The sequence below is a fragment of the Leucoraja erinacea genome, chromosome 7, assembly GCF_028641065.1.
Source record: "Leucoraja erinacea ecotype New England chromosome 7, Leri_hhj_1, whole genome shotgun sequence".
In the NCBI taxonomy this organism is placed as follows: domain Eukaryota; kingdom Metazoa; phylum Chordata; class Chondrichthyes; order Rajiformes; family Rajidae; genus Leucoraja; species Leucoraja erinaceus.
Window position 1 is genome coordinate 7,296,975 of NC_073383.1, and position 144,179 is coordinate 7,441,153.

Below are 144,179 nucleotides of genomic sequence, written 5' to 3' on the forward strand. Positions count from 1 at the left end.
TCTCAGCTCATCCTCCTGCGCTCCATGGAAAAGAGACCCAGCCTACTCAACCTCTCCCTGTAGCTCACACCTTCTAGTCCTGGCAACATCCTCGTAAATCTTTTCTGAACCCTTTCAAGCTTAACAATATCTTTCCCATAACATGGTGCCCAGGACTGAACACAATATTCTAAATGTGGTCTCACCAACATCTTATACAACTGCAACATGACCTCCCAACTTCTATACTCAATACTCTGACTGATGAAGGCCAAAGTGCCAAAAGCCTTTTTGACCACCTTATCTACCTGCGACTCGACCTTCATGGAACTATGCACTTGTACTCCTAGATTATGCTTCCTTACATCGTATCTTTGTTACTTGGTATAAATTTAGAGTTATATGGAGTCATATAATGTTTTATGGAGAACCAGTTGTGTATGTAATATGATTTAATCTGGAAAGTACATTACATCTCATAATTATATCAAGTCAGGGGTACTTTCATAATTCAGACAGGAAATATTAGAGACGGCAAAATCGTATGTGTAGAAAAGAACTGCAGATGCTGGTTTAAATCGAAGATAGACACAAAATGTTGGAGTAACTCAGCGGGACAGGCAGCATCTTTGGAGAGAAGGAATGGGTGACGTTTCGGATCGAGACCCTTCTTCAGTCTGATGTTAGGGGAGTGGGCGGTACAGAGATAAAATGTAGTCGGAGACAATAAGACTGGTCGGAGAACTGGGAAGGGGGAGGGCACAGTCTTATGACAAATAATCTATAGATCACCAGATGATGATACGCAGCAGTTCAGAGCAGGAACCAAACCTCACGTACTTTTTGAAGATAGACACAAAATGCTGGAGTAGCTCAGTGGGACAGGCAGCATCTCTGGAGAGAAGGAATGGGTTGAGACCCCACGTACTTTTTACCTGGAGTCCCAGGTACTTGATGATCGCATCAGATTAAGTTGTTATTAATGACACCTCGTCTTAAGGGGGCTTTGTTCCTCGGACATGCGTGTTTCATTTGTGGCGTTCATTCACGTCGTTTCTCATGCAGCGAGAGATCAATGTCCACACTTGATCACACGTCCGTAACCACTTGAATATTTTTAAGTTCAGCCGTGCTCTCGAGAGTTACGGGCTCAGAACCTCCTTCCTTTCTTGCTTCAATGGCTGAGTTGTTATTGAGCCCATCGTCACAGTTCATTTGTGCCATCATGTTGATCCTTTCAGCCACGCAGTGCGCTGTTAATCGTGCTTCTGGATCATGGTCCCAACACTCAACAATGGTGTCACAGAGGAAATGCATGCCCTGTACATGGAGCAACAAACATAGTTTAATACGTCATATTTTCACCAATAGTTTACATTCGACTTAAATCGGAATTCCAATAACAAACTATCTTGTCTGAAGAAGGGTCTCGACCCGAAACGTCACCCATTCCTTCTCTCCAGAGATGCTGCCTGTCCCGCTGAGTTACTCCAGATTTTTGTGTCTATCTTCTTTCTTTAATAAACCTGGGTTGCAGATATTCTATTATTTCACCATAAGCAAAAGTAATGAAATATCAATGCATTAACAGACAATTGTTGCTCATGGTTAAATAATGTCACAAATTATTTCCTTCTATATTTTACAGAAATAGCTAATAATTACCATGTAATGAATGGCTGAACAATATTTCTTGAGTTAAATCCATGAACCAGCTGATGTTGTGTTTAAATGCTCCTTACTGATGTGGTGAAATTGAGGCCTCATGGTTCTATAGTTTGGACTCGGAACCCAAGTCCAACTATAGAACTAGAGATGATCAGCTAATAATTTCAAAATGTTTCTACCAGAGCATTTTAGTTATGTCGTCAAACATGACGGGGCAAGAGGGATACAACACGTGTACATCATGGTGCAACACGCAGTACAACACACGCACACATGTGTGCATCATGGTATAACACATTTACACCATGGTAAAACAGGTGGTGCATCATAGTGCAACTCGTGTACATCATGTACAACACGCAGTACAACGTGGTACATGGGTGGGGGAATGGCCCACCAGCCCGTTATACCTGTTCCCCCGGTCAGTGATATTGGGGGGGGGTCCATGTCACCACCACTAACTACCCTGTTGCAAGACAAAATAATTCATAGGATGCGTGTGATGCAATAAATACCGAACTTGCCAACAACTCTTTATCCCGTAACTGGATTTAAAATGTATTTTCCCTCAATTGGCCTTGCTGAATTGTGGGTGAAGTGTGTTGTGGAATAGCTACATTGTATCTGGATGTGATATTCCCACAATGGAAATGGGGCAAGGAGTTTTGAAATTTAGATCCACCACCAGTGAAGAAACAGAGATACAGACACAAGTTTAATTTAGTTTAGTTTAGAGATACAGCGTGGAAACAGGCCCTTCCATCCACGGAGTCTGCACTGACCAACGCACACTAACACACACTAGGGACAATTAGACACTTATACCAAGCCGATTAACTAACAAAACTGTACGTCTTTGGAATGTGGGAGGAAACCGAAGATCTCGAAGAAAACCCACGCATGTGTACAAACATCGTACAGACAGCACCCGTAGTCAGGATCGAACCCGGGTCTCCGGCGCTGCAAGCGCTGTAAGGCAACAACTCTACCGCTGTGCCGCCCCCTAAGTTGGGATAATATGCACCATGAAGGGCAACTTGTGGATGGTGCCGTTTCCATTCGGCTGCTTCTTTGGTCCGAGAGTCCCCAAACTGCAGGTCTGTAGATTTCCTGGAACTAGCCTCTGAAGGATTGACATGAGATGGATCAATGGGCAATTGCAGAGGATTACGTGGATTGATGAAGGAAGCTGTGACGTGAATATTTCTGGCCACTGACCAGTATATGCTCGTGTGTTGACCATCTATTGTTCCATGCAGGTGTGACCAGTATATGCTGGAGTAGGGCATATGCTGGAGCATAGGGCATCTGCTGCATGCAGGTGTGACCAGTATATGCTGGAGCATAGGGCATCTGCTGCATGCAGGTGTGACCAGTATATGCTGGAGCATAGGGCATCTGCTGCATGCAGGTGTGACCAGTATATGCTGGAGCATTGGGCATCTGCTACATGCATCGGGCATGAATGACCAGCTTCAGTTTCTGGCCGAAAATGAGAAAAGGAACAATTTGCAACAAAGCAAATAGTTTACGACATCACCAAAGATGCCCGCACCTGACTTTATTTTGGAGGAAAGATTATTGATAGAGCAACTAAAGATGGTCATGTGTGGATCTTCCTCAGAGTTTCTGTGTCGGGTTGGGTGATTTCTAACAACCTTGGGCTGTTTTGTGCCACAGATGAATTGAGCCCGTGTAGAATTGGACTGTTGGTTCCCACAGACTCTTTTCATCTGTGCCCCTTGGTGCAACAGAGTCAAACAAAATTACCTTGAAGTTACCACTACTGGAGCTCAGCTCCTTTGCCAACATTTGAGTGAGCTGCAGTGAGGTCTGGAACCCTAACCATTTGGTTAACAATGATCAAACTAACATTTAAGGGTTTTTTTTCTGAATGTCATTCAATTAAGCTTTTGCCTCCAGTTGTGTTACCAATCTTAACAGGTTTGAAACTGGCAATAGCCTCCTTTGCAGCAGGGTAAAGTTCCAAATACAGCACAGCAAACCCAGTTATTCAGGCACTGGAGAGATAACTGCAGCTGCTGAAAATGCTGGACACCAGGAAAATGTTGGACACATCCACAGGACAGGAAGGAGGCAGAGTTTCCAGTTGTGCAGTCTCTGTGACGTTGACTTCAATGATTATAATGAGCCATGCCAACTTTCTATACAGATTGCTTATTTTTAGATAGAGCAGGAACTTTCTGATGAACCTCCAGCAACCAGAGACATGAAGTTAACACAACAAAATCTTGCTCACACAGAGCATTGTTCTGGACTCAAACTTCAGGCCCTCCGCCTGTTTTCATCAATCCATTGCATTCATGTTAGTTTCATGTTAAAATTGGGAATTAACTTACTTCTGCGACATTTGGTTTCGTTTTTGTTAGGTGTGAAAAGACATCCCCCCTGGACAAACTGATAAAACATCTGAAGAATGATCATTGACCGTCAGCATAAATTCTATTTCTCTTTTTCAGATGCTGTCGGACCTGCTCAGTGATTTTGTAGCATGTTTTTAAGTTAAATATAGTATCCTGCATATGGACCTCCAGGGTCCAAAGACAATTAAATTGACTCTTGACTCTTGCTTGAATGATCATTGACCGCAAGCATAAATTCTATTTCTCTTTTCCAGATGCTGTCGGACCTGCTCACTGATTTTGTAGCATGTTTTTAAGTTAAATATAGTATCCTGCATATTTTTGGAACACAAAGAGTGGTCGGTACATGGAACAAGCTTCCAGAGGAGGTAATTGAGGCAGGGACTATCCCAACGTTTAAGAAACAGTTAGACGAGTACAGAGACAGGACAGGTTTGGAGGGATATGGACCAAAGGTGGGCAGGTGGGACTAGTGTAGCTGGGACATGCAGGCAAGTTGGGCCGAAGGGTCTGTTTCCACGCTGTATCACTCTCCATGACTCTATAACAAACTAAAATCCATTGATGTTGATTCAATGCCAGAGCATTGATGAAAAAGGAGTGAAAACATAGATAGAAATTAACACTTTTTAAAGGAGCAGCGAAATTATGAATAGCTGCTGACAATTTTTTTTTATAACAGGTGTATGACAAAGGTAGCTGACTCAACACCAGGAAACGGCTTTATGGCTCAAAGCATTGTTGGGATCTGATATGCATGAAGGCAGATTCAAGAGTAACGTTCAAATGAGAACTGATAATGATTAAAGACAAGAGGAAATTATGGTGCAATGAGGAAGGACACAGAGGGATCAGCCAATGCACAAATGGCCAAAGGCTCTTCTACACTGACTCAGTGATTTTAGAAGCCAGTCAAAGTAAAACATCCCATCAGGAAAGCTGACCGTTAGAAGGCATTCCAGGTTCAGAAGAGGCACTCGTGCTTGTTTTAAGTATTTTAACAAAAATATATCTTTAGACATTTGTTTAGACTTCGCAGGCAAATATTTGCCTGTAGAAGGGTCCCAATCCAAAACGTCACCTATCCATGTTCTCCAGAGATGCTGCCTGACCCGCTGAGTTACTCCAGCACTTTGTGTCTTGTTTTGTAAACCGGAATCTGCAGCTCCTTGTTGAGGAACATAGAAGAAGCCTCGACTACGCGGAAACCACTTTTGACCATTAGGGGGAGTGTCCAAAACCTCCGGGAACCTCACGGAAACTTTGGGTGGGGCGCATGGTCACTAGAGGTTTCCGTTCAGGTTTCCGAAGTGGGACAGGGGCATTAGGCTGCAGTTACATGTTCCTAGCCCAGGGGGAGCTGTTGGGCGTCCCAATGCAGTGGCCTCAATGGAGTTGTCCAGCGTGTTGGTTCTGGATGTCAAAGTCTTGGGTTACATCGACACACCAGGCAACACTCAAAGTCCTGGTCAAGGTTCACTTTGAACATTCCATGTTGCCTATCATATTGAAGGCAAAGCCGGCATCTTAAACCATGAAACATTTTGGCTTGTATATTCAAATTTTGTGGGACTCATAATCACAAAACAAGAGTTGAACTTCAGGTCCCAAAGATTTAAATGCAAAGGTGCCACCTCCCACTATCATTTCCCACAGTCCCTCCCACCCTCTCTCCCCACCCTCTCTTCTAGGTTTGCCAACTGTCCCGTATTAGTCGGGACATCCCGTATGATGGGCTAAATTGGTTTGTCCCATACGGGACAGCCCTTGTCCCGTATTTGACTGCTACTACTCGGGTCGAGGGGACTGTCGGGTCAGAGCGCCACGTCCGGCCCCACCTCACCCGTCCCGACGTAGTGCAGCCCATGGAGTGCAGCAGCAGCAGCGTCTCGCCCGTGGCCCCGTCGGTCAGCAGCCCGGCCAGCTGTCCGACCTTCGGACCTTCGCTTACCGCCGACACCACCACCCCTCCTTCTCATGGCCGATCATCGGTTCAGGAGTTGGATGGGGTGCCGGACTTTGCGCGCGATGTCGCGCGGCCCGGGCCAAAAGCTCCTCAGCTGGCCCGCCGGCTGGGCTTTGTGTGCAGTCCAGCACCCGGGCCAACTCATCATTCACCCAGCCACGGCCGAGTCAGTCAACGAATTGCCGTCGGGAATTTGTCCCTTATTTTGACCTTTTGTCCCTTATTTGTGAATGAGAAAGTTAGCAACCCTGCTCTCTCTGCACCCTCTCTCCCCACCCTCAGTTCCCATCAATACAATCACTCAAACATCTCAGTCCAATTTGCCATTGTGCAGAATCTGAATCTGCAGAGTTCCCTACAGAGGAACTTCACAACTCAAGCAGCAGCAGCAGACATTTTAATAATGGAAGGCAGCCTCTGTAGCTGAAATAATAAAGAATTGGTCATGTAGGGATAATCTCCTTTTTAAATCTTACTGAAAGTAATCATAAGAAAATAATAAATTTCCTGGGGAAAACATATTTCATGAAGTAAGTTTGAAAAGAAAGTACCATGTTTTTAAAAGGAAAGATTAAATTACTTCAACAATGTGTATCTTTATGTTGGCAATTTGTTAAAATCAGTTTAGTTTATTGTCACGTGTACCGAGGTACCGTGAAAAGCTTTTGTTGCGTGCTAACCAGTCAGCAGAAAGGCAATGCATGATTACAATCGAGCCATTTTTAGTGTATAGATGGGAACAGTACAGTGTACAGTAGAGGAGGGAATTAGATAATATGTTATTGCCTTCTGTCATAGTGCGTTGTGGTGAATGTTTATGTTAAATTTCATGTAGTTGTGTGTCTTGTTGCTTTTTTGGTATGACTGATGGCAAATCAAATTCCTTGTATGTTTTTACATACTTGGCTAATAAATCAATTACAATTACAATTACAATTAGATACATACAACATTACACTTGGAAGAGATGAGACTCCTCCTAGCAGGCAAAGCAGACCACTTCCAAAAGACGTGGTCTGCATTTATGGAACTATTACAAGCATAAGGTGCAATAGTAATTTAAAATATAAATGGTAACGGGGGGTATAAAATAAATTAAAAAAAAAACACGGTTGGTATATCCTTTTTTGCGAGTTTTGTGTTACAATAGAGCGATTGTTTTTCCTTTTTTTTCTTTTCTTTCTAGGGTCTTATTTCCTTTCTTTACTTCCTTCTCTAACTTCCTCCCTAAGGGGCTTTCTTTTCCCAACACTTTCCTGCGCCTTCACGATTCTTGCTCACTTTCCTTACGTCTTTTATTTCTATCTTTTTTAAAGCTCGAAAAACAAAGTGGTACAACAAATGTAATAAGATATATCTGATGTGTATTATTGTAATTTACTGTACTTCTAATAAAAAAAAAAAAATAAAAAAAAAAAAAGATACATGATAAGGGAATAATATTATTCTTCTTCTTGCATATGGCGTGCACAGCCTAAATTTGGAGGACAACTTGTTCTATTTGATTAAGAAGGAACTGCAGATGCTGCAAAATTGAAGGTACACAAAAATGCTGGAGAAACTCAGCGGGTGCAGCATCCATAGATGCTGCTGCACCCGCTGAGTTTCTCCAACATTTTTGTGTACCTTTGTTCGATTTAATCTTATTTGATTGTGCACACCAGGTTGATTGCATTTATCGAAACAGGGCGGACCATGTGAAGGTTGCAATCTCCCACCCCGGAATAATGTTTAGTGCAAGGTAAAGCCAGCAAAGTCCGATCAAGGACACTCTGAGGGTCACCAAAGAGGTAGATAGTAGTTCAGCACTGCTCTCTGGTTGTGGTAGGATGGTTCAATTGCCTGATAATATTGGGTGTACAATATTTAATATCACCCTCTTCCTGAAATATGGAAAGATGGTTTCCTTTAAACCTAGGACATAGAACAATAATCCGGATCGTTCAGTACACGTTAAATAGGTAACTGATTTAAAAGGGAGCTTTGTGTGGAGGATAGACACCAAATGCCGGAGTAACTCAGCGGGACAGGCAGCATCTCTGGAGAAAAGGAATGGGTGACGTTTTCGGGCCGAGACCCTTCTTCAGAATCAGCAGTCATTCCATTGCCCCCATCTACCTACTTTATGCAGCTGCCAATGGCTGGGAATCTCAGGCCGTCCCCTGTCACGCAGCACAATGTCTCTCATGCTTTCCACACAGGGATGCTCACGGACCTTCGAGCTGAACGGCGACTCGTAACATTTCACCTCTGTAAGGAAAAAGTCAAAAATACATTATAGCAATCTTCAGAGATGAGGAACGGTGCTATAATATAGGTTAAAATTATCGTTGTAAGGCACTGAAAATCAATATCAATCAATATTAATATATTATTAAGGCAGAGATAGATACTTGATTAGTATGGGTGTCAGGGGTTGTGGGGAGATACCCAATGACAAATTTTAAAATTGTAAATTGACATCTCAGCGTACTGTATGAAGAGAAAAATATTCAGCGCTGTGTGTCAGTCTTGTCCCTCCCTCATCTTCACTTTCAACTTACTTTCTGAATCCACCAGGAGGTTCATTTACAATCACGCAAATAAAGCAATGAGTTCCTGCTGAAGGCCCTCACAGATGCCATGGCATTAATACCCCAGCCAAATGACAAGTCTTGGCTCCACGATGAGTAAAGGCCCTGTCCCACTGTACAACGTAATTCAAGAGCTCTCCCGAGTTTAAAAAAAAAATCAAACTCGTGGTAAGCACGTAGAATGTACGTAGCGGGTACGTCGGAGCTTGGGGACGTCTCTTAGCGGCTCGTAACGCTAACGGCAGGTACTCAGGAAACGCGATAAGCTCGTGAAGACTCGTGAAGATTTTTCAACATGTTGAAAAATGTCCACGAGAGCCTCGAGTACCTACGAGTGGCCATGACAGTAATTCTCCGAGTTTGAATCAGGGGAAACTCGGGAGAACTCTTGAATTAGCTCGTACTGTGGGACAGGCCCTTAAGCGGCTGTCCAAAGCAAGCGTTGTCTGCGGAGGGCGCTCAGCATCGCCAAGGACTGCTCTCACCCCAACCATGGACTGTTTAACCTCCTACCATCCGGGAGGCGCTACAGGTCTCTCCGTTGCCGGACCAGCAGGTCGAGGAACAGCTTCTTCCCAGCGGCTGTCACTCTACTCAACAACGTACCTCGGTGACTGCCAATCACCACACCCCCCGGACACTTATTATTATTTATTCAAATCATTTGCTATGTCGCTCTTCAAGGGAGATGCTAAATGCATTTCGTTGTCTCTGTACTGTACACTGACAATGACAATTAAAATTGAATCTGAATCTGAAGCATTGAACTGAGGATCCCACAGTCCCCTCCCAAGCACTCTTTATACTTTGAATCCATCTGAGCAGACGGCATGGTGTGCAGCAGTAGAGTTGCTGCCTTACAGCGCCAGAGACCCGGGTTTGATCCTGACTCAGGGTGCTGTCTATGTGGAGCCCGCCTGTGACCACACAGATTTTTTCCGGGTGCTCCGGTTTCCTCCCACACTTCAAAGACGTGCAGGTCTGTATGTTAATTGGCTTCTGTAAATTGTCCCTAGTTTGTAGGATAGATCTAGTGTACAGGTGTTTGGTTTAGATTAATTTAGAGATACAGCATGGAAACAGGCCCTTCGGCCCACCAAGTCTTTGCTGATCCCCGCACACTAACACTATCCCACACACACACACTAGGAACAATTTGTAATTATACCAAGCCAATTAACCTACAAACTTGCACGTTTTTGGAATGTGGGAGGAATCTGGAAATCCCGTAGAAAGCCCACTCTGGTCATGGGGCGAACAGACAAACTCCATACAGACAGCACCAGTGGTCAGGATCGGACCCGGGTCGCTGGAGCTGTGAGGCAACAACTCTACCACTGTGTCACCGTGCTGCCAACAGGTGATTGTTAATCAGCATGGACTCGGTGGGCCGAAGGGCCTGTTCTACTCTGTATCACTAAATGAAACTAAGTCAGAAGAAACCATTCCTGTTGTGGAGGGAAGTTGATGAGTCAGATTTAAGATCATCCATCACTAAATGATTAATGGGAGCGAAAACAGTACATTTCTTTATTTGCCTGATTGTACTTAATATTCCACGATGAGAATCGGAATCGATAAAAGCGATTAAGGCAAAATGCATGAACATGAAATATAAATACGACCTGGCAGAGAGAAGGATCATGCACCTGCTCCTTCACATTAAAACACAGCTACAGTGGATAAAGGCTGCTCTCCGCATTCGTAAAGCGTCTGATTTATGCTGCAGAACATACAATATTGCCGAACTGTAACTGAATAGCCATCCAATGTTATATCTCCAACTCTAAAATGGCAAGGTTAGCTCCTCTATTCGTTGAGATCATCCTACTGAACACAAACGAGACATTGGGAGTGAGATTCTCCGAGATCCCACATCTCGGTACTGCATGCACAGTGGTACTCATAGACTGAGAACCCCAACCTTGATGTGAATAAACTTAAGATGGACCATTGCCCATTTTCAGCCGACACAAGGGCATGCGGCCAAACTGATAGAGAGGTGGTTGCTCGACCTAGTGACGTCTTTGCCATGACTCAGTCCACATGTGGGGGCCCAGCTGGACAACACACTGGAAACTCTGAAGGATCGCAAACTGAAAGGCCACCTATCCACGTGTAGAAAGGAGCTGCAGATGCTGGTTTAAACTGAAGATAGACACAAAAAGCTGGAGTAACTCGGCGGGACAGGCAGCATCTGTGGAGAGAAGGAATGGGTGACGAGTAGCCTTGATACCGTGCAGCCGAATAACCAAGTAACCGAATAACCATGGATGGTCACCTTTCAAGAGAGAGTTAGGTAGAGTTCTTAAAGATAGCAGAGTCAAGGGATATGGGGAGAAGGCAGGAACGGGGTACTGATTGTGGATGATCAGCCTTGATCTCATTGAATGGTGGTGCTGGCTCGACGGGCCAAATGGCCTACTCCTGCACTTATTGTCTATTGTCTATCCATGTTCCCCAGAGATGCTGCCTGACCCGCTGAGTTACTCCAGCACTCTGTGTCTTAGTGTAGCAAGCAGTCAGTGGGTATCACAGGGACTGGAGATAGGCAGTAGCTGGATGTTGCCAAGTTTCCTGTATGATTCTGTACTTACAACTTGTGTTACTATGAACTGGAGTCCACTTGCCATACTTCATTTGGGTTGATGACTGGGCCTTGGGCTAATTTCCCCTTTGGATGTTTTGAAAGTAGAATATCAAAATAAAGTGCCTCTTAAACACCACTATCATATCTGCCTCCACCACCACTCTAGGCAGCACATTCCAGGCACCAACAACTCTCTATGTAAAAAAACCAAGCCCCGCACATCGCATTCAATGGTGTTTAATGGAACGGAACAATTAAATTCTTACTTGCTGTTGCCTTACAGGACCTTCGGCACAACAACACGACAAATAAGGATGCCATAATCAATAATCTAATCAATTATGAGTAGTACTAGATCACCAGGCCATAAACGTCCAAACCACCTAGTACGTAGTGCAATGTATAAACATTATGAGAGGCATCGACAGGGTGGACAATCATACCTTTATCGCAGGATGGAAATGTCCAAGACCAGAGTGCACGGTTTTAAGGCCAGAGGGGCAATGTTTATGATGGGAGATGAGCGGGGCAAGTTTTTTTACACAGAGGGTTGTTGGTGCCTGGAACGCACTGCCTGGGGTGGCGGTGGAGGCAGCTATAATAGTAGTGTTTAAGAGGCTTTTAGATAGGCCCATGGATATTCAGAGAATTGAGGGATATGTTAGTTTATCGTGGCATCATGTTCCGCACAGATATTGCAGGCTGAATGGCCTGTTCCTGTGCTCTACCCGCGAGCGGAGCACAATGTAGGAAATAGCTACAAGGCAAAATCCTTGTATGGGTACATACTTGGCCAATAAACTATTCATGCATTCATCATTCATGCATTCATTCATTCATTCATTCATTCATTCATTCATTCATTCATTCATGCATTCATGCATTCAATCATTCAATCATTCAATCATTCATCATTCAATCAATCATCCATTCTTTCATTCATTATTCATTCAATCATTCATTCATTCATCATTCAATCAATCATTCATTCATCATTCATCATTCATTCATTCATTATTTATTCATTCATTCATTTATTCATTAATTCATTCATTCATCATTCATTCATTTATGCATTAATTCATTAATTGTCATTCATTCAGTCATTAATTCATTCATTTATTAATCCATTCATTTAATTAATTAATTCATTCATTCATTCATTCAATCATTAATTAATTAATTCATTCATTCATTCATTCATTCATTCAATCATTCATTCATTAATTCATTCATTCATTCAATCATTAATTCATTCATTCATTCAATCATTAATTAATTCATTCATTCATTCAACCATTAATTAATTAATTAATTAACTCATTGATTAATTGATTCATTCAATCATTCACTCATTCATCATTCATTCATTCACTCACTCATTGATTCATACATATATTCATTCATTCACCGAGTAATTAGTTGATCAATTAATTAATTAATTAATTTACATTCACTCATTCATTCATTCATTCATTCATCATCCATCCATTCATTCATACGTCCATTCATTCATTCAATCATGCATTCATTCATTCATTCGTGCAAAGGTAGCTCGGTGCTGATATAGGGCTAAGGTTAGTGTTGTGCAGTGTTCAGGAGCCTGGTGATGGCTGGGTAGAAGCTGTTCTTGAACGTGGAGGTCACGGTTTTCAGGTTCCTGTGCCTTCTCCCCGATGGAAGCAGATGGCTGGCTGCCTTTTTGAGGCAGCGCCTCCTGTAGATCCCTTGGATGATGGGGAGGTCATTACCCATGATGGACCGGGTAGCACACACCACACACACTCAATTATCCAAGCAGAAGCAGAAACTCGAACAGCTTGGCTTTATCTTGCAACACGCCAACTTCAGCATTATCGGGTGGGTGTATCTCAGTTAACCACATTCCAAAAGATGCTCACCTTGGAAACATAATATTTACAGGAAAGTTGGCAGAAACAAAAAAAAATCTACCTGTCAAAATACAAAACAGCCTCCAGCCTACCACAGAAATTCCTGATCAGGACAATTGCTTTGAACTGTTCAACCACAGATCAGAGGCTTCATGCCGACTGGATGCCCCATGTACTGCTGTACATGATGCACCTCTTGGCATCTGGCACATTAACCCTGGCTGTGAGGTTTGCATGAAGATGAAAGGCGAGAAGCATGCTGTGTCAATGTGGCAACGTGATTAAATAACACAGCGAAAGTCCACAGGCCCTAAGAACTGTCGCTGCTTCAGATGTGATGCAATTTACATTAACGTGAATCACATCTCAGGATCACTTTTATCCTGTGCATTTTGTGTCAAGACTGCACTACATCTGCCAAGTATGGATTGATCATTTTCCTGAAATGCTGCACATTCCCCATCGTTATGCTAAAATCTACAGCCACACGCTCCAAGGGAACTAACTGGATGATAGAATTTTACTTTGATCAAGGTTTTAACAAGTGGCCCAACCTACCTCTTGGATGAATGGTTAGTTGGTGATAGAATGCAAACAAACATTCCTTCTCCCCACCACACCCTCTCAATCAAAGATCTTAAAGCAGCTCTGCTCTAAGATCTTTGCTCTCAATTATCTCCAACCACAAGAACAGCGCTGGTCATTTCCTCACTTGCTATTTGCGCATTAACTTGTGGAGCTATTTCCTACATTGTGGCAATAAACATCAAAGTATCTTTGTGGTAGCCCTTTGGGAAGTCTAGGAAGTGTCATGAAACGAGCATATAAATGTTTCACCTCATGTATTTTCCTCATTGTAGCAAGAACTGCTCTGCAAAGGCAGATAGATGGTGGTGTGCTTCATGCTGTGTTGAGGGACAGCGTTGAATTCAGAGTTCTCCATCCTGTACACCTCACCAGGTAGAGATTGAATACTTATTCTGAACACTAGTGGCATTGGTTACATTAAAGGAAATCCCTTCCCTTTCATTCTTTAATAATTTCCCAATAATCACTGTTAATAATAACTGAAATCACAATATGATTGTCTTGCAATATAATGCTTTCTTTTTCTTTCTTTTGCCCCAGAATTGGTTTTGCGTTACAACTAAATTGCTACTTATCAGTGAAAGTGCGAAGTTAGTTGTGAGGGGAGAATGGGAGGTGAGAGTGAGTGTGAAGTTAGTGAGAGATGTGTGTGTGAGAGTGTGAGTGTGAGGCGAGAATTAGTGTGTGGGTGTGAGGGTGTGGATGTTAGTGTGAGACTGAGTGTGAGGTGAGTGTGAGGGTGCATGTGGTGGTGAGGGTGAGAGTGTGAGGGTGTGTGTGAGGCGAGAATGAGTGTGTGGGTGTGCGGATGTGAGTGTGAGGGTGTGTGTGAGTGTGGGGTGAGTGTGAGGGTGAGAGTGTGTGGGTGAGAGTGTGAAGCTGTGTGTGAGGTGACAGTTCAGTGAGAGTGTAAGATTAGAGTGAGGAGGGAGAGTGTGAGATGAGAGTGTGAGGTGAGTGTGTTAGAGTGAGAGTGTGAGAGCATGTGTGAGCTGAGAGTGTGTGAAGTGGAGAGTGTGAGGTGAGAGTGAGAGTGAGTGAGAGTGTGAGGTGAAGGTGAGAACTGTGATTGTGTGAGGTGAGAGTGAATGTGAGGTGAGGGTGTGAGTGTGAGATGAGAGTGTGAGGTGAATGTGAGAACTGTGTGTGTGTGAGGTGAGAGTGAATGTGAGGTGAGGGTGTGAGTGTGAGATGAGAGTGTGAGGTGAATGTGAGGTGAGAGTGAGAGTGTAAGGCAGGGTTGCCAACATTGGGTGAGAGTTGAGAGTGAGAAATTGCGAGGGAGCGGAGCAACCATGGGGGGGACGGTGTGGGAGTGGGGGTGTGTCCCCTCCCATGGTAGGGTGTTTTTTGCATTTTTCAGCTTGGCATTGTGGAATCTGTAGCGAGACTTTTAACTTATACTTGAATGCAACATTTATGCTTTAAATTGGATTAGGTATGGATAAGGTTAGGCTAAATTACATTCCCCAGTAGAGTCAGGCTCTGATCAACAGGTGCAGCACATGAATTACCTTAGTATGTTCATGTATGGAAATCAGATTATAATTCATGCTGTTATCCATATATATAAAGAGGAAAATCTGGCACATGTGACAATGAAATGTATCTTGAATCTTGAATCTTGAAAAAACAAAGAAACAAGGCAAGAGTCGGACTACCATCACTGTTCTGCACAAATAAATCAATCAACCTTACCCTTTTACTATAGAAACAAGACAAAAATAATGCCACATATTCAACCGCATATGGTTCAATGAAATTAAGATATATATGTAAAACATATATATGGAAACAGGCCCTTCGGCCCACCAAGTCCACACTGACCAGCAATCTACCATACACCAGTTCCATCCTACATGCCAGGGACAATTTACAGAAGCCAATTTACAGAAGCCAATTAACCTACAACCTGCACTTCTTTCGGATGTGGCAGAAACCAGAATATCCAGAGAAAACCCATGAGGTCATCAGGAGAATGTACAAATTCTGTACAGACAGCACCCGTAGTCAGGATCAAATCTGGGTCTGTGGTGCTGTAAGGCAGCAACTCTACCACTGCGCCAACATGCCACCCCATTATATTATTTTTTCTGTAATATATTTATTATGGTGTCACATCAATAAAGAATAACACATGATTCTGATTTCTGCCCTTAGTTGGATAACACATCTCCAGTCATTGTGTTTTATGATTGGTTTTCAACCTCTTCAGTCTGAAGGTCTCGACCAAAACATCACCCATTCTTTCTCTCCAGAGATGCTGCATGTCCTGCTGAGTATTCCAGTTTTTCAGATTCAGATTCAATTTTAATTGTCATTGTCAGTGTACAGTACAGAGACAACGAAATGCATTTAGCATCTCCCTGGAAGAGCGACATAGCAAATGATTTGAATAAATAGTGTCTATCCTCAGTTTAAACCAGCATCTGCAGTTCCTTCCTACACTCTTTTTTCTTAAGCGAAACAGGTCCTATTCCCATAATATTATTCACCTCAACTAAATCTTTTCTTTACCTCCATTGCTGCAGATAATACAATCCCAGTTATCTAATCTCCCTTCAAAGTGAAAAAAAAATTCCAGCCCTGCCAACATCTTCATAAATCTCCCCTGGATCCTCTTCAGAGCCATTGCACCCTTTCTACAATGTGTCATAGTCTTACAGCATGGAAACAGGCCCTTCATCCCAACTTGTTCATGCAGATCAAGATGCCCCATCTAAACTAGTCCCATTTATCCGCATTTGACCCATATTCCTTTAAACCTTGTGTGTGCCAGTGTGTGTGTGAGAATATGTTAGGTTGTGCGTGAGTGTGAGTGTGAGTGTTTTTTCTTAACCCGCCCCCCTCGGGAATGCGGGCCGGCCCAGTTGCTCTGTGTCCAGCTGGAGGCAGGGGGAAGCAGAGGTAAGGGTCAGTGACCCAGGGGTCGGGCATCGGAGCGGAGCCTTAGCCTGAGATTCATCCCCGCGGCTCAGGAAGCGGCACCGATGCCCCCACTCACCCGGTCCGCTCCAGGCTCCGGGCCGGGGTTAAAACACCATGGGGGGTGGACAGAGCGGCTGACGGACACAGAGCCGCAGGAGGTGAGGGTGGGAGGTGTGTGAGTGTGGGGGGGGGGGGGGGTCGGTGCTGGGACCACCGCCGTGTCTCACCTATCACACCATGTGCAGGGGAGAAACTAAACTACTCTTTTTCCCCCCCAAACGCGGACCAGTAGTTTGACAGCCCTGCTTTAAACCAATGCCCTCTAGTTCTTGAATCACATATTCTGGGATAAAGACTATGCATTCACCTTATATATTCCCCTCTTGGTTTTTACTCACCTCTAAAACAATTTTTGCTTTATTTTGAATTTTCAGCACCTGCAGATTTTGGTTCCATGAATGTCAAACGTACTGCAGTTTGCCATTGTAAATAGTGTGCTTAAGAGTCTACAACAATTGCTCGTTCTTTACAGGAAACCCGCCAACAGAAAACTATTCTCATTGGTGAGTGTGGAGGGGATCTAGACGCCTTGGGCGAATTGAATTGTTCGTGACTTTATTTATTTAGTTATAAAAATTTGAGGGTGAGAAATTTGTGATCAGCGTGAGAGCGTGAGAATTTTGTGAAATGCGTGAGTCTCACGCTCAATACTTGTTGGTAGCCCTATGTGAGGTGAGTGTGAGGGTGTGAGTGTGAGGGTAAGGGTGTGACGGTGTGTGAGGTGAGAGTTGAGTGAGTGTAAGGTTAGAGAGAGGAGTGAGAGTGAGGTATAAGTGTGAGATGAGAGTGTGAGGTGAGAGTGAATGTGAGGATAGTTATGGCCCTGTCCCACTGTACGAGTTCATTCAAGAGTTTGCCCTGATTCGAACTTGGATATTTACGGTAATGGCCGCTTGTAGGTACTCGGGGCTCTCGTGGACATTTTTCAACATGTTGAAAAATCTTCACTAGTCTTCCCGAGCTTACTGCGTTTCCCGGGTACCTGCCGTTAGCGTTACGAGCCGCTAAGAGACGTTCCCGAGCTCCAACGTACCTGCTACGTACATTCTATGTGCTTTACCAATTTTTTTTAAAACTTGGGAGAGCTCTTGAATGAGCTCATACAGTGGGACAGGGCCATTAGTGTGAGGTTAGAGAGAGAGGGTTAGAGTGGGAGTGTGAAAGCATGTGTGAGGTGAGAGTGTGTGTAGTGAAGAATGTGAGTGTGTGGGTGTGAGTGTGAGGTTAGTGTGACCACGTTGGGTTCCAGTGAGCATCTGTGAGTGTGAGTGTGAATGTGAGTGCACTCCATTTACAGACGAGGGATTTGGATCCACTTCCCAAAATAACATCCAACCAGCCATTCCAATCCCCAACATTTGTAACATTCCTAAATACCTATTAAACAGGATCACTCCCAACAATAGCCACTGGGGGGAGTGCTGCGGGACCTGCCCTGTAAACAAGGGGAAGCCCTGAAAACATCACTGGGTCAGAACCGAATTGTGTAGATACAGGCCCTTCGACCCACCGATCTGCAAGGCCATCGGCCACCACATATCCGAATGCTTCCCTGACCCATTATTGTCGCCACTTCATGGGAGAGTCCAGGACTAGAGGTCTTAGCCTCAGAATTACAGGACGTTCTTTTAAAAAGGAGATGAAGAAAAATTAATTTAGTGAGAAGGTGGCGAATCTGTGGAATTCATTGCCACAGAAGGCTGTGGAGGCCAAGTCAGTGGATACTTTTAAGGCAGAGGTAGATAAATTCTTGATTAGTACTGGGGAGAAGACAGGAGAATGGGGATTGGAGGGAGAGATAGATCAGCCATGATTGAATGGGCTAGATGGGCCAAATGGCCTAATTCTACTCCTATTCCTTATGACCTTATTAACTTTCCCCTGGCCTATAGATTGTGGTCAATTGTCAGTGGCCAACGACCCCACAAGCCGACACATTCTGGGGCTGTGGGTTGTAACGGGAGAAAGATCAAACCATGCAGACACCACACTGGGTCAGGATCGAACCCGTGTGGCTGGAGATACGAGGCAGCAGCTCCACCCGCTGCAGCTTTTACGTTGGATCCATGGCAAAATGAGAATTGCAACATTACCAGGCAAGTTGTCGAACCAGTTTCATTTTAAAAACGGGGAAATTTATACTCACACTTTCAGGAAGAATCAGTTTAATGAATCGAACTCTCACCTCCATAACTGCCCGTCCTCCAGCTACTGAGGGAGGGACAGCAACCCTTTATGTACACCCCCCCCCCCCATTCCCCAAATCCTGGCAACCATTGCCCCAGGGATCTGGGGAACAGCAGCAGGCTCTCAATACATTGCAGAATAGACTGTAGCCAAATCCACCTAGAGGCAACATCAACAGGCTATGTTTGCCCATTCTGGGACCCTTTCTGTGTAGGAAGGAACTGCAGATGCCGGTTTAAGATAGACGCAAAAAGCTGGAGTCTCAGCAGGACAGGCAGCATGTCTAGAGAGAAGGAGCAGGTGACGTTTCAGGTCGAAACCCTTCTTCAGACTGACAGACTGGGACCCTCTCGGCCAGCATGAGAGGGCAGATTCAGCTGTAAGGCTAGGAGTGGCAGAGCAGTGAGTAGTGAGGAGAAAGGTCGCAACCTAAAACGTCACCCATCCACATTCTCCACGGACCCAACACTTTGCGTTTATCTCTGGTAGTGGCAGAGGCACCTCTGTCCCTCGGTCACTTTATTAGGTAGGTGCTATGCCACCAGGTTGTTCTAACACATGGTTACCACAATATGTCAGTGATGAGCTACACAACAGCACATTGCATCGCAAGCTTGGCACAGCTCACAATGCAATGCCGTGCAGCTGGATTCAATAATCAGGAGAGGCAAAATGGCATGTAATAACATTGGTATGTGCCAGAATAATATTCATTATTGTAATACTTAGATTTAAAATAGTAATAATATTACTTAGCATGTAAAAGGCAAATTTACTATACTTGACTCAATATGAAGATATTTTCAAACATTTGCCTGCCAAGGATCAGGCTGTACCTTACATGAACTGTAAATGTAATGGAACTAATGTAACATACGTTTTCCAGAGTTTAGCTTTCCCATCAGTTTCATCTTTTAACTCTGGTCAATGTTACAATTTGCAGTGAGAAGTCTATCCACAAAGCACATGCTTTAACCCCCCCCTCCCATTCCCACACTGACCTTTCTTTCCAGGGCCTCCTCCATTGTTAGTGAGGCCTAGCACAAGTTGGAGGAACAGCACCTCATTTTTCGCTTGGGTAGTTTACACCCCAGCAGTATGAACATTGACTTCTCTAACTAAAACAATAGCCCTTGCTTTCCCTCTCTCTCCCAATTCCCAGTTCTCCAACCAGTCTTACTGTCTCCAACTACATTTTCCCCTGATATAGAAACATAGAAACATAGAAAATAGGTGCAGGAGTAGGCCATTTGGCCCTTCGAGCCTGCACCGCCATTCAATATGATCATGGCTGATCATCCAACTCAGTATCCTGTACCTGCCTTCTCTCCATACCCCCTGATACCTTTAGCCACAAGGGCCACATCTAACTCCCTCTTAAATATAGCCAATGAACTGGCCTCAGCTACCTTCTGTGGCAGAGAATTCCACAGATTCACCACTCTCTGTGTGAAAAATGTTTTTCTCATCTCGGTCCTAAAAGATTTTCCCCTTATCGTTAAACTGTGACCCCTTGTTCTGGACTTCCCCAACATCGGGAACAATCTTCCTGCATCTAGCCTGTCCAATCCCTGAAGAATTTTGTAAGTTTCTATAAGATCGTCCCTCAATCTTCTAAATCGTTAACGAGTACAAGCTGAGTCTATCCAGTCTTTCTTCATATAAAAGTCCTGCCATCCCAGGAATCAGTCTGGTGAACCTTCTCTGCACTCCCTCTATGGCAATAATGTGCTCGCTTCGGCAGCACATATACTAAAGCTATATTTAAATGTCTTTCCTCAGATTAGGAGACCAAAACTGTACGCAATACTCCAGGTGTGGTCTATCAGTCTGAAGAAGGGTCTTGACCTGAAATGTCACCAATTCCTTCTCTCCAGAGATGCTGCATGTCCCGCGGAGTTACTCCAGCATTTTGTGTCTATCTGCATTGTATGCAAGGTAACTTTAACATGCACCAGCAAACACAACACTGCATGCAGCAGTTTGGCTGCATTGGACATCCAGCTGGACTTGCCTTTCAATAGATTTATTTTTCATGGGATTACAAATCGTGGGAGTATCCAATAGAGATTAAACTTTCGGGTTGGATATGTGGCCTACAAATATGGAGCAGTCGGGTGAAAACTGGAAGACATTTAAAAAAAGTTAAAGTCTAAGATAACAAAAAGAAATAGGAGAAAGCAGGAATCAAGATAGGACAGAAGTGGTGGGAGGCATTTGGTGTGGGTGGGGTGTGTGGGAAGCATACACGTATGTGTCTGCCCAGATACAGCCCGTGAGTCAATTGGCCTTTATAACATGAGGAGTCGCGTATGGGAGCAAAGAGGTCCTTCTGCAGTTGTACAGAGCTCTAGTGAGACCACACCTGGAGTATTGTGTGCAGTTCTGGTCCCCTAATTTGAGGAAGGCATTCTTGCTATTGAGGGAGTGCAGCGTAGGTTTACAAGGTTAATTTCCGGGATGGCGGCACTGTCATATGCTGAGAGAATGAAGCAGTTGGGCTTATACACTCTGGAGTTTAGAAGGATGAGAGGGTATCTTATTGAAACATATAAGATTGTTAAGGGTTTGGACACGCTAGAGGCAGGAAACATGTTCCCGATGTTGGGGAAGTCCAGAACCAGGGGGCATAGTTTAAGAATAAGGAGTAAGCCATTTAGAACGGAGACGATGAAACACTTTTTCTCACAGAGAGTTGTGAGTCTGTGGAATTCTCTGCCTCAGAGGGCGGTGGAGGTAGGTTCTCTGGATGATTTCAAGAGAGACCTGGATATGGCTCATAAAGATAGCGGAGTCGGGGGATATGGGGAGAAGGCAGGAACGGGGTACTGATTGGGGATGATCAGCCATGATCACATTGAATGGCAGTGCTGGCTCGAAGGGCCGAATGGCCTACTCCTGCACCTATTGTCTATTATCAAATCCCAGCCAACTACCTGAATGTTTACAAACTATCCACGTCGCTGACGTGTAACACTGCGAAGGAAAGGACATTGTAACCACCAGAGTCAATGAGGGGAAGATCTGCAAGTGGTGGTGAACATGCTTCTGTGTCGGAAGGAACTGCAGATGCTGGTTTACACCGAAGATAGACACAAAATGCTGGAGTAACGCAGCGGGACAGGCAGCATCTCTGGAGAGAAGGAATGGGTTTAAACATGCTTCTAATTTGCTGCTTGAAAAGCAACAAAAATAAATACAGGGCACTCACGAGGGGACGAGAAATAATTTGGACGCAGAATGAAGAGAGAATGGGTGGCACGGGGAATGAGCCGCACTGGACCTTGTCTCACGTGTGAGAATGGGCAGGTGGTGGATGTGTCCGTGGACAGCTGTTTGAAAACTGCGAGCATCGTTCAGTAAGTTTCAAGGCAGTCATGGGAAAAAGATAAGCTTGGCCCCAGAGTTAATGTATTCATTTGTGGGCGGTGGAGGCTGATTCCAACAATGTACGTCAGGACCTGGCTGAAGTAGATTGCGTGCAACGGCCGGAGGGGAATGCAGCATCTGGTAAGTGGGAGGCAAGATAGTGAGGGCTCAGGGATAGTTTGTCTGTGTGTGGGTAGGAAACAAAGATGGTAAGATTAGGGCACTTTGCAGAGATGGTGGACTCAACCCAATCCATCATGGCACATAGCAGCATGGTGCGCTGACAACAACCTGGCCCTTAACTCCAAGAAGACTAAGGAGCTCATTGTAGACTTCAGGAAGTCCAGAGGCGGCACGCACACCCCATCCACATTAACGGGACGGAGGTGGAACGTGTTTCTAGCTTCAGGTTCCTGGGACTCAACATCTCCGATGACCTCTCTTGGACCCACAATACCTCTACTCTGATCAAGAAGGCTCATCAGCGTCTCTTCTTCCTGAGGAGACTGAAGAAGGTCCATCTGTCTCCTCAGATCCTGGTGAACTTCTAACCGCTGCACCATCGAGAGCATCCTTACCAACTGCATCACAGTATGGTATGGCAACTGCTCTGTCTCCGACCGGAAGGCATTGCAGAGGGTGGTGAAAATTGCCCAACGCATCACCGGTTCCACGCTCCCCTTCATTGAATCTGTCCATAGCAAGCGCTGTCTGCGGAGGGCGCTCAGCATCGCCAAGGACTGCTCTCACCCCAACCATGGACTGTTTACCCTCCTACCATCCGGGAGGCGCTACAGGTCTCGCCGTTGCCGAACCAGCAGGTCGAGGAACAGCTTCTGCCCGGCGGCTGTCACTCTACTCAACAATGTACCTCGGTGACTGCCAATCACCACCACCCCCCCCGGACACTTATTATTATTTATTCAAATCATTTGCTATGTCGCTCTTCAAGGGAGATGCTAAATGCATTTTGTTGTCTCTGTACTGTACACTGACAATGACAATTAAAATTGAATCTGAATCTGAATCGGACAACCCTTCCCACCATCGAGAGCATCAACATGAGGCACTCGAGAAGGCAGCATCCATCACCAAGGAATCCCCCACCAGGTACGGGAGGTGATCAGCACGAAAAAGACACGCGTTTTGGGAAGTCCAACAAGGTGCAGGACATACACAGTGAATGGCAGGGCTCTAGGGAATGTCGTAGTGCAGAGGGATCTAGGAGTACAGGTTCATACTTCCATGAAAGTGGCGGTTCAGGGTGATAGGATAGTGAAAAAGGCTTTCAGCACATTTGCCTTCATTAGTTAGAGTATTGAGTATAGAAGTTGGGAGGTAATTTTTGGAGAGGAATTTTTGAAATTTTCACAAAAACATAAAAAAAATAATTGGACCCTGATTATTCTAGGAACGTCAGAAGCCAGCTCTGAGCTATCAATATTTCAAAGACGTTTCCTCAATTATGGCCTGATAACGGCGAAAAAACTAATACTCAAATTTTGGAAACATACATCTGCCCCTACTCTCAAAATGTGGATTACAAACATGTCTGAGACGCTACATCTTGAAAATATGAGACTTGTCTTAGCAGAAAAACCAGAGCATTTTTCGAAGATATGGACACCATTCATTGATTCTTTACAAGGATAGTATGGCGCAGCATAATTTTGGAGTCATATATAATTACGGGTTGGGTGATGGGTGGGGAGGTAGTCTAGGGGTTCTATACTTGAACATTCCACCTTTTCTCTCACTTGCTTTTTCTCTCAACTTTAGCTAAAAATTAAAATTGAAGCTGTACAATAACTGTATTATGTCATATGCCGTTGCTTATATTTTTGTACAGTGCTTCTAATAAATAAAAAAAAATAAAAAAAATAAGTTGGGAGATCATGTTACAGTTATACAAGACATTGGTGAGGCTGCATTTAGTGTATTGTGTTTAGTTCTGGTCGCCATGTGACAGGAAGGATGTTGTCCAGTTGGAAAGTGTGCAGGGAGGATTTACGAGGATGTTGCCAGGACTCTACAGGGAGAGGTTGAGAAGGCTAGGACGTTATTCCTTGGGGCGCAGGTTGACTAGAAGTGATCTTGTAGAGGTGTACAAAGTCATGAGACCAATAGAATTGTTTGCCCAGCGTAGGGGAATCGAGAATCAGAGGACAGAGTTTTAAGGTGAGGAAAGATAGAAGGGTCTGAGGGGTCACTTTTTTTTGCACAAAGGGTTGTGGGTGTGTGAAATGAGCTGCCAGAGGAGGTAGTTGAGGCAGGTACTATCATACCATTTAACAGACATTTGGACAGGTACATGGATACCATGTGTTTAGAGGATTATGGGCCAAACGCAGGCAGGTAGGACTAGGGTAGATGGGGCATTTTGGTAGGCATGGGCAAGTTGGGCCGAAGGGCCTGTTTCCGTGCTGTATGAATCTATGCTGCTTGGATACCAAAAGCCACAAGTGGTTTCAGGATTAAACCATAGCTGTACAACTAGTGACCAAATAATTCAATTTTCATTGTGGATATCGTAGAAACAAAGAACTGCAGATGCTGGTTAATACACAAAAGAACACAACGTGTCAGACACAATTTCCTCTACCCATTGTTCACAGAGTAGCATTTTCTTTGTTTTATTCCAAAATGTACATTTGATAAACGGATTCATCTTACCTCCAATGACCTGGCAGCGAGATGCCATCTCCCACAAGACCAGGGCCATTGAGTAGATGTCCATCTGTTTAAATGACTCAAGATCTTCCAGGTTGACACGAGACTCCAGAACCTCAGGTGCCATGTACCTGGCAGTGCCGACCTGTTCAACACAACAGCACAAGTGTTCCTTAGGCAGTCAGTCACCACGAATAAGCAGTACCATCAGAATGGAACATCAAATAAACGCCAAATGCTGAATTTTCAATTTAAGCTTCTGAAATGACAGTTAAAACTTTAAGCCCAACCCTTCCATGCTCTCACCCCCACCTGTTCCTGAAAGCAAATAATTCCACTCATTTATCTCCCATTTCTAGACTCAAAAAGCCAGAGTAACTCAGCAGGTGAGGCAGCATCTCTGGAAAGAAGCAATGGGTGATGTTTCGGGTCGAGACCCTTCTTAGGTCTTGACCCGAAATGTCACCCATTCCTCCTATGCAGAGATGCTGCCTGTCCCGTTGAGGCATTTTGTGTCTATCTTCGGTTTAAACCAGCATCTGCAGTTCCCACCTGCCTCGCATTTCTTATCTATTCACTCATTCCTTTATCCCTTCATTTTAATCTGAACATGAATATAGAAATAAATAAAAATACACCTCACAGCTGATGAATTAGTGTATCACAATCAGAAATTATATTGTATAAGCCATCTATTATATTGTACCAGGTTACTTGTCAGATGTTGTTTCCCTTGGACATGGGCTCAATGCATAGAATTCAGCCTTTGCATTGACAAGATTGGCAGAGCCAGCTGTTTGCAAACTGAAGTATCCTGCTTACATAAGGAGCAGAATTAGGCCATTCGGCATATCCAGTCTACACTGCCATTCAATCATGGCTGATCTATCTCTCCCTCTCAACCCCATTCTCCTGCCTTCTCATCATAATCACTGACACCCGTAGTAATCAATAATCTATCTATCTCTGCCTTAGAAATATCCATTGACGGCCTCCGCAGCCTTCTGTGGCAATGAGTCCAAGCAGCGTTGTCTGCGGAGGGCCCTCAGCACTAAAGAAATTCCTCTCATCTTCCTGGAAAGTTTACCCTTTTACCATCCGGGAGGCGCTACTCTGGTCTCTCCGACTGAACCAGCAGGTGAAAACATCCCGGAGGCTGTCACTCTACTCAGGCCTTTCACTACCTCGGTACTGTTTCAGAGGTTCCCGGACACTCATTCCTATTTAAAATCATTTGCTAGTCGCTCTTCCAGGGAGATGCTAAATGCATTTCGTTGTCTCTGTACTGTACACTGACAATGACAATTAAAATTGAATCTGAATCTGAATCTGAATTCCACAGATTCACCGCCCTCTAACTAAAGAAATTCCTCCTCATCTTCCTAAAGGAACACCCTTTTATTCTGAGGCTATGACCTCTGGTCCTAGACTCTCCCACTACTGAAAACATCCTAGAGCATCCACTCTATCCAGGCCTTTCACTATTCGGTAAGTTTCAGAGGTTCCCCCTCATCCTTCTAAACTCCAGCGAGTACAGGCCCAGTGCTGTCAAACGCACATCATATGTTAATCCACTCATTCCTGGGATCATTCTCGAAAAGAGCCAGCACATTCTTCCTCAGATATGAAGCCCAAAATTGCTCACAATACTCCAAATGCGGTCTGACCAGTGCCTTATAAAGACTCAGTATTACATCCCTGATTATGTATTCTAGTACTCACGAAATAAATGCTAGTATTGCATTTGCCTTCCTTACTACCGATTTGACTAACAGATTAACTTTTTGAGAATCCTGCACCAGCACTCCCGTGTTGCTGGAAGGTTGTTTTCCAATTAATTGATCATGTTTCCACTAATGCACATGGTAAGGGTTTTTTGGGGGTGGTTTTATTTTATGGAATAATTACATTATGTCCTGTATCAGGGCGGCACGATGGCGCAGCGGTAGAGTTGCTGCCTTTCACCGCTTGCACTGCCTGAGACCCGTGTTTGATCCCAACTATGGCTGCTGTCTGTACAGAGTTTGTACGTTCTCCCCGTGACCTGCATGGGTTTTCTCCGAGATCTTCAATTTCCTCCCACACTCCCAAGACGTACAGGTTTGCAGGTTCATTGGCTTGGTGTAGTGTAAAAATTATCCCTAGTGTAGGTAGGGTAGTGTTAATGTGCACAGATCGCTGGTCGGTGCGGACTCGGTGGGCCGAAGGGCCTGTTTTAATGCTGCATCTCTAAACTAAATTAAATTAAAGAAGGATCTCGACCCGAAACATCGGCCATTCCTTCTCTCCAGAGATGCTGCCTCACCCGCTGAGTTACTCCAGCATTTTGTGTCTACCTTCGATTTTACCAACAGCTGCAGTTCTTTCTTAAAGAAAGTGATGGTTGATTTCTTGTGAATGAAAGTATTGATGGAAACAGGAGTGAAAACCAACGCCAATGAACCAACAAAATCCCAAATCCCAAAATCACACAAGGTCCACATTTCTGATGAATACCCAATATGAATGCTTGGATGGTTTATATAACGGGAAAATACGTAACGACAGAATTAAGATGCAGCATGTCCCTTTCAATAATGGACCAAAATGTTATCATCTCATTTCTAGGCTTATACATGAAATGACCTGTTGGTGTAAAATGTAATTGTTTATTTATGACATGTAGTGTAGGAAGGAACTGCAGATGCTGGTTTAAACCAAAGATAGACACAAAATGCTGGAGTAACTCAGCGGGACAACCAGCATCTCTGGAGAGAAGGAATGGGTGATGTTTTGAGTCAAGACCCTTCCATCATCCATTCTTTCTTTCCAGAGATGCTGCTTGTCCCGTTGAGTTACTCCAGCAATTTGTGTCTATCTTCCGACACATATCTTGGGAGATGGGAGATCAAACACCCTGAATAATTCCACTACACCCAGTTTCCACCGATCAGGTACGGTACTGCCTATTATTGCTTTTGATTGCAAACGTTTCGTGCAAAATTCCCTGCAAAGTAGAACTGGAAGTTGAAAGGCACAAGTGGAATCAAACTCAGCTTTGTGTTGGATTTGTGTATCTACAACAATGAACATCAGCGACATTTAGAACTGAACACATAGGAATGAAAGTATTTTTCAAAATGCCCTTTTTTTTGTTTCATTATAACGGGGGTGTCTTCAATGCCCAAACTGCCAACCTCCCACCTCACCTGGGCAGTGCATTCCTTTGATTTGAATGTCACGACAGACTCACCTGCCCGCTGTTGGCAAAGTCATCAGCTGTCAGAGTGGGGTCAAGCCTCAGAGCCAGCCCAAAGTCGCACAAAATGCACTCTTTTTTGTTGCTAACGAGTACGTTTGTGCTCTTTATGTCTCTGTGAGATATAGGAATCTTTGGTGTTCTGCAGGCAGTGTAATCGCTGTGCAGGTGCGCAATGCCGTTTACCAGGGAGCCCGTCATCACGTACATCTCTGCCCAGGTCAGAGTGTGAGTGGTGAGGAAGTCCTGCAGGTTCCCCGTGCTGTGGTAGGCTGTGATCAGCCAATATTGCTTCTCTAGTCCTCTTCCCCTCTCCTCAGCTGTGAGAAACTGAAGAACACTCTCGTGTTTCAGATCAACATCGGAGAATATCCTCTTCTCGCCTCTCCACGATATGTACTCTTCACAGGGGAAGATTTTGACTGCGACGGTCTCGTACTGCCCTGAGGCGCAGTGTTTGAGCTTTGCTCTCCAGACCTCCGCGAACCTCCCTTTGCCGACCACGGCGTCCAGTTCGATGGGCAACAGCTCGGTGTTGTGGTTGATGTTATTGGCACAGGTCACGCTCATGTCAGAGTGACTGTCGCCCGGCTCCACGATACCTTTGCCCTCGTACTCGCCGCATTTCCTGTTGGCCGTTCGGGGCAGGGCTCGGCTCTCCACCTCCGGCCACTCTTGGGTCACTTTTCTCTGTTGGCGAGTGCGAAACAGGTAAAAGGCCATGGTCACCATGAAAGCGATGAGGGTGGGAGGCAGGAGACTCAACACCGCCACACAGGAAGGACCTCATTGTTTTGAGGAACAGGATAATCTGGAGCAAGAAAAACATGCCACCGTTAAAAGAGTGCCCTGTTCCGTGGGTAAATCACCATTATTTAATGCACTTTTTTAACACACCTGATCCCGAGAATGAAATGGTGCCATCGTTCAATGGAGCACCATCACTGTTTGAACTTCCCAGATGTCAGGACTTTCATATGCAGAAAGACTGGATAACCTCGGCTTGTACTCGCTAGAATTAGAAGATTGAGGGGGGATCTTATAGAAACTTAGAAAATTCTTAAGGGGTTAGGACAGGCTAGATGCAGGAAGATTGTTCCCGATGTTGGGGAAGTCCAGAACAAGGGGTCACAGTTTAAGGATAAGGGGGAAGTCTTTTAGGACCGAGATGAGAAAAACATTTTTCACACAGAGAGTGGTGAATCTGTGGAATTATCTGCCACAGAAGGTAGTTGAGGCCAGTTCATTAGCTATATTTAAGAGGGAGTTAGATGTGGTCCTTGTGGCTAAAGGGATCAGGGGGTATGGAGAGAAGGCAGGTACAGGATACTGAGTTGGATGATCAGCCATGATCATATTGAATGGCGGTGCAGGCTCGAAGGGCCGAATGGCCTACTCCTGCACCTATTTTCTATGTTCTATGTTTCTATGGGGCAATAGTTAGACATGCAGCACACAATTAATGTGATGGCCCTTTATCTCAGCATCACCCATAGAACATCTGAGTTTAGCGATTCACAGAATACATATTGAATGCACCATGCTGACTGCTTGAACCAATGCTGAAGAATATATAAATGGTATCACAGGATAGAAAGTTCTGAGAAATAGTTTAAAAAAGCTTTACCATGAATGAACTATCTGGTCAAGAGCAGAACGTGACATTAAATGATCCGCTGCCAGAGAAGAGTGAAATGAGAGAAATCTTTGTTCTCTTTCCATTGTCAATCCGAAACTCGTACAAAGGGTTTCCTTATATGGTGGAAAACATTTTTTTTCAAATGCAAGTTTGGTGGAAGGGCTTCATAGGAGGAAATGTCAATATTTACTTTACTGTAAAGCTCTTTTCCATAAACTCTTGGCCCCGAGTAGACTTCAGGAAGTTCTGTTGCTGCTGCTAATATGCAATCTTACCGTGTTCCATCCAGCCCATATGGATTAGTCTCTGCTGGCTCCTGGACCTTCTAGGCCCTTAAGTGCGGCCTTTTGAATGAATCCAAATGTTGTAGAACAAATCCCTTTATTTTTATTAATATGTTTTTGTTCGACTTTTATTATTTTTATTTTAATCTTAAAATGAACGTATTTAAAATACCAAAGAGTAAAAGAAGATTCAACAAAATAATTTTCTCCGCACGAAAAATGCTTTTTTGCCTTTCAACCACTTATTGCTGCCAATCTACATTCTCCTACGTAACCCAAATCAAGACACCCTTAACGTCACAAATGATGGATACCCATCTAGAAGATCATCTGAAACTGCGTACCTCCATGTTGCAACCAAATATTCAAATGCTTTCCCACAAAAAGCAGTCACAACAAAGTCATTAACTTTAGAACAAAGTTAGTTAACTTGAGAATGAACACATTTTTTTCATTTTATTGAAGTTAGTACATAGTTAGATTTTTACAAAATAATGTACATTTTGAAGTACAGGTACACAACCTTTTATCCGAAAGCCTTGGGACCAGACACTTCTTGGATTTCGGAATTTTTTGGATTTCGGAATGGAAGATTTTTAGCGTAGATTAGGTAGGTAGCGCGGGCGGCTTGAAAAGTCTGGAGCAGCTGCCTCCTCCCCGGAGACCGGGGAATCATTGTAAACCATTGCTTAAATGTTAGTCAGTTAGTTTGGAGGGATTTTATGTGGTGGGGGGGTGAAGGGGGAAACTTTAATTCTTAGTCCCCTACCTGGTCGGAGAGGCGGGGAGCGGGCAATGCCTTACCGGGTCGCCGTGCAGTAAGCTCCGGAGCGCTGTGGCCGCCGACTCCCAACGAAAGGAGGTGAGGAGGAACTTCTTTAGTCAGAGGCTGGTGAATCTGTGGAACTCATTGCCACAGAGGACTGTGGAGGCCAAGTCAGTGGATATCTTTAGGGCATGTATAGACACATTCTTGATTAGAATGGGTGTCAAGGGTTATGGGCCAGCGGCCGGACGCCCGCAGCCCCAGCTCCGTGATTAAGGGCGTCTTGTGACCTTAAGGGCGTTTCCCCCTTCACCCCCTCCCCTTTCACATAAAAGCCCTCCAAACTAACTGACTAACATATAAGCAATGATTTACAGATGTTTAAGTGTCTCCCCGGTCTCCGGGGAGGAGGCAGCCGCTACAGTAGTACAGACCTGGGTTGACCGTGGGTCGTTTCGGGTCAGGTTTGGCGTCAAACGCGAGCTTTGGTGTGCAGACGACATCCTGGAAAAAAGGTCCGGTTTTCGGAGCTTTTCGGTTTCCGGAACTCCTGTATATCGAATTGAAGTTTCTTGGATGCGGCCTTATTAAAATACAGCTAACTTAAAGCGGCGTTCCTACATGAAAAGGTTCCCCACCCCTGGTCTAGGACCAGAGGTCGTAGCCTCAGAATTAAAAGGCACCCTTTTAGAAAGGAGGTGAGGAGGAACTTCTTTAGTCAGAGGGTGGTGAATCTGTGGAACTCATTGCCACAGAGGACTGTGGAGGCCAAGTCATGGATATCTTTAGGGCATTCTTGATTAGAATGGGTGTCAAGGGTTATGGGGAGAAGGCAGGAAAATGGGATTAGGGAGGCAGAGATCAGCCATGACTGAATGGCGGAGTTGACTCGATGGGCCGAATGGCCTAATTCTACTCCTATAACTTGTGAACATTAATCCCCCAGGATTTTCACACAGCTCCTGTTCTGGTTCTCTGAACAAGTAGTCAATGTGCAATTTAGCAGCTAGGTTCCAAGCTCTTTAGTTTCATCTGCACCACTCATTCTCCTTTAAGACGTTCCTCATAACTTCTTTTGTCAGCCTCAATATTTGTGTGTAATGTTCAGTCACCTTTGTTCAATAATGGTCATGCAATGGAGCACTTTAACTGTGTTAGTGCAAGTTGAATTGAATAAATAAATGTTATTAGCCAAGTATGTATACATACAAGGAATTTGACTTGGTGCTTTGCTCGCAAGTAACGACACGATATACAGCAGACAATTTAAAAACAATTTTTTTTCACATTGTTGTAAGTGCGCATCGCACAAGAGGAATATTATCCTGCTTTTAAGCTGGATTTTGTGCAACGTAAGCTGTGTGCTAGAGTCCTAGTCATGGAGTCATACAGCACAAAAACAGGCCCTTCAGCCCAACTCCTCCATACCGACCAAGATGCTCATCGACACCAGTCCCATTTGCCAATGTTTGAACCACCTCTTTCTAAACGTCACCTATCCTTGTACCCATCCAAATATTGTCCCTTAAATGTTGCTACAGTATCTGCCTCAACTACCTCCTCTGGCGGCTTGTTCCATACACCCACCATGGAAAAAGTTGCCTCTCAGGCTCCTATTAAATCTTTTCCCTCTCACCTTAGACCAATGCCCCCCTGGGTCATGAACATGTGGTGAATTTGTGGAATTCTCTGCCGCAGAAGGTAGTTGAGGCCAGTTCATTGGCTATATTTAAGAAGGAGTTAGATGTGGCCCTTGTGGCTAAAGGGATCAGGGGGTATGGAGAGAAGGCAGGTACAGGACACTGAGTTGGATGATCAGCCATGATCATATTGAATGGCGGTGCAGGCTCGAAGGGCCGAATGGCCTACTCCTGCACCTATTTTCTATGTTTCTATGTTTCTATGACCTGGTTTAATTCCTGATAAAACAAACAAATGAATGAAGATACAATTTACAAAATTAACAAATAACGCTACCCGTTTGTCACTTGTCTTGCAGGAACTTATTCGTTTTCTAGTGGACAGAAGAAGTGTGGGATGAGGGAAAGATAAATGATACAAAGACGTCAGAGAAGATCCTTACAAGGAATAAAGAACTCACCATTGAGATCAGCTTCAAAGATAAGTTTGTCATTGCATTCCTGTTCGTTGGTGCAGCCACAGATGTAGACCGCCCCCTCGCCGGCCGGGAGCTCCGTCATAACGCAAACAGTCGTGTTGTAGGTGCTGATGACCACGTTCTCGACCGGCAGATGAGGATAGTGGCACATGGTTTGAACACTGATGGACTCATTGTTCTTCCTCCTGTGGAAACAGGCAATGGTTTATCGCAACCTTGGGGAACATCAACTGGAAGCATCGCATCAATGCTCCACCTTTTCTCACATGCAATCCTGTCATAGTCATAGAGTGATACAGCATGAAAACAGGCCCTTCGGCCCAACTTGCCCACACATGCCAACATGTCCCAGCTACACTAGTCCCACCTGCCTGCTCTTGGTCCATATCCCTACAAACCTGTCCTATCCATGTACATGTCTTTGTACCGTTTTGATGAAAGACGTTTTGCAATTGTTGCAGGATTTCTGCCGGGTACTTCCTACAGCAGGAAGGTGGTAGGACAGCAGGGAAGCTCTCAGCCCGCAGTGTCTGTGGAGTTTTCGGGCATAGTGGGCTGGTGCCACGAGTGGGAGAGTGGAAGGCACTGGCTCAGATTAAAAGGACTTACCTCCAGAATGGAGATGAGGAGGAATTTCTTTAGTCAGAGGGCGATGGAATCAGTGGAATTCACTGCCACAGACGGCTGCGGAGACCAAGTCTTTGGGTATAAGTTGATAGGTTCTTGATTAGTGAGGGCATCGAAGGTTACAAAGTGAAGGCAGGAGATTGGGAGGGAGAAAAAGATCAGCCATGGTGGAGAACTCTCGATGGGAAGAATGGAATAATTCTGCTCCTATGTCTTATGGTCTAACATTTAGCAAATCGTGTATGGCTGTTCAAGTAACTGAGTTCAAGTGAGAGCCAAAGCAAGTTGGAAAGGCTTTCCATATTATCATTTTTTAAAGTATTTTTGATCAGTTCAACAGGTTACCCCAGCCCACTCCGCGGAGTTTCTGGGTGTACAGACATTGCCTTCCTTCCTTTCTTTACACAGTATAGTTCTTTCCAGGTGATATCAGAACATTTTCAGATGTTCAGAACATCTTCAGAATGGAGAGAGGGAGGAATTTCTTTAGAGAGAGGGTGGTGAATCAGTGGAATTAATTGCCACAGACAGCTGGGTATTGGGTATGTCATTGGGTATAAGTTGATTAGTGAGGGCATGGACGGTTACAAAGTGAAGACAGGAAAATGGGAATGAGAGGGGGAGAAAGGTCAGCCATAATTGAATGGTGTCGAACGACGGAAGACCCAGCATGGGGGGGGGGGGTCGCCATGGGGGGGTGAATACAAAGATGGACCTGCCACGGGATACTTTGTAACTGCGGCGCCCTTTATGTAGCACCTCTTTGCATACCTTGGGTATGCAAATCAAAGCATATCACTGTGACCCGTCACATGTGACAATAAAGTATCATTTATTTAACTGTAAGTTCTTGAGTTTTGTTCCCATATTAGGAATTTACATGCGCTCTGAAACTACGAGGTCAGGACTACACTGTTGGCTCATTTGAAACATTCTGGTAGACGGAACATTCTAGTTGGCAGCAATTTACCATTAATGTATTTTGTTTCAACTTCAGATAACAGGAGTTTCAGAGACTAAATCCAATTTCTGATTAATAAGTTCTAGTGGGGACAATGGGCCTCGTTAAAACATCTTCCCGCAGCCGACAGTTTAATGTAAATATCTCTGCAGAAAGGAACTACATTCATATTGCAGAAAACGTTAGCGTCTGAGCAGCTCCATCACAAGCTAATCATAACAACCGTAATAAGTGGTGCGGACTTAGATAAAAGGATGTGGGCTGATAAAGTCAAACTCTGTGTGGGGGGGGGGGGGGGGGGCAACCAGGGGAAGGGAGGGGTAGGGGAAATGAGGGGAGGGGGGGGAAGGAGGAGAGGAGAAGGGGAAGGGGGGGAGGAGACTGGAGGAGAGGGGGTACAGGGGAGGGGGGGGGAGGGGGGAGGGGAGGGGGAGGGAGGTGGGAGGGACGGGGGGGGGGGAAAGGTTCGGAGGGGGGAAGGGGAGGGGAGGGGAAGGGAGTCGAGGGGAAGGGAGGGGAAACGGACGGGAGGAGAGGGGAGGGGACGGGACGGGAGGAGGGAGGGAGGGATAATGGAAGGTAAGGGAGGAGGAGAGAGGAGAGGAGAGGAGAAGAGGAGAGGAGAGGGGATGGGGGAGCAGGGGAGGGGATGGGGGGGAGGGGACGGGGAGGGGAGCAACGGAGGGGGGGGTGGAAGGGAGGGGATGGGGAACGGGAGGGTGGATGGGAGGAGCAGGGGAGGGGATGAGGGGGAGGGGGAGCAGGGGCGGAAGGGAGGGGATGGGGAACGGGAGGGAGTGGGTGTTTTGCAGCAGCAGTAAAAGTTTATGCTTAGATTTGCATCTGTGGAAAATGACAGCTCGACATATTTTCAGATGATTCAAACACAAGCCCTACTGGCAGCAAATGTAAAACTACAATTAATACTTACCATATGGCCACGCAGATTTCCTCGGAGCTTTCACAGTAGGAGTTCAGTGTACAATTGCTGTAGCACACTTTGCCCTCGCAGATTGGGTTAGAGTAGTCACACCACTTGCACAGGTTCGTCTCCACGAAACTCGCGATGACAAGGGAATTCACAACTGCAAAACAAAGCACTGCTAACTTCCAGAAACAGGACAAGCACACGCAGTCTCTCAGCACGGGATACATTTAAACCAGAGACTCCCAAACATCTTGCATCCTTCACCCATCCGGCTTGAATTCCCCTGTGTGACGGTCTGATCCACTACCTAGGGCCAGTCAGGGCAGGCTGCAAACATCAAGGACGGCACAGTGGTGCAGCGGGTAGTGCCGCTGTCTCTCAGCAACAGAGACCCAGGGCCAATTCTGAGCTCGGACGCTGTCTGTACGGAGTTTGTACGTTCTCCCCATGACCGCGTGGGCTTTCTCCAGCAGCTCCGGTTTCCTCCCATGCTCCAAAGACGTGCGGGTCTGTAGCTTTTGAGAAGGAACTGCAGATGCTGGAAAATCGAAGGTGGACAAAAGTGCTGGAGAAACTCAGCGGGTGCAGCAGCATCTATGGAGCGAAGGAAATAGGCAACGTTTCGGGCCAGAAACCCTGAAGAAGGGTCTGAAGTTGGGTCTCGACCCGAAACGTTGCCTATTTCCTTCGCTCCATAGATGCTGCTGCACCCGCGGAGTTTCTCCAGCACTTTTGTCTATCTCCGGGTCTGTGGGTTAATTGGCCCTCTCAAAACATCCACTCCCTACACACTGGGGATTATTTACATAGTCCCCACTGTGTAGGGAGTGGATGTTTTGAGAAGCCGAAATATCTTAGAACTAGTGTGAATGGGCGATCGATGGCAACATTGATAGTTCAACGATTAGTCAAGTCAAGTCACATTTATTTATATAGCACATTTAAAAAACAACTCTCGTTTGGCCAAAGTGCTTTACATTTGTTAAAAGAATAGTATAAACAAACAAACTACATACATATATACATATAGCCCTCGCTCAGTGGACGTCAGGAAAGGCTTGGGAGTATAGATAAGTTTTTAGTCTTGACTTAAAGCAGTCGATGGAGGGGGCAGTTCTGATGGGAAGGGGGATGCTGTTCCACAGTCTAGGAGCTGCAACCGCAAAGGCCCGGTCGCCCCTAAGCTTATGCCTAGACCGCGGGATATTCAGCAGCCCCAAGTCGGCCGATCTAAGCGACCTGGAGGTGGAGTGGTGGGTGAGAAGACTTTTAATGTAGGAGGAGGCAAGCCCATTAAGGGCTTTGTAGACATAGAGGAGGGTCTTGAAATGTATACGGAACCGCAGCCAGGGAGCCAGTGGAGAGAGGCCAGGATCGGGGTGATGTGGTCCCTTTTTCGGGTGCCCGTCAGGAGTCTCGCTGCGGCGTTTTGGACCAGTTGCAGGCGGGACAGGGAAGATTGGCTGATGCCAGTGTAAAGGGAGTTGCAGTAATCTAGCCGGGAGGAGATAAACGTGTGGATGATCTTTTCGAGGTCATCAAACTGGAGGAATTGTTTTATTTTAGCTATCGTCCGAAGCTGAAAGAAGCTAGCTTTTACCACGGCATTGACTTGTTTGTCAAATTTCAGTGCTGAGTCAAATATCACGCCAAGGTTTTTGACGTGAGTCAAAAGAGTAAGTGGCATGTGGCAACGGTGGCCACGTATGCTAACAGGTGACAACATGTGCTAACATGTGGCAACATGTCACCATCGATGGTTTAATGGGCAGAGTTAAGTAGCATGTGGCAACTGTGCCAACATGTGTCAACATGTGGCACCATCAATGGGTGAGTGCATGCTTTAGCCCTGCCCCTCATCTCAGTAGCAAAGGTGAAGACGGAGAACAAAAGATGAACGGAAATAATAATAATAATAAATTTTATTTATTGGGCGCCTTTCAGACATCTCAAGGACACCTTACATAGATTAACAGGAATATAAACATATAATCAGAGTAAAATAAATAATAAAGACATCACAGAGACACAAACTAAAAACAGAAAATCAAAAACACAATGTGAAGAAATGTAAGAATAGGCTGGAGAGAAAGTAGAATTTGTGTCTACTTTTAGAATTTTAGACACAAGTGAATGTACAGTTGAAACATTTATTATACATTTAACAGGAAATGTGTTTATATCTCAGTAATCAGCATTTATCCAACGTGGTATAATATAAAGTTTTTTGCTGTCAAATGGATTCACCCAATATAAAGAACACGAGTTTCCAATGCAATGTAGCTCCTGGAATAATGCAAAACAAGATCTCGACATCAACAACATAACAACAATGAAACACACCAGAAATCCTGCAATTCCTCAGGAGAAATCCTTCTAATAAAGTATAAAACCTTTTCAGTTCTCCACGTCTGCTAATCTGTTATGGCTATCAAAACACTCGGGGATAAAATTGGTCTTGTGCCAATTACACAAAATGGGCTCACAGCAAAAATCCAGCCCATTTTATGAAGTGCACGAAAACTCTTTTACATTGAAGTCAATGGATAATTGGGTACTTTATAAAATAGGCAGATACTACTCGCTGTGAATTCAATGTAAAGGAAAAGTACATGGGTAGTTCAGGCAGCTGGTTTGCTGAGATCTGGTTTCACACTGTTGCTGAAAGCCAGGCCAGGCCAGCCATCCTGCATTTGTCTTCAGGGCTTGACTTGAACCTTGCCTGATTCCTGCAGTTCTTGGGAGGAAATCAGACACGGTTTTGCATTAGCCGTTTCAAAGAGAACCGTTAAACAGTATACGGGGGTACGATTGACTAAATTAGATTGTGGTCTTTTGTCAGAAGGGACATTAACTTCTTGGGATAAATGTTCCACCCTGCACCACCTCCCCCACCCTCCCTTCTCCTCCTTCCCTTCACCGCCCCCACCCACACCCCCACCACTGTATTCTGACTGCCACATCATTCACATTAACTCTAATTAAATCCAGATGATGCCCCTGCAAATTAAGCCTTCGATGATTTAATGAAGCTGCACAAACATAAAAAGAATGATTGTGCAGTTATGAAAAGTTCCAGATGTCACTGAGGCAAATCCAAAACATCAAAATTTCAAACTTCAAAAACTCTGGATGAGACCGCGATGGAGTGAAATGAAACTGATCAAAAACAGTTCATTTTCCCCCAACTCACGTTGAACTTCTGCCTTCCTTTCATAAACCAAATCTAATCGTGGATTAGGTTTCGAAACAAAAACATGAAACAGGGACTGTTGCCAAAGTTTACATAAACATTCTCTTTGCTTAAACCAAAAAGTGTATGAATTAGCAGGCCCACTACGTACATATTAAGTAACAAATAAACTAATGTATTGAAGCCAGAAGTGTTGCATTTACTTCAGATGGAATTGCCATTCAAAACTAATTTCCTAAATAAACCTTTGTTAAATGGATAAATTTACTATAGTACTTGTTAAATTATAGTTAAACAATAAGACAGCCAACCCTTTTTCCTGGGTAGAAATGTCAAAGACTAGAGGGCGCAGCTTTAAGGTGAGAGGGGCAAAGTTTAAAGGAGATGTGCGTGACAATTTATTTTTTACACAGAGGATGATGGGTGCCTGGATCGCGCTGCCAGGGGTGGTGGTGGAGGCACATACGATAGTGGCGTATAAGGCTTTTGAATAGGCACATGGGTATGCAGGGAATGGAGGGATGTGGATCACATGCAGGCAGATACGAGTTGGTCTTGGCCATCATGCTCAGTACAGGCAATGTGGGCTGAAGGGCCTGTCCTATGCTGTACTGTTCTATGTTCTACTGTTCTATTTTATAATGTTGCCATTGTGATCATAATGTGCCATGAACTGCACTCTATCCCTGCAATGCAGACAACGTGTTGTACAGAGCCCTAGTGAGACCACACCTGGAGTATTGTGTGCAGTTTTGATCCCCTAATTTGAGGAAGGACATTCTTGCTATTGAGGGAGTGCAGCATAGGTTTACAAGGTTAATTCCCGGATGGCGGGACTGTCATACGCTGAGAGAATGGAGCAACTGGGCTTGTACACTCTGGAGTTTAGAAGGATGAGAGGGTATCTCATTGATTCCATATAAGATTGTTAAGGGCTTGGACACGATAGAGGCAGGAAACATATTCCCAATATTGGGGGAGTCCAGAACCAGGGGCCAAGGTTTAAGAATCAGGAATAACACATTTAGGGGGACGGAGGGACGATGATCTACACTTTTCTCAGTGAGATTGTGTGTGAGTGAAACATATAAGATTGTTAAGGGTTTGACCTCAGAGGGGAGGTGGAGAGTCCAGTTGGTTGCCAAGCTTTCATGAGAGAGCCTACTGTACAGGGCTCTTAAAGACTGGTGGAGTCAGGTTCTCTGGATGCTTTCAAGAGAGAGCTAGTTAGGGCTCTTAAAAATAGCGGAATCACGGGATATTAGGAGAAGGCAGGTACGGGGTACTGATTGGGATGATCACCCATGATCACATTGAATGGCGGTGCTGGCTCGAAGGGCCGAATGACCTACTCCTGCACCTATTGTCTATTGTCTGTTGTCTATTTGAAAGGTCACAGAGTCTGGTCAATGCCTCAGTGGAGGTGTGGGGCAACAGAGGAGAGGGAGTGGGGTGTGCAGTTAAAACTGGTGCACATGGTGATGCAGGCAAATGTGGGTGCTCACCTGATGGTAGAAAATATTAGTGTGAATCTGCTGCAAGCAACTTGGAAATCTTACACAATGTCACGGCTTATAGCTGTGTGAAATGATGCAAAATCAGATGCAGCCTTGCAGAATACTGAACCATAAAGCAGAGGGGTTCATCACATAGAAACATGACTCTGTTTCTTAGATCCAGATTAGTTTATTGCCATATACATACACAAGGCCTGTGATGAAATTCCTTATTCGCATGAAGCTGACAGATCTTGGTCCACATTGCCGACTGGCCCGCTGTATGATTGCAGCATTTTCTAACTCTGATCTTCAGTCTCCAGTAATTCGTGACCAGGACTCCAGAGACTTTGGCTGACTTCAATGATATGATCTCACATTGTGGTAACCATCTGCACGTTTGTTTTTATATTTCTACCAGATACGCAGAGTTGTTTAAATATCGGCTGCATGAAATGATTGCCCCATTGAGTGTTTCCCCTCCATTGTCACCCGCCCGCCTTCTAGCTTTGAGCAGGTGGATCTCCAGCTGCAAGGAGAGGTGTGGGGAAGCCATTACTACAGAACGCTCCTCCTCATCTCCTCCAAGCCGTGCATGCCTGCCATACGGCAGATAACTGTTGAGGCTCTATAAGGCGCTGGTGAGGCCGCATTTGGAATATTGTGAGCAATTCCGGGCACCATATCTGAGGATGTGCTGGCTCTGTAGAGGGTCCAGAGGAGGTTTACAAGAATAAACATAGAAACATAGAAAATAGGTGCAGGAGGAGGCCATTCGGTCCTTCGAGCCAGCACCGCCATTCATTGTGATCATATCTGATCGTCCCCAATCAATAACCCGTGCCTGCCTTCTCCCCATGTCCCTTGATTCCACTAGCCCCTTAAGCTCTATCTAACTTTCTCTTAAATCCATCCAGTGATTTGGCCTCCACTGCCCCCTGTGGCAGGGAATTCCACAAATTCACAACTCTATGGGTGAAAAAGTTTTTTCTCACCTCAGTCTTAAATGGCCTCCCCTTTATTCTAAGACGGTGGCCCCTGGTTCTGGACTTGCCTAACATTGGGAGAATTTTTCCTGCATCTAGCTTGTCCAGTTCTTTTATAATTTTATATGTTTCTATAAGATCCCCCTCATTCTTCTAAACTCCAGTGAATACAAGCCTAGTCTTTTCAATCTTTCCTCATATAACAGTCCCGCCATCCCAGGGATCAATCTCATGAAACTCCGCTGCACTGCCTCAATCACAAGGATGTCCTTCCTCAAATTAGGAGACCAAAACTGTACACAATACTCCAGATGTGGTCTCACCAGAGCCCTATACAACTGAAGAATGATCCCAGGAATTAGTAGGTTAACCTATGATGAGCGTCTGTCGGCACTGGGCCAGTACTCGCTGGAGTTTAAATGAGGGGGGACCTCATTGATACATAGAATAGTGAAAGGCTTGGATAGAGTGGATGTGGAGAGTTTTGGATAGAGGAGACGAGGAGAGTTTTCTTTAATCTGAGGGTGGTGAGTCTGTAGAATCCATTGCCACAGAAGGCTGTGCAGGCCAAGTCAGTGGATATTTTTAAGGAAGAGATAGATAGATTCTTGATTAGTACGGGTGTCAGATGTTATGGGGAAAAGGCAGGAGAATGGGGTTGGGAGGGAGAGATAGATCAGCCATGATTGAATGGCGGAGTAGACTTGATGGGCCGAATGGCCTAATTCTACTCCTATTCCTTATGACATGATCTTATGATACACAATGTCTACTCATTAACAAGCTACAGATTGTGTAAGCATCTATCTGTTCCATGCCCTCTTCCTTCACGATAGCACTATCTTCATGCCTTTCTTCTCTGCATTTGCCTAACTGGGCGCCTCTCCACTCAAACCTCAGGACGTTTGTCACAACTGGGATTGAAGTAACCCTTTGGTGGGACCAGACTTATTGTGTCAGCTGAATCATCACCTGCGATGATGGCCAGAATGGTATCAAGATAGACAGAGTTGACGTGGATAAGCTTTTCCCATTTGAGAGTAGGGAAGATTCAAACAAGAGGACATGACTTGAGAATTAAGGGACAGAAGTTTAGGGGTAACATGAGGGCAAACTTCTTTACTCAGAGAGTGGTAGCTGTGTGGAATGAGCTTCCAGTGGAAGTGGTGGAGGCAGGTTCGATTTTATAATTTAAAAATAAATTGGATAGGTATATGGACGGGAAAGGAATGGAGGGTTATGGTCTGAGTGCAGGTAGATGGGACTAGGGGAGAATAAGTGTTCGGCATGGACTAGAAGGGCCGAGTTGGCCTGTTTCCATGCTGTAATTGTTATATGGTTATATGGTTAGCAATAGACCATACTCCAGCAGGCATGGTGCGATCTGAATTTGTGTCTAGGCATCTTTGCTCCAAACCCTGGCTGCTGGTCATCATTCCACCCAAGAGAACTAATAAAGTCCAAATAACAAGTTAGTCCGAGTATCTTCTGAAATAAGGAAAATGCCAGAAAATAGACACAAAATGCTGGACTAACTCAGCGGGACAGGCAGCATCTCTGGAGAGAAGGGATGGGTAACGTTTCGGGGCGAGAGCCTTCTTCAGAAGGAAGATCTCGACCCGAAACGTCACCCATTCTTTCCATCCAGAGATGCTGCCTGCCCCGCTGAGTTACTCCAGCATTTTGTGTCTATCTTTAGTTTAAAGCAGCATCTGCAGTTCCTTCCCACACGAATGCCAGAGAATGTTGGGAAGATTCTTTAAAAGAATTCTCACTATGATCTTCGGGTCAAGTTCCAAATTGATTCTGCTGATTGATGGGGAGTCTGAGTCGTGTATCATAGTATCTGGCAGCCCCTTTCTCCTATTTGCTTATTTTCCTTCAGTGAATGAGATGAGAAGGGACCTAGAAAAACAAATCTCGAAGTTGTGAACTTCCTGTCTTTGCATACTGTATGAAACGATAGTAGTTCCTTCATGATATTCTGCATGTGACAAACTATTCCTGCAATAATGCATGTTCTGCAAGTTAAGAATTATCATATATTCCATGCAATTCATAAAGATGATAGTTTTGACATTATTTCTCTTTGATCGCTTGAGCTACAATGGGCCACGACATGGTTGTCAGGCACTATACACTAACACCACTATGTATAAACCCAAAACACTGAATGCATAGACAGACACTGTAAATGCATTCAGAGCTTTGCATCGTTTCCCTTTGTATATTTTTCTTAGTATGCAATAGTTTATTTTTGAAATTGAAAAGATCCTTTCTCCCTACAGATGCTACTTGACCTTTGAAAGTCACATGGGTATGCAGGGAAGGAAGGGATGAGGATCGCATGCAGGCAGAGGAGATTAGTTTAACTTGGTGTCAGGTTCGGCACGGACATTGTGGGCCGAAGAGCCTGTTCCTGTGCTGTACTGCTCTATGTTCTATATTCTGATGGTCACCACGAACTCATGAAACATAGAAACATAGAAAATAGGCGCAGGAGTAGGCCATTCGGCCCTTCGCGCCTGCACCGCCATTCAATATGATCATGGCTGATCATCCAACTCAGTATCCTGTACCTGCCTTCTCTCCATACCCCCTGATCCCTTTAGCCACAAGGGCCACATCTAACTCCCTCTTAAATATAGCCAATTAACTGGCCTCAACTACCTTCTGTGGCAGAGAAATCCACAGATTCACCACTCTCTGTGTGAAAAATGTTTTTCTCATCTCGGTCCTAAAAGACTTCCCCCTTATCCTTAAACTGTGACCCCCTTGTTCTGGACTTCCCCAACATCGGGAACAATCTTCCTGCATCTAGCCTGTCCAACCCCTTAAGAATTTTGTACGTTTCTATAAGATCCCCCCTCAATCTTCTAAATTCTAGCGAGTACAAACCGAGTCTATCCAGTCTTTCTTCATATGAAAGTCCTGATATCCCAGGAATCAGTCTGGTGAACCTTCTCTGTTCTCCCTCCATGGCAAGAATGTCTTTCCTCAGATTAGGAGACCAAAACTGAACGCAATACTCCAGATGTGGTCTCACCAAGACCCTGTACAACTGCAGTAGAACCTCCCTGCTCCTATACTCAAATCCTTTTGCTATGAATGCTAACATACCATTCGCTTTCTTCATTGCCTGCTGCACCTGCATGCCTACTTTCAATGACTGATGTACCATGACACCCAGGTCTCGTTGCGTCTCCCCTTTTCCTAATCGGCTGAAGGGTTTCTCTGACGCAAAGCCTGTGCAGATACACAAGCCAACTGTAATTCTGGGCTGTGAAGATGACAAATACAAAAGATACAAAATGCTGGAGTAACTCATCGGGACAGGCAGCATTTCTGGAGAGAAGGAATAGGTCGAGACCCTTTTTCTGCCTGTCCCGCTGAGTTACTCCAGCATTTTGTGTCTAACCGATTTAAACCAGCATCTGCAGTTCTTCCCTACACAAGTACAAGGATTTCTATGAGCTCAAAAGGCAATCACTGGATAGGTCTGGGCATCGACATGAAGATGTCAGTGGAATAATTTCCTTTATCAGTATATACTCCACAACATTTTGTTTTGGAATTGTGGCCATTTCAGGCCTGCCTACTCACTGACAGGAACATGGATCATTTCCTGTGCTGCATTCATTCCAGGCCCTGTGAATCTGTAAGTGGAACTTTGCCAAATCATTGGGTTTTCAATAACAGATACCATTTTTAGAAATTTCTAGAAACGCTCGCTTTTTCTTCAGGCTGCAATCTCAACCTGGTTTCTTATCGTTCTCATGGCTTGCGAAGGGGTTGCCAAATCGCACGCTGTACACCCCCACCTCACTGAGAAAGGGAGGATCTGTTCTCCTTCTTCCTCCCATTTGACCCACAGAATCCAATTCAGCATCTAGAAACATAGAAACATAGAAAATAGATGCAGGAGTAGGCCATTCGGCCCTTCGAGCCTGCACCGCCATTCACTATGATCATGGCTGATCATCCAACTCAGTATCCTGTACCTGCCTTCTCTCCATACCCCCTGATCCCTTTAGCCACAAGGGCCTCATCTAACTTCCTCTTAAATATAGCCAACGAACTGGCCTCAACTACCTTCTGTGGCAGAGAATTCCACAGATTCGCCACTCTCTGTGTAAAAAATGTTTTTCTCATCTCGGTCCTAAAAGACTTCCCCCTTATCCTTAAACTGTGACCCCTTGTTCTGGACTTTCCCCGATATCGGGAACAATCTTCCTGCATCTAGCCTGTCCAACCCCTTAAGAATGTTGTACGTTTCTATAAGATCCCCCCTCAATCTTCTAAATTCTAGCGAGTTCAAGCCGAGTCTATCTAGTCTTTCTTCATATGAAAGTCCTGCCACCCCAGGAATCAGTCTGGTGAACCTTCTCTGTACTCCCTCTATGGCAAGAATGTTTTTCCGCAGATTAGGAGACCAAAACTGTACACAATACTCCAGGTGTGGTCTCACCAAGGCCCTGTACAACTGCAGTAGAACCTTCCTGCTCCTATACTCAAATCCTAGTGTGTATGAAGGAGCTGCAGATGCTGGTTTACACCGAACACAGACACAAAATGCTGGAGTAACAGCGGGATAGGCAGCATCTCTGGAGAGAAAGAATGGGTGACATTTCGGGTCGAGACCCTTCTTCAGATTCAAGAAATGTCTTGACCTGAACGTCCTCCATTCCTTCTATATAGAGATGCTGCCGATCCCGCTGTTACTCCAACAGTTTGTGTCTATCTTCAACATCTTGTGTCAAGTTTGAGATCAAATCTAGGACTCTTCTTCTTAGACAAGTTTTTCCATTACAGATCTGGGGTCTGGAAGATGTGTACGAAACTTTGAAACATGGGGTCAGGGTTGTAAACCATTACCGCACAGACTTCACAGAGCAATGACAAATAGGTCCAAGATATAACCATATAACCATATAACCATATAACAATTACGGCACGGAAACAGGCCATCTCGACCCTTCTAGTCCGTGCCGAACACGTATTCTCCTCTAGTCCCATATACCTGCGCTCAGACCATAACCCTCCATACCTTTCCTGTCCATATAACTATCCAATTTATTTTTAAATGATAAAAACGAACCTGCCTCCACCACCTTCACTGGAAGCTCATTCCACACAGCCACCACTCTCTGAGTAAAGAAGTTCCCCCTCATGTTACCCCTAAACTTGTGTCCCTTAATTCTCAAGTCATGTCCCCTTGTTTGAATCTTCCCTACTCTCAGTGGGAAAAGCTTATCCACGTCAACTCTGTCTATCCCTCTCATAATTTTAAAGACCTCTATCGTCCCCCCTTAACCTTCTGCGCTCCAAAGAATAAAGCCCTAACTTGTTCAACCTTTCTCTGTAACTTAGTTGCTGAAACCCAGGCAACATTCTAGTAAATCTCCTCTGTACTCTCTCTATTTTGTTGACATCCTTCCTATAATTAGGCGACCAAAATTGTACCCCATACTCCAGAATTGGCCTCACCAAGATATTGGAGACAAGATCCTGCTGCACAGACGAAGCACACACAAATAAACATACACATGCAAAGTACACTCATACACACACATACATACACACACAGCTAGAGTAACTCAGCAGGTCAGGCTGCATCCCTGGAGAGCATAGATTGGTAATGTTTCATGTTGGGAACCTTCTTCAGACTTATTGGGGGGGTGGGGGAGGCTGTGAAAGCTGGACGAGAGAAGTGGATGAGGCAGGACAAAGCCTGGTGAGGTATAGGTGGATACCAGAGATAATGGAGACACAAGGGTCTCGACACGAAACGTCCTCTGTCCACTCCCCCCAGATGTTGTCTGACCCGCTGAGTTCCACCAGTGCTTTGTGTGTTATGGGAGATAAATATCCTGGAGATGAATATTCATAAATGCAAATTAATACGGTAGGTGTGGGAACATGGGCCTCTTTAAATAGGAAGTTACCATTAAACCAACTCTCACCAACTTCTACAGATGCACCAGAGGATCCTCGATTTACCTACTCTGGTCGAGAGAGTCTGTGCATCTACCCGATCTATTCCTCACATGATTTTTATACAGGATCTCTATCAGGATGAATGAGATCCTTTATAAAATTATATAAAATCATGAGAGGAATAGATCGAGTAGATGCAGTCTCTTGCCCAATGTAGGCGAATCGAGAACCAGAGTGCATAGGTTTAAGGTGAAGGGGCAAATAATCAATAGGAATATGAGGGGTAACCTTTTCACACAAAGGGTGGTGGGTGTATGGGACAAGCTACCAGAGGAGGTAGTTGAGGCTGGGACTATTTGAGAAACATGTGAACCAGTTTGACAGATACATGGATAGGGCAGGTTTGGAGGGATATAGACCCAATGTAGGCAGACAATAGACAATAGACAATAGGTGCAGGAGTAGGCCATTCGGCCCTTTGAGCCAGCACTGCCATTCAATGTGATCATGGCTGATCATCCACAATCAGTACCCTGTTCCTGCCTTCTCCCCATAACCCCTGACTCCGCTATCTTTAAGAGCCCTATCTAGCTCTCTCTTGAAAGTATCTAGAGAACCGGCCTCTGCCGCCCACTGAGGCAGAGAATTCCACAGACTCACAACTCTGTGTGAGAAAAAGTGTTTCCTCATCTCTGTGCTAAATGGCTTACCCCTTATTCTTAAACTGTGGCCCCTGGTTCTGGACTCCCCTAACATCTGGATCATGTTTCCTGCCTCTGGCGTGTCCAAACCCTCAATAATCTTACGTGTTTCAATAAGATATCCTCTCATCCTTCTAAATTCCAGAGTATACAAGCCCAGCAGCAGGTGTGACTAGTGTAGCTGGGACATGTTGGCCGGTGTGGGCAAGTTGGGCTGAAGGGCCTGTTCCCACACTGTATCACTCTATGACTCTAGGATGTATCACAGCTTGGTTTGGGAACAGCTCCATCCAAGACCGCAAGAAATTGTGGCGAATTGTGGATGTAGCCCAGACCAACCTCCCTTCTATTGACTGCATTTATATGTCTCGCTGCCTCGGCAAGGCCAGCAGCAAAATCAAAGATGATCCGCACCCAGGCCACTCCCTCTTCTCCCCTTCCCCATCAGGCAAAATGTATAGAAGGCAACTGAATCATCCTACCACAACCAGAGAGTATGGCTGAACTACTATCTATTTAATTGGTGAACCTCAGACTATCTTTTTTGCTGGACTCTGCTGGCTTCACCTTGCACTAAACGTTATTCCCTTATCATGGATCTATACACTGTAAATGGCTCGATTGTAATCTTGCTTTGTCTTTCTGCTGACAAAAGCTTTCCACTGGACCTCGGTACGATATTGTAGAAGTTTATTTATCCCGGGAGGGAAATTGGTGCCAACAGTCATAAAACACAATATGATTCATGAAACATGACATTAAAGTGTCGAGTGGAAAGTGCAGGATCGAGGATGTGCAAAGATTGGGGAGGGGGGAGGGGATTCAGTCTACCCCACCACAGAAGGGGGAGTTGTACAGTGTATAGACAATAGACAATAGACAATTGGTGCAGGAGTAGGCCATTCGGCCCTTCGAGCCAGCACCGCCATTCAATGCGATCATGGCTGATCATCCACAATCAGTACCCCGTTCCTGCCATTTCCCCATATCCCCTGACTCCGCTATCTTTAAGAGCCCTATCTAGCTCTCTCTTGAAAGTATCCAGAGAACCAGCCTCCACTGGCCTCTGAGGCAGAGAATTCCACAGACTCGCAACTCTCTGAGAGGAAAAAGTGTTTCCTCGTCTCTGTTCTAACTGGCTTACCCCGTATTCTTAAACTGTGGCCCCTGGTTCTGGACTCCCCCAACATCGGGAACATGTTTCCTGCCTCCAGCGTGTCCAAACCCTTAACAATCTTATATGTTTCAATGAGATGCCCTCTCATCCTTCTAAACTCCAGAGTGTACAAGCCCAGCCGCTTCATTCTCTCAGCATATGACAGTCCCGCCATCCCGGGAATTAACCTTGTTTGGTAGCCACAGGGAAAAAGGATCTCCTATGGTGTTCTGTGCTGCATCTTGGTGGAACCAGTCTGTTGCTGAAGGTATGGATCAGTGTGTCATGGAGGGGGTGAGCTGTATTGTCCAAGATGCTCCGCAGTTTGAGGAGGATCCTCCCCTCCAAGACCCACCTCCAATGAATCCAACTCTGCCCCCAGGATGGAGCCAGCCTTCCCGATGAGCTCGTTGATTCTGTTGATCCTTTGCCCTGCTGCCCCAACACACGACACAGTACTGGTGACAACAAACTAAACGGAACTCAAAGCTTAGGTAGATTATTGTGTACAATTCTGCACACAAGTCTGTGAAGGATGTTCTTTGATAACGATCTTCACTATCTACCAATCCACCGACTTTAGTTTCTGCCGGGTGTAAGGGTTCCTCCCACATCCCAAATACCTGCTTGGTGATGGGAGAATGAGCTGCTGCAAACTACCCCACCTTAGTTGGGTGGAAGGAGATTGGAGGAGTTGGCCACATGGTTCAAAGGTTCCTTTATTAGTCACCTACGCCAGTGGTGTAGTGAAATGCTTGTTGCCAATGCAGCACATAAAAAAAGAATGCAAACATGACAATAATAAAGAAATTTAAACATAAAATACATCCCCCCACAATGGTTCCCATTATGAGGGAAGGCACAGTCCAGTCCCATCCCCATGTCCACCCACAGTCGGGCCTATTACATAGAAACATAGAAATTAGGTGCAGGAGTAGGCCATTCGGCCCTTCGAGCCTGCACCGCCATTCAATATGATCATGGCTGATCATCCAACTCAGTATCCCGTACCTGCCTTCTCTCCATACCCCCTGATCCCCTTAGCCACAAGGGCCACATCTAACTCCCTCTTAAATATAGCCAATGAACTGGCCTCGACTACCCTCTGCGGCAGAGAGTTCCAGAGATTCACCCCTCTCTGTGTGAAAAAAGTTCTTCTCATCTCGGTTTTAAAGGACTCCCCCCTTATCCTTAAGCTGTGACCCCTTGTCCTGGACTTCCCCAACATCGGGAGCAATCTTCCTGCATCTAGCCTGTCCAACCCCTTATGAATTTTGTAAGTTTCTATAAGATCCCCTCTCAATCTCCTAAATTCTAGAGAGTATAAACCAAGTCTATCCGGTCTTTCTTCATAAGACAGTCCTGACATCCCAGGAATCAGTCTGGTGAACCTTCTCTGCACTCCCTCTATGGCAATAATGTCCTTCCTCAGATTTGGAGACCAAAACTGTACGCAATACTCCAGGTGTGGTCTCACCAAGACCCTGTACAACTGCAGTAGAACCTTCCTGCTCCTATACTCAAATCCTTTTGCTATGAAAGCTAACATACCATTCGCTTTCTTCACTGCCTGCTGCACCTGCATGCCTACTTTCAATGACTGGTGTACCATGACACCCAGGTCTCGCTGCATCTCCCCTTTTCCTAGTCGGCCACCATTTAGATAATAGTCTGCTTTCCTGTTTTTGCCACCAAAATGGATAACCTCACATTTATCCACATTATACTGCATCTGCCAAACATTTGCCCACTCATCCAACCTATCCAAGTCACCTTGCAGTCTCCTAGCATCCTCCTCACAGCTAACACTGCCCCCCCCCCAGCTTAGTGTCATCTGCAAACTTGGAGATATTGCCTTCAATTCCCTCATCCAGATCATTAATATATATTGTAAATAGCTGGGGTCCCAGTACTGAGCCTTGGGGTACCCCACTAGTCACTGCCTGCCATTGTGAAAAGGACCCGTTTACTCCTACTCTTTGCTTCCTGTTTGCCAGCCAGTTCTCTATCCACATCAATACTGAACCCCCAATGCCGTGTACTTTAAGTTTGTATACTAATCTCTTATGTGGGACCTTGTCGAAAGCCTTCTGGAAGTCCTGATACACCACATCCACTGGTTCTCCCCTACCCACGCTACTAGTTACATCCTCGAAAAATTCTATAATATTCGTCTATTGAGGCCTCCGCAGTTGCCACAACGGAGGCCCGATGTTCCAGGGTGTTCTTGCCGGGCGATGATGCTCCAGCGTCAGGAGAATCCTCTCCTCGGTTTGGGAAACCTGGAACGGTCGCTTCCTTACTCGAGACCACGGCTTCCGAAGCCGACAGGCCGCGCTGGATGGAGCTCCACCACTGGCGATCTCGCCAAGAGATCCCAGGTTCCCGATGTTAAAGTCAGTGCCACCGCCCGCAGCTGGCCGCTCCACAGTCCCGCAGCTCCGCGGTGGAAAGGTTATAGGTAGAAAAATGGGGAATGGGATTGGTGAATGTCATGGTCACTTCCCAGATACACCTGGCAAATACATCTTTTCCGGAATTCCATGTTGTAATCCTTCGGATCTGGGCCTTGGTGTCATTTGCTCTCATGATGCGACGAGATGCTCCCGGGAGTCTGTGGCCCTTGAGAAGCCGGGCGGAGGGTCGCCGGGTCGGAGATCGTGGCTTCAAGAGGGGGCCCGTCGAGCCGGTCCCGTGACTGAATTCAATGTCCGTGGCTTCAGGGTGAGTCCACTGAACCAGTCCCCGTGGTCGCACTGAAAGCCCAGTGAAGTTGAGCTTCAGGGGAATTGTGCAGGAAGGAAGTGCAGATGCTGGTTTAAACCGAAGATAGACACGAAAAGCTGGAGTAACTCAGTGGGACAGGCAGCATCTCTGGAGAGAAGCAGTGCGTGACGTTTCGGATCATTTGTTTCATCACCCAACCCTTCTGAGCTTCAGGAGAGTCTGACCCTCACGGCCGAGCAGAAGACTGTAGGGTCACAGCCTGCAGGAGGAGGTCACCAAGCTAGGCTGCGACCCACCAGTCTTCTGTTCGGCCGTGAGTTCCGACTCTCCCAAAGCTCAGACAGACACAAAATGCTGGAGTAACTCAGCGGGACAGGCAGCATCTCTGGAGAGACCATGACATTCGAAGCCGGTTGCGATGCTAGTTGCAGGTGGTTGCCGGAGGTTGCCGGAGGTTGCAGGTGGTTGCCGGAGGTTGCAGGTAAGACCTTCCACTACCTGCAACCTCCGGCAACCACCTTCAACTAGCATCGCAACCGGCTTCGACTAAAAAATGACCGATTTTTAAAACGGCAACCTATTTTTAGCCGCGGCCGGTTTTGAATTTTTTGAAATAATCGCCTGGAAAACATAGAAGAAGCGGAAACCACTTTCGACCATTAGGGAGACTGACAAAAACCTCCGGGAACCGCACGGAAACCTTGGGTGGGGCGCAAAGTCTCCAGAGATTTCCGTTCAGGTTTCCTAAGTGGGACAGGGGCAATTACTCACCTTGGAACTGGCTCTCACTGGCGTTATTCTGAAGCCGCACCAGTGAAGTCCACTCAACACGTGGTCCAGTGGGTGCCCGTCAAACATTGCGCAGTTCGGTCATGATAGATGATAGGAGCAGAATTCGGCCCATCAAGTCTACTCTGCCATTCAATCATGGCTGATCTATCTCTCCCTCCTAACCCCATTCTCCTGCCTTCTCCCCATAACCCCTGACACCTATTTGCCCCTCCCCCCCCTCCCCCCCCAAAACACGCTATAAACAGACTGCATCTTGTGCATGAAGTGTGAGCCGCTGTTGCGAAGGGCTTTGGCCCTTTTCCCAAACGGTGCGATTTCTTCTGGAAATGATCCCCATGGAGGGGGGGGGAATATTGAAAACATTTATAACTTTGTCGTCACACTTTACATGGCGACACTTGCACACACGTACTATATACCGAAACAAAGAATCTCACTGCACCAAGTACATATGACAACAGAGTATCAATCAATCAAAGGGAAATATTTTCTGGCAGGGAAAACAACACCAAGAGACTGGCAAAAGGCTCATTTCAATGCCCTTGTGCCAGATACATGCAGAGAACTTACTATTTGGGTTACGTTGCAGCTGGAATGGTGGGAAATTGGCCTCAGTTACTCCAGTATTATTGGACCAATTGAGGCACTCTCTCTCGTTTCACTGATGTTTTGAAATCGTGTTTAACAATTGGTTTGAATTTATCATGAAGACAATAGACAATAGACAATGGGTGCAGGAGTAGGCCATTCGGCCCTTCGAGCCAGCACCGCCATTCAATGTGATCATGGCTGATCATCCCCAATCAGTACCCCTGTTCCTGCCTTCTCCCCATATCCCCCGACTCCGCTATTTTTAAGAGCCCCATCTAGCTCTCTCTTGAAAGCATCCAGAGAACCTACCTCCACCGCAGAGAATCCCACAGACTCGCCACTCTCTGTGAGAAAAAGTGTTTCCTCGTCTCCGTTCTAAATGGCTGCAAACAATATCTATAACAATGATTTAGGCCGAGCAACAACTATTTCTGAATCTTTTGATCCCACTGTATAAAATTTAATTGCTGAACATTATTGTGTTAAAATTAATGTGAGACCATGAAGGAGCATGAAGTTAGTTAGTCCACAGTAATGAGCTTGATATTACATGGTTAGAAGAGGGAGTGGTCTGTGTGGGCACAATATCTCTCACCTCTGGAGACAGCATCATTGCCACAAGGAAGTCTGAAACCAGCAGGCAACTTTGAAAAACACCATATAATGGAAAATAACATTTAACAAAAATGCCCCATTTACTTGTTTATTCTTTTCGTATCCCCCTGTCCCACTTAGGAAACCTGAACGGAAACCTCTGGAGACTTTGCGCCGCACCCAAGGTTTCCGTGAGGTTCCCGGAGGTTGCAGGTGGTTGCAGGTAGTGGAAGCAGGTAGGGAGACTGACAAAAACCTCCGGGAACAGCACGGAAAATGTGGGTGGGGCGCAAAGTCTCCAGAGGTTTCCGTTCAGGTTTCCTAAGTGGGACAGGGGCATTATTAAGCTTAGCTTCATCTGCCTGCCTTGGTTTTATCTTTATAAATTTAGAAAGAAAATGTATGTAAATTTATAAAGAAAAAAACCAAGGCAGGCAGATGAAGCTTCAGAAACGAATAAACAAGTAAATGGGGCACTGATGCGTACAGATGTGTAAAAAGAGGGACAGTCTGCTGGTCCACATTCAGATGTGTACAGAGGGTCACTGCTTAAGATCCACATCCAGATGTGTGTCTCCTCCAGAAAGACATGAATTAAAGTGAAATCACTGGGTTTGTTTCCAATTCATTCATAAACGCTCTCTAAACTCACGCACACACGTTTCCGATATCAGTTCCGATATTATTATTGCTGTGTACATGCAACTTTCAGTAACTCTGTGGACAAAGGATTTACCGAGCAGCTTAATTAGAGACAAAAGGTCAGATTTGTTCTTCACAAACAGAGTAGGCTGTTCCAACTAAGATCCCACATTTTAGAATTACTACTCTGCTTGCGCAAAAAAATCAACTTAAATGTTCATAGTAACTGGTCAAAAAGTTAAAATAATTGATTTTTGAGATGCTCTCTATCTCCACATGAATTATTCACTGAGTATCTTCCTGGTCAGCTTGTGTTGCCTTTACATGTCTGAGAAGCACCGTGTATGTTATTCAGCCAACACTGCAAGAAGTTCCAGTGCGATCTCAAGAGTTGGAGGTGGTTTCTCTCCCTCTGTCAGCAGAGTTCCCAACATGAGGGAATCATTAGTCATATACATTTTTAACAGGGCACAAGCAAAGGGGCCCGTAAGGGATACCATAATAAAAAAATCTTGAAGTGCTCTGTGCATAACACAGGCAAGTTGGAAGTGGATCATTAACTCTTTACTGCCTAGCTATGCTTTACTGTCTAGCTAGCTATGGGTGGCACGGTGGCACAGTGGTAGAGTTGCTGCCTGACAGAGAATGCAGCGCCGGAGACCCGGGTTCGATCCCGACTACGGGTGCTGGCTGTACAGAGTTTGTACGTTCTCCCCGTGACCTGTGTGGGTTTTCTCCGAGATCTTTGGTTTCCTCCCACACTCCAAAGACGTGCAGGTATGTAGGTTAATTGGCTTGGTGTAAATGTAAAAATTGTCCCTGGTGGGTAGAGGATACTGTTAATGTGCGGGGATCGCTGGTCGGCGCGGACCCGGTGGGCCGAAAGGGCCCGTTTCCGCGCTGTATCTCTAAACTAAACTTTCACCGTACATGCTGACTAGTTCAGCTTCCGAAGGCGAACACACTGACTATCATTTCACACACTCTGCATTCAATCTACATGCTGAGGATGGCCTTCAGAAGGTGAACACACTACACAGACACCAGCACATCACCAAACAAAGCACAAACTTGAACAGTAACCCTGGAATGTGATCAACATGATCTGAAAATACAGCGAGGCTACATGTGTAGGAAGGAACTGCAGATGCTGGTATACACCAAAGATAGACACAAAATGCTGGAGTAACTGAGTGGGACAGGCAGCATCTCCAGAGAGATGTCACCAAAGGGTGACATTTCAGGTCGAGACCCTTCTTCAGACTGAGTGGTAGACACATAGATATGGAAGGGTAAGGTGTGAAAACGAGACATCAAAGGGGACAAAGCTCAAGGAAAATGTAGCATAGATAATTGTTAGCTTGGGGAAGGTGACAACGAAGCATACAAAGATAAAATTTAATTAGGAAGACAGTCAGACTGGTCAGAGAACTAAGATGGGGGAGGGATGGAGAGAGAGGGAAAGCAAGGTTTACCTGAAGAGAAGTCAATATTCATCGACTTTCATCTGTCAGAGTGAGGCCAAGTGCAAATTAAAGGAACAGCACCTCATATTTCGCTTGTGCAGCTTACACCCCAGCGGTATGAATATCGACTTCTCTAACTTCAAGTAACCCTTGCTTTCCCTCTCTCCCCCCCCCCCCCCCCCATCCTAGTTCTCCGACCAGTCTCATGCGACCTGTCCCGCTGAAACACCCCAGTATTTTGTGTATCTTCAGGGAGACTACAGTTGGTTCCAATTTAACTAAAAGTCTTTTGAGAATTTCACCACGTTTTTTGAAAAATGGGCAATGTTTGGAGTACATAAAAATCACAGCTTGTAACAATGGTGGGCAAATAACCAGTGGAAGAGACATGACAGCGGATGTTCAACCTGTGCCCAAAATAGGGGCCTGGGCTGTCCAAAACATACGTCACACTGAACATTTGCTGTTCTTTTTCCAGAGTCGGTGAGCAGAACACCACTACACCTGAAAAAAAACCCATTTAGGTCCTGACGCCAAATAATTCCTGCTTCTGCTTGGGGAGCCTGCATCCTGGTGGCATGAACATTGAATTCTCACAATTCCGTTAACCTTTGCTGTCCTCTCCCCTTCCTACATCAGCCCTCGGGCTCCTCCTCCCTTTTCCTTACTTCTCCCCGCCTCCCCCCATCCCCTATCAGTCTGAAGAAAGGTTATGGCCCGAAACGTTGCCTATCTCCTTCGCTCCATAGATGCTTCTGCACCCGCTGAGTTTCTCCAGCATTTTTGTGTACCTTCGATTTTCCAGCATCTGCAGTTCCTCCTTAAACACAATAATTCCCGCATGCCTTCCCCCGCCTAGAACTCATCCTTATTTGAAGTATTGGCTGGTGAACCCGGTGGGAGAAGTAGACAGGGTGGCCCACCACCCATTCTGAGAAGTTCATAAGACTTCCCAAGTTAAGGTTATTCTTCCCTCAAATTGTCATTTTCAATTGTCAAACAGCATTCATAGCAAAAGGATTTGAGTATAGGAGCAGGGAAGTTCTACTGCAGTTGTACAGGGTCTTGGTGAGACCACACCTGGAGTATTGCGTACAGTTTTGGTCTCCTAATCTGAGGAAAGACATTTTTGCCATAGAGGGAGTACAGAGAAGGTTCACCAGACTGATTCCTGGGATGTCAGGACTTTCATATGAAGAAAGACTGGATAGACTCGACTTGTACTCGCTAGAATTTAGAAGATTGAGGGGAGGTCTTATAGAAACTTACAAAATTCTTAAGGGGTTGGACAGGCTAGATGCAGGAAGATTATTCCCGATGTTGGGGAAGGTCCAGAACAAGGGGTCACAGTTTAAGGATAAGGGAGAATTCCTTTAGGACCGAGATGAGGAAAACATTTTTCACACAGAGAGTAGTGAATCTCTGGAATTCTCTGCCACAGAAGGTAGTTGAGGCCAGTTCATTGGCTATATTTAAGAGGGAGTTAGATGTGGCCCTTGTGGCTAAAGGGATCAGGGGGTATGGAGAGAAGGCAGGTACAGGATACTAAGTTGGATGATCAGCCATGATCATATTGAATGGCGGTGCAGGCTCGAAGGGCCGAATGGCATACTCCTGCACCTATTTTCTATGTTCTATGTTTCTATGTCCTACATTACAATTCTTTCCTACAATAAGATAGTGACGACACCAAAACAGAACTATAAACAAGTAAGCCTACCATCAGTGGTCAGACAGTTACTGGAGAGGATTCTAAGGGATAAGATATTTAAGCATTTGGATATGTAAGGGCTGATTTAGTGGAGTCAACATGTTGTTGTGGAGATTGTGTCTTACAAATTAGATTGAGCTTTTTGAAGGAAGCAAGAAAGGTGATGAGGGCAAGACCAAAGACAATGTCTACATGGACTTCAGCAAGGCATTTGAGAAGGTTCCACATGGTAGGCTGCTCTGGAAGGTCAAATCCAGGGACATCCAGGGAGAGCTAGCTGACTGGATACAGAATTGGCTCTTTGGAAGGAAGCAGAGGGTGATGGTGGAAGGTTGTTTTTTTGGATCTGAGACCTGCGACTAGTGATGTGCCTCAGGAATTGGTGCTGGGCCCATTACTGTTTGTCTTCTGTATCAATGATTTGGTACAAGTTAGGAGCAGCAGATTTGCAGATGGCACAAAAAAATCTGGTATCATAGACAGTAAAAATAGTTATAAAAAATACAGGAGGATCATGATCAGTTGGGCAAGTGGGCCAAAGAATGGCAAATGGAGTTTGATGTTACATTTTATGAAGTCAAACCAGGGCAGGACTTCTATGTTGAATTGTAGGGCCTTGGGGAGTGTTGTAGGACATAGGGGCCCAAGTCGGGAAAATCCACAGGTGAAAAAATATCTCCCTCATATCATGAGAAAAACATTCTAAGTTCCAGGGAAGCAACCTCCATGAATGCAGTCTACTCAACCCTGTTGGTCAAATATGCTACAGTGTGAAAATCATTCACACTTTCCCATGCAACTGCTGGAGATATGGTTTGTTTTCTGAGAGAGCTGAAGCATGCTGTCCAACAAACTTGTCATGTAATCCCTTTTCACGACACAAAATAATTGTGTAATTTGAGCTATACAAGCAAATCACAGATGTGGATTTTACCAAGTAAGATGCTGGAATGTGATGTGAATTTAAAACATTGTCGAGAGTTAAAGCAGGCGTCTGGTGAGTCTCTGGTAGCAAGCGTCAGGAGAAGTCAGGAGACATGTTCTCCCCATTACTGGTGTGCGTATGGCTGCATTTTTTTGTCAACTAATTTGCAGTTTCCTTCATTTGTTCCTCTTGTTCCCTGCTGCTTCGTTGCCAGATTGCCAAGGAGGAGGTAGAACATGATGGGGTAGTTGGGTAAGGGTGAGCGAGTTGGAGCTGCGGACTGCTGCGACCGAAGGCTCTGAATTAGGTGCCGCGGAAGGTAATGGGAGAATGAGCCGAGAGCACGGCCAGGGAGATGTGGGTGGAGTCATGCAAAGATCAGAAAGGATCCAAGCGGGAACAGGCAGAAAAGAACCACAGTGATGAAAGAGGAAAGGCTGTGGGAAGCAGCATTGGAGAGACACAAACAAAGAAACACAATAGATGTTTGAGTGGAAGAAAGAATTAAGGTTATCAGTTTTTCCTTCAATCTGATTAGGCTGGCATTTCTATCCAGCGTTAGGATATTCAATAGTGCTTCATTGTCACATGTGCAAAGTCTTTGCTTACAAGCAGTCCAGCATGCAAGAGGTGCCATTTCCCCTGAGCTGAGCTGATTCCCTGTCCACCAGCCTTGGAATGTCCACGGTGGTCCGTACGTTATTAGTGTATGAGTGCCCTGTGGCATTGGATACGATATCCCAGAGGTATCTGGTATAAATAGAAGTCGCCAAATCAGCTCTGAGTATAATTTCTGCATCTTCCTGAGAAGTTGGGATTAGGATTTGTAGACTAAGATATGTTATTAAAAACATGCAGGATAAGAGTTTCCACTTGAAAACAATAGGTAACACTGGTACCAATCAAAATTGCTTCACTCTGGAATCTAGAAAGATGAGAGGAGAATCTTATTGAAGCATATAATATTATTATTGGACACGTTAGAGGCAGGAAACATGTTCCTGAAGTTGGGGGAGTCCAGAACCAGGGGCCACAGTTTAAGAATAAGGGGTTGGCCATTTAGAACAGAGACGAGAAAACACTTTTTCACACAGAGAGTTGTGAGACTGTGGAATTCTCTGCTTCAGAGGGCGGTGGAGGCCGGTTCTCTGGATACTTTCAAGAGAGAGCTTGATAGGGCTCTTAAAGATAGTGGAGTCAGGAGATATGGGGAGAAGGCAGGAACGGGGTACTGATTGTGGATGATCAGCCATGATCACATTGAATGGTGGTGCTGGCTCGAAGGGCCGAATGGCCTACTCCCGCCCCTATAGTCTATTGTCTTTAGAACCAAGGTATCTGCTTCACACTCCTGCATCCACGAGCCAGCAGCATCTTTGGAACTTTTACCTTTTGAAAGAACATTAATTTAAAAATGGTAGGGAGACAAAAATGCTGGAGAAACTCAGCGGGTGCGGCAGCATCTATGGAGAAAAGGGAATAGGCAACGTTTCGGGTCAAAACCCTTCTACAGACTGATGTGAGGGTGGGGCGAGAAGAAGAAAGGAAGAGGTAGAGCCAGTTGGCTGAGGGAGAGCTGAGAAGGGGACGAGAAAATAGGGACTACCTGAAATTAGAGAAGTCAATGTTCATACCGCTGGGATGTAAACTGCCCAAGCGAAATATGAGGTGCTGCTCCTCCAATTTACGGTGGTCCTCACTCTGGCCATGGAGGAGGCCCAGGACAGAAAGGTCGGATTCGTAATGGGAGGGGGAGTTGAAGTGCTGAGCCACCGGGAGATCAGGTTGGTTATTGCGAACCGAGCGGAGGTGTTGGGCGAAGCGATCGCCAAGCCTACGCTTGGTCTCACCGATGTAGAGCAGCTGACATCTAGAGCAGCGGATGCAATAGATGAGGTTGGAGGAGGTGCAGGTGAACCTCTGCCACACCTGGAAAGACTGCTTGGGTCCTTGAATGGAGTTAAGGGGGGAGGTAAAGCGACAAGTGTAACATTTCCTGCGGTTGCAAGGGAAAGTGCCCGGAGAGGGGGTGGTTCGGGTGGGAAGGGACGAATTGACCAGGAAGTTCCAGAGGGAGCGGTCTCTGCGGAAAGCTGACAGGGGAGGAGATGGGAAGATGTGGCAAGTGGTGGGATCACGTTGGAGGTGGCGAAAATGTCGGAGGATTATTTGTTGTATGTAACGGCTGGTAGGATGGAAGGTGAGGACAAGGGAGACTTGGCCCTTGTTGCGAGTGGGGAGATGGGCAGTGAGAGCAGAGTCACCAGGTATAGAAGGGATTCTGGTGAGAGCCTCATCTATGGTCGAAGAGGGGATCCCCCGTTCCCTGAAGAATGAGGACATCTCCGATGCTTTGGTGTGGAACACCTCATCCTGGGTGCAGATGCTGCATAGACGGAGGAATTTCTGTCCTGGGCCTCCTCCATGACCAGAGTGAGGACCACCGTAAATTGGAGGAGCAGCACCTCATATTTCGCTTGGGCAGTTTGCACCCCAGCGGTATGAACATTGCCTTCTCTAATTTCAGGTAGTACTTACTTTCTCCTCCCCTTCTTAGCTCTCCCTCAGCCCACTGGCTCCACCTCTTCCTTTCTTCCTCCCCCTCCCCCACCCCATCACCCTCACATCAGTCTGAAGAAGGTTTTCAACCCGAAACGTTGCCTATTTCCTTCGCTCCATAGATGCTGCTTCACCCTCTGAGTTTCTCCAGCATTTTTGTCTCCCTTCGATTTTCCAGCATCTGCAGTTCCTTCTTAAACAGTTTAAAAATGGATCTGGGCTACATTCGTAAATATTGGCCTAGCTTTATAAATAGAGGCATGTGGCACACCAACAAAAAAATGTTGATCACATTGCCTGGTCTACTGCTTGTGATGCAACTGATTTAAAATAACTGAAAATTATTTTTCAAAAATTTGCACACCAGTTGTTATTATGCAGCCAGCGTGTTCTAAATAAAATCTAAAATTGTTTGCAAGTGCCCAAGTATCGCAGAAAACAGTGGGTTTGATTTTAAGCAATAAAAGGGAGTGAGTTGCTGGAGGAACTCAGCTGGTCAGGCAGCATCTGTGGAGGGAATTGGATGGTTGACTTTTCGGGTTGCCACTCATCGTCAAGACTTATACAAGCTGCCTGATCCTCCAGCAACTCGCCAATCATTGGCTCCAGATCCCAGCATCTGCAGTCTTTTGTGTCTCCTAGCTTGATTTTTATAATCTCAAATGGCCTGCAGACCATTATTATTTAGTCGTAGAGTCTTTCAGTGTGGAAACAGGCCCTTTGGCCAAACCTGCCCACACCGACCAACATATCCCATCTACACAAGCCCCACCTGCCTGCGTTTGGCCCAGATCCCTCTAAACATGCTCTATCCATGTACCTGTCTGAATGTTTCTTACACATTGTGATAGTAACTGCCTCAACTACCTCCAGCAGCTCGTTCCATATACACACCACCCTTTTATGTGAAGATAGATACAGAATACCGAACTCAGTGGGCCAGGCAGTATCTCTGGAGAGAAGGAAATGGTGATGTTTCGCGTTGAGACGCTTCATCAGACTCAGAGTCAGGGGACTCTCCTCTCCAGAGATGCTGCCTGACCTGCTGAGTTACTCCAGCATTTTGTGTCTATCTTAGGTGTAAACGGCATCTGCAGTTTCTTCCTACACCTTTTGTGTGAAAATGTTACCCTCCCCCATGTTCCTATTAAATCTTTCCCCTTTCTCCCGAACCCTAACCCTAACTACTTTTTACAGGGTTTGAACTTTCTCATTTATTTCCACTGGTTTGACCAATTTCAAGATTCAAGAGAGTTTATTGGCATGTGTCCCAGATAGGACCATGAAATTCTTGCTTTGCTTCAGCACAACTGAATATTGTAGGCATAAATAAATATAGAACAGATCAGTGTGTCCATATAGCATTGAATATATATACACACACATAAATAAGCAGATAAAGTGCATACTAATTCCAGAATTAGAAACATCTCTTCAAAGCATATTACAGGAGTTGGAATTGATTCTCTGAGTTTAAATTTCGATAATTGATTCTGGATTCTGGAAATTAAGAATGATGGCATAGGGATAGAACACTCTTTGCCTGACGGATATGAAGTAGGTGCTTGATTATATATGAACTCGGAGAAGTTAGTAGAACAAGACAGATTAAATTCACCAATAGAAGTAACATGATACATTCCGGGAGAAGGAATGAGGAAAGACAATACATCCTGCATGATATAATATTCTAAAGGCTTGTGCAGATGCCTTTGAACATGAACGGAAAAGTAAATAAAAAGACATACACTTTGACTTCTGATTTAGCGGCCTGGGGTTCACTACTCCTGGGGGCCGAAGCTTGTGCTTTACGTGGAGGAAGAAACTGCAGGTAGGCTGGTTTAAACCGAAGATAGACACAAAAAGCTGGGGTAACTCAAAGGGTCAGACAGCATCTCTGGAGAAAAGAAATAGATGATGCTTTGGGTCCAGACTTTCTTCAGACTGAGAGCTCCCGTTTATATGAGGCTCTCGTTTCTCTTTCACCTGACTCTCAGTATGAAGAAGGGTCTCGACCCGAAACGCTACGTATTCCTTTTCTCCATAGATGCTGTCTGATCCGCTGAGTTACACCAGGTTTTTTTTTGTCTAGTTTGTGCTTTATGTCCGCCTCGGTTCAGTGGGCTCCAGTCGACAGAAACAGTCTCAGTCAATGGTGACATACAATCCAGGAAGATACACACAGCACACAGAACTGGAGCATTACATCCAGTTTTGGCACCTTGCTTGAACAATGACCTGAAGGACTTGATTCCAAGGGCGATTCATTAAAATGATATATTGACTGGGCAAGATGTGACACAGAAGGTGGACGAGATTTGATAGATTGAAATCATAACTATTTAAATGCAACTAAACAGTTTTCAATGTTGAATAGTTGAAAATTGGAGGTAGATCAAATAAAACATAGAAACAGAGACATAGAAAATAGGTGCAGGAGTAGGCCATTCGGCCCTTCGAGCCTGCACCGGCATTCAATATGATCATGGCTGATCATCCAACTGAGTATCCTGTACCTGCCTTCTCTCCATACCCCCTGATCCTTTTAGCCACAAGGGCCACATCTAACTCCCTCTTAAATATAGCCAATGAACTGGCCTCAACTTCCTTCTGTGGCAGAGAATTCCACAGATTCACCACTCTCTGTGTGAAAAATGTTTTTCTCAACTCGGTCGTAAAAGACTTCCCCCTTATCCTTAAACTGTGACCCCTTGTTCTGGACTTCCCCAACATCGGGAACAATCTTCCTGAGAAGAACAAAACCCAAAGTAAAAGGTGCAGGCGCTGGAAATTGGAAATAAACACAGAAAATGCTGGGAAAACTCAACTGGTCGGGCAGCATCTGTGGAAAGAGAAACCGTCAATGTATCCAACCTGATATGTTGACTGTTTTTCTTTCCACAGAAACCTGCCTGAATCATTGCGGCTTCCCAGCAGTTTCTGTTTTTACTAGTGTCGAACCCGAGATATACTGAAGAAAATTCCATATGGTTGGGATATGGAATACGATGGCTTCACTGTTACCCTTCAGATGAAAATTAGGTAAATACCTGATTGAGAACAAAATTACAGGGATATGGAGAAACATAGGTAGAGAGAAGCCAACTGGTCTGAGAAAAAGTTAACATGGACGTACAAGGTCATAGGTCTTGTAATCTGCCCGACACTATAATTTTCCCCGTAATTTTCTCTAATGATCATTTGGAGCTAATCCCAATGATTTGAATGAAACCAAATTTTATGTTGACATAGAATTCTGTCCATATTTAATTAAAAACATACACCTAAAATTAAAGATGGACGCAAAAAGCTGGAGTAACTCAGCGGGACAGGCAGCATCTCTGGAGAGAAGGAATGGGTGATATTTTGGGTCAAGATCCTTCTTCTGACCCGAAACATCCATTACATCTCTCCAGAGATGCTGCCTGTCCCGCTGAATTACTCCAGCTTTTTGTGTCTCTCTTCGGTTTAAACCAGCATCTGCAGTTCCTTCCTACCCAAAATTAAGGTTGTCAGGAGAAGAAGGGTCCTGACCTGAAACGTCACCTATCCATGTTCTCCAGGGATGCTGCCTGACTCACTGAGTTACTCCAGCACTCTGTGAAACGTCACCTATCCCTGTTCTCCAGGGATGCTGCCTGACCCACTGAGTTACTCCAGCACTCTGTGAAACGTCACCTAGCCATGTTCTCCAGAGATGCTTGCCTGACCAACTGAGTTACTCCAGCACTTTGCCTCATTTTTACTCCAAATTATAGGCACGTTCTTGTGATGAAAATGTTTCAGTCAATTTCATTTATTAATCCCACATGTGCCTTGAGTGCATCTGTAAATCTTATGAGCTTTTTTAAAATATTTGCTGATTAGTACTGGCAAATGTTCTTTGCTTTCTGGCTACATATATTTTGGTAAACAGATTACATAAGGTTTTAATAAATATATCTGGGATCAATTTTACTTGAACTAACTTCAAAAGTACTGCTGGAAGAGTGTAAAGAATGGATCATCAGTAGGGTTGGGTTGGAGTAATGGGCCTGTCCCACTTAGGTGAATTTTTTAAGCAACTAAAGGCAACTAGTTTGTCGCCACATGTTTGCTGGTGGTCGCTGGGAGTAGTCTCCACAGTCGCGCAAAAATTCATACGTCTTTCTGATTAACCATATAACATATAACAATTACAGCACGGAAACAGGCCATCTCGACCCTTCTAGTCCGTGCCGAACACATATTCTCCCCTAGTCCGATATACCTGCGCTCAGACCATAACCTTCCATTCCCTTCCCATCCATATAACTATCCAATTTATTTTTAAATGATAAAAACGAACCTGCCTCCACCACCTTCACTGGAAGCTCATTCCACACAGCCACCACTCTCTGAGTAAAGAAGTTCCCCCTCATGTTACCCCTAAACTTCAGTCCCTTAATTCTCAAGTCATGTCCCCTTGTTTGAATCTTCCCTACTCTCAGTGGGAAAAGCTTTTCCACGTCAACTCTGTCTATCCCTCTCATCATTTTAAAAACCTCTATCAAGTCCCCCCTTAACCTTCTGCGCTCCAAAGAATAAAGCCCTAACTTGTTCAACCTTTCTTTGTAACTTAGTTGCTGAAACCCAGGCAACATTCTAGTAAATCTCCTCTGTACTCTCTATTTTGTTGACATCCTTCCTATAATTAGGCGACCAAAATTGGACACCATACTCCAGAATTGGCCTCACCAATGCCTTGTACAATTTTAACATTACATCTCAACTTCTATACTCAATGCTCTGATTTATAAAGGCCAGCACACCAAAAGCTTTCTTTACCACCCTATCTACATGAGATTCCACTTTCAGGGAACTGTGCACAGTTATTCCCAGATCCCTCTGTTCACCTACATTCTCCAATTCCCTACCATTTACCATGATTGCCGCTAAATTTTCAACATGTTGATAATTTTTCGCCGACAGTGGGTTTGACGCCATTGAGCATAGCTTGACGTCTCCTGACGTAGGTGCTGTCATAGGTTGTCGCCAGATGACATAGGTTGTCGCAGGTTTTTCAGCGACCTGCTACGACTAAGACAGTCGCCGGCAGTTGCCTTAAAAATCGCCAAGTGGGACCGGCCCATTAGGGTTGATTTTCACTACCATTTCATTGCCTTCAATGTCATGTTGCCAGTTCCACGCCAGTGTGTAGGAAGGAACAGCAGATGCTGGTTTATAGCAAAGAGAGACACAAAATGCTGGAGTAACTCAGCGGGTCACGCAGCATCTCTGGACAGAAGGAGTGGGTGACTTTTCGGGAAGAAGGGTCTTGCCCCAAACGTCACCCATTCCTTCTATCCAGAGATGCTGCCTGTCCCGCTGAGGTGCTCCAGCATTTTGTGTCTACCTTCAGTTCCACAACAGTGCAGCTTTCACATGCACACTTGGACACACCACAAGTATAACGCTAGATAATCAGTCATCATGCAACATCATAAGTCAAAAGGAGGGAGCAAAATTATGAATTAGAAAACTTGCTGAATCTGCAAAGTTTCCAACCACAAAAATAAATGTAGTAGTTTACGCTGCTTGCCAGTGGGGCTTTTAACAATTCTTGATTGTAGCTGGTTTCTGAAAATCATTTCATTGATAAAGTGCTAGAGCCAGTCATACACACTCAGACAACAGACAGAACATACATTACGTTTCCGGAAGTGGCAGTGCTGTTGAAGGGCTGCGGCTTGCCTGCAGTCCGTCTGTTTTTACTTTTTTTGTTGTTTTTTTTGTCTTGTTTTAGTCGAATTTTAGTTATTAGGTTATGTTATGTGTGGGGGTAAAACATGGTTTTCTGTCTCTTCCTTCGGGGGAATGCGACTCTTTCTGTCGTATCCCCCCTTCTCTGCCTCCGTCTGCGCTGAGGCCTAATGGCGGAGCTGGCGGCCTCCAACTGCGACCGACCTCGAGGCTCCGGAAGCAGAGCCAGCCAGGACTTACCAACGCGAGGCTGGCCGAATTCGGAGCCGTGGCGGCGTTCCGGCGTTCCGGTGGCAGCGGCACGACTCGGGGCTGAGCCGGCGTTCCGGTGGCTGAGGCGGCGTTCCTGCAGTGGCGACCAGAATCCAGGGCTCGGCCAGTGGACGACATCGTCGGGAGCTCGCAGGTCACAGGTTGGTGACCTGTTTTTACGGAGCTCCCGCGGCAACAGCTGCGTCCGCTGGACTGGAGGGCGGCATCTTCGGCAGCTTCGACCACCCCGGGCCGCGGAGTTTGAACCGGCCCGTTTGCGGAGCTCAGTTGAGCCGCGGGACTGAATTACCATCGCCCGGTGGGGTAACAACATCGGAGGCCTGGACCGCCTCAGCGCAGGAGGGAAGAGACAGCGATTTTAAGACTTTTGCCTCCATCACAGTGAGGAGGTGCCTGGTGAAGTCACTGTGGTGGATGTTAATTTGAGTTTATTGTGTGTTTTGTTGTTTATTATTATTTGTATGACTGCAGGCAATGAAATTTCGTTCAGACCGAATGGTCTGAATGACAAATAAAGGAATCTAATCTAATCTAATCTAACACGTGAATTACACATTCTTTCTACAAGACAGTGAAAAGAAAAATACTGAGAAAAAACAGAAATAAGACACAAAAATGCAACATGGCAAACACCAAACATGACTATTAACCTAAACACAAGGAACTGCAGATGCTGGTTGCTACAGCTTATTTTACGATGAGGGTACTGGGTCAGTGAAACATAAGATGTAGAAACAAGGAACTGCAGATGTTGATATACACAAAAGATACAAAATGCTGGAGTAACTCAGCAGGTCAAGCAGTATCTCTGCCTGACCTAAGAGGCGGCCATGGCTGACAAGGGAAATCGAGGACAGCATAAAAATAGAATAGAAGTCGTGTAACATAGCAAAGATGAGCGGGAAGCCAGAGGGTTGGGACACTTTTGAAGAACAACAGAATGTAACTAAAAAGGCAATACGGGGAGAAAAGTTGAAGTACGAAGGTAAGCTAGCCAAGAATGTAAAGGAGGATAGTAAAAGCTTCTTTAGGTATGGGAATCCTACAACTTTAGGCTGTGCACGCCATACACAAGAAGAAGAAGAAGAGGTATGTGAAGAGGAAAGAAAATAGTTAAGACAAATGTGGGTCCCTTGAAGACAGAAACAGATGAATTTATTATGGGGAACAAGGATAACGCAAACGAGTTGAACAGGTACTTTGGTTCTGTCTCCACTAAGGAGGACACAAACAATCTCCCAGATGTACCAGGGGACAGAGGACCTAGGGTGATGTAGGAACTGAAGGAAATTCACATTAGTCAGGAAATGGTGTTGGGTAGACTGATGGGACTGAAGGCTGATAAATCCCCAGGGTCTGGTGGTCTGCACCCCAGGGTATTCAAGGAGGTGGCCCTAGAAATCGTGGATGCATTGGTGATCATTTTCCAATGTTCTATAGATTATCGATCAGTTCCTGTGTAGCTAATGTTATCCCACTTTTCAAGAAAGGCGGGAGAGAGAAAACAAGAAATTATAGACCAGTTAGCCTGACATCGGTGGTGAGGAAGATGCTGGAATAAATTATAAAAGATGAAATAGCGCCACATTTGATTAGCAGTAACAGGATCGGTCCAAGTCAGCATGGTTTTACGAAGGAGAAATCATGCTTGACTAATCTTCTGGAATTTTTTGAGGATGTAACAAGCAAAATGGATAAGGGAGAGCCAGTGGACGTAGTGTACCTGGACTTTCAGAAAGCATTTGATAAGGCCCCACATAGGAGATTAGTGGGCAAAATTAGAGCTCATGGTATTGGAGGTAGGGAATTGACATGGATAGAAAATTGGCTGACAGACAGAAAACAAAGAGCAGGGATTAACGGGTCCCTTTCAGAATGGCAGGCAGTGACTAGTGGGATACCGCAAGGCTCGGTGCTGGGACCACAACTATTTACAATATACATTAATCATTTAGATGTAGGAATTAAAAGTAACATTAGCAAATTTGCAGATGACACAAAGCTGGGTGGAAGTGTGAACTGTGAAGAGGATGCTATGAGGATACAAGGTGATTTGTACAGGTTAGATGAGTGGGAAGATGCATGGTAGATGCAGTATAATGTGGATAAATGTGAGGTTATCCACTTTGGTGGCAAGAATGGGAACGCAGATTATTTTCTGATTGGTGGCAGGTTAGCAAAAAGGGGAAGTACAACGAGACCTGGGTGTCCTTGTTCATCAGTCACTGAAGGTTAGCATTCAGGTACAGCAGGCAGTGAAGAAAGCTAATGGCACGTTGGCTTTCATAATGAGAGGAGTTGAGTATAGGAGCAAAGAGGTCCTTCTGCAGTTGTACAGGGCCCTAGTGAGAACACACCTGGAGTATTGTGTGCAGTTTTGAGCAAGGATATTCTTGCTATTGAGGGAGTGCAGCGTAGGTTCACAAGGTTAATTCCCGGGATGGCAGGATTATTATATCATGAAAGAATGGAGCAACAGGGCTTATATTAATTGGAATTAAGAAGGATGACAGGAGATCATAGAAACATATAAAATTATTAAGGGATTGGACACCCTAGATGCAGGAAACAAGTTCCCGATGTTGGGTGTGTCCAGAACCAGGGGCCACAGTTTAAGAATAAGGAGTAGGCCATTTAGAACTGAGATGAGGAAAAACCTTTTCACAAAGAGAGTTGTGAATTTGTGGAATTCTCTGACTCGGGCAGTGGAGGCCGATTCACTGGATACATTCAAGAGAGAGTTAGATAGAGCTCTTAGGGCCAGCGGAGTCAGGGGATATGGGGAGAAGGCAGGAACGGGGTACTGATTGTGGATGATCAACCATGATCACATTGAATGGTGGTGTTGGCTCGATGGACCGAATGACCTACTCCTGCACCTATTGTCTATGTATCTATTTATCTATGGAGAACATGGATAGGTGACGTTTTGTGTCAGGACCCTTCTTCAGACTCGGTCCTTGTTCTCCGGAAATGCTGCCTGAGCTGCTGAGTTACTCCAGCACTCTGGGCCTTTCTTTCAGTGAAAGATTATCTGGCTTTACGAACAATGGAGATTGTTACATTTGAAGAAAAGAAACCTAACATTTCAGCACATAATCAAAGCAGAGGGTATAAAAAGTACACACTGACGAGTGGAACCATAACTTCCTGGAGAAGCTCAGGTGCAAAGAAAAGTTCCATTCCTATAACTTGCTGCCATCTGTTACTATCACACAGTACTGAAAATGAAAGTACCTTTTCATACTCAATACGCACAAATCTTAAGAAGGAACATAGTTGTGTCTCAGTATTTTCCATCACAACTTGGGCAAGATGGAAAGGGCAATGGGGCAATTGTCAGGAAAGGTCAGAGTGTAATATTAACGTCATCAAAACCTGGCATTTGGGCATTCTTGATAGTTCTGTCTTTATCATTGGTTTTCCACAGCGTTAGGTAAATGCTGTTTAAGGAGAGATATATCTACACTCGATTGTGAGAAACTCCAGTGAATTGCTGCTTTATTTGGAAAGTCGTCTGGGTCCTGGGATGGTGAGAAGAGATAAAGAGATGGACCTTTTAAACCAAACCTATCAATTCTGAAACAGGGTGAAGGATCTGAACTGATAACTGATCCTCATTCCACAGGTGCTGTTGACTGCTTCCAGCATTGTCTGCCCTAAGTTTACAGCCTCTCTAGTTTTGGCTTTTCATTCACCAGGTCGATTCCTGGGATTAAGCATTGATTTATGAGCAGTTTGTGCCTATAATCTGTGGAGTTTAGGAGAATGAGAGGTGATCTTATTGAAAGGTACAAGGTTCCGAGAAAGAACATGATAGAAATATCTCCTCAGAAATCTCCAACTATTGATCTGCTTTCTTAGACTTAGACTTAGACTTAGATCCTTTATTTGTCATTCAGACCTTTCGGTCTGAACGAAATGTCGTTGCCTGCAGACATACATATAATAATAAACAACAAAACACACAATAAACAAAAAGTAACATCCACCACAGTGCGTTCACCAGGCACCTCCTCACTATGCTGGAGGCAAAAACCTTAGGGGCACTTCCCTCCTCATTCTCCCTCTGCGCTGAGGCGATACCCCACCGAGCGATGGTAAGTCAGTCCCGCGGCTCACCGAGCTCCGCGAACGGGCCGGTTCAAGCTCCGCGGCCCAGGGGTGGTCGAAGCTGCCGCCCTCCAGTCCAGCAGATGCAGCTGTTGCCGCGGGAGCTCCAGAAAAACAGGTCACCACCTGTGACCTGCGAGCTCCCGACGATGTCGTCCACTGGCCCGCGGCCGAGGCTCCGAGGCTCCGAAGTCGGGTCGGAAATTGGGTCGCCCCGCAACCACAGCCCCGAAGTTGGCCAGCCTCGCGTTGGTAAGTCCTGGCTCTGCCTCCGCAGCCTCGAGGTCGGTCGCAGTTGGAGGCCACCAGCTCCGCGATGGGCCTCAGCGCAGACGGACACGGAGACAGTGGGATACGGCAGGAAAGGTCGCATCCCCCCCCCCCCCCAAGGAAGAGTCAAAAAACACGTTACCCCCCCCCCCCCCCACACAATACACAACTAAATAAACCGAAATAAACAGCAACAACGGGACAAAACAAAACAAAAAAAGAAAAGACAAACGGACTGCAGGCGAGCCGCAGCTGCAAGGCAGCGCCGCCACTTCTGGGCTAACGTTGATCGGAGTTTGAACCGGCCCGTTTGTGGAGCACGGATTCAGCCGCGGGACTTACCTACCATCACCCGGCGGGGTCACAACATCGGAGGCCCGGATTGCCTCAGCGCAGAGGGAGAACAAGGAGGGAAGAGACAATGACGTTGGGACTTTAAACTGTGTTAAGTGTTTGGTATTTATTCTATGTTATGACTGCAGGCTAAACCTTTTCGTTGCACTGAAAAGTGCAATGACAATAAATTGAATCCAATCCAATCCAAAGGTCACCAAAGAGGTAGATAGTAGTTCAGTACTGCTCTCTGGTTGTGGTCGGATGTTTCAGTTGCTTGATAAAAGTTGGGAAGAAATTGCCCTTAAATCTGAAGGTGTACGTTTCCACCCTTCTATGCCTTGGTCCTCAGACCATTGTAAAGTCAGCATCATACAGCCATACAGCATGGACACAGGCCCTTGCTGACTAAATTGGCATACTGGGCTGATCCCATTTGTCTGCATTTGGCCCATGGACATCTAAACCCTAGATAGACACAAAATGTTGGAATAACTGAGCAGAACAGACAGCATCTCTGGAGAGAAGGAATGGGTGACGTTTCGGGTCGAGACCCTTCTTCAGACATCTCAACCCGAAACGTCACCCATTCCTTCTCTCCAGAGATGCTGCCTGTCCCGCTGAGTTACTCCAACCTTTCGTGTCTATCTTTGGTTTAAACTAGCTTCTGCAGTTCCTTCATACACATGCCCTCTAAACCCTTCCTTCCCATGGTGGGAGATTCTGGAAGGAGACAGAGTAATAAGATGCCTGTTTAAAACAGAAGAATGAATTGGTTCCTCAGAATGTCATGAATCTTTGAAATTCTCTTTGTCACAGCTGTGGAGCTCCTCATTGGATTGCAACCTTGTCGTGGTCGGGGAGCTTGTGTGTCTCAGTGACCCCTAGAGCAATGCCAGCGGGAGATTCATCTCCTGTTAGGGTCTCCCATGCTGGACTGGTCGAAGGGTAGAGGCGAGACGAAGAGCGAACCACTGGTCCTCCAGGTTGGAGGTTGAGCACAGGGCTAACAAACCCTGTCTCCTAAAACAAATATGTTACGGAAACAGCAACTGAAGGAACCAACACTACTGAGTGGAGGACCTTCGTTGCTGCCCTACATGCCAGGAGGCGTAATAGGCAGTAGGTAAGTAAGTACAGCTGTGGACGTTGAATTATTGAATACACTCAAAGCTGAAATTCACTTTTGATCTGAATGGGAACTAATAATTGGGGAAAGTGGGATTGAGTGGGATCAGTTAATGGAAGTTCACGTATGTCACTGGTGCCAACTCAGCCTTTTGCAAATAATACTCTCATTCCTCATTATGTACGTAGGATGTTTCAGACATGCTCAATAATAGTAGAATTTGTGGATCGTGATTTCACTTGAAATCTTCCGCTTTTAATGCCTTATTCTTTAATGCCTTGTCTTTCACCCAGTAATGGAGATAGAATTAAATTTTAATTTCAAGTGTACCTTGTGGTGTATTATGACTGTTGGGTACCACTTCGGGAATGAATAAAGTTCTATCGTATCGTATCGGAATTGATCCCAAGTAAGTAAATGGATAAGCGGGCAGTGTAAGTACGGGCAACAGTTTGAGCATGATGAAAATGGGATACTTTGGTTCGACGTGGAAGCTGAAGGAGGTAAAGTTCTGAATGGAAACAAACTCTCAGAAAAAGGAGGTGGAACTCAAAACAAAGCGTAGTGTGTATCATTGCTCCTTATTTACTGCGTTGCAACCCTGGATATCTCTTCATATCACACCGTTCTTGATTAAATAAATACTGATATAATATCGTATGCAATCAGCTCAAGTAATAACTACAACAAGCGCTGTTAGGTGTACGACACAAAGCGCGCTGGAAACCGAGCTGGGATAACCACGAGTTAAATCCTCTGTATAGAATGAATTGTTTACGCGGAGACTAAATCCATGGGCGTTCACCGCTCAATGAACACCAGGTGAATGAAGAGATTTAGGCGCGTGATAAATACGAGGACCAGTGGATACTTTGGGAGAGAGAACAGGGAAGGGTCGGAGGGAGAAAGGATGAACGTTGAACGAATAATTCGTGTTTCTACTTCGAAACCACGCAGTCGGACGCAAAGCCAAAGATGGACACAAAGTGCTGGAGTAACTCCGGAGACAAAGGACGGGAGACGTTTCGGGTCGAGACCCTTCTCCCAGAGATCCCGCCTGACCCACTGGGTTACTCCAGCACTTTGTCTTCTATCTTTGGTATAAACCCAGCATCTGCAGTTCCTTGTTTCCGCAGCGCCGAGTCCACACAGCCAGACATTGCCAACCGTTCGGCCAAATGCAAAGACACCAGGAACCACAAACCAAACAGATATTTTCTTAATTTACAAACGAAAGCTGTTCTCTGAGCTCCCGGGTGGGTTAGTCGGGCTCTCCGACGCGAACGGATGGATATTCACGGCGAGCAGAAACGGTCTCGGAATCGGAAGAGTCTTTCCATCCTAACATTTCAAAAGATCTCTTGCATTTCAATGCAAACGAAACATTGACATTTTAACTCAGTTTGCATTACCAGTGGAGGCGGGTGGCTGTTTGGTTAGTGTAGGAAGGAACTGCAGATGCTGGTTTACACCGAAGATGGACACAAAATGCTGGAGTAACTCAGCGGGACGGGCAGCATCTCTGGAGAGAAGGAATGGGTGATGTTTTCGGGAAAAGTCTGAAGAAGGGTCTCGACCCTACCAGACTGATTCCTGGGATGTCAGGACTTTCATATGAAGAAAGACTGGATAGACTCGGCTTGTACTCGCTAGAATTTAGGTTGAGGGGGGATCTTATAGAAACGTACAAGATTCTTAAGGGGTTGGACAGGTTAGATGCAGGAAGATTGTTCCCGATGTTGGGGAAGTCCAGGACAAGGGGCCACAGTTTAAGGATAAAGGGGAAATCGTTTCGGATCGACATGAGAAAAACATTTTTCACACAGAGTGGTAAATCTCTGGAACTCTCTGCCACAGAAGGGAGTTGAGGCCAGTTCATTGGCTATATTTAAGAGGGACTTAGATGTGGCCCTTGTGGCTAAAGGGATCAGGGGGTATGGAGAGAAGGCAGGTACAGGATACTGAGTTGGATGATCAGCCATGATCATATTGAATGGCGGTGCAGGGTCGAAGGGCCGAATGGCCTACTCCTGCACCTATTTTCTAGGTTTCTATGACCCGAAATTTCACCATTCCTTCTTTCCAAGGATGCTGCCTGGCCTGCTGAGTTTAACCCAGCATTTCGTGACTATATTGGGTTTTGGTTAGGATTGGTGAGCGCAGTGTTTTGTAGTCTACGCTTAATCCCAAGATATCGGGGTGATCTTGCCCCGGTCGGGGTGGCAGCGGGGGCCAACCCACACTACTTGCCTGAACGGAATGATCAGGGGGGGGGGGGGGGGGGGGGGGGGGTCGGTCGCGCTCGTATTAATTGAGGAAATCACGGTTCGGAGCGATATGGGACAAACGCGGGCAGGTGGGACTAGTGTAGCTGGGGCATGTTGGCCGGTGTGGGCAGGTTGGGCTGAACGGCCTCTTTCCACGCTGTATCACTCTATGATACCTGGAGCATCATTAATTGCTGCTAAATGTGCCTGAGCCACATGTGGTTGTTGGAAGGACACAGGGCAGCTAGTCGTAGTTGGAACCTCTCCCTTCTCTCCTGATGTACTGAGTGAGGCAGAGGCAGGAAGGGAGTCAATAGGCCAGGAGCCGCGGGTCTCTGCCCCACTAGGGTGCCTGGAAGGATGATGTGGACTCTGGTCAGCCGGTGACAACTGGTGCCCAACTCGGGAATCCACCCCATCAATCAGCCTGAAGAAGGGTCCCGACCGAAACGTCGCCTATCATGTTCTCCACAGATGCTGGTTTACGCCGAAGATAGACACAAAAAGCTGGAGTAACTCAGCGGGACACAGGCAGCATCTCTGGGGAGAAGGGATGGGTGACGTTTCGGGTCGAGACCCTTCTTCAGACTGAGAGTCCGGGGAGAGGGAGACACAGAGATATGGAAGGGTAAGGCGTGAAGGTGAGATAGCAAGGGGGAAAGTGGCAACGATGCACATAAAGATAAAATGTAACCAGGAGGACAGTCAGACTGGCCGGAGAACGGGGGGAGGGATGGAGAGGGAAAGCAAGGATTACCCGCTGAGTTTACTCCAGCACTTTGTCCCTGATTCCTGTAACCGCGTACTCTGGTGTAGACTGTGGGCATTTGCTGAACCGCTCCAGCTTGTGGCCGGCAAAGTCGCGGTGGTTTACGACCCCAAGCCCGTTAAATGGCGAAAGATCCTTCACTCACCGGAGGCCAGGATGAGGATAGAGGTTGGAGTTGATTCCCCGAGGCGCCCCATTCTCCTCCTGGCGCCGAGCAGCGAGCGGGGCCGTCCCGTCCCGTCCCGTCCTGTCCTGTCCTGTCCCGCCGTCACCTACTTAGTTCCTCCGAGCAAGCTGGGCGTGAAAGGGGACGAGGGCGGCTCATGGTGCTGGGGGTCGTGGCTCCTGCATCTGGCGCCAGCTGTTTGGGAGCTTGCCTTTAAAGTGCGGCTGCACGGAGGATGGGGCCGCCCAGAGGAAGGCTTCAAACGTCAACAAACCACATCCCCACTAAACCAGCAGCCACAAATCAGTATTCGCATTATTTTTGTACAAACTCTGCAACGGATGAAACTATGCGCCTGACCCACGGCGTGAGCGACACACACACCACGGCTTTAAAAAGTTTCACTGAGATTCATGGAGAGAAAACAACACATAAACAAACGAAAGACAGACACAAATTGCTGAAGTACCTCAGTGTGTCAGGCAGGAGTTGTGGAGAATATATATATACGATTCCCACCATAACACAGGATAACATTTAGTAACTGAACTCTCAGCAATATTTTAAATCTGTGTAACTACAAGTTCCTGTGTGTATATTATGTATATTCTGAGGTAATGAAACGCCTGATTTTTTTTCTCTCTGTTGAAAGTATGCAAAAGCATTTTGCATATCGCTAATATCATAAAAGTCGCACCATACATTTTTTTAACGTTAGAAAATAGGAGATCAGATTTTCAAAACAATACAATGGAATACATTTAAATATATTCCAATGTGGAATTCCCTGCCACAGAGGGCAGTGGAGGCAAAATCACTGGATGGATTTAAGAGAGAGTTAGATAGAGCTCTCGGGGCTAGTGGAGTCAAGGGATATGGAGAGAAGGCAGGCACGGGTTATTGATTGGGGATGATCAGCCATGATCACAATGAATGGCGGTGCTGGCTCGAAGGGCCGAATGGCCTCCTCAAGCACCACCTATTTTCTAAGTTTCTAAATCGCGATTCAGAATCGTGTGGTCATTAGTCCTAAAATTCAAGCAAAAATATCACATTAATTTTCAGTAAAGCAGATATTATCTATTAGATGACAAAATGCATCACCTGTCAGGCTGTAGTAATCTCTGCACTCCTGTGTGTTGGGACTCTCAGTGCTCATCAGCATGGTATTGGAAAAATACACCATCTCCTGAAATCCCTCCAAATTCGCTGAAAGAGTAAATATAGTCAGTTAGTTTTCGTTAGTTCAGTTTATTCTCACATGTACCGAGGTACAGTGAAAAGCTTTGTTGCTTGCTAACCAGTCTGCGGAAAGACAATACATGATTACAATCGAGCCATCCACATTGTACAGATGAATGATATAGGGAATAACATTTAGTGTAAGCGGAAGTCCAGTAAAGTCTGATAAAGAATAATCCAAAGGTCTCCAATGGGGTAGATAGTAGCTCAGGACCTCTCTCTAGTTGCTTGATAACAGAGTTTTCAGTTTAGTTTATTGTCATGTGTACCAAGGCACAGTCAAGAGCTTTTGTTGCGTGCTAACCAGTCAGCAGAAAGACTATACATGATTACAATCGAGTGTAGAGATACATGATAAGGGAATAATGTTTAGTGTAAGGTGAAGCCAGCAAAGCCCGATCAAGGATAGTCCGAGGGTCACCAAAAAGGTAGATAGTAGTTCAGCACTGCTCTCTGGATGTGCTCGGATGACTCAGTTGCCCGATAACAACTGGGAAGACACTGTCCCTGAATCTGGAGGTGTGCGTTGGATTTGGAGTAAGTGGGAGTAGTCGAAAGAGAAGTTGTTAAGAGTGAGGACCAGCTCCACTAGGCGGAGGAGAGTGTTGGCAGAGGGAAATTGGCTGGTTCTGCAGTATCTACCACTGGTTTTGCGGTGAACTATCATGATTATTTCCTACATGAACAAGTTAAAGTTAGATTCAGAGAGTGATACAGGGTGGACGAAGGTCCTTCGGCCCAACTTGCCCACTCCGGCCAACATGTCCCTGCCACACTAGTCCCACCTGCCCATGTTTGGTCCATATCTCTCCAAACATGTCCTATCCATGTACCTGTCTAACTGTTTTAAGAATAAGGAGTAAGCCATTTAGAACAGAGACGAGGAAACACCTTTTCTCACAGAGAGTGGTGAGTCTGTGGAATTCTCTGCCTCAGGAGGCGGTGGAGGCAGGTTCTCTGGATGCTTTCAAGAGAGAGCTAGATAGGGGTCTTAAAAATAGCAGAGTCAGGGGATATGGGGAGAAGGCAGGAACGGGGTACTGATTGGGGATGATCAGCCATGATCACATTGAATGGCGGTGCTGACTCGAAGGGCCGAATGGCCTACTCCTACACCTATTGTCTATTGTCCATTGTTTCTTAAACATTGGAATAGTCCCAGCCTCAACTACCTTCACCGGCAGCTTGATCCTTACACCCACCACTCATTGTGTGAAAAAGCTACATCTCAGATTCCTAATAAATCTTTCCCCCTTCACCTTAAGTTGCCCCAAGAGTGGAAACTAAATAACTCCCTAGCCGCACACACACTTTAAAACGAGGTTGCCACTTTAGATAGTGGGCAATCAGAGAGTTATGCAGGGATTCTTGTACCTCAACTCCATCCCAACTCCCCATCCACTCTCAGGGGCTACTAGGGTTGTTGCAATTCCTTGAGACCCTGAGCACATCTGGGAAATGTTTCCTTTTTCCCCCCGGTACCATCTTTCTGTGGGAGAGATTGGAATAGACTGAAACAAAATGGTAGAGTAGCTCAGTGAATCAGGTAGCTTCTCTGGAGAAATGGAGTAGGTGACATTTCGGGTTGGAACCCGTCTTCAGGCCCTAAGTAGATGACTTGTTTTGTGAGTTTGATGTCTGCACCTGCCCAGTGTAGACAATTGAGTGTAACTCTGGCCTCGGTACTGGGGTGTTGGTCTGGGAAAGGACATAGAAAGCATTTTATCAGGAAGTATTACAGACTGGTTTGGGAACAGCTATGCCTGCCTCTTTGTAGGGTACGTTGAACAATCCCCCTTCCAGCCGTACACTGGTCCTATCTAGCACTCTGGTGCCAGGATAACAGCCTCCTCTTGAACATCAAAAAAACGAAAGAGCTGATCATGGACTTTAGGAGGGCACATCATCCGAGGACGTACACTCCATTGAGTATAAATGGGGATCCTGTGGATAGGGTGAACTGTTTTAAATATCTGGGAGTCCACATCTCTGAGGATATGACATGGGCATCACACGCATCAGCACTTGTGAGTAAGGCAAGGCAGTGCCTTTACCACCTCAGGCAATTGAGGAAATTCAGAGTGTCTCCGAGGATCCTACAGTGCTTCTACACAGCGGCGGTGGAAAGCATCTTGTCCGGGAACATTACCATCTGGTTTGGGAATTGCTCTGCCAAGGACAAGAGGCTCTGCAGAGAGTAGTGCGTTTGGCCGAACGCACTATGGGAACTTCACTCACCCCCCTGCAGGAACTATACAACAGGAGGTGCAACTCCAGAGCAAACAAAATCATGGGAGACCCCTTCCACCCCTGCAACGGACTGTTCCAGCTGCTACGGTCAGGAAAACGCCTCCGTTGCCATGCGGTGAGAACGGAGAGGTTGAGAAGGAGTTTCTTCCCAGAGGCAATTCGGACTGTAAACGCCTATCTCACCAGGGACTAACTCTACAGAACGTTTTTCCTTCCATTATTTATTATGAATAAGAATATGTGTGTTATGATTGTGTTTATAATTTGTTTGGTTGTTTTGTTGTTTATCTTTTGCACAAAAGTCCGCGAGCATTGCCACTTTCATTTCACTGCACATCTCGTATGTGTATGTGACAAATAAACTTGACTTGACTTGACTCCCCGAACTTTATCTCTGTTATATTGATGACTGCAACGGCGCTACCTCCTGCACCCATGCAGAACTCATGAATTTCGTCAACTTCACCACCAATTTCCATCCTGTACTCAAATTCACTTGGACGGTCTCTGGCACCTCCTTCCCCTTTCTCGACCTCACCATCTCCATTACAGGAAATAGACTATCGACTGGCATCTATTATAAACCTACTGATTTCCGTGCTGTAAATTGTTATATGGTTATTCCCACAACTATCTTGACTACACTTCTTCCCGCCCTGCGTCCTGCAAAGACTCTTATCTCCTACTCCCAATTCCTCTGTCTCCGCCACATCTGCGCCCAAGATGAGGTGTTCCATACCAGGACATACGAGATGTCCTCATTCTTTAGTGGGCGGATATTCTCCTCACATAATGAGGTCCGCACAAGGGCATCCTCAGTACCCCGCAGCTCCGCTCTTGCTCCCCCTTCCCCCAGTTGCAACAGGGACAGAGTACCCCTAGTCCTTACCATTCACCCCATCAGTCATTACATACAACACATAATACTCCGACATTTTTGCCACCTCCAACGGGATCCCTCCACTAGTCACACCTTGCCATCACCATCCTTTTCTCCGTCTGCAGAGACCGTTCCCTCCCCAACTCCCTGGTTGACTCATCCCTTCCCACCCAAACCACCCCCTCCCCAGGTACCTTCCCCTGCAACCGCAGAAGATGCAACACCTGTCCCTATACCTCCTCCCTTGACTCTGTCCAGGGACCCTGACAGTCCTTTCAGGCTAGGCAGAGATTCACTTGCACCTCCTCCAACCTCATCTACTGTATCCGTTGTATAAGGTGTGGACTCTTATACATTTTAATTCCTGTACCCATTCCCACGCTGACCTTTCTGTCTGAAGTTTCCTCCATTGTCAGAGTTAGGCCAAACGCAAATTGGAGGAACAGCACCTTATATTTTGGCTTGGGCCACTTACACCCCAGTGGTATGAGAATTGATTTCTCTAACTTCAAGTAACCCTTGCAACCCTCGCTCTCCGTCCCTCCCCCAAGTCATTGCACTAGCTTCAACCAGAGACGTCTTGTTGAGTCTCATTGTCTACAACTCATTTTCACCCAGCCCACAGCAAACAATGGCCTGTTTCTTTAACATTATTATTTTTTTGCATCTCTTTCATTCATTTGTTCTATATCTCTCTACATCACCATATATATCTCTCGTTCCCCTTTTCCCTGATCCCTGGCTGAGGAAGGGTCTCGGCTCAAATCATCACCTATTCCTTTTCTCCAGAGAAGCTGTGTGTCCCGCTGAGCTACTCCAGCTTTTTATGTCTATCTTCGGTTTAAACCAGCATCTGTAGTTCCTTCCCACACATGATAGTTTACAAGTTTAGCTCTGTTCAATCAAGTGATAACGCAGCATAATATGAAAGTGTAAAGAGAAACAGCTGTTATGCTCTCATGTTGGTTCAAAACATTTGAGAAATCTGGAATGCTAGATGATAAAAACTCAACAGGTCACAGAGAGTCTAGAGAAAAAACAGAGTTACATTCTAAATTAGTTTGCTTCTGGGCATTTTCTGGACAATCATTCTGCTCTGACGAAATTCACGGCATTGTACAGACTGATAGACAGAGAATGAGAAGACTCTGTATTCTTCCCCCCCCCTCTCAGACCAAGCCCTCCCCCTCCTCTGGGGACTCTGGTGCCGACGACTCACCGTCACCGTCGCGGAGCTGGCCGAGTCCAGAGCGGGTGGAGCGGTGGAGGAGCGCTGCTGCTGCTGCTGCTGTGGCCCGACCGGAGAGTCGGAGGCTTCAACTGCAGGTCTGTGGACGGCGGCACCGGGAGCCTGCGGGTCCCTGGAGGGAGACTGCTTTTCAGGGCTCTCGCAACGGCGACTTCCCCCGCCCGAGTTGCGGGGTCGAAGAGCTCCTGGAGCGGGGCCTGACATCACCACCCCGTGCGGCTTGGAATGGCCGCGGGACTCTGCGAGCGCACGCCGGGGGCTCCAACATCAAGACCCGGTGTGCGACCTCGCACCACCCGGCGTGGCTTTAATGGCCGCGGGACAATCGCCATCGCCAGCCGGGGGCTTTGACTTTGACTCTGACATCGGGGGGGGGGAGAGTGCAGTGGAGAGATAAGTTTATTTGGCCTTCCATCACAGCAATGTGATGGATGTTTATGTAAATTATGTTGTGGCTTGGGTCTATTTGTTTGTAATGTATGGCTGCAGAAATGGCATTTCGTTTGGATCTCAAGGGGTCCAAATGACAATTAAATGTATCTTGATCTTGATCTTGATCTTGATCTCTCAAAGCAAACATCATATGCTGGAGGCTCTCACCCTGACAGACAAGCCCAGACCCAGAACCGATGACAGAAGAAGAACATTCTTATAGGCAACAGCTGAACAGGTCTGTAAATGCAATCCACACTGATAATATATAATAATTTTAAAAATCAATAAATGATTAACAGCCATACCGGGTAACCAGGCCTTAGATCTCGACAAAGATCTCCGATCTTCCTCAAGATTCTGACGGTTCTCCTCTAGCATAAACTTTACTGGAACCCTGGACAAACGTACGCACTCTGAAGGTACACAAAAATGCTGGAGAAACTCAGCGGATGCAGCAGGCAAGCCGAAACCCTTCTTCAGTCTGAAGAAGGGTTTCAGCCCAAAACGTTGCCTATTTCCTTCGCTCCATAGGCGCTGCTGCACCCGCTGAGTTTCTCCAGCACTTTTGTCTACCAACTCAAATAACGGTGATTCTACCGCTTATGATCGCTTGGTATATGAATACATTGGTACGTGCATACCTTAGTATATGAACACCTTGGTACATGAATACCTTGGTACATGAACACATTGGTACATGAACACATTGGTACATGAACACCTTGGTACATGAACACCTTGGTACATGAACACCTTGGTACATGAACACCTTGGTACATGAACACCTTGGTACATGAACACCTTGGTACATGAACACCTTGGTACATGAACACCTTGGTACATGAACACCTTGGTACATGAACACCTTGGTACATGAAACATAGAAACATAGAAACATAGAAATTAGGTGCAGGAGTAGGCCATTCGGCCCTTCAAGCCTGCACCGCCATTCAATATGATCATGGCTGATCATCCAACTCAGTATCCCGTACCCCTGCCTTCTCTCCATACCCTCTGATCCCCTTAGCCACAAGGGCCACATCTAACTCCCTCTTAAATATAGCCAATGAACTGGCCTCGACTACCCTCTGCGGCAGAGAGTTCCAGAGATTCACCACTCTCTGTGTGAAAAAAGTTCTTCTCATCTCGGTTTTAAAGGATTTTCCCCCTTATCCTTAAGCTGTGACCCCTTGTCCTGGACTTCCCCAACATCGGGAGCAATCTTCCTGCATCTAGCCTGTCCAACCCCTTAAGAATGTTGTAAGTTTCTATAAGATCCCCTCTCAATCTCCTAAATTCTAGAGAGTATAAACCAAGTCTATCCAGTCTTTCTTCATAAGACAGTCCTGACATCCCAGGAATCAGTCTGGTGAACCTTCTCTGCACTCCCTCTATGGCAATAATGTCCTTCCTCAGATTTGGAGACCAAAACTGTACGCAATACTCCAGGTGTGGTCTCACCAAGACCCTGTACAACTGCAGTAGAACCTCCCTGCTCCTGTACTCAAATCCTTTTGCTATGAAAGCTAACATACCATTCGCTTTCTTCACTGCCTGCTGCACCTGCATGCCTACTTTCAATGACTGGTGTACCATGACACCCAGGTCTCGCTGCATCTCCCCTTTTCCTAGTCGGCCACCATTTAGATAATAGTCTGCTTTCCTGTTTTTGCCACCAAAATGGATAACCTCACATTTATCCACATGAACACCTTGGTACATGAACACCTTGGTACGTGAACACCCGTTGGTACGTGAACACCGTGGTACGTGAACACCTTGGTACGTGAACACCTTGGTACGTGAACACCTTGGTACATGAACACCTTGGTACATGAACACCTTGGTACGTGAACACCTTGGTACGTGAACACCTTGGTACGTGAACACCTTGGTACGTGAACACCTTGGTACGTGAACACCTTGGTACGTGAACACCTTGGTACGTGAACACCTTGGTACGTGAACACCTTGGTACATTGGTACATGAACACATTGGTACATGAACACATTGGTACATGAACACATTGGTACATGAACACATTGAGGTTGATCATTAGCTTTCTCATCCTGTTTGCGACAGTGGAATTTAAAAATGCTCATTTTGTTTATCTACTCAATGTTAATAAATTCCTACTGTATTATATTTTTACCCCTTCGATGTCTCTGGAGCCAGGGAGAGATGCAGCCTAGAAACATACCATATGGCCCACCAAGTTAGTGGCACTCACTTGGATCGTACTTGAATCCTGCACCTTTTATTTTCCCTACATTCCCATCACCTCATCCCCGATTCTACCACTCATCCACACACCAGGGGCAATTAACTTACCAACCCACATGCCATTGGGTTTTACTGCCAATATTTTGGTTGTCATGTTCTGTTTAGTTTGCAGACAAATGCCACATGCCTTTGCTTTGTCCTGTTTCCTTAACTGAAGCACGGGCTGATCAATTCCCAGGCATAAGTGGTTGAGGCAGGTTCAATAACAGATTTAAAAGACATTTGGACAGGTACGTGGATAAGAAAGGTTTAGAGGGATATGGAACAGCAACAGGAACTCCAGCTTTTCGTGCATATCTACAGGTAGACGAGACTAGCTAAGATGGGTCATTTTGGTCGGCATGGACAAGTGGGGCCGAAGGGCCAGTTTCTATGACTGCGAATGGCCATGTTCATCAGCTTTTACACCGGTCCTGATTCGTATGTCTTTCATCCTCATGTGAACACCAAGCTCCCATCTTTGCTCCTGTCATTGTGTGTGCTACCCAAAACTCTTTTGCTTTTTTAAGAGACTATGTGATAGATACAGTCATGGTGCATGCATGGCACAGTGAGGAATGTGTAGGAGTCACTGTGGTAAATGTTCATGTTAAAATGTGTTTTTAAATGATCTGTTATTTTTAATTGTATGACTGACCTGGCAAATGAAATTCCTCGTATGTTGCAAAACATACTTGGTGAATGAAGTGTGATTCTGATTCTGATGTTAGCTCGAACTTGTTCAATAACTTGGAATGGATATTCACATCTGCTTGTCAAAACTCAAACATTTCTTGTAGCGAGTGAGTGAAGAATGCCCTGAATTAGAGATGATTTCATCATTAATCATCTCTTCTGATCTCTGATTTCAGATTCCATATTTACAATGTTATACAATCTCTGATGCTGCTGGCTGATAATGATTTTGCAAGTATCAATGACTTCATCAAACAGGACATTGACAATTCTGTGGGACGCAAGCACATTTCCCCAATGTTGCAGATGTATGTGACCATGTTTCTACTGACAGGATGCCCTTGGGTATTTACTCACAAACTTCTCACCTCCAGTTTTCAATTAAATTACTGTGTTTGTCTTGAAAAATATCTCCCTTCATTCAATATTTGGCTTGAAGAGCTTTTGCGCCTTGTCATATATTGACTGAGAATGATAATCAAATCTGATATTGGACTGTTCATTTTACCATCTTCTACTTTGACAGATGCTGGATCTTTCGCAACAGTTTTTTCTAAGGACTCTCTTTTTTTCCCTTCCACTATGCTCAAGTGATCATCTCTGACTAGTGGACTTGCCATGATTAATCCTGAGACACGCTGCTGCATGTGCTCTATATGGGAGCAACAAATGATATGCTGGAGGAACCCAGCAGGTCAAGGTCAAGTAGCATCTGTGGGGGATCGATGTTTTGGGTGAAACCCTGCATCAGGACCATTCCTCTCCCCACCCACCCAACTGCCCTCCACAGATGCTGTTTGATCCACGGAGTTCCCCCAGCAGATGATTAATCCCGAGCCTCTCAGCCTCATCTAACAAGTCAGCCATTCAGTCGTGTCGTAACCTGATGTCCTCAGTGATTTGGACACGTCAAGGGGCTGTGTGATTCCTTATCGTCTCACCCTCACTGCTAGTGTCCCAATGTAAATTCTTATCCGAATATGATTAACCATTATGATCAGGGTTGCCAATTTTCTCATTCCCAAATCAGGGGCAAAAGGTCAAAATAAGGGACAAATTCCCGACGGCAATTCGTTGACCGACTCGGCCATGGCTGGGTGAATGATGAGTTGGCACGGGTGCTGGACTCCACACAAAGCCCAGCCGGCGGGCCAGCCTGAGGAGTTTTGGCCCGGGCCTGCGCAACGTCACACGCAAAGTCCGGCACCCCATCCAACTCATGAACCGATGATCGGCCGTGAGAAGGAGGGGTGGTGGTGTCGGCAATAAGCAAAGGTCTGAACGTCGGACAGCTGGCCGGGCTGCCGACCGACGGGGCCACGGGCGAGACGCTGCTGCTGCTGCACTCCATGGGCTGCACTACGTCGGGACGGGTGAGGCAGGGCCGGACGCAGCAGACAAATACGGGACAAGGACGGTCCCGTACGGGACAAACCAATTTGCCCCATGTACGGGATGTCCAGGCTAATATGGGACAGTTGGCAACCCTAATAATGATATATATGAGACAGGCAGAGCTCAAATACAGTGTGACTAGATTCCTAACAGATTGTCCATGCACATATTAATATTAGTGAAATGTGTCATAGAGCCATTCAACACTGAAACTGGCCCTTTGGTCCAGCTTGTTCACGCCGACCAAGATGCCTCATATAAGATGGCCCCATTTGCTCATTTGTCTGAAGAAGGGTTTCAGCCCGAAACGTTGCCTATTTCCTTCGCTCCATATATGCTGCTGCACCCGCTGAGTTTCTCCAACATTTTTTTTGTGTACCTCCCATTTGCTCATGTTTGACTCATATCCCTCCAAGCCTCTCCTGCATAAGCATCATTCATAAACTTTGAAATGCTGAAGTACTACTTGATGCCTTGGAATCACATCATCACTTGCTCTGCAAAGTAATGATATTTATTTTATTCATAGGTCCAAAATGGCAACTTGCAAATAAAATGTGGCTTTAGAAAAATGTGGTCCCTGTATCAGTATTGGTGGATAATTCTTGTCGTTGCTTAATTTTGAAACGCAGCAGCATTTACACTAGCTCAGTTGGTCCGTGGTACCTTTTTTATGGTTTGCCATTCTAACATGAATACTATAGATTGAGTGCATATTTACATTGCAGCACCCACCCTGGGACTGACAGCACGCAGTGCAGATTTAAACAAAACGGAACTGCTTTCACTTTAGCCGGCTCCCGCTTGGCTGGGCAGAAATACATCTCTCCCAAAGAGAGATACACATGCTTGGTTGCAGTCACGGGGAAACCTCTCTCAGCAGCTGAAGATTATAATGAACCTTTGGTAACATGACGCCCCAAAGCAGTCTACAGCCAGCGTTTGAAGTTTAATCATTGCTGCAATGTAGGGAAAACCTGGAGATAATTTGCACACTGCATAGCCAAATAAGCAGTGCTGCTCAAATTGTACAATGAATGGTGGTCGATGAATAAATATTGGCCAGCAAGAGGTATTCTCTTCTTCAAATAGTTTCCCAGCAATTTCCACAATCGGCCAAGCTGGGCATATGGAAGTTGCCACGATGATACTCAGGCACTTTGCCAGCAACGTACTGATGTGTGAGTCCTGATTGTGTGCTCAAATTGGTCCATTGTGGCTTTAGCTTTTAAAATTGGCTGATGAATCACAAAAAAAGAGAAAGAAGAAACAAGAGCGAGAAGATGGAAAAAGTGAGTAAATCAACAAGAAAGTTAATAAAAATGTTTTAAGAGTTTCCACAAAAATGTAAAAAGCGACAGGCAACAACAGTTATGGATTCCTTTGAGGCTGAGGCATGGAATATTACAGCATACGATAGAAACATGGTTGAAATGCATAACAAAGATTTAAAAACTGTCCTTACAGTAAAGTTCACAGACAATATAGAGGAAATTCAATAGATGAAAGGTCAATTTGATGAAAAGAAAGCACTAGGGAACTAAGAAGTCTGAAGAAGGGTCTCGGCCCAAAATGTCACCTATTCCTTTTCTCCAGAGATGCTGGCTGACCCGTTGAGATACTCCAGCTTTTTGCATCCATCAAAGAAACTAAAAGCGGACAATCATCAGTCAGCTTTGCCTGCATCAGGCATCCTCTACAAAGTGCACTGAGGCTCCTCACCAAGGCTTCAGCTGAACATGCACCTCATGCATTAAGCAGACTTAAAAATATACCGCTGTTATCCGTTGCAGCGAGATCCTGGAATTTCCTCCATAACCAAACTGTGGAATTATCATGTGTAGGAAGGAATGGCAGATACTAGTTAAAATAAAATAGACACAAAATGCTGGAACAATTCAGCAGGGCAGGCTGCATCACTGGAGAGAAGGAATGGGTGACTATTCGGGTCGAGACCTTCTTCAGACTGAAAGTCATGGGAAAGGAAAATGAGAGATATAGACGATAATGTAGAGAGACATAAAACAAATGAATGAAAGATATGCAAAAAAGTAACAATGATAAGAGAAACAGGCCATTGTTTGTTGTTTGCTAGGTGAGAACCAAAAGCTGGTGTGACTTGGGTGGGGGAGGGATGCTGGGACTGCAACAGTCCAAAGAGTGAGTGCACCTCCATCTACTCAAGTGCATTTAAGGATGGGAATTAAATGTGGAATGGTCATATTTCAGGTATCAAATTTCAGGTGATTATAGGGTGATGGGTTGAATATATGACTAAGAGGTACTGTACAGTATATGCTGGTTTTTTCTTTTCTTTTTTTCTCTCTTTTTTGTATGGCTTTGTAAATATTTGATTAGTGTATAAATGTAAATAATTTGGTGTACATATAGCTGCTGATGTACATATGGTGTACTTATAGCTGCTAAATGTGTATGATAATTATAAGCAGTTGAATAAGGGGTGGGATTTAATAAGCTTTGGCTTCTTCCTGCTCCTTTTCGGACACATATACGATTTCATTTATAAATAAATAAATAAATAAATAAATGATGACAGAGAACTGGTGATTTAAAAAAAAAAACTCCATCTTCCGTATACATGTGTGTCTTTGACTTTTCAGCTCCCTACAATTAGTTTGAAGCATTTAAATAATTCAATAATCTATTTCATGGTGACTGAAGATTTCACGTCGTCACAAAATTAATATTTAATGAATTTCAATGGAGGATCGTATCTCATTAAAGTATTAAATATGTACAATTATAGATAGATTATATTGTGTAATGATGGCCATTTTATACCAAGTGTATAGGAAGGAAGTGCAGATGCTGGTTTACATTGAAGATAGATACAAAATGCTGGAGTTACTCAGCGGGGCAGGCAGTATCTCTGGAGAGAAGGAATGGATGGTGAAATTAATGACCTGAAACGTCACCCATTCCTTCTCTCCCGAGATGCTGCTTGATCCGCGGAAATACTCCACATTTTATATCAATGTGGATGAAATGCATTATCCAGTGATTAAAATGTATTTATCTGTGTTTACTAAGTGATAAGCTGCACCGATTAAGAATGTAATTGTTCCACTATCGGTACACGTGACAATTAAACATTCTTGACACATCACTCCTGTAGAATAAAATGGTGCTAGCAGTTAAATGTAATTACCGTACATATGTTCTATCGTCAAAATCTGGTGGCTGAACATGTCTACAGTAAGGTAGACAAAAATGCTGGAGAAACTCGGCGACGTTTTGGGTCGAGACCCTCTTCAGACTAAGGTAAGGGCTATTGGAGCTTTCATGATATTCTCATTGGACTTCCCGATGTGCATTACATCTTAGTTTAGTTTAAAGATAAAGCGAAGAACCCAATTATATATGGTACAATAAGAATTTGGAAGCAAATAAAATTATCTTTAAAATTAAGAAATGTATCATTGTTAATGCCAATTGCGAATAACCCTTTATTTAAACCATCCCTTATTGATAAAACATATAACCAATGGGAAAGTCTCGGAATTAGAAGGATCGGGGATATGTACGAAATGGGAAACCTACTATCATTCCAACAATTACAATTAAAATTTAAATTGAAAAACAACCAATATTTTAAATATCTTCAGATTTGCGATTTCATGAAAAAATACATACAAAAATAACTCCTGAATTATTGGAAGGAGCAATGAATATTAAAGCTCTCACAAAAATTAATATCACATTTATATAATAGTATTTTAAATATAGACCTACCATCGACAGAGATACTTAGAGAAGAGTGGGAACAGGAACTAATGATAACAATTACGAAGGTTACATGGGAAAAGTACTTGGTATATATTCACAAATGTTCGATTAATGTAAGACATAATCTAATTCGATTTAAAATTGTACATAGATTATATTATTCAAAAAAAAGATTGAACAAATTTTATCCAAATATATCCCCCATTTGTGATAAATGTTTATCCCAAAACACAACTATAACACACTCTTTTGTTTCCTGCATAAAACTTTATAGATTTTGGAGTGATATTTTTGAAATATTTACAAAATTATTTAAGATAAGAATGGAACCTAATAATGAAATGATTATATTTGGAGTAATGGAAGATGGGAATAAATTGAACACATCTCAAAATTTATTTTTTAATTATGGTTTAATAATAGCAAAAATATTAATACTTAAATTTTGGAAAAATACATCAATACCGACGCTTAAAATGTGGATTGCAAGTATGTTGGACACCGCACATCTTGAGGAAATGCGATTCCTCCTAATGGATAAATCAGACCAATTCATAACGAGTTGGTCTCCATTTGTCGTCTTTTTGGAATGATATGGTGCAACACAATTGTAAAAGCTGTTTCAGGACTGGACGAGGGTTGGTCAAGATTATAAACAATGATCTCCTTACTTATTTTCTTTATGTCTTATTCTCTTTTTCCTATTTTCTTTTCTTCAACTTTCTTCATTCATTTGTATTTTTTCTTGTTCTTCACACACTATATATAAAAAAAAGAAAAAAAAAAGAGATAAAGCTTAGAAACAGGCCCTTCGGCTCACCGAGTCCACACCTGCCTCTGTCCTAAAAATGTAGACGAGAGTTCCAAAAGACCATAACCCTCTGAAAGAAAAAAACAACCCTCAACTTTTTTTGAAATATATCTTACTAGACTAAGTGAGACCCGTTGGGTCTCATGTTCACACGGGAGGGCTGGTCCCCCGATGCAATATTCCACCTCTCCACCAATTCCAATATTGGTGGCCAATGCGGGGGCTTTCTGGAGCACTGGTATGGGTTCTTGGGGTGGCAGCTCAATCCCTGAAACCTGATCTGCTGGCAGCTCACTCACGGCTGGTGGGCTGGCAGTTGACTCATGGCTATTTCTTGAAATTCCATTTCAAGTAGGGTGCAAGGCCACCAAATTCAAATCCATTTTCCTACCATTTCAAGCAGGGTGCAAGGCACCAAATTCAAGTGCAGTTTCCTACCACTTCAAGCAGGGTGCAAGGCCACCAAATTAAAGTGCAGTTTCCTACCACTTCAAGCAAGGTGCAAGGCCACTGAATTCAAGTGCAATTTCCAACCACTTCAACAGGGTGCAAGGCCACCGAATTCAAGTGCAGTTTCATACCACTTCAAGCTGGATCCAAGGCCACCAAATTCAAGTGCAGTTTCATACCACTTTCAGCAGTGTGCAAGACCACCTAATTCAAGTGCAGTTTCATACAATTTCAAGCAGGGTGCAAGGCCACCAAATTCAAATGCAGTTTCATACCATTTCATGCACGGTGCAACACCACCACATGCAAGGCCACCACATTCAAATGCAGTTTCATACCATTTCAAGCACAGTGCAACACCACCACATTCAAATGCAGTTTCATACCATTTCATGCAGGGTGCAAGGCCACCACATTCAAATGCAGTTTCATACCATTTCAAGCAGGGTGAAACCACCATAAAACCACACAAAACACCAAACACACAGTTCAGTAGACATTCAGTTTGTTCAGTTGATTTACAGCTCAGACAGAGTCGTGACCTCTCCCTCACCCATCATGCAGAGACTGAGCCACACCCACACTTCTGGGTTTCATAACCCTTCCCCCTCCCACCGGAAAAGGTGTGGCCTTCATGGCGTGATTGACAGGAGAGAGATTCTCAAATTTTTTTAAACAGTAATAACACTTTTATTTTTCATTGATGGGAAGAATCCTCTGCACCTGCTGAGCGGAGGGGGACTGAGTAAGATGCCCAAAAATCACAGCCATAAGTGGTAGCGTTTTATCTAAAATCAATATACAGTGTAAACAGGAAGTTGCCCAAAGCACCCAAACCACCATTTGCAGTAGTGCCTTTTAACTTCAAGCCAAAGCACCCAAACCACCATTTGCAGTAGTGCCTTTTAACTTCAAGCCAAAGCACCCAAACCACCATTTGCAGTAGTGCCTTTTAACTTCAACCCAAAGCACCCAAACCACCATTTGCAGTAGTGCCTTTTTACTTCAACCCAAAGCACCCAAACAATCATTTGCAGTGCACTTTTACTTCAAACCAACCATATTTTCATTTTCAAACCACATTAAGGGCACTCACAGTTGAGTAGACTTGTATTCAGTGTTGCTCAGAGAGACGTGACCCTCTGGCTTCCTACATCTTGCAGAGACTGAGTGAGGCACACTACTTCCGGGGTTTATAGTCCCTCCCTCTTCCCACCAGCAGGGACAGCAGAGAGAATGGCAAAATTAAAACAAAAACATTAATATATCTCTGATTTTTCTTCGATGGGAAAAACCCTCCGGTCCCGGAAGGCGGAGGGGGACTCTGAGCGAGGTGGCCAAAAATGATGTCCGTAGGTGGTGACGTTCTCTCGGAAATAACATCCCAGCGAGCCAAAAGCGGTTAAGATCAGACTTTTAGTAATATACTAGACTAAGTGGGACCCGTTGGGTCCCAGCATCACATGGGAGGGCTGGTCACCAAAGCAATATTCCACCTCTCCACCAATTCCAATATTGCTCGCCAGTGCGGGGGGGGGGGGGGGGGGGGGGGGTTCTTTTGTGCTAGTATGGGTGTTGCGGGCCGAAGGTACTGGTTTCCAGAGGGCTAGTATAGACATTGTGGGCCAAATGGATTATTGGGCTGGCAGAACACAAACTTCTTAAAAAGGCGAGGCAAACAATTGGGCAGCAGCCACCCGACAACCAAAATTCATTTTGTGAACACAAACTTGTTAAAAAGGCGAGATATACAATTGGGCAGCAGCCACCTTACAGCCACAATGAGGGGACTCACCGTGGCGTAGACATTCGTTCAGCGTTAATCGCAGCTCAGAGAGCCATGACCCTCTCGCTTCCTGGGTCTGGCAGAGACTGAGTGAGGGACTACACTTCCGGGTTTTATAGTCCCTCCCACCTGCCGCCAGAGGGGGCAGCAGAGAGAATGGGGAATTCAAAAAAAAACATTAATATCTCTCTGATTTTTCATTGATGGGAAAAATCCTCCGGACCTGGAAGGTGGAGGGGGGCTCTGAGCGAGGTGGCCAAAAATGACAGCCGTACGTGGCGGCGTTCTTTCGGAAATCACACCACAGCAAGCCAAGAGCGGTCAAGATCAGACTTTTAGTAATATAGATAGATAGAAGATAGATTTTTAATCAGTGTTCCCTCCACTCTGAAAAGACCATTCAATATCTGCAGAATATAGTGAAAACCATTCATCACTTGTGCAGGAGAGAGGTTTCTATTACAGATTTCCAGCATGCACAGGAGTTGGCTTTTGCATTTCATATATGGACAAACCACATTGATGAGACTACCAAGAAGGCACACCATTTCCTGAGGAGACTGAGGAATTTTAGCTACCTCACAGCTTGGTTTGAGAACAGCTCTGTCCAAGATCACAAGAAATTGCAGTTGTAGATGTGGCCCAGTCATCACACAGACCAGGCTTCCCTCCATTGACTTATGTTGGCTGCTTATCAGAGGTATTGGGAAAAGCAGCCAACATAATCAAATATAGTTGCAACTCGGTCATTCCTTTGGTGAAATGTAGCGATACCTCAGAAACCCAGCCAACATAATCAAAGATTTATCCCACCTTGGTCATTCCTTCTTATTCTTGCTCCCATTGGGCAGAAGGTACAACAGCTTGAAAGTGCGCACCACCAGACTCAGGAACAGCTTCTTCCCCTCTGTTATCAAGTTTCTGAACGGTTTTTATATAATGTAGAGTACTGTCTGATTCACCTCTACCCTGTTGTGGACATTAGACTTTGTCTATGGAACTGATACACTACAATGCTGAGAAGTGTATCCTGCACTCTGTATCTTCTCCTTCACGAGTTTAACTTGATTGCATTTATGTACAGTATTGTCTGATTTGAATCTGATAGACGTTCAGAGTCTCTTGTCCAGAGTAGGGGAATCGAGAACCAGAGGACATAGGTTTAAGGTGAAGGGGGAAAGACTTAATTGGAACCCGAGGAGTAACTTTTTCACACGAAGGGTGGTGGGTGTATGGAACGATCTGCCAGAGGAGGTAATTGAGGCAGGTACCATCACAACTTTTAAGAAACAATGTGACAGGTACATGGATAGGACAGATTTAGATATGGTCCAAACGCAGGCAGGTGGGACATGTTGGTCAGTGTGGGCAAGTTGAGTCGAAGGTCCTGACAGAGGGTGACAGGGTGCTGTGGGTGGGTGCTGGGTGATTGTGGATGACAGGGTGCTGGGTGACAGTTGTTGCTGGGTGATGGTGCTGGGTGACAGGGTGCCTGGTGACAGGGTGCCGGGTGACAGGGTGGGTGCCAGGGTGACAGGGTGCAGGGTGACAGGGTGCAGGGTGACAGGGTGCTGGGTGACAGGGTGCTGGGTGACAGGGTGACAGTGGGTGACAGGGTGACAGTGGGTGCTGGGTGACTGTGGATGACAGGGTGTTGGGTGACAGTTGTTGCTGGGTGACAGGGTGCTGGGTGACAGTGGTTGCTGGGTGACAGGGTGCCGGGTGACAGGGTGCCGGGTGACAGGGTGCCGGGTGACAGGGTGCCGGGTGACAGGGTAGCAGGGTGCAGGGTTCAGGGTGACAGGGTTCAGGGTGACAGGGTTCCGGGTGACAGGGTGCAGGGTGCAGGGCAGGGTGCAGGGTGCCGGGTGCAGGGTGCCGGGTGACTGTGGGTGCAGGGTGCAGGGTTCAGGTGACAGGGTTCAGGGTGACAGGGTTCAGGGTGACGGGTGACAGGGTGCCGGGTGACAGGGTGCCGGGTGTCAGGGTTACCTGGTGACAGGGTGACATGGTGACTGGGTGACAGTGGGTGCAGGGTGACAGGGTAACAGGGTAACAGGGTAACAGGGTAACAGGGTGACAGGGTGCAGGGTGACAGGGTGCAGGGTTCAGGGTGACAGGGTGCTGGGTGACAGGGTGGCCGGGTGACAGGGTAACAGGGTGTGACAGGGGTTCAGGGTCAGGGTGCAGGGTGTGCAGGGTAACAGGGTACAGGGTTCAGGGTGCAGGGTGCAGGGTGCCGGGTGACAGGGTGCCGGGTGACAGGGTGCTGGGTGACAGGGTGCAGGGTGATAGGGTGACAGGGTGCAGGGTGACAGGGTGACAGGGGGTAACAGGGTGGTGACAGGGTAACAGGGTACAGGGTGCAGGGGTTACATGGTGCTGGGGTGCATGGTGCTGGGTGACAGGGTGCCGGGTGACAGGGTGCTGGGTGACAGGGTGCAGGGTAACATGATGCTGGGTGACAGGGTGCAGGGTGACAGGGGGTGCCGGGTGACAGGGTGCAGGGTGATAGGGTGACAGGGTGCAGGGTGACAGGGTGCAGGGTGACAGGGTGCAGGGTAACAGGGTACAGGGTTCAGGGTGCAGGGTGCTGGGTGCAGGGTGCAGGGTGACAGGGTGCAGGGTGACAGGGTACAGGGTGCAGGGTGAAGGGTAACAGGGTTCAGGGTGGCAGGGTAACAGGGTTCAGTGTAACAGGGTGCAGTGTAACAGGGTGCTGGGTAACAGTGTAACAGGGTGAGGGTGCAGGGTAACAGGGTGCTGGGTGCAGGGTAACAGGGTGCTGGGTGTTGCCGGGGAGGTGGGCGGTGTCTAGAAGCGGGGGCGGTGCTGGCGCAGTGCGGGGATGATGGCGGACGAGGCCGGGCAGCGGTGGCGGGAGGAGCCGGTGGTGGAGGGAGAGGGGGAGAGTGAGGGAGAGTCGGGGGGTGAAGACGAGCCGGGAGTCCGGGCCCAGCCCGACCAGGACCGCAGCGACGCGCTCGGCAGCCACAGCACGGTAGGGCCGGGGCCGGGGCCGGGGCCTGGGGTCGCGGGCGGGCGGGCGGTGGGTCCGGTTCCCGGGCAGCGGGGCCTGGTGGTGGCGGCGGCGGCTCCCGGCCGTGGGTCCGGGGGTCTCGGTTTGGGGAGGAGGGAGGGGAGGGAGGGGCAAGGGGCAGCGTCCTGCAGCTGGTCCGGGGCCTGGAGTCCGCGGGGGTCCCTGGCGGAGGCGCCGCGGGGGTTTGTGCGGGGGCGCCGGGCTGGGGGGTTTGTGCCGGGGTATGGTTGGTTGGGGTGGTCCGGTGCCGGAGCCGGGCCCGGCCCGGCCGGTTGTTGGGGCAGTGCTCCCGGTGATGGAGCCGGGCCTGGTTTATCACCGGGTTCACCTGCAGCCTGTTGCGGGCACAACTGGCGTGTGAGGCGGGGGTAGATGTGGCGATGACCCGGCCCTCTGCTGTCGACCCTGATGCACCGTCTTGTTCATCCCCACCTGCCTGTGTTGTTGTAGTTGAGGGGGAATGGGACAGCTCGGTGATATGTTCAACCCCAAAATCAATTGATTCAGAAGTATGATATTTATTTTAGTTATCTGGGTGGTTATTAGACCAACAAGCGGGGGGGCTGCATTTAAATTGTGGTGTAGAATTGTATTGTATTGAAGGCTACATAATAAAATGATAAATAATAACCTAAACGTGCCCTAAACCCGACCTGAAACACTGAAAGGTAAGTAGGCAGAAGAAGCAGGTGTGGCTTAATGGTATTTTGTTGTCAAATGTATTGAGGCACAGTGGAATTCATTTTAGCTCAACTATCAACATACATAAGCACTTGGATACCTTTTGGATTAGCATCTCAGATACAGTATAAGTGAGTAGTAGTAGTAGTACTCTGAGGCAGGATACAGAGATGCCAGAATATGGTGCCTAGTCCTAGTTGTTACAAATGCAGGGTTCCTTGACCTGACCATGAACCATGAAGGCCCTTAGTCCAAATTTCCTGACAATTTACAAAGATAATCTGCCAGGCAAATAGACAGCCCGGGAGAACGAGTTGGGTAACTTTAAGAGTCACCTGAGAAAATCGTGCTCACTAGCACACTTTCCACTTTGGAAGATAGACACAAAAAGCTGGAGTAACTCTGGGTCAGACAGTGGGCAGTCACGGTGGTAGAGTTGCTGCCTTACAGCAAAATGCAGCGCCAGAGACCCGGGTTCGATCCTGACTACGGGTGCTGTCTGTACGGAGTTTGTACATTCTCCTGATGATCTGCGTGGGTTTTCTCCAAGATCTTTGGTTTCCTCCCACACTCCAAAGACATACATGTTTGTAGGTTAATTGGCATGATAAAAATGTTAAATTGACCAAGTTGGCGATATGCAGAGTACTGCCCTGCCGACTACAAAATTCAGAAGGTTCAGAAGGAGATCATCTCTGGATAAAAGGAATAGGTGATGTTTCAGGTCGTCCCCTCTTCAGTGAGGGGAAAGAGAAACAAGAGATATAGACGGTGATTAGAGAGATATAGAACAAATTAATGAAAGAGATGCAAAAATGTAACGATGATAATGGAGAAGGTTAACTGTGGCCTAGGTGAAAGCAAGATACATTGAATGAGACTCAACGAGATGGCTTTGATGCTAGTACAACAACTTGGGTGCGGGAGGGATGTCAGAGAGACGGAGAGAGGGTTGTAAGGGTAATTTGAATTTGGAGAAATCAATATTCATGCCGCTGAGTTATAAGCTGCCTAAGCGGAATATTTTGGAAACTCTCTGGGCTAAATAATGGTGTCTTTGGGAAGTTCAGTCAAAGACAGGATCACAGCAGGCATTAGGGTTGTGGTGAACACAGGAGGAGGGGAAGAAGAATGGGAAATTAATATTAATAGGGATACTCGAGGCAGATATAATGGGTACTGGGCGATATATTGTCTCAGAAACTGGGGCAAGTGACTGTGGAGAATATTAAAGGGAGAAGTTTGTCATGGTGGTGGCAAAAGGGGTGAAGTCTCCAGGTGGAATTTGGGGAGCCAGGGAAAGGGTTTAAAAAGTAAGATCTTGTCTGTAGTGTCTCAGGATTGCACCCAGTGGCATGTGTACCAAGTACAAAAATAGGAGGATGGTGTAAATTAATACCCGGACAAGTAGTACAGGTTGGTGGTCTTGAGATTTGAGGCATTGGGGCTAGTACTGGAGCAAATAATACCTGTATAAATGGTGTTGCACCTCATTTGGGCTGGGACCAGTCTCCTTGCTGGGTGTGGGGAGGGGAATTTCACACACCAAGAACCATTGGTTATCAGGAAAGTTAAAACCAACTTGGCAGGGAGACTGGAACCTTGAAATAAAGTGGGAATTAGTAGTTAGTAGGTAGCAAGCAAATGAATTGACAGTGGTAGCAAAAGCCAGCAGTAAATTGAGGCCAAAGTAGCAATAATAGTGAAATGTGCTACAGCTAAACTTTTGCTGCGCTCACAACAAGGAAGATCAATTAATGGCAGTAAATGGGAATGATCCCAATGCCATTGTGGAAATGTGGGAGCTGAATGATCAATGGTATTTGACAATTAGGAAAGATGGGCAAGAGGAAAATGGTGTAGCATAGTTGATAAAGCGGTAGATCTGTGCAAATTGTTCAGATATTTAGTCATACAGCATGGAAACAGGCCATTTGACCCAACTTGCCCATGCCAAAGAACATGTACACCAGTCCTGTTTGGCCCTTATCCCTATCTTATCCTATCTAAACCTATCTTATCCATGTACCTGTACCAATTTCACATAAATGTTATGATAGTAGCTGCCTCAACTATCTCCTCCGGCAGCTCGTTCCATATACTCTGGAATAAAAAAAAGTCACCCCTCAGGTTTCTATTAAATCTTTACCCCCCCAAACCTATGTCTGCTGGTTTTCGATTTGCCCTGCTCTGGTGAAAAGACTGTTCTATACCAATGGTTCTTGATTTACAGATTTAAATCAATTTGGGTAAGCTAAGAAATATAGTTTAGAAAACATTGACAGAGGAGTTATTTATGGGCAATCAAATAGTAGTTGTGATATTGGGTGGGACAAATCATAAATTGGAATTGTGCAAGATGGATAATGCAGTAATCATCGAGGACTAATCTACATGTAGACTGCAAATCAAATTAGCACTAACGAGGTGACAAACACATTGGTGAAATGTAGTGTCTGGATTAATATGTTGAGGAATCAACTGGCGAGAGGACTTTCGGATCTTATTTTGGGCAATGGTTAAAGATTATGTCATCAAGGGGCTGTTGAGGAAAGTGGTTACCATAAGTTAGAAGTTTGTATCGAGTTTGAAATTGATTAGTTCTGAATTGGTTGTTTTATTGAGACATTGAAAGGTTTGACAAGCGCAGGTAATTCACACTTCAGAAACAATGCATACATTGCAAAATCAAAATCCTTTTTAAGGTGCAAACACCAACAAAAATAGTTTCATTTATGACTCACAAGTCATTAAAGTCAAAGACAGAAACTTATAAAGTTGCCAGAAGCAACTATAAGGCTGTGAATATGAGAGCATTTAAAAACTGCAAAACAGGATCTTTTTATTCTTCTGCCTTCGCTACTTGTTGGACCAGTCTGCCAGGTCCATGCAGTCAAATACCGAGATCCCATGCACTCACTCACCTGAAATCTCTTTATTTATATAATTTGCCTTTTGGCTGGGGGACATAATCTCAGTTCCCCACATTAAACTCCACTTGACCATTTTGTGTCCACTCACTAAAATCTATTTGTATCCTGTTGCAGAATCTAAGTGGCCTTATCACAACTTGCCCTCCCACCTATTTTGGTATAATCAGCAAATCTGAAAATCTTGCTTTGTGTTCCTTCCTCCAGATCAATAATGTAAATTGTGAACAATTGCAGGTCAACAAATGACAGTGGGAGAGCACCCTTTGGCACAACTTGTCCTTGGCCAACCAAAATGCCCCATCTATGCTAGTCCACTTTGCCTGCATTGGGCCCATATCCCTTCAAACCTTTCCCATCCATATACTTGTCCAAACTCAGCAGGTGAGGCGGCATCTATAGAGCGAAGGAAATAGGCAACGTTTCGGTCCAAAACCCTTCTTCAGTCTGAATAGATACTGCCTCACCCGCTGAGTTTCTCCAGCATTTTTGTCTACCTTCGATTTTCCAGCATCTGCAGTTCCTTCTTAAACATATACTTGTCCAAATGTCTTTTAAATACTGAAATCTGCATTACTCCACTAGTTATCTACTGCCTGTCTTAACAAGATATTTCAATTCTATTTTTTGAGATAACTAGTTTTCAATCCATTCCAATGCACTTCCTCTGATTGGAGGTTTTAATTTGTGCACCTTGTCAAATGTCTTAACTCTCTATCATTGATAAAACCACGTTGACTAGATTTAACTATTTTTAAGCTTTCCTAAATGAAACGCCACTTCCTCTTTAATTTTTGACTAGCATCTTATCAGTATTAGCTATTAAACTAACTAGCTTGCAGTTCCCTTATCTTCTGCCTTTCTTCTTTTTTGAGAAAGGGGATAGCACTGTCTGTTTTACAATCTTCTGGCACCCTCCTGGAATTATGATCTTCTTCTTTCGTGTGGCGTGCACAGCCTACAGTTGTTGGACAACTTGTTCTATTTGATCTTCCGTTTGTGCACGTCGAGGTGATTGCATTAGTCGAAACAGGGCGGACCACGTGAAGGTTGCAATCTTCCACCCCTGGAGTTATGATGGAATGGTGTTTTTCAAATTGTTTTTGGACTGAAGGCCTGTGATAAGTATTGTACCTCAGGGATCAATGCTGGGCCCATTGTTGTTGGTGGTTTATATCAATGATTTGGAGGAGAGCGCACAAGGCGTGATTAGTAAATTTGCTGATGACACTAAATTAGGTAGTATTATAGCTAGCCAAGTTGGCTATTAAATATAACAGCAGGATCTTGATCGGTTGGGCAGGTGGGCTAAGGAATGGGTAATGGAATTTAATGCAGATAAATGCACAATATTGCTTTTTGTGAAGTCAAGCTAGAGCAGGACCATCGTCGTGAATGGCATGGCCCTGGGGAGTGTTGTAGAGCTGAGGGATCTAACAGTGTAGATATAGTTCCCTGAATGTGGCATCACAGGTCGGTAGGGTGGTCTAGATGGCTTTCAGTACATTGGCCTTCATCAGTCAGTGTATTGGGTACAGAAGTTGAGATGTTATGTTACAATTGTACAGGATGTTGGTGAAGCCGTGTTTGGAGTATTGTGTTCAGTTTTGATCACCCTGCTAAAGGAACGATGTTGTTAAATTGGAAAGAATGCAGAGAAGATTTAAACGAATGTTGCCAAGAATTAAGGGCCTGTGCTACAAGGAGCGGTTGGGCAGGCTAGGACTTTATTCCTTGGAGTGCGGGAGGCTGAAGAGTGATCTATAAAGGCACAATAAGATCATGAAGTGTTTAGATGGGGCCAGTGCAAAGGTCTATTACCCAGAGTATAGGACTCAAGAACCAGAGGACATGGGTTTAAGGTGAGAGAGGAAAGATGTCATAGAAAACTGAGGGGCAATATTTTCCACACAGAGCGAGTGGATGTATGGAACAAGCTGGGAGGAGGTAGTTGAGACATACCATAACAACAGCTATAAGGCATTTAGACAGGTAGGAAAGGATTAGAAGGATATGAGCCAAATGTGGGCAGGTCAGACTAGCGTAGATGGGACATCTTGATCGGCATGGCCAAGTTAGACCAAAGGGCATGTTTCCATGCAATATGACTCCATGACTATTATGAAAAACATTATCTGAAAGGTTCATTATCTCATTAGCCACTTTAAAACCATTTCAGTCCATTTGGTCCTGGTGACGTATGTATTTTTGGCTTAATAACTTTGTCCTTTGAAATTGAGATTTTTGTAACTTCTCCCATTTTAGATGAAATTAGCCTGCCTGTTATCTTGTGGCTCTTAATGTCAACAATGGTAAAAATTAATGCAAAAAAATGTTCAACATATCTGCCAATCCTTTGTTTGCTATTAGTAATTCACCAACGCCGTTCTCAAGACACTGCACATTTACCTTAGCTGTCCTCTTCCTATTTATATCCATATAGAGTCATACAGCATGGAAACAGACCCTTTGGCTGAACTATGCCTATGCCGACCAATCTACACTAGTCCCACGTGCCTGCGTTTGGCCCATATCCCTCTCAACCTTTCCTATCCATGTACCTGTCTAAATACCTTCTAAATGTTGTGATAGTACTTGTCTCAACTTGCCTGCTCTGGCAGCTCCTTCCATATATCCACCAGCCTCTTAATGAAATTATAAACTTATCACTTCTATGTAAACGTCTATTGTTTGATATCTATACTGTAGCAAAATTCATTTTCTTGAGGTTTTTTTTTCTGCTGTTGAATCCTAAAAACTTCCCAGTGCAATGGTCTCCCAATAACCCTTGCCGTTTTGTATAACCTTGTTTTCAATTCAACATTATCCTTTACCTCATGGGCTGTGTCTTTCTCAAGAATCACTCCCCAGATAAATTCTTGCTGAGCATTATATTCTTGCTCTTTGAATATCTACCACTTAAAATGACAATTTTTACTCTGCATTTTTATGTAATAGATAATGGAAGGCAAAAGTTGCTTATTGAAGAAACTGGAGATCAGCGTGTCAGAAGCAGAAAAACGAACTGGAAAAAATGCAATGAACATGCAGGAGATTTATACTGTGTACCTCATTGAAACAAGGTATCTGCCTTTTTTAAAAATTAAAAAATATATATTTTTATTAGAAGTAGACATATTATAAAGTATAGTTACATATTATAGTAAAAAGTCTTTTCATATACATCAGTCATACATTATTAAAATTTTCAATTATCAATTAGTTCTGCTTCTAGTGTTTTTATTTTTTATAGAAAGAGAGAAAAGAGAGGGTAGAAAGTTACAAATAAAAAAAAAAACAGAAAAACGGAAGAGGTGGAATGGGTTACCTGTAATACGTCAATGGAGATAGGTTCGTAGAAAGTATAGCTTTTCATCTGATCCTGAGTTCAAGTTTCAGTTGGGTCCTCGTGCTGTGCCAATCTATCCCTTCAGATAGTTAATGAATGGAGCCCAGATTTTAACGAAAAGATCGTCTTTGTCCATTAAGACGAGTCTAATTCTTTCTAAGTATAGGGTCTCCGACATTTCCGCAATCCACATTTTAATTGTGGGGGTTGTAGGGCCTTTCCAAAATTTTAATCTGCATTTTAAGATCAAAGTTTAACTCTGACGTGGCTTAGTGTTTGACATCATTGTGATATCATGTTTGTGTTGTAGCCAGGCACACATTTTAGTTAGTTCCACTGTCTAACATGGTCATATCACTGCATAGTTCTGATTGGCATGACTTTGCAGAGCTTATGATCTGCATTCTATATAAATACTAGACTAAGTGGGACCCGTTGGGTCCCAGCATCACATGGGAGGGCTGGTCCCCCAACGCAATATTCCATCTCTCCACCAATTCCAATATTGCTGGCCAGTGGGGGGGGTTTCTGGAGCGCTAGTATGTGTGTTGTGGGTCAAAGGGACTGGCTTCCAGGGGGCTAGTATGGACATTGTGGGCTGAATAGATTCTTGTCCGGGCAGCTCAGGCACTCAGGCTGTTGTGCACTGAAGGAAATGGTTTCCAGAAGGGTAGTATGGACATTGTGGACTGAATGGATTTTTGAACATGCAGTTCACTAAGTCATGGGTGGTGGGCTGGCACTTCAGTCACTCACAGCTGGTGGTGGCAGTTCACTCAGTCAGCCCTCTTCCCTTCTCCCTCCCCCCCCCACACGCATTCAGTCCATCTCCCCTCAATCTCCCCCCATGCACTCTTAGTGGCTCTCCGCACACACACTCACACAGGCATTCACACAGACACTCAGGCAAACACACACTCAGACACCTACAGACACTCATACACAGAAACACAGTCAAACAGACACTCACACTCATCCACAGCCACAGCAACTCATACATACGCACGCACAGACGACGCGCACACACACTTTAGAAGCAATAGAGATACTATCTGCAAGCATTTTAGAACCAATAGACATTTTGTTGCAAGCTTTAGAACCAATAGACATTTTGTTGCAAGCTTTAGAACCAATAGACATTTTTTTGCAAGCTTTAGAACCAAGACATTTTTGCAAGCATTTTAGAACCAAAAAAGACATTTTTCTGCAAGCTTTAGAACCAATAGATACACTTTTTGCAAAGCTTTAGAACCAAAAGACATTTTTTTGCAAGCTTTAGAACCAATAGACATTTTTTGCAAGCATTTTAGAACCACTAAGGACACTCACATTTGAGTAGACACGTGTTATTCACAGCTCAGAGAAACGTGACCCTCTGCCTTCCTCCATGTTGAAGAGACTGAGGCACACCACTTCCGGGTTTTATAGTCCCTCCCCCTCCCACCTTTGCAAGCTTTCGAACCAATAGACATATTGTTTGCAAGCTTTCGAACCAATAGACATATTGTTTGCAAGCTTTCGAACCAATAGACATATTGTTTGCAAGCTTTCGAACCAATAGACATATTGTTTGCAAGCTTTCGAACCAATAGACATATTGTTTGCAAGCTTTCGAACCAATAGACATATTGTTTGCAAGCTTTCGAACCAATAGACATATTGTTTGCAAGCATTGTACGACAAAAAAAAGACACATTCTGCAAGCATTTTAGAACCAATAGACATTTTTTTGCAAGCATTTTAGAACCAAAAAAGACACATTCTGCAAGCATTTTCGAACCAATAGACAGTTTTTGCAAACATTTTAGAACCAATAGACATTTTACACAAGCATTTTAGAACCAATTGACATTTTTTTGCAAGCATTTTAGAACCAACAGTCATTTTTTGCAAGCATTTTAGAACCACTAAGGACACTCACATTTGAGTAGACATGTGTTATTCTGCCTTCCTCCATCTTGAAGAGACTGTGAGGCACACCACTTGCGGGTTTTATAGTCCCTCCCCCTCCCACCTTTGCAAGCTCTCGAACCGACGGACGTGCTGTTTGCAAGCTCTCGAACCGACGGACGTGCTGTTTGCAAGCATTTTAGAACCAATAGGCATTTTTGCAAGCATTGTAGGACCAAAAAATACACTTTTTGCAAGCATTTTAGAACCAATAGACATATTGTTCGCAAGCTTTCCAACCAATAGACATATTGTTCGCAAGCTTTCCAACCAATAGACATATTGTTCGCAAGCTTTCCAACCAATAGACATATTGTTCGCAAGCTTTCCAACCAATAGACATATTGTTCGCAAGCTTTAGAACCAATAGTCTTTTTTTTTTTTTTTGCAAGGTTTAGAACCAATAGACATTTTTTTTCAAGCATTGTAGGACCAAAAGAGACACTTTTTGCAAACATTGTAGAATCAAAAAAAGACATTCTGCAAGCATTGTAGAACCAAAAAAAGACACATTCTGCAAGCATTGTAGAACCAAATGAGACACTTTTTGCAAATATTTTAGAACCAATAGACACTTTTTGCAAGCATTTTAGAACCAATAGTCATTTTTTGCAAGCTTTAGAACCAATAGACATTTTTTGCAAGCATTTTAGAACCAATAGACATTTTTTGCAAGCATTTTAGAACCAATAGACATTTTTTGCAAGCATTTTAGAACCAATAGACACTTTACGCAAGCATTTTAGAACCAATAGACACTTTTTGCAAGCATTTTAGAACCACTAAGGACACTCACATTTGAGTAGACATGTGTTATTCACAGCTCAGAGAAACGTGACCCTCTGCCTTCCTCCATCTTGAAGAGACTGTGAGGCACACCACTTCCGGGTTTTATAGTCCCTCCCCATCCCATCTTTGCAAGCATTTTAGAACCAATAGAGACAATTTTTGCAAGCATTTTAGAACCAATAGACATTTTCTTTGCATTTTAGAACCAAAAAAAACACATTCTGCAAGCATTATAGAACAAAAATAGACACTTTTTGCAAACATTTTAGTACCGATAGATACTTTTTCCAAACATTTTAGAACCAATAGACATTTTTTGCAAGCATTTAGAACCAATAGACATTCTTTTGCAAGCTTTAGAACCAATAGACATTTTTTTCCAAGCTTTAGAGCCAATAGACATTTTTTTGCAATTTTTTTGCAAGCTTTAGAACCAATAGACATTTTTTGCAAGCTTTAGAACCAATAGGCAATTTTTGCAAGCATTTTAGAACCAATAGACATTTTTTGCAAGCATTTTAGAACCACTAAGGGCACTCACATTTGAGTAGACATGTGTTCAGTGTTATTCACAGCTCAGATAAACTTGACCCTCTGCCTTCCTCCATCTTAAAGAGACTGTGAGGCACACCACTTCCGGTTTTTATAGTCCCTCCCCCTCCCACCTTTGCAAGCTTTAGAACCAACGGACATAATTGTTTGCAAGCCTTAGAACCAACGGACATAATTGTTTGCAAGCCTTAGAACCAACGGACATAATTGTTTGCAAGCCTTAGAACCAACGGACATAATTGTTTGCAAGCCTTAGAACCAACGGACATAATTGTTTGCAAGCTTTAGAACCAACGGACATAATTGTTTGCAAGCTTTGGAACCAACGGACATAATTGTTTGCAAGCTTTGGAACCAGCGGACATAATTGTTTGCAAGCTTTGGAACCAGCGGACATAATTGTTTGCAAGGAACCAGCGGACATAATTGTTTGCAAGCTTTGGAACCAGCGGACATAATTGTTTGCAAGCTTTGGAACCAGCGGACATAATTGTTTGCAAGCTTTGGAACCAGCGGACATAATTGTTTGCAAGCTTTGGAACCAGCGGACATAATTGTTTGCAAGCTTTGGAACCAGCGGACATAATTGTTTGCAAGCTTTGGAACCAGCGGACATAATTGTTTGCAAGCTTTGGAACCAATGGACATAATTGTTTTTTTTGTTTTTTTTTTGTTTTTTTTAATTTTATTTTTATTAGAAGTACGGTAAATTACAATCCTACACAACACATATATCTTAATACATTTTTGTACCGCTTCATTTTTTTTAGCTTTAAGAAAAAGGTAGAAGTAAGGAAAGTAAAGAAAGTGCGCGAGAGTCGTGAAGTGCAAGAGTGTTGGGAAAAGAAAGCCCCTTAGAAAAGAAGTTAGAGAAGGAAGTAAAGTGAGAAAATAGACCCTAGAAAAGAAAGAAAGAGAAAATAGAAACAATCGCTCTATTATAACATTAAACTCCGCAGAAAGGGGACTACCAACCAAGTCTGTTTTTGTTGTTTTACCTCCCGTTACCAGGTCCTGATACCACTTATTTATATATTTGTTTTTTTAAATTACTATTGCACCTCATACTTGTAATAGGTCCAGAAACATAGACCACGTCTTTTGGAATTGGTCTGCTTTACCTGCTAAGAGGAATCTCATCTCTTCCAGATGTAATGTTTCAAACATATTTGATACCCACATTTTTATTGTTGGTGTGGGCGCATTTTTCCAGAATTTAAGTATAAGCTTTTTTCCCATTATTAGCCCGTAATTAAATAAATTCTTCTGAAACACGTTTAATTCAGGGTTACCTTCCGATATTCCGAAGATAATCCATTCTGGTTTTGGTACCAGTTTTATATTTTGATCAATTTTGAAAAAATATCAAATATTTCATACCAGAATTTTTGGATTTTTGTACAAAAAACAAAAGAGTGCACTATGGTAGCTTCTTGACACAGGCATTTATCACAGATTGGTGAAACATTAGGGAAGATTTTATTTAATTTAGTTTTTGAATAATATAATCTATGTAATGTTTTAAATTGGATGAGCGTATGTCGTACGTTGATCGAACATTTATGCACCTGTAGTAAATGATTATCCCAGGTCTCTTTTGAGATTTTTATAGCTAATTCTTGTTCCCAATCTTTTCTAATTCCATCTGTTGTGGGTATTTCTATGTTTAAAATGATATTATATAGGTACGATATTAAATTAGCTGATTCCGCCTTGGTCTTAATTGCTTCATCCAATAAGTCGGAAGGCATATTATGATAGTCTTTTGTGTGTTTTTTCAGATAATCACAAATTTGAAGATATTTAAAATATTGGTTATTTTTCAAATTATATTTCAGTTGTAGTTGTTGGAATGATAGTAAATTCCCCAATTCATACAGATCTTCGAGCGTTTTAATTCCCATTCTTTCCCATTGTATAAATGATTTGTCTATGATTGATGGTTTAAACGATGGATTATTGACTATTGGTATTAAAAGAGATAGGTTTCTTAATTTTAAATTCTGTTTTATTTGTTTCCATGTTCTTATTGTGTTATGTATAATTGGATTTTTATTATAATTTTTATTATTCAAATTTATTGGTGAGAGGATGGTCGCTCCTATATTACTCGGGGAGCAGTCCCCTTTTTCCATTACCATCCAGTCCGCCTGCTGTGCAGAATTGTCCAGCAGGTGAATCATTTTTTTAATATTTACTGCCCAATTATAATACATAAAATTAGGGAGCGCTAGACCCCCCCAGCTCTTTTCGTTTATTAAGGTGTGCTATTTGTATTCTATGGGATTTATAATCCCATATAAAATTTGTAATGTCTGAGTCCAATTTTTTGAAAAACTTTTTTGGGAGATATATAGGTATTGATTGAAATAGGTATAGAATTTGTGGTAAGAAAATCATTTTAATAGCATTTATTCTGCCTATTAAGGACATCGGAAGTGTTTTCCAGAATTTAATCAGATTATTCAATTTCTTGAGTAAGGGATTATAATTGGCTTTAAACATATCCTGGTAATTTCTAGTAATTTCAATTCCCAAATATTTGAATTTTTCTGTAGCTATTTTAAAGGGAAATTCCCGAAGATGTGTTGAGTCTTTTGGTTTTATCGACATAACAATGGACATAATTGTTTGCAAGCTTTGGAACCAATGGACACAATTGTTTGCAAGCTTTGGAACCAATGGACATAATTGTTTGCAAGCTTTGGAACCAATGGACATAATTGTTTGCAAGCTTTGGAACCAATGGACATAATTGTTTGCAAGCTTTAGAACCAATAGACACTTTTTGCAAGCTTTAGTACCAATAGACATTTTTTGCAAGCACTTTAGAACCAATAGAGACAATCTTTGCAAGCATTAGAACCAATAGACACTTTTTACAAACATTTTAGAACCAATGGACACTTTTTGCAAGCATTTTAGAACCACTAAGGGCACTCACATTTGAGTAGACATGTGTTCAGTGTTATTCACAGCTCAGAGAAACGTGACCCTCTGCCTTCCTCCATCTTGAAGAGTGAGTGAGGCACACCACTTCCTGGTTTTATAGTTCCTCCCCCCTGCCGCCAGCGGGGGCAGCAGAGAGAATGGGGAATTTTGAAAAACATTAATATCTCTGTCATTTTTCATCGACGGGAAAAATCCTCGGCACATATGCGGCGGAGACGGGCTCTGAGCAAGGTGGCCAAAAAAGACGGTTGTAGGTGGCGGCGTTCTCTCGGAAATCGCAGCACTGACGGCCAAAAGCGGTCAAGAACAGAGATTTAGTAATATAGATTACTGTTTCTCTTGGACTGTGTGAATATCCAACACTTTTCCCCCTTGGTGAGAAGCTGATGATATTTTTTGGCAAGTCAGTATCAAGGCTGATAAGTTAATTTACAGAACTTGCAGCAAATGTCATGGTTAGCCGTGATTGTTTAGTTTTGGGAGTTAATTATTGATTTTGTTTTTTAAGTTAATTGATTTTATAACATTGAGCAGTGGTAAACTGCAAATTAGGCAATGTATCAAAATCTTCATATTTGGTGTGAAAATTGCATTTGCCAAAAGTCCAGTGACATTAAAATTGAAATCTTCTCAGCTATATTTAGAACCAGGTGTAGATGGAATTTTGAGTAAGTCACCAGCTGCCTTAACAATCTGCATTGTACTGTTTGTAATCTTTTACTCTTTACATCGCCAACTAAATTGTCGTCTGAGATGCTGACATATCAGCAATGCACTGCAATCTGCATTTGTTTTGATATGCTGTCATGGCTATTGTGTAACACCACTAAGATGGGTTAGTATAATTACTATAGAAAATTATTGTACAATGTCATAGAGCAATGAGATGGTTGTACAATTACATCACTTGATTCTACTGTTGCTGCTGCTAATGTGATTTATTATGACTTTGCTGTTTGATTAATTACAGTGCACATGTGGAATGTTGCGATCCTAGTAATATCACTGACTTAGCATTTGATAAACACATTTTGATTATTCCAATGGGCACTTTACACATGACCATTTCATCTGACTTTCTATTTGAAGCAATTTACTTTTGGCTTCATTAGACTGGATAGTATAGAAAGCCAGGTCAAAATGTAGAAACAAGGAATTGGTGATGCTGCTTTACCAAGGAAAGGCAGAATGCTGGAGTAACTCGGCGGGTCAGGCAGCTCCCTGGAGAACATGAAGAAGGGTCCCGACCTGCAATGACCCCTATCTATAGTTTCCAGGATTTTATCTGACCTACTGAGTTACTCCAGCATTATGCCTTTCATTAGTATTAAAAGTTTAAAGATGCAACTTATATTTTAAATTAGCTTAACAATTTGGTTTGGTTGTGGGTCTAGATCACCAAACTAAGGTAGATTTTTTGTTGTATTCATTTGAATCCGTATGTAAATATTTGGAACTCCCTTTAGTCTGCTGAGAAAGATATAAATATGGTAAAGACCCCGTGGAACATGCAGTTATGGACTCGTTTCTGTTCAAAATTCTGATCAACAAATGCCAAAATAAGCAGGTAGGAAGATACAGGCAATTTGAGTGTGAATTTGTGTAGTGGGTAGGAAAATAAATTTAAGCAATTAGAGGCTTGCATATCTTCCCGATCGTTTTAATAGAAAAAAACATGTTTATGTGGAACTCTCTTGGCATCATGTTTATATATCTCGTATATTACATTGAAGAGTTATAGAAGATTTAGCTGCTTAATGTTTACCCATTTCAAATCAGATTAACATATTTGATTTTTAGTGATGCATTATTAAATTAAAAAAAGCAAAGGTGTACATGTTGGACTCCTTTTGGCATATTGTGCAGTCGGGGTAAATGGTGTGTGAAGGCCAGAATAAGTTGAGGCCAGACCCAATAGTTACTTGCACAGTTAAATATACTATTCCAAAAATGCATTTGTGCCCTGGTGCTGTCGTTGTTTTGAGATTGGCCATTGGGCCTTGGTCTTTGCCATTCAACAAGACCATGTTTGATTTTCCACCATGTGTAATTCCTTCTGTCTTGCCTACATTTGATTACTCTACATAGAAATCTTTCCGTTTTGATTTTGAGCCTCAACAACCCTCCAAGCAGTGTATTCCCAAGATTTACTATCTCAAGAAATTCCTCAATTTTAGTCCTATACATCGTATCCCTCTTTGAAATGTATTTCCCGGTTTCAGATGTCCATCCTCTGAAAGAGGAACAAGAGGGAAATTATGGAAATCAATGAATTGTGAGGTGCCATTTCTATTTATTAAACCAGTGGGTAATTTGGATCTCTAATATTTGGCCAAAACTGTAAAGCCATATTTAGTTTTGGAGATAGACACAAAAAGTTGGAGTAACTCTGAGGGTCAGGCAGCATCTCTGGAGAGAAGGAATGCGTAACGTTTCGGGTCCGAAACGTCAACCATTCCTTTCCTCCAGAGATGCTGCATGTCCCGCTGAGTTACTCCAGCTTTTTGTGTCTACCTTCGGTTTTAACCAGCATCTGCAGTTCCTTCCTGCACATTTAGTTTCAGAGCCACTGCGCGGAAGCAGGCCCTTTAACCCTCTGAGTACGCGTCCACCAGCGATCCTCTACACACTAGGGACAATTTTACCAAAGCCAATTAACCTACATACCTGGGCCTCTTTGGAATATTTCAAAGGTCTCTGAATTTCTCAAAAGTCTGGAAATATTTAGCATATTAGTAATGCATAATACTACAGTATTTTAAATTTTCACTCAGAATTGAGATGTGGGAGCTCCACCCGTGCATTTTACAGCAGGAAACCCAGACGGAGGTTCCACGTTTTGATGCTGCTGCAGTCTGTCTCCAATTGCTAACTATTGATTTGTGCACAATTACATTTTTTGTCCTTTAAATTGCAAGAAACATTGAAAATGGAAACATTTTCCCAAAACCGCTCAAAGCATCGGTTTTATTTTATGAATTAGTGTAAACCACCCACCTTACAGCTGACTTTTAATGTGTAGTTCCCAAAAGTGTACGGAAGTGAGCTACTTGCGTCCTACAATTAATTGATTTATGAATGTTTTTTCTTTCAGTGCCCATAAAACAATCACTGGGTTGTCATGTTTGAGATGTCGTACTAACTGAAGTTATTGGCCAATATATCTAATAATTGAAGAGAAACAGAACAAGAAACTGGTTTAGTACTGATTTCTGACGGCCTGAATCCATGTTCACTAGAAATGTAATTGAATCCACTTGATTTGTAGGAGCTAAAATAGCTTCAACATACTGCAGGTCATTATAACAGATGAGCTCACATTTTCAGAATTATGTTTGTTGCTTTATTTATTGTTTCCCTTGATTTGTTATGTTCTCCACAGCTGAACATGCCAAGGCACAAAATTCTTAAAATAAAGTTGATGTTGAAATGAGAGGTTTATTATTCTGCTCTGTATCCTGTGTGAATATGGTTCTAAGCTGCCTCACTCTTGCACTAACATAACCAGTGTAGCAGCTGGAATGATTCAAAGTGAGTTACCTTAAATCTGGATGAGAAATTTGTAGTCGGGGGTGGGGTAAGAAGGACACAAAAAGCTGGAGTAACTCAGCGGGACAGACAGCATCTCTGGAGAAAAGGAATATGTGACGTTTCGGGCCGAGACCCTTCTTCAGACTGAGAATCAGAGGAAAGGGAAACGAGAGATGTAGATGGTGATGGAGAGAGTTATAGAAAACAAATTAATAAAAGATATGCAAAACAGTAACGATGATAAAGGAATCATCTAGACCATTGTTAGCTGTGGCCTAGGTGAGAACTAGCACAGACAATGAGAGAAGGAGGTTTTGGTAATTTATAATGGATCTTAAACTCTTAAAAGGATCAAACATTTTTCTGCAATATGATTTGCTTTTGTGCTTTCGATACTCAATGACTATCAAATTCGGGAGTGTTGGGTTATATCCTCTGGTTACATTATCAGCAGATGGCAAGGTTGCTGCCAGGGCAGTGTCTGAAGAAGGGTCTTGACCCGAATCGTCACCCATTCCTTCTCTTCAGAGATGCTGCCTGTCCTGCTGAGTTACTCCAGCTTTTTGTGTCCACCTTCAATGTATGAAGAGTTAGCTGCTTCCAGTGAAATCTGGTGCTTTCTGCACCTTTCACTTGATTCAGGTTAATTTATTTCACATACACCAGGGTATGTGTCTACATGATAGTAATGAATGGTACAACAAGTGCAAAACAGCAGAAAGGTGCAAAGATTGTGGTACTAAAAAAACGAACTTGCAATAACAGAATAACTAAATGAGATGGAGTAAATGGAATTGCCAGGGTGGCAGGCATCTTTGACAGTCTTCCTGATACAACAAAATGCTACCGTCCTACATTCAATAGGATTTAAGTTTAAGGCAGAGTGGGTAAAATTCAAAATAAGCACAAATCATGGAACATGGGGCTTATGCACGGAAGGATATTGCAAATTCTGTTCTGTAGACAGTCTACAGTCTCTCAAATGAATTTGACCCCACTAAAGATAATTGTTCTCTGTTGTAACTGAAGTCATCGTATTGTCATTGTGATTTGCAGTTTGCCCTTGTTTCCTATCGCATTTGGCTATATTTAAGAGGGAGTTAGATGTGGCCCTTGTGGCTAAGGGGATCAGGGGGTATGGAGAGAAGGCAGGTACGGGATACTGAGTTGGATGATCAGCCATGATCATATTGAATGGCGGTGCAGGCTCGAAGGGCCGAATGGCCTACTCCTGCACCTAATTTCTATGTTTCTATGTTTCTATGTAACAGTCCCTCCCCTCCCCCTCCCAGCTATCTACTCTTTTTAATCCCTAAAGAAATCAGCATGTTTGCTTGCAGGCTGACAGTTCACAGCCAGTTGGGATTTTGATGCCTGGATGAGCTGTCGTTGAGTAATCTGGCAAAATGTAACAACGTGAGCACCATTGAATGATTCTCCCATGGATGAGTTGAGATCAACGATGGTTTGCAGTGCCTCCTGTCGCACATGAGGGAGAGGGGTGTGGTGTAGGGGTAATAAACGGATGCACAGGCACATTAAGGCAAAATCCGGTAGAGATAATGATCTAAGGAATAGAGTGGGTAAAGAAAGCATGGGGTTCAGCAACTTGCTTATAGTGGGTTCACCACTATCAAGGCTCACCATACTGAGCACCAGGAACCTGTTGAACTGAACCTAGCAGTCAATGTCTACTGGAAGCAACACTGTGAGGACCTCTTAAAACACAGCTCCATCCTTGGCGTGTTGCCCGTGACACCAACACACAGCACCCTATTCAAACAAACCTTGCTTCCCTTCCTGACAAGAAGCCAAAGGCCTTGCCAATTAAAAATAAGGCTTCAGGTACAGATGTCATCCTTGATCTGTCTTTGCATAAGTGGGAAGCGTTGTGCATCTTGATTCTGTGTTGTAATAGTATTGTTAAATGCAAATGATCTGCTTTCGATCAAAAATGTCTGTTAGCAATAGTATGGTTTACCTTTTGTTAACTTGCACGCAAACAAATATTTTTGTTAGTTTGTACCTGGAGATTGCTGTTTTGATGTTAATGTTAACCTCTTGATTTGGATTTATTTCCTCATGCAGGCCAATTGATTCTCAAAGTGACGATGAGAATAGCGTGCCAGACTCTCTGTGGAGGAGATACAGTGAATTTGAACTGCTGAGGAATTATTTGGTTATTGGTTATCCCTGCGTAGTGGTGCCACCTCTGCCTGAAAAAAGAGTGAGTAATACTTGAAATTCAAGCCGATGATCTGTTGTCTTATGTTGGTATTCCCTGCCATTAACTTTGGAAAATCAGTTGGACTCAGTCAACAGCAAAGGACCACTTGTGTTGTGTTGTAGACATGTACTGTAGATGGAAATCAAAGGATGCTGCATTGGCTGAATTTGACCTTTCCACAATTCCAGGGCTTTCCAGACTTGGAAATCCCCCAATGTCATTTGAGGAAGGGGGAAGTTGGTATCTATTAATGCCCTGTATTAAATCTAAAAGGTACATTTCTGCAGCAGACAGCTTGTAAACTATTTGCTGGCTTCTGTCTGGGCGCATTGGACTATGTTTCATTGTTATGGATGTTGAGTTGAACTAACGTCTAACATTTGAACCAACCTAGAAAGGATATAGTGGAGTCACTAGAAAGAAACGTTTTGACTTGAGGTCACATGCATCAGCAATGTTGTTCGGAACTGGGTACTTATTCTTTGGATTCTGCAAATGTTTAAAGGACAAATTTAACATAGATCTCTGGACTCAAGAAACCAGTTACAGCGTATGGAAAATATGTGTACAGGGATTGCCCCATGTCTTGTTATTGACCTCCTGGGATCACGTTAAGACAGCAGGGGGGGGCGAACCATGGTCCTCTCAATAGTGTCTGTGAATTATACTCCACTATGGAGCTTTAGTTTTCTTGACTGCTGTCATTTAAGGAGTCAACTACTGTACAAGGATGCTAAATTATAAATTTAACACTGCTAATTTGAGGACTTCTCTCTCTGAAATTAAGTTATGCACATATTTTGTATGAGGACAACTGGACAATCTCATCTTTATCCATGTGCTCAAACTATTTGAATTTACTTTAATAAAGACTGGAAATATGGAAAGTAAGTGAAGATGGTTTTGGAGTTTGTAGATGCATGTGTGATCAATATGAACTGCAGGCATATTGCACACACTGTAACTGTGATGTGGGAATTATAGAGGCCTGACACAAGCAAGGGAAGGGCTGGGATGTCATATTAATGGCTACAAGGTGTCAAGTCAAGTCAAGTTTATTTGTCACACACACATACGAGATGTGCAGTGAAATGAAAGGGAGGGAAGGGAAAAGGTAACGTCATTATACCTCTCCAGGTTTATAGTTTAATTAATATCATGGAAAGATGGTTGGTAGTAAATTGTAAAAGGAAGCAAGAATCACAGATTGGGGATTATGGGAATATTTATTTTATTCAATATGTCTTCAATTGTGTAAAGGACAGTTTGGTATGGGGAGGGAGGTTGACAGGATTGTAGATGTTACAATGCTGTGTTTATTCTACTTGAGTCGGTCTAACTACAGCTATAGGCCAGTCAGCACCGCAATAGTATGTAATCTTTTGGAGACTGTCTTCTGGCTTGGATTTTGTAGTCTGGAAACCTGAAGGCAAATGCGTGGTCAGCATAGATGTATTAAGATATACCATGTTTATCGATTTGAATGAATGAATCTCTTTATTGTCATTGCACGTGGTACAACGGAATTTAATAGTCAATCCCACGGTGTGATTCACAAGAGCAATTTTAAATATATAAGAAAAGGTAAGAATATATACATATAAAAAATAAATTACAGATAAATAACAATAGCAGCTGAGGTAGAACCATTCAGTTGAATGTGAGTGTTATTTCTTATTTTGCATTGTTAAGTTCACGTATGGCTATGGGGTAGAAGCTGTCTCTGAGTCTGTTTGTGCGAGTTTTGAAAGACCTGTACCGTCTGCCAGAGGGCAGCAGGTGGAACAGGTTGTGTCCAGGGTGGGAAGGGTCCTTCAGGATGTTGGCTGCCCTGCCAAGGCAGCGAGAGCTGAAGATGTCCTTCAGGGAGGGCAGTGGGCAGCCAGTGATTTTTTGTGCGGTGTTGATGACCCTTTGAAGGGCTCTCCTGTCCGCTGCAGAGCAGCTGGCATACCATGTGGTTATACAGTACGCCAGCACACTCTCGATGGAGCAGCGGTAGAAGGACACCAGCAGCTTCTCCTCCAGGTTGTTTTTCCTGAGGATCCTCAGAAAGTAGAGTCACTGCTGGGCCTTCTTGACTGCTGTGGTGGTGTTTGTAGTCCAGGAGAGATCCTCCGTAATTTGTGTGCCCAGGAATCTGAAGTCTGAGACCCTTTCCACACAGTCCCCATTGATGAATAGGGGTTTGGGGGCTGCACTGTTCTTACGGAAGTCTATGATAATTTCCTTTGTTTTTGTGGTGTTTAGGATGAGGTTGTTGTCTGAACACCACGCTGCCAGTCTTTGGACTTCCTCCCTGTAGGCTGTCTCATCTCCTCCTGAGATACGTCCAACCACAGTCGTGTCGTCCGCAAACTTGACGATGGTGTTGGTGGAGTGGGCGGGGGCACAATCGTGGGTGTAGAGGGCGTAGAGGAGGGGGCTCAACACACAGCCCTGTGGGGAGCCGGTGCTGAGTGTGATGGGGGTGGAGAGGTGATGGCCCAGTCTGACGGTCTGGGGGCGGTTAGACAGAAAGTCCTTGATCCAGAGGCAGATGGGTTGGGAGAGTCCTAAATCCATGAGTTTGGTGACCAGTCTGCTGGGGATGATGGTATTGAAGGCGGAGTTAAAGTCAATGAAAAGCATCCTCACATTTGATAAGTTCTGTGAAAAAATGGCAGTGAGGATTAACATATTGTGGGATTTTACTTTGTTAAAGGACCACTAAATACACCTGTAGTGAAGTGAAAGCAAATGGCATCAAAAAATGCTGATGGATTTTTTTCCAATCCAGTGAATTGTGCAGTGTTCCTGTGTCAATATTAAGACGATTATTCATCTCTTGAAGTTGGGTACAGAATGTATAATTCTAAAGTTTGCAGATGGCAAAACTGATATCATAAACGTGTAGCTTTGAAGCAGACTTCAAGGACTGACTTAAAATGGTCAGGCACGCTAGGAATGAAACTAGTGTTAACGTCTATGCTTTGGTGGAAGCAAAGGAAAAGGTATTGTAAACTAAATGGTAAGTTTGAAGGTGTGCTAGAGCTGAGAGACTTCGAATTCATTGGTAATGAAGTGTGGCCAGAGTGGTGAATTTCTGGAATTCTCTGCCACAGAAGGCAGTTGAGGCCAGTTCATTGGCTATATTTAAGAGGGAATATTTAAGTTAGATGTGGCCCTTGTGGCTAAAGGGATCAGGGGGTATGGAGAGAAGGCAGGTACAGGATACTGAGTTGGATGATCAGTCAGGATCATATTGAATGGCGGTGCAGGCTCGAAGTGCCAAATGGCCTACTCCTGCACCTAATTTCTATGTTCTATGTGATGCAAAATTGAATACTGTTCTGTAGTATTAATAAAAAATAAAGTACAAAGGCAAGGAATTGGAGCAAATAACTGAGGGCGTTGGAAATCTAAGACAAAAATATTATGCTTAAAACCCTTAGTGGGTCAAGTGGTATCTGCAGTCAGGAATGGTTGAGGTATCAGCTTGAGGACCCATCAGATCTGGGCAGAGTGAAAAGGTGAGTGTTTTGGATTGCAGATGAGGAGAATGGAGCGAACAAGGTGGTGAGTTGGACGCAAGGTTATCAAGGATAAATTTATTTTAAAGTTGGATTAGAAAACTGAAATGGCCACATTGCTGGAGCACCATAAAAAGCAAAAGCTGTACTGGATGTTTGCAGAACACCAATTGGGTATTGGACACCAGGAACAGCAGATGCTGGTTTACAATGTGCTGGAGTAACTCAGTGACAGGGTCTGAAGAAGGGTCCTGACCCAAAACGTCACTATCCATATCCTCTAGAGATGCTGCCCGACCCTCTTGAGTTTCTCCTGCACTTTGTGTTTTATTTTCCTAATTGGGCTGTGTAGTATTTCCAAACTGATCTCGGAACTATGTCAAGTTCTTATAGAAACTTACAAAATTCTTAAGGGGTTGGACAGGCTAGATGCAGGAAGATTGTTCCCGATGTTGGGGAAGTCCAGAACTAGGGGTTACAGTTTAAGGATAAGAGGGAAGGCTTTTAGGACCGAGATGAGAAAATCATTTTTTACACAGAGAGTGGTGAATCTGTGGAATTCTCTGCCACAGAAGGTAGTTGAGGCCAGTTCATTGGCTATATTTAAGAGGGAGTTAGATGTGGCCCTTGTGGCTAAAGGGATCGGGGGTATAGAGAGAAGGCAGGGATGGGATACTGAGTTGGATGATCAGCCATGATCATATTGGATGGGCCGATTGGCCTACTCCTGCACCTATTTTCTATGTTTCATGACGATGTTTCGGAAAATCTCTTGCATTAATATCAAGAATGAAAGATTTGTAGGGTGAAATTCTGAAAACATGTGGCTGATGTGTTGGTACAACAAATGCTTAGAGGAGAGTTGATGTTCAAAATGGTGAATGAAGAGGTGTTAAAAAATCAACAACTGGAGAATACTGATTTGAGGTTACTACCAAAAGCATTTTGTTCTGGAAAGTACTTCCTCATTGCTTAATTAGTAGAGAAACTAGGCTCTCAAAGTCTTGTTTATATGCAATCTCATCCTTGTTATTCAATTCCTTTCACAGTAGGTCTCTGCCCTCTGAATCTGGCTCCTGGAGCAATGCTATGTGTGATCCTCCAGACTGGAAATTAGACTTTTAACACAATTTTCTGCTGCCTATTCTTCAATCAGCTTCTTGTCTAAGTTGACTGACCCTCCCACCCGAAGTGCCTCAAGTTTCTTAACTAGCCTTTTCTCTCTGGATTTCGAGAAAGCATTTGATAATTTACTGCATTCCGTTCAAGCTTCTGTTAGTTGATCTTCTAATATGTTTCTCTTTTGGGGATATGGGGGAGGGGGGAGGGAATGCTAAATCATTGCTGGAACTTGAACTCAACTCTCAAATGCAGATTATTTTTCCCTTTCTTTCATACTGCGATCATGCTGTATGACATCAAGGACATCTGTGTGATTAGTTTGTATTGATGTGGAAATCTGGGAGCTTGTTGGGAAGTCCACATAAGGATCAATATTTTGAATGGGTTTCAGGGTGAGATAGTGGAGACAAAACAACCTCCATTCATTGGAGAGAGTTTGGACGATTAGTACGATGTGGACTTGTTGGTCCGCGCTCTATAATTAAAAAATCTTGAAGACAGATAATTGATAGGTTGCACTAATCTGCGGGGGTTTGTCAATATAATTCTGAGACTCAATTAACAAAGTCCAACATGAATGACCTGTTCTTTGATTCCTTGCAGGCTGAATTTGTCTGGCATAAATTATCTGCTGATAACATGGATCCTGATTTTGTTGAACGACGAAGAATTGGACTTGAAAACTTTCTTTTGCGTGTTGCTTCTCATTCCGTTCTCTCTCTCGACACGATCTTGTATTTATTTTTAACACAGGTATTGGAAGCTTGCTTTATTTTTCAATGCTTTCGGTCATGTTTATTATGAAATCAATCTGCTTTACATTGGTATGTTGCGTGTGGATGGAGTGATTTTTTTTTTTTGCAGTACCTTGGAGTGTGTTGTAGAACAGAAGGATCCAGGAGTACATTGTGAATCATTTACAAGTACTTCGTTCCCTGAAAATAGCGTCAGAGGTAGATAGACAGCACCACTAGAACAGATTAATTGGTCAATTATCAGGTTGATGCTTATTTGCTTGGCCATGTGCAGATAGGTGAACATGTTTTTACAAATTGCAAGTGATGTGCACTGCCAAAGTGCTGAGGCTAATTACTTTAGGGTGTCTAAAAGTTGTGACTGGTATTGTACAAATGTATTATTGTTGGTGAAACATACAATTAAGCTGGGAATATGGCATTCCACGGGACCCTGCTAGAATTCCTCCATCTGCATTCTGGGAATTGCATTCAAAAGAATTTAATATGCAGTTTTCTCTGTTCTCTCCCCTATTCTGTTCTCTTCCCTGCAAAATAAATGGTGGAATTTGCCCGTGTGAGAATCAAAATATCCTTTATCTATATTACTAAATCTCTGTTCTTGACCGCTTTTGGCCGTCAGTGCTGCGATTTCCGAGAGAACGCCGCCACCTACGGCCGTCTTTTTTGGCCACCTTGCTCAGAGCCCGCCTCCGCCGCATGTGTGCCGAGGATTTTTCCCGTCGATGAAAAATGACAGAGATATTAATGTTTTTACAAAATTCCCCATTCTCTCTGCTGCCCCCGCTGGCGGCAGGGGGGAGGAACTATAAAACCAGGAAGTGGTGTGCCTCACTCACTCTTCAAGATGGAGGAAGGCAGAGGGTCACGTTTCTCTGAGCTGTGAATAACACTGAACACATGTCTACTCAAATGTGAGTGCCCTTAGTGGTTCTAAAATGCTTGCAAAAAGTGTCCATTGGTTCTAAAATGTTTGTAAAAAGTGTCTATTGGTTCTAATGCTTGCAAAGAATTTCTCTATTGGTTCTAAAATGCTTGCAAAAAATGTCTATTGGTACTAAAGCTTGCAAAAAAAAATGTCTATTGGTTCTAAAGCTTGCAAAAAATGTCTATTGGTTCTAAAGCTTGTAAAAAGTGTCTATTGGTTCTAATGCTTGCAAAAAGTGTCTCTATTGGTTCTAAAGCTTGCAGAAAAAATGTCTATTGGTACTAAAGCTTGCAAAAAATGTCTATTGGTTCTAAAATGTTTGTAAAAAGTGTCTATTGGTTCTAATGCTTGCAAAGAATTTCTCTATTGGTTCTAAAATGCTTGCAAAAAAATGTCTATTGGTTCTAAAATGCTTGCAAAAAATGTCTATTGGTTCTAAAGCTTGCAAAAAATGTCTATTGGTTTTAAATCTTGCAAAAAAATGTCTATTGGTTCTAAAGCTTGCAAAAAATGTCTATTGGTTCTAAAGCATGCAAAAAAAATGTGTCCATTGGTTCTAAAGCTTGCAAACAAATGTCCATTGGTTCTAAAGCTTGCAAACAATTGTGTCCATTGGTTCGGAAGCTTGCAAACGCTATGTCCATTGGTTCGGAAGCTTGCAAACGCTATGTCCATTGGTTCGGAAGCTTGCCGTTAGTGGTTCTAAAATGCTTGCAAAAAGTGTCTAATGGTTCTAAAATGCTTGCAGATAGTATCTCTATTGCTTCTAAAGTGTGTGTGCGCGTCGTGCGTGCGTATGTATGAGTTGCTGTGCCTGTGTAAGTGGCTGTGGATGAGTGTGAGTGTCTGTGTGTTTGACTGTGTTTCTGTGTATGAGTGTCTGTATGTGTCTGAGTGTGTGTCTGCCTGAGTGTCTGTGTGAATGCGTGTGTGCCTGTGTGAATGCGTGTGTGTGGAGAGCCACTAAGAGTGCATGGGGGGAGATTGTGGGGAGTTGGACTGAATGCGTGTGGGGGGGGGAGAAGGGAAGAGGGCTGACTGAGTGAACTGCCACCACCAGCTGTGAGTGACTGGGCTGCCAACCCACCAGCCATGAGTAAGTGAAATGCCAGCCCACCAGCTGTAAGTGACTGAAGTGCCAGCCCACCACCCATGACTTAGTGACCTGCAAGTTCAAAAATCCATTCAGTCCACAATGTCCATACTACCCCCTCTGGAAACCATTTCCTTCAGTGCACAACAGCCTGAGTGACTGAGCTGCCCGGCCAGTGACTGAGCTGCCAGCCAAGAATCCATTCAGCCCACAATGTCCATACTAGCCCTCTGGAAGCCAGTCCCTTTGACCCACAACACACATACTAGTGCTCCAGAAACCCCCCCACTGGCCAGCAATATTTGAATTGGTGGAGAGGTGGAATATTGCGTTGGGGGACCAGCCCTCCCGTGTGACTTAGTCTAGTTAAATATAAAGATGTCATTTGGGTCATAAGTTTCCACAGGCAGATCTGTCGTTTTGTTTTGTATTGGAAAGCTCGAACATCTCAGCTAACGAATACACTTCTCTTTTTGCTCAATTCAAATCCACTTGTGTTATTGGTGTTAGATTCAGAATCTGTACTGATCTGGTTCTGGGAGACTGCTGTAGTTTGGCAAGAAATTGGGCTCTGTACAAACATGCAGAGCTGAAATAAAACCACGGTGTTCAAATATAGATGGTTTCAGTTTCCCACTTGGTTCTCCCTGGGTCCTGCAGGTCTGCCCATTGCAAGGAGTACTACAAAGTACCATGCCATCAGATGTTCTCCACTCAAATGATTTGTCAATTTTCCAATTGACAGTTAAGAGAACAATATTGTTCATTTCCACGAATGAAAATACTAATAAATCCAATTAGGATCATTTTAACCTATGAACTGTATATGTCTATTTTAAATTTAAAATGAAGTTGTGCATTTCTTTAAATTCTTTTAGGAGAATGGGTGGAAAGAAGCAGTAAATGATTCGGGCTTCCAAGCCAAGGTAAGTTGCACCTTTCACTGCTGGCGAAGTTGGGAAATGTAAACTATAACAACATACTTTCAAGATGGAGCATGATTTGTATCAAAAAGCAAAGTTGTGGTGGGATAACACTAAAGGGCCTGTCCCACTTGGCCGTCATTTGCGCGCCATTTACGCGACTGGGTAGCGTGGGATGGGCGCATGGAGTGGCGTGGAGGAGCGTGGAGTTGCGCGCGGTATTACGAAGCTCGCCAGGATTTAGTGCCGCACGAAATCTTTGCGCACCACCGGCCTGTCGCGTAAATGACGGCCAAGTGGGACAGGGTGACGTTTCGGGTCGAGACCCTTCTTCAGACTGAAACATCATCCATTCCTTCTCTCCAGAGACGCTGCCAGACCCGCTGAGTTACTTCTGCATTTTGTGTCTATCTTCAATTTAAAACAGCATCTGCAGTTCCTTTCCACAGATTAATTTGTTCGGCAGTTTGCTACTTTCCATTCACCTCTTTTTTTTAATAGGGTCATTACATCTGCAGTTTTTCCAATTGCTAGCACCACTCGAGAAACTGGAACATTTTAGAAAATCACCTTAAATATCATAAACTGGGTATTCAAATGACGTCACGCACTCCAGACGGACGCATGATGACGCACGCAACAGTCACTACCGGCCTGTCACGTAAGTGACGGCCAAGTGGGACAGGCCATTAACTGGCCATTAACTGCACAAGAGTTGAAATTATATTCAAATTGCAGTTGAACATCATGCACTTTGGGCTACTGAATAGGATTCAAAGGAGAAAGTAGCCTTGTTTCAAAGTATTCTGTTTTACATTTTTGCAGTCCTTTTTATTGTTTTTAAATGCAAGATCCTACCTTGAGCAGTGCAGGCGCACAATGGCTGATGTTTTGTAGAAACATTCTTGTATTGGTTAGTCAGTATCTTGAAATTGCAAATTAATGCAATAGATTGTTGTCTGCAAAATAATTCCATAATTTGGAACTGGGTGACACACCTGTCCTTAAAATGCCATTTGACCGGCTGAAGACATTAAGTTGCTTGAATGGAGCATCTCTTTTTGATGAATTTAATGAGGCTTTCCATCCTTCTGATTTTTTTTTTAAACCAAAATTAGATGCATCTCTGGGGTGGGGGGAGGGGGAAAAATAACGTTTGATTAATTGCTCCTAGAACTTCCAGCCACATAATGCCATAACGGCTTGTATTCTTTCTTGTATATGTGTTGCATTTGAATAATTAAGTGTTCATCAAAACTAAAGGAGTGGCATGGTGGTGTAACAAGTAAGGCTCCTGCTGCCTGGCTACGATGACCAAGGTTCAATCTCTGATACCCTGCTGCCTGTATAAAGGATGCAATTCTCTCTCTGAACCCCAGTAGCTTTTCCCCAGGGGTTCTGGTTTCTCCACCATCATATGTGTGGGTTTGTAGGTAACTTGTCCTTGGCTTGCAACCGAGAGGTAGAGTCTGGAGTTTGATGCGAATGTGAGGACAATAGGTTACACTGTATTACTGGGGAAATGGGATGGCTCTCAGTCAGCATAGACTCGAGCCAAAATGGCATCCTTCAGTGTCGTACAGCAATATGAAAACTATATTGGTATTGGAAATGTATGTAGTGTTGCGGCAACTCCTGGTCCTCTTCAGGTTACTGATGCTGTAATTTTACTCAAACCAATAAATGTGCCAGCTAACACTGTCGTAATCTCAATCCCCAGTATTTTAGTCTAAAGAGCTTTTACCCAATTCCTTCTGAAGAAGGATTTTGTCCCGAAATGTTGCCTATTTCCTTCGCTCCATAGATGCTGCCGCACCCGCTGAGTTCTCCAGCATTTTTGTTTATACCCAATTTCTTCAATTAAGAATGTAACTCCTTATTTTATTCTGCAGCTCAGAGCCCCCCCCTTGATGTTTTTTTTAAAAACATATTTTAAATACAGGCTTGACTATTGCTGATATCCTTAAATGCTCCGGTGCTTTACATTGTGAAGAATTCATGAGGGAGTCCATGGTATTCTTTAGAACTTAATTTAGTCTGTTAGATATTTAAGATGCACACATCTTACCACTATCCTAGTGTGCCCACACTCTCCCTGTAACTCAGTCCCTCGACTCCTGGCAACATCCTCGTAAATCTTCTCTGCACCCTTTCCAGGGTAATGACATTCTTCCTATGGCAGGGTGACCTCAACTGAGCACAATACTCCAAATGAATGAAGTGCAAGTTGTCTTCATTTAAAAAATTCCCAGTTCATGACATTTTGTAGACTATGCAGGTAGAAAGAGGAATTCCTCCAAAATAAATTTTGGCCCGCCTCAAGCAGCGTCCTGTCGGTGTCTTGAGCCTGTGAGCTTCATGACCAACAGGGAGCAGATTGTGACGACCAGTAGCTGGAAATCTAAAACACAAACAAAAAATGTTGTAAACACTCAGCAGGTCGGGCAGCATGAGAAGAGAAACAGTTATTCACTCTTCTGGATGGAGACTCTTCATTAGAATGGAAAAGGAGACAAAAGAAGCTTGTAAAGTTTTAGGGAGGGAGATGGGAAAAGGTGTCTCTGATTGGGGTACAGTTGGGGTGACCACAGGAATAAACTGTAAACAAGGTTATCTGGGCAGTGAGTGAATGGGAGCATTGAGTGAAATAGACAAAAGAACCTACGAGAATGTGGGAATTACGAACACAGAGCAGGAGGACAAGCCCGGCGGGACACACTGTGCACATACTCCACTCCCAGGGGGAAAAGCTGAGCTATTATTCCAGGTGGATGACTAATCCAGGCCAATAAATTAAGTTACCTGAAGCTGGATCATTCACCACTGTGTGCAGAAGGCTGCAATGTGCAGGCACAAGTTGAAGTGCTGTTCCTCCAACGGTATTGTCACAGTGAGGCCCAAAGCAAACACATGGTGGTAAAGCACTTCATTCCGGTTTACACTTGTATTTTGTTTTGTATCCTGATGAACCCATGAACGGAGATGAACCATTTCAAAGGAGGGTAATGAGTTGGTAATTTTAGTAGTTAGTTATTAATCTAGCATGTTTGGGAGTAACTGACTAACATTTGAGAGCAACATTTTCTATGGGGAAATGTTTTAAAATATAAATCTGACTCTTTTAAACAGGCAGACTCCAGGTTAAAAGCTCTCAATGCGACATTCAGAGTCAAAAACCCCGAGAAGTAAGTTTTCTTTTATGTTGTCACTTATTTTGAAATTCTGCTTTGCCTCATTTGCCGAAGGCTTGTTTTAGTTATTGTGCAGTTTGTCTTTAATCAATCTTCACGTTGAGGTTTAAATTCATTTCCTATCAGTGATGCATGGCTCCATCTCCTACAGATGCCGTAATAGTTAGATTTTCAGAGCATAAATAACTGAAGTAATTAGGATCATCAAACTGTACAGCATAGAAATGAGCTCTTCAGCCCTCCTTGTCCATACCAACCAAGTTGATTAACTGGGGTAGTCACATGTTCATAAGTGATAGGAGCAGAATTAGGCCATTCAGCCCGTCAAGTCTATTCTGCCATTCAATCAAGGCAGATGTATCTTTTCCTCTCAACCCCATTCTCCTGCCTTCTACCCATAAACCCTGGCACCCTAAGAATCTGTCACTCTCTGTCTTAAAAAAATATTACTTGACTTGGTCGCCACAGCAGTCTTGAGGCAGTGAATTCCACAGATTCCCTACCCTCTGACTTAAGTTATCCCTCCTCACTTCCTTTTATTCTGAGGCTATGGCCTCTTGTCTGGGCACTCTTCCACTAGTGAAATGTTTTTTCCTGCATTTGGCCCATAGCCCTCTAAACATTTTTTATCCATATCTGTCCTATTTTGATGTCAACTGAAAGTTACTAACACTTTTAATGTACATAACAAACAATAGTGGGCTCAACACTGACAGCTGGGGCACCCCAATGGTCACAGGCCTCCAAAACTACCCTTTCAATCCTTCCTTCAAGCCAATTTTGAGTGCAATTGGCCAGCTCACCGTAGATTCCATGAATCTAATCTACCATGTGCCTTTGCCAAAGGCCTTGCTTAAGATCATATAAACAATGTCTACAGCCCTGGCTTCATCAATACTCCTGGTGAACTCTTCAAAAAATAACTAGCAGGTTTGTGAGATACTATTTCCCACGCACAAAACCAAGTTGACCATCCCAAATAAGTCTGTCCTTATCAGGCAGATCCTGTCCTTGAGAATCCCCTCCCAGCAACCTTCCCACCACTGACTTTGAGCACACTGGCCTGTAGTGTCTTAACTTATCCTTGCTGCCCTTCTTAAATAACAATCCAACAATAGCCACCCTCCAGTCTTCCAAATCTTCATCTGCGGCTAACAATAATGCAAATATTTCTGCAAGGGTTTCTACAATTTCCTCTCTACCTTCCCACAAAGTCCGAGGAAGCACTTGGTCATCCCCTGGGGATTTATTTACCTTGATGCGCTTTATTACAACCAATACCACATCTTTGGATGACAATAAAGTATCATTCATTGATAGTTCATATCTGATCTAAAACATTACAATGCCTTTGCCTCTATTCTTTGGCTTCCATGTTTTTTTGAGAAGCATTAATGTAATGCCTCCCCCATCTCTTGTGGCACTGCACAAGGATGGCAATGCAGATCTGAAAGATGATCTAATCTTTTAGCCACCATTTAAATATTACTATACCTGTAGAATCTCACGGTCTTCCTTTACTCTGCCTGCCACCTCCCTTTCACGAGTTCTTTTTGCACTCTTGATTGCTATATTGCTATTACACTCCTCGTGGAGGGACTTGCTTGGTCGTCTAAAGTTGACATATCTCATTTCTTCCAGCCCCAACATCTCTCGTCATCCAATGTTCCCTCTACTTGCAAGCCATTCCCTTCACCCTAAAAAGAACACACTGCCCCTGCATTCATGCTATCCCACTTTTGAAAACTTGCAATGCAAAGACCCCACAATATGCACCAAACTTGATCTATTTTTTTTTTTGCCTAGTGTTTTCTGATGGATGTCAGACCAATTTGAAAAATCAGAATATAGGCCTTAAAATGCAAAGCAGTGCTTTTTTGAAGAATTTCGTACGGTTCAGATCTCGTAACATTTTTTGAAGAATTTCGTACGGTTCCTATTATACATCTACTCCCGAATCAGGGGCGATGGATTTCAATGGATTGTAAATTCTAATCATGTCACCTCTTCTTTTGGCAATTGGCTTAATTCTGTGTCCCTGATAGCCTTTGAAATTTGCATTCTTTATTAATGAATCTGAACCTTAATGATTTTAAACATCCGCTATTAAATTTTGTTCTACACGTCAGTCCACATTGGCGACTTTACCAACTTGTCACTTGGTAGACAGCACATTTAACTTGTGAGTCTGAGGACCGTTTTGTTCCTCAATGCTGAAATTGCAAGCTACAATGCTATTTTGATGTTGCAGTCTCTTGTGAACAAGGCATTAATGGAGTTCTTTCCTGTGCCTAATATTGAGATCTCGGTCAAGATTCCCCGAATTGTTTCAATATTGGCTCCCGCATTATTTTTTGTTGCAACAATATCAAGCCAAAAGTACCCCATTTGCCAGAAAGAGGCTTTGAATGGTTCTGTGATAGTAAAAGATGCTACATAACCCCTTCTGTATCATGAGAAAAATTACTCTTAAATTTCCCACATATTCCATTTCATGCCTTGACGTGTGTCCGTGTTTCACTTTTTAAATAGTACAACATTTAGTTGAACAATTAATGGAAGTTTATTCTTGGGTTTTTAAACAGATGTCATCAATTAAAAGAACCAGACCATTTATTTGGCCTATTTGATTGGTTGTGTTGAATTTATAAATTCAACTATTTCAAGAGGAGCTTGTTTTCTGACAAATGTCGTCACTCCTTTGATAGTCTAATAAACTCTAAAAATCAGTGCTCAAGACTTTGAATGTGACAGAGAAGCATATTATGAGGACTTTGAATGTTCCATTTAATCCTTCGATACTTTAAGATGTTAGACAATGAGACTAAAGAGAGTGCAAGAGGTAGAAGCAAATGTGTATAAAGAGCGCTTGATGATCCCACAGAGATGACGAGCTCAGCTTACTGTTTTATTGTACAATTTACTGACTTTGGGGCTGTTTAGTTTTGCATTTTTGTAATCTGGGTCAAGATTTAAAAATGAAGAACTCTTCGCTTATTCGCAGGAGATTTGTGGAGCTGAAACATTATGGGGATGAACTGCAGTCCGTCATATCGCAGCTTCTGCGGGTCAGAGCAGTACGTATTCCAAGAGTATTTTCCCCTCATTCCCAGCATGATCGGCAATTGGAGAAACTTGAGTTCCAAAAGCATGCAGAAATGTTCAGCAATGTTCTTTTGTTGCGATGTAAGATTTTGTCCAGCCTCTTAGATATGATGTACGTGTAATATATTGCACGCAGGGTGGATCAATTGTTTCAGATTTCTAAAATACTTATTTTAATTGCAGAGAGTGGCAGATCGTCTGTATGGTGTTTACAAAGTTCATGGAAATTATGGAAGGGTTTTCAGGCAAGTCGTCGAATTGGTACCCCTTGAGTTTTTAGTTTGAAAATTAGAAACAGTACATATTTTGAAATTAAGTTTAAAAATGGTGTGGTTATGTGGGGCACGCTATAATTCCATAATTTGTTTGTTAATGGAGTGTGTAAACAGATCTAACGTTTCTTGCATCAACAAAGTTGATGCTTCACATTTGATGCTTAACATTTGATACTTGTTGCTTAACATTTGATTTTCTTTTCAATGGAAGATTTTGAGTAAGGCTTTCTTTTTATTGAGGGTAATGCAAATATTAATTCAAACTTCTTTACATTGAATAGTGAGTGGAGTGCAATAGAAAAGGAGATGGGTGATGGACTGCAGAGCGCTGGTCACCACATGGATGTGTACGTATATTTAAACGGTCCCAACTAAAGTTCACAACTTATCGTAAACATAAACTCCAGCAGTTTCTTCAAGTGAATTTAAAACATTTGTTCTTAAGGCAGTTGAAAAGCGCAATGTTACTGATACAGTTTTCATATGTTTCAAAGACAAAGAAACAGCAGAAATTTGAGTAGCTAAATATAAAACCTCCAGGGGAATTTCTACTTTTATAATTGTCGGAGCACTTTGGCATTGTTCCCAAATCCCTTTTGAAATCTCTGCCAAAATATGTGAAGTAATAAAAAGGCTGTTGTATTGCACACTTGATGAGTTCCATTTGTTTCACAAAATTATGGTATCAAGGGCTTTGGATCGTATGTGACTGGAAAAATTGGTCACGCAGGAGTGTTTGAAGCCCATCATCAGACTGAAGCAATTGTCGAGCAGCATGCAGTGGGTTGGTGATCTAAGAATGTGGTTATAAACATGTTGGAAATAGTTTCCATTGAAACATAAGACTGCCCTGTAACAATAGTTGGGTTCTCTGTGGAGTCGTTGAATATCATAACTGTTTGATTTAATGAACTGGTTTTCACATCAGTCAAGTTGTGGCAAAAGAAACACTTGTAATATTTTTGCAAGATTACATTTTTGCAGTTAATATTCTGATACTTATTGACCTTTTCAGATATGCAGCATCCATCGATGACATCCTAGAAGAAGAGGAACACTATGCTGATCAGTTGAAAGAATATCTCTTCTTTGCAGAAGCTCTTCGGTGTGTATAGACATTCAGACAGTTTAGTGTTTGATTTGAACATTAGCAATGTGCAATATTTGTGTTTATTACTCATCGCATAATTAGTTTTTTTAACATAATTTTTAAATTTCTAGGTCTGTTTGTAGAAAACATGAATTACAACAGTATGACTTGGAGATGGCTGCTTTGGATCTAACATCAAAAAAACAGCAGAAGGAAGAGCTGGCCACTGGGGTGCGACTAACTACCTTTCTCTTGTCTTTACCCCACTCCCCGAGCCCCCTCTCGGTTTTCTTGTGAGCAGATTGTGTCTTGGTTTCAATCAAATGATGAATTGTCGCAACATGACATACCATTGTGAATTTTTGGTGGATTATTCTTCTCAGAGGGGACAGGTTTGTGATGCAAGAGTGTAATTCCAACTGGAGGCATGTGAAGTTCTGCAAGGGTCTTTGGTAGGACCTCTGTTTGGTAAAGGTGAAAGGGACAAAATGTAATAAGCAACTGCGGAACAACGTTTTCACAGAGGGTGATGGGTATATGGAACGAGCTGCCAGATGAGGTAGTTGAGGCGGGTTCTATCACAGCATTTAAAAGACAGTTGGATAGGTTCATGGATAGGAAAGGTTTAGAGGGATCTGGGTCATACATGTGCATATGGGACTACTGTAGATGGGGCATCTTGGTCAGCATGGACAAGTTGGGCCATAACGCCTGTTTCTGTGCTGCCTGACTCTGACTGACCCCATGATGTGTGAGTGTGTACGTGTGAACATTGGTGTTTTTACTTTTCGAGTAAATGTATTGAAATTAACTTTAGTCAATCTTTTGAGTCAAACATAATTGTTTGCAGCTGGTTGAGCTTTGGTATCAGTAGGGAGTAGAATAATTTGTCCCACAGCAAAGAGGTTGTGAGCTGGGGACAAAATGAAGACCAATGGCAAAACTCGTCCAAAAATGTTCCACAGCAAGCGCAGGTCTGGGAATTACTGCCGGGAGTGGTAGTAGGTGACGTTCCATCTTAACCTTCAAACAGGAGCTGAATAGGTTCATGAAAGGCAAGAGTTTGCAGGGTATGGGGACTACCTGGATTGCTCTTAAACCAGATATGGCCTTGATGGTCTGAACAGTCTCCTGTGCCACATCCACACCGAGTGTGTGAGGAGGCCTCGGGCTGATGTGCCAGTGGGTTAGAAAATAACCTTTATGATCTTGTGGATCTTGACAGTTAGTATTGTCATCCTACCAGTTTCAAGTTGCTGTTATAAATCAGTTTGGTTGCCGAATTGAAGGACCAGCCAATATGTAGTTGTGACTGATCTGCAACAGGAGTTGAAATGACCTTGTTTATAGATGATGTCTTGAGGGAAGAAAGCAGATGCTCTACTAAATGGGGGAAAAACAAATCGCAATAAACATTTCCAAAATGTTGATGGTTCAGTAATAATGCGAGTGACTTGAATCGGTGTTGAAATGCTGCCAATTTCTCATCATAAGTGATGTAGCGATATTGTTGCCAAACTTGTATAATGATGACACAAATGAGGCCACTCTACCACCTGGCTGCATGGCAGCTTCCAGCTGTCATAGAACGTGGAAGGGTCCACTCCATTTATTTCTTTGTATCTTTGCAACTTCTCTCACAGGCCCATCAACTCTCTTTTAATTCCTCGGCCAGTACCCACACCGCAATACTTGGTTGGCAGTCAGGAAACGAAGAGTAGGGATGAACAGGTCCCTTTCAGAATGGCAGGCAGTGACTATTGGGGTACTACAAGGCTCGGTGCTGGGACTGCAGCTATTTACAATATACATCAGTGATTTCAATGAAGGGATTCAAAGTAACATCAGGAAATTTGCAGATGACACAAAGCTGGGTGGCAGTGTGAACTGTGAGGAGGATGCTATGAGGATGCAGGGTGACTTGTACAGGTTGGGTGAGTGGGCGGATGCATGGCAGATGAAGTTTAATGTGGATCAGTGTGACGTTATCCACTTTGGTGGCAAAAGCAGGAAGGCAGATTATTATCTGAATGGTGTCAAGTTGGGAAAAGGGGAAGTACAAAGTGATCTGGGAGTCCTTGTTCATCACTCACTAAAAGTAAGCATGCAAGTACAGCAGGCAGTGAAGAAAGCTAATGGCATGTTGGCCTTCATAACAAGAGGAGCTGAGTATAGGAGCAAAGTGGGCCTTCTGCAGTTGTACGGGGCCCTAATGAGACCACATTTGGAGTATTGTGTGCAGTTTTGGTCTCCAAATTTGAGGATGGACATTCTTGCTATTGAGGGAATGAGGCGTAGGTTCACCAAGTTAATTCCCGGGATGGCGGGACTGTCATATGTTGATAGAATGGAGCGGCTGGGCTTGTATACTCTGGAATTTAGATGGATGAGAGGGGATCTTATTGAAATAAATGAGATTATTAAGGTATTGGACACGCTGGAGGCAGGAAACATGTTCCCGATGCTGGGGGAGTCCAGAACCAGGGGCCACAGTTTAAGAATAAGGGGTAGGCCATTTTGATAACGGAGATGAGAAAAAAAAATTTTACTCGGAGAGTTGTGAATCTGTGGAATTCTCTGCCTCAGAAGGCAGTGGAGGCCAATTCTCTGGATGCTTTCAAGAGAAAGTTAGATAGAACTCTTAAAGAAAGCAGTCAGGGGATATGGTGAGAAGGCAGGAACGGGGTACTGAATGTGGATGATCATCCATGATCACAGTGAATGGCGGTGCTGGGTCGAATGGCCTACTCCTGACCTATTGTCTATTGTCTATTTACAGCAGCCAATTAACCCACAATGTATCTTTGAAATGGGAAGGATACAGGAATATCCAGTAGAAATGTTAACAAACATGTAAACTCCAAACAAACACCATTTCCAGATCGGGGTTGAACCAGCTTCATCTGCTGCTTCACATTCTTGCCTTTAAATCAATTCTGCACATGGTATAATGCTGGATATCATACCTAGGAACATTGGAAAGGTTAAAACATCAAAGTCAATTGTATTTATATTTGTGTCTTACTAATTTTATATCCTGATTTATGTAGACTGTGCGGACATTTTCACTGAAAGGCATGACCAGCAAACTCTTTGGACAAGAGACTGCAGAACAAAGGGAAGCCAAGCTGAAACTGTTAGAGGAGCAAATTGTGGATGGAGAGGAGCTCGTGAAAGCCAAAAATCTAGAGTGCGAGTAAGGCAGCAACTTAAACTAAACTGAAATTCAGTACAAACGACATATTGTTCCATTATTATTATTAAAATTTGCGCAAGATGTATTTTATTTATAATATACACTATTTTGTTGGAAGTGTTTCCAAGGGTGGACTTTCCTGATTCAACATTGCAAGCTTAGATGAGGCATCTTGGTTGGTATGGACAGTTGGGCCGAAGGGCATGTTTCCACATCCTAGATCCAGTTGACAAGATCTAAAACATGAGGATCCTTCCAAGGAAGGGTTTCGTGTGCACATTGGTGAACTGAGCATGGCATTGATGATTTTTTAATCAAAGTACACCACAAAAGATGCATTTTATAAGTTGGCATTTGCATGATACAAAGCTGGGTGGCAGTGTGAACTGTGAGGAGGATGCTATGAGAATGCAGGGTGACCTCGATGGGTTGGGGGAGTGGGCAGATGCATGGCAGATGACGTTTAATGCAGATAAATGTGAGGTTATCCACTTTGGTAGCAAAAACAGGAAGGCAGATTACTATCTAAATGGCGTCAAGTTGGGGAAAAGGGGAAGTACAACGGGATCTGGGGGTCCTTGTACATCAGTCTATGAAAGTAAGCATGCAGGTACAGCAGGCAGTGAAGAAAGCGAATGGCATGTTGGCCTTTATAACAAGAATATAGGAACAAAGAGGTCCTTCTGCAGTTGTACAGAGCCCTAGTGAGACCACACCTGGAGTATTGTGTGCAGTTTTGGTCCCCTAATTTGAGGAAGGACATTCTTGCTATTGAGGGAGTGCAGCGTAGGTTTACAAGCTTAATTCCCGGGATGGCGTGATGTCATATGCTGAGAGAATGGAGCAGCTGGGCTTGTAAACTCTGGATTTTAGAAGTATGAGAGGGTATCTCATTGAAACATATAAGATTGTTAAGGGTTTGGACACGCTAGAGGCAGGAAACATGTTCCCGATGTTGGGAGAGTCCAGAACCAGGGGCCACAGTTTAAGAATAAGGAGTAAGTCATTTAGAACGGAGACGAGGAAACACTTTTTCTCACAGAGAGTGGTGAGTCTGTGAAATTCTCTGCCTCAGAGGGCGGTGGAGGCAGGTTCTCTGGATGCTTTCAAGAGAGAGCTAGATAGGGCTGTTAAGAATAGCGGAGTCGGAGGATATGGGGAGAAGACAGGAACGGGGTACTGATTGGGGATGATCAGCCATGATCACATTGAATGGCTCGAAGGGCCGAATGGCCTACTCCTGCACCTTTTGTCTTTTGTTTATTGTGGAATTCTGTGATCTTGATGTTGAGGGGAGCCCGAAGGAAATCCTTACTGTCCCTTATGTTCAAGAATGATGTCTTCAAAGTCTTTTGGTTGTCAGTTTTCTGATCAAATGTACTGTTGGATGTCTTTGCCTACTCGATGCAAAAATGGCCCTGTTTTCCCTAGCTTAGCAGTAATTTTCTAACGGTATCCATAGAAAGCATGGAGCTCTCTTGAATTAAATGGAACTGGCAGTTTATGGAGTGCAGGTTGAGTGGCCGGTCTGTTTCCCTTTCAGTGCCCTCGACCCCCGCGGATGAACGTTGAGTGCTGTTTATTAGCATATCCATGATTAAAACCTTGGTTCGATGGTGATGCTATTGGTTCTTCAAGACTGCTTGACAGTGAGATCCTCCCATTGAAACTGACATTTACTCCATCCCTATCACCAGTTATAAAGATCTGAATTGAAGTTGTTCCAGAGAGTAGGCTTTTGTTGAGGAATAGTTTTTTGTGTTACATCGACCATTTATGTAGAAGTGGCCCCAATTTAATCATCTTGCCTCCGGCTATTGCTGGGTAGAGGTGTGTGCACATCTTTGATGTTACCAATCAGGTTAAGATTCCAATGTTTTCCCTTTGATGGTTCCCAGCTATTTATCTCTTGAAAAGAAAGTTTATATTAGTATTTCTGGTGGAGTGAGAGCAAGGTTGGATCGCTGTTACTATTTCTGGTTAACTTTGATTAACTTTTGAAATGAAGTTGGATCTCTATTTACGAATGTCTTGCTCAGTGTTTATTAAATGTTGGTGTTAATAAGTATTGAACGTGCTTCAGTGATTTGAGCTGAGCAACTTGAGATGCATCGGATTTCTTTTAGTTTACTTTGACACCTTTACTCAGCTTTCATTTCAATTTAAACACCATCTTCGATTCCCGTATTAAAGCCGTTACGGTATGTTTTACTTCTAGTGATTTTGTGACAAATGCTTGGACTGACATTGAGCGTTTCAAGGAACAGAAGAACAAGGATTTGAAGGAGGCCCTGATCAGCTATGCGGTGATGCAGATAAGTATGTGTAAGAAGGTGAGTGGATTATTCACATTTTCTCAAATTAAGGTGGACACTAATATGCAGGGCCAAAGTTGATGAGAAACCCACTCGTCCCCTCCAGCAATATCCTAGCATCCGATTATCATGTTTGAAGAAGTAGTTAATGGGTTGGTAAAGCGGAGCCAGTGAGTGTAGTATTTGGTTAGATGCCAAAGGAAGACTACACGGTCGTATGTCGATGGGGCATCATTATTGCAGATAGATGGTTGGGAGGAATATTAATTCCGGGACCATTTAATAAACATTTTCACTGTATATTGCAGAGTGTTTCCTGTGAGTTTTTGGCTTGCTTTAATTTTTACTGACAGAGAATGATGGACAATAAAAGATAGAATGGAATGTGCTTGTTTACTTGGACTTCAGGCTAATCGGGTGATTTTGTGCAGCTATTCTCCCCATGAGGGATAGATGTGGAATGTTTCTCTTTGGCTAGGAAGTTGTGATTGGGGCATATTCCCATTAAGGAGTCGAGCGTGTAGGACGATGGTATGAGGTATTCGTTTAATTTGAAGTACAAGGACGGGGGATGTTGGAATTCCTTAGAGTTATGAGAGAATGGGGAGTTTTTTTTTTTAAATTAAGCAATGTTAAGATTGGATTTTTTAAAATAAATGTGATAGAAATGAACGGTGATCTCCAGTTTCAGGTAGTGATTTACTCTGTCCCTGTGCTGTGTGAAAGTCGATGCCAATTACAGAAACTTGGCTGTTTTGTTTTAAGGGTAATTTTAGAACTTCAAAAATAATCATTGTTCATTTCAAAGTGCTTTCATTGAGATTTGGTTGCACGGTGCAAGTTGTTTGATTCCATTGTTCATTCTTCCATTGAGCAGACAATTGCATGTGTTCTACAAATCCCAATGTGCAGTTTTGCCATTTTAAATCAAAAATGATGCTCTAACATTTTGGCTCCTTCCCTCCCTCTCTCCACCCCAGTTCTTCTGAGTAATTCCCTACTAAAACAGAAACCAGCTATTGAGTTCTGCAGTCTGAAATCTCACCAGGTGCAGATGCTAGTTAAAAAAAAAGGAGATATAGTCTTATCAATCAATGGATTTAAGAAAGAGTTAGATAGAGCTCTAGGGGCTAGTGGAATCAAGGGATACGGGGAAAAGGCAGGCTGGGGTTAATGATTGGGGACAATCAGCCATGATCACAATGAATGCCGATGCTGGCTCGAAGGGCCGAATGGCCTCCTGCACATATTTTCTGTGTTTCTAATAATTAAAAACAGTCTATTTTCAGTTTGGTGTTTGTACTGAAATTCTTGCAAAGAGGTTTAAATGACCTGTTGAGAACAAGCATTTGCTCCAGTTTATCAGATTACTGAAACTAAATAAACAAAGCCATGAGTACACACAAAATGCTGACGATTTAAAAAAACATTTTGATAAACACTCTTTTATGCATCGCTCGTATATTTGCCTGTGTGAAGAAATGGCTTCTTGAAACAGTAGCAATCTGTTGTTCTTCAAAGTTTCTGAAGTTGTTCATGGGTGAGTTTAGTTTTAGTTTAGCTTTGAGATACAGTGCGGAAACAGGCCCTTCAGCCCACAGAGTCGGCACCGACCAGCGATCCCGCACATTAACACTATCCTACACACACTAGGGACAATTTACACATACACCTAGCCAATTAACCTTCACACCTGCACGTCTTTGGAGTGGAAGGAAACTGAAGATCTCAGAGAAAACGCACGCGGTCTTGGGGAGAAGGTACAAACTCCGTGAAGACGGCCGCCATAGTCGGGGTCACACCCGGGACTCCGTTGCTGCAAACGCTGTACGGCAGCAACTCTACCGCCGCGCCACTGTGGCAACAGTTTAAACTTATTAATATTGTGCTTCAGGATGAAACATTTCCAGCTGAGTGAAACATTCCCAGTTTGGAAGCGATGAGTATTTCGGTTAGCATGAATATGTACTTTGGGTTTGGTGTAGTTTAGAGATACAGCGCGGAAACAGGCCCTTTGGCCACCGTGTCTGCACGGACCAGTGATCCCTGTAAGAAGTAAGACAGGGAACAGTCAACTTAACTGATGCACAAGAGAGTTTAAACACAACCGTGAACAACGTCAGAAACTTTCTCTTCCTCCCTATTTAAAAAAAAAAAATAAGAAATTTACTCAAAGCAATTTGTAATTGTTAAACAATTTGATTAAAGCTTGAGTACAGATTGAAATGGTCAAATCAACTCTGGGTTTGGGGATCAGCAATGGATTAATATAAATGCATCATGAGTTTCCTGGTTCCCTTCTACTTTCTCATGCATGAATGGCAATCCTGTTGCAGTTCCCACAGTGGAGAGCAAATGCTCACTGCTGTGAAAGAACGGAAGCTCATGGTAGACTCCAATTAAATCATTTCTGCATTGGTTAGGTAAATTGAGGGCATACCGTACAATAGTTTGTTCTTATTCCCTTGTGTGGTTTGGGATGAATGCTAGTGAGGTGCAAAATGGAAATTGGTTTATTAATTGTTTGCAAATTAAAATGCTTTTAAGGGTTGCAGATAAGTATCGTTGCATTATAGGGATATGGATGAGGATATTGTAATTTAGTGATTTGCAAAATGTACTGATTATTTTAGATTTGGTGCTTTTTGCCAAAATTGGCACGTTGGCATTAATTCAATTTTCCAGCAATGTTGGAGCTTGGCTTTAAATGTTTTAATTCTAATTAAAAGAGGCCTAGTGTATTTTGCAACAATAGAGATTCACTGTTTTCCCATTGGGGAAGAATGAACATGGACCATGTGAATGGGTGCAGGCAAGCATTGGGATGAGAGGCAAAGAATTGCTGGTCCTGACTGGAGACGTTGATAGCTGATATCGTTATAAAATGTTAGATCCCGGAAGAAGACAACATGATTAAAATGAAGTTGATCATTATTTGTGTTTGTTACTTGAACAAATATATTCTAGTTAACAAGTTAGTCTTGGAAAAGCATGCATCTTAAGTTACTTAACAATGTTTTGGAAATATCACCTAAAGTAATTGTGTAATTTTTGTTTTCCAGGGAATTCAAGTTTGGACCAATGCGAAGGAATGCTTTAGCAAGATGTAAACGTTTGCATTCAATAAACTTGAACATGAAGAGAAGCACAAATTGTAGATTTCAAAAATGTATATGTTGAGCACATGGAATCCTCTTTACAGCGATTGTATGTGTTTCTGAATCCACTGTTGACGGGGCACAAAGAAACGTTTGTAAGAAAGCTTCTTACTAATAAAGTTCAAAACTGATGTTTCCAGGGATGTGGGGTTAAGGGGAAAGCAGGCAGTGAATTTCATTCTGTTACTAATCCATATGCTATGCTGGTTTCTTCCTGTGGATTTGGAGGCTTCAGATCATTTCCAGATGTGGTCGCATTGTGCCAATTGTTGTTATTTTTGACATTTTGCAAAGGCTTTCATCGGGGCTAGTTGCCACGATCATAAAATGTATGACTGCTCAAATAGGGTTACGGGTCTAACCTTCTCCACTCCTATCTCAACCTTTCTTTAAAAGGTAGATTACATTTTGTCTTTGAGCAAATTCCAGTTTATTTTGTAGCTGAATGTTGTAATTGCCTAAGTGAGCAGCTGACCATTCAGCACGTTCTGATATTTGGCTGGAAAATGGAGGAAATACCTTTCAGCCACCAGCCTGATTAATGATACAGGACCTTAATATTTTGCAAATGACCACTTGTTAAAATTGATGGTCATTAGTTTGGATGCCATTTTGTCATTCCATGTGTGTCAATTATACCAAGGGTAACTGGGCTTGTAACCTGTCAACAAGCAGGTCAGTGGCAAAGTCCAGTTTAATCCTACCTGCAAACATGGGAGAAATGTTCCTTTTTTTACTATTCTCTTCCTTCTCCAAATCCTGCTGGTGTTTAAATACTAACATTCAGTTCTTGACACTAATTTGTAACTGCAGTAATGCTATCATTGTTTAAAGATTGATAGTGAAACACTTCAGTAATTACAGCATGATTTTGGAGGGAAAATTGCCATTCTATTATTTAAGTTAACGATGCCAGAACTGCCAATGGGTTAAGTTCACTTCCATCGTAAGCAGGCTTTACACAAGAGGTACAATTCTTTCATTTTGTTCTGACTAAAATGGTGGGTTACAAAAGTTTGTTTCATTACAGCTTAACGTGAAGGTGATCTTTGTTTAAAAAGAAATTAAGAACCAATTGTCAGGTTAAGAGCAGATGACAGAAGGGAGAATTTGAACACTTTTAAACCACCTGTTTGGACATCAAAAAAGAATAATGATGTAACTGATGCGATTTGTAGTTTATACATTTTCTCTTAAATGCCAAACTGAATAAGAAACACTAAACAAAGGTGCCTTAATCTTTCTGCCAATCTTGTACACGTTTCTACCTGGGAACAAATGATTACTGCTTCTTTTGTTCGATTTCTATTTCGATTTGCTTAAATTGTCAAATGTTCAGAATTCACGGATGGTCTAGTCCTTTTGGTTTATAGAGGAATAATAGTTTCTCCTGCTAACTTCACTCACTCTCCCTCTCCTACATAGACGCTGTGCCAAATATGCTAAATAAAATTGCTTTTTAAAATGCACATGATGGGGTTTTTTTTTGTTGCATTCTAGTTGGAGATTTTAACTGGACTTCAGTCAGGTCAGTTCTCAGCACATGAATTAACTGATTTTGAGATTATTTCGCATCTCTCTGATCGGGGTTTCTGACTCAATGAGGCTGTTGGCTCAGTTCTTTATTGCCTATCCAATGTTTGCTTTAGTTCCCAGCCCAGCAGCACCGCAGATTGGTTTTGAAATGATTGTAGATTCCTCACTAGCACTGCGACATTGGACATGTACCTTCACCCTGCCTCTTGTCCCACTGCCTGGGTGTTTACTCACCTTGAGCCAAATGATCATCAAGGTGGTTTATTCCAAAAGGAGCCCTGGAGATCTAACATGGAATAGCATTGGTACCATCAGCAGGACCGGAGTCTATTGTTGCAAACTGCTCTAATATCATGTACAAGTTGTATAAAATAATGTGCATAAACTGCACACAATCTAACTCTAAATGATTTTTCATTGATATGAATTCAAATTGATACAAACATGGCATCCAAGAATATCATGCTGTGTTTATATTTGCCTATCCAGACTGGCTTGTTTCTAGATTTGATCCTGCTAGTCAGTGGTGCAAACAGAACTATCTTCTCTGCCATATATGATGTCTGGGGTTAAGTTGGTCTTTATCTCCTTGTCTGTATGTTGCCCACCTGTTCCTTTGTACATTTTCTGTTTGTTGCCCATTTCTTTACACATTGTATGTTGTCCCCTTGTACGTTGCCTACTTGTCCCTTTTCTAAAGTTGTGTATTGTTTCACCATCATGTGGAACAAGTGAGGTGACACAATTATGAAAGGTAGACAAAAGTGCTGGAGAAACTCAGCGGGTGCAGCAGCATCTATGGAGCGAAGGAAATAGGCAACGTTTCGGGCCGAAACCCTTCTTCAGACACAGTTATTAAGTTTTCATGAACTGTTTTCAATTTAGTTTATTGTCACTTGTAACGTTTGGATAAAACTAGATGGGTGTAGAATTTAGGAGAATGATTACTTGTAAGGTACAGCAGTAGCACTAGCTCAAACACACAGCTGCTCTGTCTGGGAGCTTGGAGTGTTTATGTGCAGTAACTAATTTAACCCAGACTGTCTAATGAAGGTTCTTGACCTGAAACATCACCTATTTCTTTTCTCCCAATGCTGCCTGGTTACTCCATCTTTTTGTGTCTATCTTTGGCTTGAACCAATATCTGCAGTTCCTCCCTGCACACGTTACTACTTTTTAGTTGATAGCCGTTGTATGGAAAAGAACACTACCAGTTTGGAGAATAAATTAGCCTGCTTGCAGCAAACAGCATTCTTTTCCATACATCTTGAAATAACTTTTCAATGCAAGTTACTACAATCAAACCAATGACTCCAGTGGATGCAGGGTGATGAAAAACATCAGAAAAGATAGTTTACAAAACGTCCTTACTTCCTTTTTGATAACTGTTGTATGAAAAACCACTCTCGGAGTCAAGGAGAGACACGGATAAAAAATTGGCTTCATGGAAGGAAGGAGAGGGTGATGGTGGAAGATTGCTTCTGGGACTGGAGGCCTATGAGTCATAGTGTGCCTCGGTGCAGTGCTGGGCCCGTTACTGTTTGTCATTATGCCAATGATTTAGATGAGAACTTTCTTGGCAAGATTAGCAAGTGTGCAGATGATACAAAAGTGGTTGATATTGCAGATAATGAAGATGGTTGTGAAAAATTGCAGCAGGATCGTGAACGATTGGCCAGGTCGGCTGAGAAATGGTGGTTGGACTTTAATACGGAGAAATGAGAGGTGTTGTGTTTCGGTAAGCTGGGCACGACCTACACAGTAAATGGTTGAGTTCTGGGAAGTGTTATAGAGCAGAGGGATTTTTTTTTAGTTGATAACCATCGGATGAAAAACAACTCTACTGCTTTGGAATTTGTGAATTTGCCAGCTTGCAGCAAACAGCATTCACCTCCATACATCTTGAAATCACTTTTCAGTACAAGGTTGCTACAATCAAACCAAATACTCCAATGGATGTAGAGTGATGAAATGGATCAGAAAAGGTAGCTTACAGTAAGCTGTTGGGGTGGGAGACTGCAACCTTCACTTGGTCCGCCCTGTTTCGACGAATGCAATCAACCTGGCTTGCACAATCAAATAAGATCAAATAGAATAAGTTGTCCTACAACTTTAGGCTGTGCACGCCATACGCAAGAAGAAGAAGAAGCGAGCTGTTACTTGCTGCTTTTTAGTCGACAGCCATTGTATGAAAAACAACTCTACCGCTTTCGAAACAGTGAATTAGCCTGTTTGCAACAAACAGCATTCATTTCAATGCATCTTGAAATAATGTTTCAGTACAAGTTGCTACAATCAAACCAATGGATACAGAGTGGAGAAATATATAAGAAACTAGTTTACAACACATTGTTATTTAGTACCTTTCAGTTGATTTCCGTTGTATGAAAAAACATTGTTACTGCTTTTGAAGAAGTGAATGTGCCTGCTTACAGCAAACAGCATTCATTTCTATTCATCTTGAAGTAACTTTTCAGTACAAGATGCCACAGTCAAACCGATGTCTCCAATGGATGCAAAGCGATGGTACATCAGAAAAGGTATTTTAAAACCAGTTGTTACTAACATTTAGTTGATAGCTGTTGTATGAAAAATAACTCCAACACTTTGGAAAGAGTGAATTTGCCTGCTTGCAATAAATTGTCTTCATTCCCACTCATCGTGAAATAACTTTTCAGTGCAAGATGCTACAATCAAACCAATGACCCCAGTGGGTGCAGAGTGATGAGGTATATCAGAAAGTAGACAGGAGAATGCTGGAGAAACTCAGCAGGTGAGGCAGCATCTATGGAGCGAAAGAATAGGTGACGTTTCGGGTCCAGACCTTTCTTCAGAAACATTA

At 43.9% G+C, this 144,179-nt stretch overlaps 2 protein-coding genes across 2 annotated transcripts; one reads left to right on the plus strand and one right to left on the minus strand.

Moving 5' to 3' along the window:
• Nucleotides 1-413: 413 nt before the first annotated feature.
• Nucleotides 414-76,180, minus strand: tgfbr2l (transforming growth factor beta receptor-like). Its single transcript, XM_055637721.1, is given in 8 exon segments — nucleotides 414-1,299; nucleotides 8,120-8,247; nucleotides 24,858-24,999; nucleotides 28,087-28,866; nucleotides 28,869-28,903; nucleotides 32,883-33,085; nucleotides 35,420-35,573; nucleotides 75,913-76,180. Coding segments are annotated over 8 exon segments (1,725 nt in total). The 5' UTR covers nucleotides 75,965-76,180; the 3' UTR covers nucleotides 414-1,068.
• A 19,772-nt stretch (nucleotides 76,181-95,952) lies between these two features.
• On the plus strand, nucleotides 95,953-141,270 carry snx4 (sorting nexin 4). The gene is made up of 14 exons (XM_055637722.1): nucleotides 95,953-96,138; nucleotides 102,747-102,871; nucleotides 115,000-115,138; nucleotides 120,376-120,525; nucleotides 123,427-123,474; nucleotides 126,601-126,656; nucleotides 129,667-129,739; nucleotides 129,951-130,012; nucleotides 130,324-130,389; nucleotides 131,058-131,147; nucleotides 131,264-131,363; nucleotides 134,183-134,328; nucleotides 136,547-136,661; nucleotides 139,706-141,270. Exons 1-14 carry the CDS (start codon nucleotides 95,986-95,988, stop codon nucleotides 139,751-139,753), a joined length of 1,371 nt encoding a protein of 456 aa, XP_055493697.1. The 5' UTR covers nucleotides 95,953-95,985; the 3' UTR covers nucleotides 139,754-141,270.
• The last annotated feature ends 2,909 nt before the right edge of the window (nucleotides 141,271-144,179 follow it).

Coding starts and splice junctions, on each gene's coding strand:
- snx4 (XM_055637722.1), top strand. CDS start 95,986: ATGATGGCGGACGAGGCCGGGCAGCGGTGGCGGGAGGAGCCGGTGGTG. Junction 115,139..120,375: donor CACCTCTGCCTGAAAAAAGA/GTGAGTAATACT, acceptor GATTCCTTGCAG/GCTGAATTTGTCTGGCATAA. Junction 131,364..134,182: donor AGGAAGAGCTGGCCACTGGG/GTGCGACTAACT, acceptor TGATTTATGTAG/ACTGTGCGGACATTTTCACT.